The sequence below is a fragment of the Loxodonta africana genome, chromosome 22 (genome assembly GCF_030014295.1).
Source record: "Loxodonta africana isolate mLoxAfr1 chromosome 22, mLoxAfr1.hap2, whole genome shotgun sequence".
Classification (NCBI taxonomy): Eukaryota; Metazoa; Chordata; class Mammalia; order Proboscidea; family Elephantidae; genus Loxodonta; species Loxodonta africana.
This window is the reverse complement of record NC_087363.1, coordinates 3,975,098-4,117,574: the sequence shown is the minus strand read 5'-3', so window position 1 is coordinate 4,117,574 and position 142,477 is coordinate 3,975,098. Positions and strand designations below refer to the sequence as shown.

Sequence of the window (142,477 nt, the reverse complement as noted above, 5' to 3'; positions counted from 1 at the left end):
ATTTTAGTCGGGTGGTTTCTTTCCAATGACATGTTTTCCTAGATTTTCTTCTCAGCCCTATCTAGTTCTTTCTTCTTTTCCTCCCACCTCCATTTTGTTGGCTCCTATGACATCTATCAGTTCTTTTGCCCCCACCCTCCCATGACTCTGCCACTGTAGACCCCACCCTGGAAGACCCCCATGGAAGGTGCTAGAGAGTGGTTCATGGGCCCCCAGCTGCTCAGCAATTTGGGGAGGGAGTATCTAGGGATCTACACTTCTAAGAAGCTCTTCAGGCAATTCTGGTCCTGATACAATGGGAGGCTTTATTTTAGAGGTCAGCTGTGAGCAGGCCCCTACTGAGAATGGCTGTGGCAGGTTTCCCACACACCCCTCTGCTTTGCTCAGTCTAGGGGAGACAGAAGAAGATAGCAGAGCTAAGCTGCAAGGATTTCCTGCAGCAAAGCCTGCCCTGGTGTGGGCTAGGGAATTTGTTTCCCCCATTCTCATCACTAGCTGTGAGCAGACCGTTCTCTGCTCAGACTAAAGAAGAGTTAACAAAATGAGCTTGAAACAATAAATGCCTGCTTGGAGCCCTAGTTGCTAAAAAAAAAAGGGGGGGGGGGTGAAACAAGAATCCAAAGGACGTGAAATGAGCCTCCTCTTTTGACACTCTGCCTCGTCCCTAACTTTCTCATCTTCCACCTCCCAAGACTGTACAAACTGAGTTCAGATCCTGGAATAAAGATCCCCAGGAATATTGCTGCTTTCGTCGCCCCGTGAGGGTTTCCCGAGTGCTGGCTGGAATAAGGTCTGAGAATCCTCCAGGGACTGCCCAGGCCTGTGTACTAGACATTCAACACACTGAGGTTCAGAACCACTTCAGTTTTCCAACACTCGGGCTTGACCCCAGGGACCTGACCCTGAGGAAGCTGAGATTTTCTGAAGTCAATACTCCCACCCACTCCTCAGGTTCTCCCCATCTGAGCCTCAGGATCAGTCAGGCCTCATGTCCTCTCAGCAGTGTTTCTGCTAAAGGACAGCAAAGGGTACTGTAAGGAGCCCTGGTGGCACAGTGGTTAAAGTGCTCAGCGGCTAGCCAAAAGTTTGGTGGTTCAAACCTGCCAGCCACTCCACATGAGAAGAGGTGGCAGTCTGCTTCTGTGAAGATTTACAGCCTTGGAAACCCTGTGGGGCAGTTCTACTGTGTCGTATAGGGTCTCTATGAGTTGGAATCGACTTGATGGCAGTAGGTTTGGGTTTTGAAGGGCACTGTGGGTTTGTGCTCTATACCCTGAGCACCTGCCCCCTCTGAAAGGTGAAAGGACACGATCATAACTGGCAGAAGCCACAGCCCATGGTGCTGAGGGAAAGCTGGGAGGGAGAGTGAGGTGGATGAGTTAGAAAGGCCCGGTTCTGTAGGCAGCCAGGGGCCAGGGTGACCTGAAGCCAGAAAGCTGACTGAAGACAAAAAGCTTCAAACCTGCCCCTCCTGAGTCCGTTTCTTCTTTCAAAGTCTTTTCAAAGTCTTTCGCTGCTCTTATTGGCTAGGCCTGAAAGGCCTTTGCTTTAACATGAAGGAGCCTCCAAAGCCTCTTGGGGCAAAGAATAGCCCAGGAGGCCCTGCCAACCACACTCCGTCCTTCCCGCAAGTCCGAGGGCCAGTAGTTTCAGCCTTCCAGCTCCTCCACCGATCTAATGACTTGAAACAGGATTTCACTGAAGCTCAAACATGACATAGACTGGACATACTCCTGGGTTCTCTTCTCACAGCAGCTGATCGCCTGGTTCCTAGTTTTGTTAGAAAACTTAGATACGGGACGAGAAGAGGAGATTGTGGAATGTCTGACATCTTAGCGCCAGTTTTTTTTTTTTCTTGAGGAGAAAAGAAGGCGGCATTTACTGTGTCCTTTTCCGTGAGTCTCACGAAATTCTCACAAAGACCCTCTCAGTTAAGGACTGGTGGGAAGTGCCTTGCTTTTCTTTTAAACTTTGTCCTGAGGCGCTTTGATCATGGAGCACATATGAAGAATTTTCCCCTCAGGGAAGCATTCTAATTCTTACCTAGACTGTAAGCAGAATGACGACATTTTAAGCACTAAGCTTGGTACGTAAGTGAGTGGGAACCCCTCAAAGCAGGCCTGTGGAGAGGTTCCTTCACGATTCCCTGGGAGGCACACCCGTTGCTCCAGACATCTTTGAAATGCTTCCCTGGGGAAGGCCTTCAGGGCTGGTTCCTGGCCACGTGGGAATTCAGTCCTGTTTTTCTGTTAACACTGCTCATTTGGGGTCCAAAATGATATTGCCCAATGTCTCATTTCCAAGGCCTCTGCTGTGAGTGTGACTAAGAGACAATATGTGAATTCTTAGAAAATCCTGCAAGAAAGGCGCTTTTTAAATTCAGTATTTTTCAAACCAATGAAGTTTTCATTCTTACTGAAAAAGGGGAAAAAATGCCACAAACTCGGGGCGGGGATATTTGCAATGAACATAACTACCTAAGGATAGGCTTTCAGAATATGTTAAGATCTCTCTCAGTGAACAGAGAAAAAGCAAAAACCCAATGGAGAAGAGTCACTAGAAGGCAGATCATAGAAGAGGCACCTAAAACGGCCTATAAACCCGAGCTCCTCAGAAGTAATCAGGGATCATCACAGAGACCACACAGAATAGTCCTTCCCACACAGGGAGCCGTCCAGGGCCAGGCCCCTGAATGAACGTGTTAGGAAGCTCTCACTGAGAAAAGAGGATCAGTCCGTCTATACCACCACTGGGGCCCACTCGGCATCCTGCATGCCTTTGACCAGAATACCTAGGTTCTGCTTCTGGTTAAATAAAAAAAACAGGTGACCTTATAGAGGGGTTTGGAGAGCATTTCCCTTAGCCCAGCTTCTCAAAACGGGAGTCTGCTGCCCAAGAGGAGAAAATCAGAGGGAAAACCCATGCAGTGCGCAGATGGGCAGATGACCTATTTCCCTGGGGCCAGCCCTGAAATCCTATAGCCTATTTCAAGGTGGCACAGCATAGCCATATTGAGAGGGAAATCTCCATGGTTCCCTGAGATGAGCTCACGGCTCTGCCCATGTCCTGGCCCATTCCAGCACCACCTCTGGCCCCCAGAATCTAGGATTTAGATGTGACTAATTAGCTCACTATTTAAAATTCATTGCTCAAAATCCATTTCCTCATTAAGGGTTACCCTGACCACCCATTTAAAATTGCAACCAGGGAAACTCTTCCCTCCCATTCACACTCACATGCTCCCTAGCCCTGCCCTATTTTATTACTAGCACTTATCACCTTTAACTCTCTTAGTCATCTAGTGCTGCTGTAACAGAAATACCACAAGCTGATGGCTTTAACAAAGAGAAATTTATTTTCTCATACCCTAAAAGTCCAAATTCAGAGCACCAGCTCCAGTGGAAGTCTTTCTCTCTCTGTCATCTCTGGAGGAAGGTCCTTGTTACCAATCTACCCCTGGACTAGGAGCTTCTCTGTGCAGGAACCCCAGCACTGCTTTCTTGGTGTTATGAGATCTCCAACTCTCTGCTTACTTCTCTTTCATTTTATCTCTTGAAAATAAAAGGTGGTGTAGGCCATACCCCGGAGAAACTCCCTTTACATTGGATCAGGGATGTGACCTTAGTAAGGCGGTTACAATCCCACCCTAATCCTCTTTAACATAAAATTACAATCACAAAATGAAGGGCAAGCACACAATACTAGGAATTATGGCCTAACCAAGTTGACTCATATTTTGGGAAGACACAGTTTGATCCATGACATTCCACCCTTTGCCCCCCAACCAAATTCATGTCCTTGCCACATGTAAGATGTATTTACCCCATCATATCACAGCAAAAGTCTTAAATCAACTCCTAGTCTAAAATCCAAAAATTCCTCTTCATCTGTGAAATCTAGAATATAAGTTTTCTGTTTTCAAATGCAGTGGCAGGACAAGTGCAAGCTGTACATTTCCATTACAAATGGAGAAACTAGAAGAATAGAAGGGATAACAAGCACCAAGCAAGTTAACAGAACACATTACATTATCCCTAAAGGCTTTGCAAATAATCCTCTGTTCTCTGAGACCATTTACACACTGGCCCAGCCCTCTAGACTCTAGGTATTGGCCACACTCTCCAGATTCTCAGCGGAGGCCCCAGAGCCCTGGGGTTCAGCTCTGCCTTCCTGACCCACTGGGATGGCAACTCTGCTCCCTCGACTTTAGTCATACCATTCTCCTGGTCCATCTGAGTGGCGACTCCACCCTTAGAAACACCAGAAGCCATGGCTCCACTTTGAAATCCCAGAGGTCAAGGCTATACCTTTTGAGACTAAGGCAGCTCAACTTACAGTGTTCCTTGTCTCTTTAACCTCTGCTTTTTGGTTTCTTGGCCCTCTGGCCTTATGCCCACATCTGTCCTATTGGGGCAAGTGTTCCAAAGCTCAGTAGCTCCCCCGATAAGTGCCTGGAGGCACCCCACTCTGTCAGGAGTCCTCCAGCACACAGGCACTCAGCTCTCTCGCTCCTTGGGTTGACTTCAGCACTGCCTGGCCCTGGTTTCCTGGGTGTGCTGCTCCTGGCTCCCTGCTGCTGCTAGTCCTCTGCTGCTGTTTCTCACCATCGGTACCTTCTCCGGTGTTACCAGTTCTCCTCACTTCCTTCTGAGTCTGTCCATTTACAGTTTCAAAACCACTTCCACATTTTAAGTATCTGTTAGAGGAGCACCCCATTCTCTCAGTACCAAATTCTGTCTTAGTCATCTAGTGCTGCTACAACAGAAATACCACAAGAGGATGGCTTTAACAAAGACAAATTTATTTTCTCACAGTCTAATAGGCTGGTGATCCAAATTCACGGTGTCAGCTCCAGAGGAAGGCTTTCTCTATCAGTTTTGGAGGAAGTCTTTGTCACCTTCACTAATTGTGCCCTATTTTATTACTAGCACTTATCACCTTTAACATAATAAATATTTCCTAGTTTATTACATTTATTATCTATTGTCTCTCCACTGGACTATAAGCTTAGTGAGGACAGGAATTTTTGTGTGCTTTATGCACTGATATATCCCCCGATCATAGATAGAACACTTGCTAGTGTAGTATGTTTTAGGTAGTTCAATATTTGTGGAATGGATGCATGAATCCAAAGAAAGACGGCTCGAACAGGGAAACTCTCTCCTATCTCTTCTCCCAATAATGGAGGCACAACTGTCACATCTCTGGTGTCTCCAGGGCTTTCCATGCCTCTCATTTGCAGCCAAAGCTGTAGACTGGGATTTCCTAACTACTCTTTATGCTGGAGACATGCACGTGAAATGCTCCATGTCCCCCTCCCACCACTGAGATTCAAGTTGACACCCCTCACCCAGGCCCAACCAACATCCCCTCTTTTTTGCTCTTTTGGGCACTCGCTGCATCTGATCTTCCGATGTCAGCAAGGGTCAGAGAGCCCCATGGAAAGAAAGAAAGGCCCCCCGTGTCAAATCTGCGCCCCAAAACAGACACCAAGCCCATCAGAAAATCCCAAGGCCACAGATCTTCTCATCAAATTTGTCTCAGAGGTGTCTCCTATGGAAGAATTCTGAGCTGACCATAAGTCATGGAGCCTCACCAGGTCTAGAAGGAGGGAGTCACAAGTTGGGCCTGCATGTATTGAGGTCAACACTCACACCGATGCTTATGACAGAAGTAGACTCGGCCACTTCTGACTTCACCAATCCGTATTACTATCCTTTGTACCTTGGTGGGCTGAGCACAGTAAGGAGCTTCTGGGAACCCAGCCATGGCTCTGGCTACTGCTCTGATATCCCGGTTGGGTTTGGGAATGAAGGATGGTTGCTCTAGGCACTTTTGATCCCCACCCCTCTCAGAGGTATGGCCAGTTGAGTTGATGTAGATGTTTCTTCTTTATTCCCTGAATCTTCTTGAATCTGAATTCTTCATTTGGATATTCTAGGACCTCTCTCCTCAGGCTGGGATCCAGGGACCAGCAGCACTGGTAGCACCTGGAACCTTGATGGAAATGTAGACTCTTGGGCCTCAACCCAGACCTCCTGACTCAGACTCATCATTTTAACACGATCCTTAGGTGATCTGGGTGCACAATGAAGTTTGGGAAGCACCATGACTGACCTGGATCTCAGAGAAATCAAATATAATGCATGTGAGTTCTTGGGCCCATTACAAAAGGGATTGTCATCCCTGAGATCTGGTTTGGCCCCATCTTTCTGTCAGTAAGTGAGATCTCTTTGGTTCCGTCTGAGGAGATAAGCCTTCCCAGCTTCTAGTTGAGGTCTTAGAGAGAAGTACTTAGTACCAAAGGACATGAAAAATAAACTTGAAAGAAAAATGTGTTCATTTCGAGGAGAAAACCCAGTGCAAAGTGTTGCATTTATACTTTGTATATTTTCAATCTCAGAGGAATTCACAGTTTAAATAATTCTGTTAAAACATTTTTTGTTAATTGACTGCTGAATTAATGTCTACCACTGGGACATGGAAACAACACTGATTTGCTCAACCTTGATAATGTGAATTTATCATATTATTTCAGGAAGAAAATGCACGTTTCTTCATGAATGTGTAATTTAAATAGGGAATCTGCAGAGTTTTATAACTGTTTAACGGTTTAAGCAAGGATTATGAGATAAACTTAACAGATTCTTAGTGTGAATTCCCTTGGATTCACTTGTCGGAAAAGACAGGCAGAGGAGAGTTAAAACATATAGAAACAGTATGCTTCAAAAGCATTGATGATATGGCTTTTCATTTCTGTAGAGCTGTATGTGACTGTTTATAGTGTGTACTGCCCTGGTGGCACAGTGGCTAAAAGCTCGCTTGCTAACCAAAAGATTGGTGGTTCAAATCCACCAGCTGCTCCTTAGAAATCCCATGGGCAGCTCTACTCTGTTCTATAGGGTTGCTATGAGTCGGAATCAACTTGCTGGCAGTGAGTTCGGGTTTTTCGTTTTTTTGGTATGTTCCCTTTTATATATGAGTTAAAAATTAGAAGAACCAAAAAGATAGCGTTACTGCCATGGCTACTGACTTATGGGAACCAAGATAAATTGTCAAGTGAAGAATGGTGCAGAGAAACATGTGGGTAGAGTGTGACCTAATCTCCAGAAAAGCAAACAAACCATAAAGCTACGTGTGTACCTGTGACTATGCATATGTGTTCCAGCAAACAGGAATGTGTGAAGAGGTACACATGTGTCTTTGAACATGGACACCTTGGAGAAGCAGGTAAAATTTACACATGTGGGGATGGCTCTTATTATAATTCTTATAAAGATCTGTGTTGTTAAATGTGTTATAATAAGAATACAAGAGTTTTCAAAGTAAAAAAAATCATAGAAATATATATGTATATATTTAAAACAGTTTTATTGGCTGTTATTTTATATAGGCAAAACACTGTCATCAATACTGGATTCAGAGACTTTCACCACTGGATGAAGAGCAAACTCAGAGGTGGAACAAAAGTCTCAGCAAATTTCTTGCTTGTTCTTGGAGCTAATGACCTCTTCTGATCTCTATACCTGGAAATGGCCAAAAAGAGTTCTGTCAGGATTAATGCAGTCAATGTTCATACATCTACTGCATGTACATGTCTACGGGGTAAGGAAGAATGCTGGACACCATGTGCAATTCATTAAGTAACAAGTGGACCATTAGACAGTTCTTTCTCTGATGTCCTACTACCACGTTCCTCCCCTTGTTGCTCTACGGGAAAACCCAGAGTATACATTGTAGGCCTTTTTTCAGGACTCAACATAGAGGAAGTTAACTGGAAAGATACATCTTTTAAAGATAAAGAAGATTTTGTCCACAAGGTCTTTAGACAGGTGGACCTCCCAGGCAGCCTCTGCATAGGATGGGAATGCAAGACCCTTCTCACTCAGTATCTCTGAGCATTTCAGTCTTTCTGTTTCTTTATCAGGAGACTGCAGAATTTACCCACTTCAGAACCCTTGTTGCCATCAACCCCAACCAGTCCCTTATAGGACCCCTCACTTCCACTCTGAGAAATAAAAGTAGGACAGCCTGCAGGTGGAGGTGCCTGACCTAGAGGCCGTGTCTATCCTTCCTTACCCCTGAGGGCTTCCCTGTGCCAACTGGGGTTTCATTTCCTAGGGTGGACATACCTCTGGCACTTCCAGGGCTTCCCAGGCCCTGGAGCTTGATATTGAGGATGGGACTTGGGCTTTTCTGGGCCTGCAGAGCCTGGGCCTCAAGCTGCCCCTTCCTACCCTCAACCTTTGGTTATCTGTACTCTGGCTGTCTTTACCAGGTTTAGGAGGCCTTGCCTTCTCTTTTGCTCCTTTCATCTCAGTCAGGCTTTTCTCTTCCAGTACTCTGATCTCAGGGCAGTTCAGGCTAGACCACAGAAAAGAGAAAGCTGAAACAAGTGTCATTGATTATGTGTGGAGGCTGCTGGGAAAGGAATTGACTGTCATTGGTTTAGGGCTTTATGCCCACTGCTCACCTGCAGGCAGGTTTCCCCATAGCCTACTGTCTCATTGGCTCCTTCTGTCACAAAGAACGTGGTGATGCCCCCTTCACCATCACACTTCCCTTAGAGCTGTCATTACAGAGGCTCCCTCTCAGTCTCCCAAGTCCCACTGAAATCCCATTTCACTTTCCCTACTAATGCTGTGCTCATCCTCAAGGCCTCAAGAGCTCGCCATCCAGATGAGGCCTGTCCTTTCCTCTCCAAGAGAGCCTCTGAGCAGACCTGGTGTCTATGGTCAGCTGTCCTAAGGCTTCTTCCATCCAGTTCCCCCTCTGGCTGGAGCTCTCCATGCAGTTAAGGGGATGAAGTGGGGTGGGGAGGAAGGCACATGTGAGGATTTTACAGGTGTAGTGGGTGAAAGGAGCCTGAAAGGACGTCTTTCCAGAAGGGCCCACATTTTAAGGCCATGCCTGTACCCTCTGTAGCCAGGTCTCCCACATCTGCAGCAGCACCAGTAGGTGCTGTAGTCTCTCCAGCCCCTGTCTCTGCTCCTCTAGATGCTCCTGAAGGCACCCAGCTCTTCTTGCCAGGACTCCAGGATGCTGACCGAGGCTTAGGTATTATGTAGACTGGAAGCAGAGCCGATGGGCTGTCTTTGAGAACTTGGCCTCAAGACTGGGGAAATCTTGCCCACGGAGGCAGGGGATGTTTTGGTCTGCCGGACCACGGCTACCCCCTTAACTGTACACACTTGGGTGAAATACACATACTTGACTCATTGCTTCTCTGGAGTAGCTTGATGAGTGAGATATCTGTTCAGAGGAAGCTGAGAAAGAAGACCTCTCTGATTCTTAAGGAGTCTTCCTGGACCTGAAGCTTACGTTTTTTGCTTCCTATATTCTAGCTTGAGTGGCACTTTCCTCTTGGGTTGAGACTTCTGATAATAAAGAGTTAACTTACATGAACCCTCTGGGCACTGGGTTCTCAACTGTGACTCAAGACCCTGGTTTCAGGTGTCCCTGGGAGCCTCTCCATCATCACTGTCCTCCACCTCTGCAGGACCTGTGGGTTCTTCCTTTTTCCCTGGGGACCTTCCATCTTTGGGGAACATCACTGTGGGAGACCAAGTCTCCTCCGGGAAATCTTTTGTGATATTAGCACTTCATAACAGAAGTCTATAGTCTTTCAAAGGACTATAATACACTGATAATTTCTATTGCAAAGAGAGGGTCTCCACATTAATTTTTTTGGCATTTGTTGAATGCCAAATGAAATTGTTCCTTTGGAACATGAAAATGACCTCATTTGCCTGAACTTTCATAATCACACATGACTTCTCTGAGAGACATTTTCTATGAAAGTGATTTTCATAACAGATTTAGAGTGTAAACAGTGAAACAGGAGAAATTGTCATCACTTTTTAAACTCTTTTCAGCCTTCTTTTAAGGGAAGAGTATTTATAGGAGGAAGCATACTTAGAATAATTTGTATTTTATATATATATAAAGCTTCTCCTTGTATCCTTAACCAACCCAGGGTAGAAGGTTAAAATTGCCCTTTTCTGAACAGAAGACCCTTACCATGTTGCTATGAGAAGCACTCCTTCAGGGTGATGCAGAAACAGATGTCCATTTCTGAGAGTTTTGATGCCACAAACTTCAGATGGGCAACATACAAGAACCTCACCTGAGTGTGTCTGGGTGTGTTGTAATGTCAGCCTAACAGTCTGTGCACATTTCTGAATATGAAGGAAGGATTGGTGAGTTAACGAAGAAATGAATGGAAGCAGTTTGGGAGGGGAGTGAAAGCTCCAGGGACAGACAGAAGATAGGATGGGGGACTTGTCAAGAGGGTGTCAGAAAACCAGGGAGGAGCAGGAAGCACGGCCAGGGGAGGGCAGCATAGGCTAGGGGGCATCAGAGGTAATGGTAGTGGGGAGAGCAACAAAACTGGCCTGTGATACAGTGGGAAATTAGTAATCCTAGATGAAGCTCAGGTTAAGTCAAGTAGGAATGTAAAAAATTCTATCCTGTAGCTATCTTTGCTGTGAGGGATTTAGGTCCTTGGGGAGAGGTGGGGAGGAGACATAGGAGGAAACGGCGAGTTCCTGGGTCTAGGGAAGGAGTCTGAAAGACCTTCTTCTGCCCTAACAGGCTGGGGCTGCATGGTTCACAATGATGTGGGCCCTGTGCTTCTTCACACCACCCACTCCTAGAACCTCCTGAAAATTTTCTTAGTTCTTCACATAGTATGTTCATTCCATCTCATTAGAAAATATAATAATGCAATACACTTTTCCCTCACCACCCTTTCCTCAGTCCTACATTCTCTGTCCCAGTTGTACACTGGCTTCCTTCCTTTCCATCAGGTTTGAAGGCCAGAACAATTGAGTATTATTTCTGCACTTATTCCAGAAATTTCTCAGAATCCTAAGTTTGATCATTGATTTATTCCTGCATTTCCTATTGACATTACAAACTTTGGTTAATTATCTACTAAATGACAGGAAACGCTTTCTTAGGTCAATCCTCCTTATGACCCTATCTGTTCACCTCAAATCCTTCATCTTGTCCTGTCATAGCTCTGATTTCTGTGGAAATCAGATCCCCTAGTTCCCTAGCTCTCATCCATCTGGGAGATTTTTCCTCCCACCCTTATTTAGAGTCTTAGAGAAAGGCCTCTTCTTCGTTTATCACTAATTCATCCTGTCTGGGTGAAGACATCCAAAAATAATGGTATTCTGAAGGATCTCTATCCCTCCTCCCAGTTACTGATGATATCTGAATCTTTCATGACTTGGAGACTCGGATGTAGTCCTGAATTTCCTGGATTTGCTATCTAAAGACACTCTCCTGCAGGAGACCTCAGATCGGCACCCTCTCCAAAGAGCAGTTGACATCTGAGTGAGCACCAAGACTTCCATAGCCCTTGTGTGACATCATTGTTGACACTGCTCGGTTCTATGGGCCCAGTTTGAAGCGAAGCTGGGCAGCAAGAAAAATATGGCAACTGTTGAAGTAGGGGCTTGGGGGCTGGGAGGAGGGAGATTATATATTAAAAATAAATTAAAACTTCTCTCTGCACTCAAAGAGGTTACCATCCCTTGGGAGGGAGAGAGAGCATACAGGGAATGAAAATAGTGTGATAGGCAGTTGCTTCCACCAAATCCTCTCATTTAACTCAGTTTGAATCGTCTCTCCAGCCCTGGTCATACAACATCCACTCTGCACCCTTTTCAGGTCTCCTTAGCCTCCGAGGCTTCAAACAGGCTCTTCACTCTGACTAGAAGATGTTGTCCCCCTTCCCATCTCCTGGCCTACTCTCCCTGGTGAAGTATGTGGTGAAGAGAACTGACCCTGTTGGAACAGGTTAGGCTTATGGCCTCACCAAAAAGCCCTAAGACTCAGGACTTTTATGCAGCCAGAATAGGAGGTTTAGGAGTTGACTTGGGAAAGCCCATGACCTCTGCTTCTTCCAGACTCTATTTTTGTTTTGGATGCCATTTAGAAAAAGATCCTGGAAATGGGGAGATCTATTATGGAAGAAATTAGGAAAGTTGGGGAGGTGATGAGAGAGGTGCTGACTTCTTGGTAGAAAATAGAAATTTCAACACGAAGATGCTAGGGGCTCGTTTTGTGTGACTCCCAACTGTATAGGAGGGAGGACTGGTTGGAAAACAGAACAAAAGACGATCTGTGCCTGTTGACAAATGCACCAGTGGCTTCACTCTGTCTCCTCAGACTGTTCTCATCAAGCCATCCCTCACCTTGTACTGAAGCCTCTAGAGAATTCTTGGGGTTTCCTGGATTCTGGGCCTTTGTCATCCCTTAACTATCCAACCATATTCCCAACTTGGCTCAGGCATCACTTCCTAGTTGAGATCTTCCCTGACCCTTTTCCTGGTAAATTTGTCCACTTCTTGCTCTGTACTCCTTTGTATTCAAGATACCCTTTACCACCACATAAAACACAATTACCTTTACTTGCCACAGATGATTTTAGAAAGGTCTACACATTCTCCCTCTCTCTGTGTCCATGCCTTCTGTGAGACTCTGGAGCGCCTTTCCTCAGCAGCAGGAGTCTTTCTGCACCCTCAGTTGAGGCTGACCTTACGGTTGCTTTGGCCATTAAGATAGTAGTGAACCAGATACAAGGTGAGAGTTGAAAGGACTTTGCATTCAGACTTGCCCTTTTGTTGCTCTTAAACCGTGAGAACCCATGGGAACGGACCCAGGCCAGCCTGCTGGATGATGGGAGACCATTGGAGAGAGGATCCAGCAGTTTCACTGAGTTGATTTTAGATGAAATGGCTCCTAGCTGACCTGGAAGCGAATTGTAGACACATGAGGAAGGCCTGCTGCGAGTCACTGTGCTTGGCCCAGATAGGAAGATCCCCAAATTGACAACCAGAATAACTCCAAGCTTAGTAAGTGGTTGTTCTTTTAAGTGCTACATTTTGGGGTCATTTGTTACACAGCAATACACAACTGATACAACGGTTAACTTGGCTCTTTCTCTGATCAGGCAATGAGGGACCTTCTCTGAGTTATCATCAAGAGTACATGGCATAGGGTCTGACACGTAGTCAGTATACAGTAAATCTTTGTTGACTTAATGGATAAATGAATAATATGAATCATAAGTGTGAATCTGCATAAAATCCTGTGTGAAAAAAAGCATGATATTTCCTTAAATAAACTGAATTCCAGCTCAGAGCAGCCTGCTTACCAAATTGGGGGGCGGGGGCGGGGGGGACGGGGTGGTGGATTTTCACCTTACTTATTTTTAGGTTTCCTCCTCATCCAGATATGCAATAATTCCTGGGGTCTAATGAAGGACCAAGGTTTGGAGACAGGCTTCAAAACACCCATTGCCCCAGCCTACGTGGGTGATTTCTCTAGAAGTATTGGCTCTGCTCCTTCCATTCCTAGCTGGAGCAGGAGAACCTTGGCAGGGCTGCGAACACCATGATGGGGTTTGTGTACCTATGTGCCTGCATTATCCTTTGAGATGCTGCCATCTACCCCAGGGCACTGTCAAGAAGCAGGGCCAACCCCTTTCCTATTTCTAGGACTCTGCTATCCGACTCTCACTCCTCGCCTGGGTTTCAGTTCACGCAGTGTGATTACTCCAGTGAGCTGAGGCTTTTACAACAGGCTCTTCAGGGTCTCAAAGTTTCAGAGGTTCAACCCTGTGAGTCCAACTACCTCCTTGAAATAAGATAGGGAAGGAAGAAAAATATAGGAAAATTTTATTTTGAATTTAATGTTTCAATATTATTATTTTTTTGATATGTTGTTGAATTCTATTGGCTAGAATTTTGTTGAGGATTTTTGCATCTATGTTCATGAGGGATATAGGTCTGTAATTTTCTTTTTTGTGTTGTCTTTAGCTGGTTTTGGTATCAGGGTTATGCTGGCTTCATAGAAGGAGTTAGGTAGTATTCCGTCCTTTTCCATGCTTTGAAATACCTTCGGTAGTAGTGGTAAGTCTTCCCGGAAAGTTTGGTAGAACTTTGCAGTGAAGCCATCAGGTCCAGAGCTTTTTTTTGTTGGGAGTGTTTTGATTACCTTTTCAATCTCTTTTTTTGTTATTGGTCTATTTAGTTGTTCTACTTCAGTGTGTGTTAGTTTAGGTAGGCAGTGTGTTTCTAGGAATTCATCCATTTTTTCTAGGTTTTCAAATTTGCTAGAGTACAATTTTTTGTAGTAATTTGATATGATTGTTTTAATTTCAGTTGCATCTGTTGTGATATGGCCCATCCCATTTCTTATTCGGGTTATTGGTTTCTTTTCCTGTATTTCTTTAGTCAGTCTGGCCAGTGTTTTATCAATTTTGTTAATTTTTTCAAAGAAGCAGTTTTTGGCCTTGTTAACTCTTTCAATTGTTTTTCTGTTCTCTAATTCATTTAATTTTGCTGTAGTTTTTATTTTTTGCTTTCTTCTGGTGCCTGACAGTTTCTTTTGTTGCTCTCTTTCTGTTTGTTCAAGTTGTAGGGACGGTTCTTTCATTTTGGCTCTTCTTTAATATGTGTGCCTTTATTGATATAAATTGACCTCTGAGCACTGCTTTCACCATGTCCCAAAGGTTTTCATAGGAAGCGTTTTCAGTCTCGTTGAATTGTGTGAATTTCTTTATTCCCTCCTTTAGGTCTTCCATAACCCAGTCTTTTTTGAGCAGGGTATTGTGCAGTTTCCAAGCATTTGATTTCTTTTCCCTGGTTTTTCTGTTATTGATTTTGACTTTTACGGTCTTTTGTTCAGAGAAGATGTTTTGTAATATTTCAGTGTTTTGCATTCTGCAAAGGCTTGTTTTATGACCTAATATGTGATCTATTCTAGAGAATGTTTCATGTGCACTAGAAAAAAAATTATACTTTGCAGCTGTTGGGTGGAGTGTTCTGTGTAAGTCTACGAAGTGAAGTTGTTTAATTGTAACAATTAGATCTTCTGTGTCTCTATTGAGCTTCTGATTGCATTTCCTACCCTTCACCGAGAGTGTTGTGTTGAAGTCTCCTCCCATAATTGTGGAGGTGTCTATCTCGTTTTTTAATTCTGTTAACGTTTGTTTTATGAATGTTGCGGCTCTATCATTGGGTGCATAAATATTTAATATGGTTGTATCTTCCTGGTAAATTGTCCCTTTAATCATCATGTAGTGTCCTTCTTTATCCTTTGTGGTGGATTTAACTTTAAAGTCTGTTTTGTTGGAAATTAATATTGCCTCTCCTGCTCTTTTTTGATTGTTGTTTGCTTGATATATTTTTATCCGTCCTTTCAGTTTTAGTTTATTTGTGTCTCTAAGTCTAAGGTGTGTCTCTTTTAGGCAGCATACAGACTGATCGTGTTTTTTTATCCAGTCTGCAACTTTCTGTCTCTTTATTGGTGAATTTAGTCCATTTACATTAAGTGTAATTATAGATAAGTGTGAGTTTAGTGCTGTCATTTTGATGCCTGTTTTTGACAATTTCATTTTTCCATTTACTTTTTTGTGCTGAGTTTTCTTTGTAGAATGTGTGTTCCTCCCTTTTATAGTAGTTGAATTTATTTTGCTGAGTCGTTATGTTTATCTTGGTTTTTATTTTGAAGTATGGAATTGTTAGACCTCATTGTGGTTACCTTAATATTTACCCCAGTTTGACTAAGTAAAAACCTAACTTGTTTCACCCTATATCACCTTGGTTTCCGCTGCATATGTAAGATCTATGCCTCCTGTATTTAGTCCCTTTTTTTTGACTGTTGTAATCTTTTACATAATGACATCAATGATTCCCTGTTTTGAGTAATTTTTTTTTATTTAATCTTATTTTGTTTTTGTGATTTCCCTATCTGAGTTGATATTAGGATGTTTTGTTCTGTGACCTTGTGTTGGTATCTGATATTATTGATTTTCTGACCAAAGAATTTCCTTTAGTAATTCTTGCAGTTTTGGTTCGTTTTTTGCAAATTCTCTAAGCTTGTGTTTATCTGTAAATATCTTAATTTCACCTTCATGTTTTAGAGTTTTGCTGGATGTATGATTCTTGGCTGACAGTTTTTCCTCTTTGAGTGCTCTATATATGTCATCCCATTGCCTTCTTGGCTGCATGGTTTCTGCCGAGTAGTGCAAACTTATTGATTCTCCTTTGTAGGTAACTTTTCGTTTATCCTTGGGTGCTTTTAAAATTTTCTCTTTATCTTTGGTTTTGGCAGGTTTGATGATATGTCTTGGTGATTTTCTTTTGGGATCTATCTTGTATGAGGTTCGATGAGCATCTTGGGTAGACACCTTTTCATCTTTCACGATGCCTGGGAATTTTTCTGCCATCAGATCTTCCACTATTGTCTCTGTATTTTCTGTTATCCCTTCGTCTTCCGGAACTCCAATCACACGCAAATTATTCTTGATAGAGTCCCCCATGATTCTTAGGGTTTCTTCATAGTTTTAAATTCTATTTGATTTTTCTTCAACTATATTTGTGTCAGTTGCCTTATCCTCCAGCTCCCCCACTCTGCATTCCAGTTCCTCGAGTCTGCTCCTCTGACTTCCTATTGAGTTGTCTGATTCTGTGACTTTATTGTTAATCTTTTGGATTTCTGAATGCTATCTGTCTATGGATTCTTACAGCTTATTAATTTTTTCACTATGTTCTTGAATAATCTTTTGGATTTCTTCAACTGCTTTATCCGTGTATTCCTTGGCTTTTTCTGTAGATTGCCTTATTTCATTTGTGAGGTCATTCCTGATGTCTTGAAGCATTCTGTATACAATTTTTTTATATTTTACATTTGGCAATTCTAGGAATGTATCTACATCCGGGAATGATTTTGATTCTTTGATTTGGGGGTTTGTAGAAGCAATCATGGTCTGCTTCTTCATGTGATTTGATGTTGACTGCTGTCTCTGAGCCATCTATAAGCTATTGTAATATTTTCTTTTATATTTGCTCACTGAGTCTTATCTTCTTGGTTTGTTTTGTTACAATACACCCAGATGGGCTACTAGATTGTGGTATCGTGATTGCTGTGGCTTTTGAATCACTTACGTCCTATTACCAGCTTGCCTGAGCTGTTACCAGGTATATAAGTGTATGAGCCCATTCACTATTCTTGAATAGAATCAGCTCAGGTGTCCTGATAGCTGGTCACCTAGTGTGTGGTGTAGGCTCTCACCTATTATCTTAGAGGAGTAGTGGTGATGGTTGTATGTGCCAGTTTCTATTAGTGTCAGGGGGTCACATTTCAAGGAGGGCAGGATGCTGACAGCCTTCCTTCAAGTGTCAGTGAGGTAGGTGTAGCTCTATTCTCTAGAGTGCTCTGGTGGGTGAGCTCTGCAGCTGTATCTTAGGCACCCAATGCTTGGGTAGACGTCACTATTCTCAGACCCCTCTAGCAGGTGGCTAGGTGGTGTGGGTGGAGTCTCAGCCCTCTTTTCGCTGGTGTGGACCAGTGAGGGCTCTGTTTAATAGGTAGAGAGGTATCTGACCTCCAAAACTTACCTTTCCACTGCTGAGCTAAAACGATTATGGTCAGATCTCTATCAGAGTTGCCTTTGCATTATAATAGCCACCTAGTTACCTGTAAGGTGAAAGCCAAAGACTATGGGTCTGTTAATGCCTGGATGGAGCTGATTCTGTATTGTTAATTGCAGTTTAGGGAAGTCAGGGAAGGATTTTTTCTTTGATTGTTAAATGGTGCTTTTCTCAGGCCAGGAGAATGGGTTAGAAAAGAAAGAAGAAAAAAAAAATCGAGCAGTGCACTTCACTCTCTGGCACAGGGAATTCCAGTGTTAATGAAGCTGGCTGGGGCAATGAGGGGTGGAATCAGATATATAGAAGAGAGTAGCCTGGCAAAATATAGAAAGTTACTTATGTTGTTTGGTGAGGACTGTTTTTTCTGAGATTCCAGAGCGTTGTGTAGCTTGCGTATGCTGGCTGTATCCCTGCTGAGACTGTCCCAGATGGTTAGGGTTGCGTCCATGCTCACACCGTCTCAGGAAGACACAATCAGCTCCCCCACACTTAGTCCAATGCCCAGCACCAAGGTTTCCTTTCTGGGGCGCTGCACTCCAGGCTCCAAAACCAGTCGCTGCTTCCCCGTGGTTTTTCATTTCCCTGCCAGCCTCGTCTGTGTGGAGCCTGCGTGTGCTGCCTGGGTCCCCTCCGAGGTTGGTCCTGAGGGTTAGGCCTACATCCGTGCTTCCCTGTCTCAGTAAGCCACAATCAGCCCCACCACTCTGGCACCAGGAAACCGCGAGGGCTCAAGGCTGTGGCGTGGGACACTGGCTCCGGAAGCGGTCGCTGCTGCAGTGTGGCTTTTCACTCCCCTGTCACTCAGGTCAACTCCTTAGTTCTGTGTTTGATGGTCAGGGTTTGTAGATTGTCCTTTATGTAATTGATTCACTTGTTTTTTCGAGTCTTTGTTTCAAGAGGGATAAGCGGAAGCTTCTATCTAGTCAGCCATCTTGGTTCTGCCCCCGTGTCTGCCTCTTTATGTGATTTGATATTGACTGTTGTCTCTGAGCCATCTATAAGTTATTGTATTAGTTTATTTTATGCTTGCTTTTTGTATTCTAGCTTCTTGCTTTGTTTAGTTTTGGTATACCCAAATAAGCTGCTTGAGTGCGTTAGGTTGATTATTTTCACCTTTGAAGCTCTAATGTACTATCACCAGATGGCTAGCACTGTTACCAGGTATATGAGCCTAGAAGTTCATTTACTTTTCTTGTATGGATTCAACTCAGGTGCCCAGGTAGTTGGTCATAAAGTGTGTGGTACAGGCTCTGTCCTACAGTCTTAGAGGGGCAGGGGTTATTGGTGTAGGCAGAAGTATCTGGCTGCAGTAGGGGGTCAGGCTCTGATCAAGGCAGGGGTCTGACAGCTGTCCTCTGAGTGTCTGTGAGGAAAGTGCATCCCTGTTCTGTAGAGCACACGGGTGGGTTCTGCAGAAGGGCGATGGGTACCCAAAGCTTTTGGTTGTAAGTTCTGGGAGGTACTACTTATCCTTGGAGCCCTGTCACAGGTGGCTAGGTATTGTGGGTGGAGCTACCAGTCCTTAGGCCCCTGATGTGGGTAGGTGAAGACCCTGTTTAATAGGCAAAGCGGTGTCAAACATCAAACACCCATCTTTCCACTGTCCAGCTGAAACCATTGCAGTCTGGCAACAAGGGCCTATTCTCCTGAAATGGGCCCACACAGGTCCATGCTGGGGTGAAAGGTATTCAAAGCCCATGGACCGTTTGTGCCTGAACAAGAGCTACTTCTGTCCTGAGCTCCCCAGCTTAATTGAGCTGGCAGATTATCTTTCCCCCAGTTGTGAACTTATACCTTCTTCAAGGACGGAAGAATGGCTCAGAGCGCTACCGGGGCCTATCTCAGGCCCAGGGAAGTTGACAGCCACTGAAGCCAGCTTGGGGGTTGGGGGCGTGGTAAAATAAACACATGTAATTAGCTTTTGCCGAGAGTGCCATTCTTCTCTTGTTCTGGAGGTGTGAGTAGTCTGTGCAACTTGCTGTCTTTCCCTGAGTGAAGCGCCTCTGGAACGCTACTGCCAGCCCCACTGCAGTCGCTCCAGGGAATGGTGCCTGAGGGTTCCTGGCTATTCAGGTCCAGTAACTCCTCTCCACTTCCAAATAGTCTCTCCCTCCCCCTGCAGTTGAGTCCGTTTTCTAACTTTGCCTTTGATGTTCAGGGTTCCTAGCTTGTCATAAATATAATCGCTTCACTTTTTTGGGGGGTCTTTTTTGTAAGAGGGATCACTGGCAGCGTCTCACTACTCTGCCATCTTGGCCTCGCCTCTCTAATATAATCAACAATTTTTTAAAAAAAGAAAGAAAAGAGTGAAACCTGTAGAAACAACAAATAACAGAATGAGATCCACAGAAAAACTAGATATTGGAGCTATCAGACAAAGACACTGAAATAACTCTATTATGTTCAAAGAAATAAAGGCAAGACTTAGAAATTTGGCAAAAAACTAGAAACTACGAAAAAGATCAACTTAGAAAGTCAACTGAAAACTATAGCTGAAGTTAAAATCTTAATGTATGTATCTAACAGCAGATTACAAATGCTGAAGAGAGATTTAGTGAACTGGAAGACATTTTGGAAGAAAATAGAGGCATAGACAAAAGGAAAAATATATATAATATAAAAAGGAATAAGATACAGAGAATACAATGAGAATATCTAGCATAAGATACTTTAAGAAGGAAGAAAAAGAATGAGGCAGAAAAACTGAGATTATGGCTGAGAATTTTCCTCAAATGATTAAAGATATCAAGTCACAGATTCTAGAAGACTTACAAAACCCAAACCAAAAAAAAAAAAAAAAAAAGAACAAAGCCACCGCCATCAAGTCGATTCTGACTCAAAGCGACCCTATAGGACAGAGAACTGCCCCGTAGAGTTTCCAAGGAGTGCCTGGTGGATTCAAACTGCTGACCTTTTGCTTAGCAGCCATAACGCTTAACCACTACGCCACCAGGGTTTCCTTATAAGACCCATGTAGGGTAAACACAAAGAAATTCATAGTAGGACTGCTGAAGCTAAAGACAAAAAACCCCACAAAAAGCAAATAATTGAACACTACTAAAGAATGGAAGAGATTATCTTTAAAGGACAAACAAAAAAACTGACCGATGACTTCTCTACAGAAATAGTGAAAACCCTAAGACAATAAGATGGTATATTTAAATTATAGAGAGAAAATCCATGGCAACCCAGAACTCTATGCTGAGGAAAAACATCCTTCATGAATGAGCAAAGACCTTTTGTTTTCAGACAAACAAAACCTAGGTAAGTTAACATCAGCATGCCCACATTAAAGAAAATTCCAAAGGTATTCTTCAAGCAGAAAGAAAATAAGGTGAAAGGCTTAAGATGCAAGAAGGAATGAAAGTTAATGAAATGGGTAAAAATAGAGGATTACTGACTGCATAACATAATAAGAATAGACTTTATTGGGTTTAAAATATGTAAGAAATTAAAATGTATGATAACGACAGCATTTTGACTTTTATGGCTTTATGGTCAGGAAACATGCTGTGTAATATTTTGATGTCTTGGATTCTGTTAATGCTTGCTTTGTGGCCTAATACGTGGTCTATTCTCAAGAATGCTCCATGAGCGTTAGAAAAGAAAGCTTACTTGACTACCGTTGGGTGGAGTGTTGTGTTTAAGTCTATGAGATCAAGTTGGCTGATTGTGGTATTTGGATCTTCCGTGTCTTTATTGAGCTTGTTTATGGATATCCTGTCTGTCATCAGAAGTGGTATGTTGAAGTCTTCGACTATTATTGTGGAGCTATTTCTCTTTTCAATGCTGTTTGAGTTTGTTTTATGTATTTTGGAGCCCTGTCATTGGGTATGTAAGTATTTATTATGATTTTGTCTTCCTGGTATATTGACCCTTTAATCATTATATAGTGTATTTCCTTTTCCTTTATGGCGGATTTTACTTTAAAGCCTGTTTTATCAGAGATTAATATTGCCACTCTTATTTTTTATTGTTGTCTGCTTGATATATATATATATATATTTCCATCCTTTGAGATTTAGTTTATGTCTTTGAGTCTATGGTGTGTCTCTTGCAGTCTGCATACAGACGGATCATGTTTTTTAATCCATTCTGCTACTCTCTGTCTCCTTATTGGTGCAGTTAAACCATTTACATTTATCGTAATTATTCATAGTTATGAGTTTAGTGCTGTCATTTTCGTCTTTTTTGTGTATGTCTTGTTGACATTTTCCTTATTCCACTTAATTTTCTCTGTTGAGTCGTTGTTCTTTGTGCATTTTCTTTCCATCCTCTTCATTTTTGTTGCCTTTGTATTTACTGCTAATTAATTTTTTCTGTGCTGAATCATTTTTCTTTTTAGTCTTTCATCTTTTTCCTTGTTGTTGCTTTTGTATTTGCCGAAAATTTATGTTTTCCTTGTTTTTTTTTTTTTAATTTAATGTGTAGGATTGTTAGTTTCCTTTGGGTTACCTTAACATTTACCTCTGTTTTTCTAAATTTAAACCAATCTTTTATTTCTTTATATCGTCTTGACTTCCTCTCCATATGAAAGATCTATGACTACATTATTTAGTCCCTCTTTTTTGTCTTAATGTTGTCATCTTTTACAGATCGATGTCTCTGTTTCTACATTTTCAGTGTTTTAGCTTTGATTTATTTGTGACATCCCTACGTGGGTTGATATCTGGTTGTTCTGTCCCGTGTTCTAGTCTTGGGTTGTTAGCTGATGTTATTGATTTTCTAACTGGAGAACTCCCTTTATTATTTCTTGTCATATTGGTTAGGTTTTTAAAAATTCCCTAAACTTCTGCTTATCTGGAAATGTCCTAATTTCACCGTCGTATTTGAGAGACAGTTTTGCTGGATATATAGTTCTTGGCAGGCAATTTTTCCCCCCCCTCAGGGCTTTGTATATGTCCTTCTTGCCTGCATGGTTTCTGCTGAGTAGTCCGAGCTTAGTCTTACTGACCCTTCTTTATAGGTGACTTTTTGTTTATCCCTAGCTATTCTTAAAATTCTCTCTTTATATTTGGTTTTGGCAAGCAAGATTATAATATGTCCTGGTGACTTTATCTTGGCATCTACCTTGCGTGGGGTTCAGTAAGCATCTTGGGTAGATATCTTCTTATCTTTCACAAGATCAGTGAAGATTTTAGCCAGGAAGTCTTCAACAATTCTCACTGTGTTTTCTGTTATCCTCCACCCCCCGCCCCGATTCTGGTGTTCCAATCACTCTTGATAGAGTCCCGCATAATTCTTAGAGTTTCTTCAATTTAAAAAAATTACTTTATCTGATTTTTCCTCCAATAAGTTGGCGTCAAGAGCTTTATCTTCAGTCTCACTAATTCTGACTTCCAGTGCCTCAATTCTCCTCCTCTCATTTTCTATTGGGTTGTCTAATTCTGAAATTTTATTGTTACTCTTTTGGATTTGCTTGCTGTCTTTCTATGGATTCTTGCAGCCTGTTACATTTGTCATTATACTCTTGTGTAACTTTCTTAAGTTCCTCTATTGTTTTATTTGTGTGTTCCTTGGCTTGTTCTTCATTTTGCCTGATCTCCTCCTGGATCTCTTGAAGGGCTTGGTCTATTAATCTTTTAAATTCTACCTCCAGTAATTCCTGGAATTTTTCTTCATTTGGAAGATTTCTTGATTTGTTGTTTTGGGAGCTTCCTGAATCCATCATGGTCTGCCTCTTTATGTTATTTGATATTTACACTTGTCTCTGAGCCATCAAGAAGTTATTATATTCATTTATTTTATGTTTGCTTACTGAGTCGGAACCTACTTGATGGCACTGGGTTTGGTTTTTTTTATTGTTGTTGTTGTTGTATTGTGTCCTAGCTTCTTGTTTTATTTTAATATGCCCAAATAGGCTGCTTGGTTGAGCTAGTTTGATTATTGGCACCTTTGAAGCTCTTACATCCTGTCACCAGGTGATCAGAGCTGTTAATAGGTAAGTGAGCCTAGGAGCCCTTTTACTTTTCTTGTATGGATTCAGCTCAGTTGTCCACGTAGTCAGTCACCAAGTGTGTGGTGTAGGCTCTCACCTACAGTCCTGCATAGACAGGGTTGATTGGTGTAGGTACAGATGTCTGGCTACTGTGGGGGGAATGACTGCCCCTGAGTGTCTGGGAGGAAAGCATGTCCCTGTTCCCTAGAGCACATAGGTGGGTGGGTTTTGAAGCCAGACCATGGGCACCCAATGTTGTTGGTTGTAAGGACTGGGATTCACCACTTATTCTTGGACTCCTGAATTGGGTGGCTAGGTGACATGGGTGGAGCCACCAACCCTCACATCACTGATGTGGGTAGGTGAGGACCCTGCTTAATTGGCAGAACATTGTCAAATATCACGAACCTGCCACTCCACTTTATAGCTGATACAGTTGAAAATAGACTTCAGGTATATACCCTGTTGTAGTGTCCTAATGAGGGCCTACGCTGTTGACATGGGCCCACACAGGTCTATGCAAGGGTGAAATGCACTCAGAGTCCTTGGACCCCTTATGTCTGTGCCTTCCCTGAGTTCCTGGCTTCAGGAAGCTGGCAGATTATTTTTTGTTGTTTGTTCCTGCTCCAGGGCATGTGATAGTTCCTACCTCTGGCCCAGGGGACCCAGAAATAGCCGAAGCTGGTCTAAGACTAAAAACAGAGAGGGAGGAAGCAGGTAAATGGGAGAGATGTTCTTCCCAAAGGGGATGATTTTTGATTTGTGTGGCATTTTAAATACATGTACTTATCTTTTGCCAACTTAGCACTGCTTTTCACTGGTTCTGGAGGCTTGTGTAGACTTTCTACCACTCGGTCTCTTCTGATGTGAAAAACATGTCCCGAGCGTCACTGCTTGTGTCACTGCACATGCCATCCGATCCAGCCTGCAGGGTGCTGGTTTCTGCCGGGTCAGATCTGTCAACCTCTCACTGCTTCTGAACCATATCCCCCTCCCCCTGCCACTAAGTCCAATTCTGTAACTTCACCTTTGATGTTCAGGGCTCTTAGATTGTCATATATAATCGATTTACTCCTCTGGGTCTTTGTTATAAGAGGGGCTACACAAAGCATCTGACTATTCTGCCATCTTGGCCCCACCCCTACAAGAGACATTTTTCATCACATTCCTGAGTCTGACACTGTCAGAGAAACTTATCTCTGAGAAAATGAAATAGGGATGAGGCAGTAGGCAGAACAAACCTGTTGGGTTGGAGTGGATTCTGATGCATAATGACCCCATAGGTCAGAGTAGAACTGCCTCATAGGGTTTTCAAGGAGCGGCTGTTGCATTGGAACTACTGGGCCAGAGTATATTTGGAGCATTGGTGGTGCAGTGGTTAAGAACTCAGCTGCTAACCAAAAGCTTGGCAGTTCGAATACATTAGCTGCTCCATGAAAACCCTATGGGGGAAATTCTACTCTGTCCTATAGAGTTGCTATGTGCTGAAATCAATTCACCAGCAATGGGTATGGTTTTTTGGTTTACACGCCTACATGAGTAAAATTTGTCTTGAATCTCTAAACTTAATTCTAATGTAAGAATGAAATTGTAGCACTTCTCCGTAAAGGTTTATCTTAAGTCATCGGGATAAAAACCAAACCCACTGCCGTCGAGTCGATTCTGACTCATCCCGCCCCTATAGGACAGAGTGGAACTGCCCGATAGAGTTTCCAAGGAGCGCCTGGTGGATTTGAACTGCCGTCCTCTTGGTTAGCAGTCGTAGCACTTACCCACTGTGCCACCAGGGTTTCCTCGTCAGGATAAGCCTGTGCTGGTTTATTGGGTAACTTCAGGAATTCTTCATCAGTTATATTCACATTAAGAAGGAAAAAAATATCAGAAGGAACTTCATACATCTTCACCCTTCATTTCATGCAAGATTCAGGTGTGTCAGTGAGGATGGTTGTGTGAAATTGATCCCTGGCACTCAATACTTCTGGAGCATTTCTGTCATTTACTTGTTTCTTTTAATGCTTCTGCAACAATAAACTGCTTGATAATCAGTATTTGGCAGTATTTGTTTTATTGTGTTTTCAAAATATTCTCTTATGTAAATATCTTGTTAATAGCTGGTAGAGATCCATGCATGTCTATAAATTTACTTCTGAATCTTGGAGAATTGACTCATCAAATGAGAATGATGCAATATATTATTATACATAACAAACATAAATATATGGGCTGTGTTTCCATTTTGTTGGCGACGTTTTAAGCTTCTGTTCTGGTGCCTCCTTTTTGTGACTGGTCTTCAGCAATATTCTCTGTGGCACCTAGAATCTGAGCATGTGATTCCAGGATTGCATTCGTTGCTATAGCATGTGCTTCCCAGTGGGTATTAGAAAGACATTTTAATGCTGATCATTGCCTATGAACAGCTCATCGGTGAATAGAGATGGCAAAAAATTTGTAAAATATCTGAATAGAAGAAAAAAATCATTTTTTTGACAAAAATCCATTGTGATACATCCTACAAAATTAAGTGAATGTGCAGCACCTTGGTATGAAAATGGCGTATTCATTACATTCCAGAATTTTCTGTTGTATGCCTTTATAATGCAGTGACATTTCACAGCATTGTCATAGGATTGGTCTCTGCACTTAGAAAAATCAATTTTGCAAGCTTCACCTAATTAGTGAAACACTTGGTTTGCAATGTCTTTGAGGGCTAATGCGATGTGTTCTCCTGACTCGCTTGGTGCATGTTACGCCTTCTTTCCCTCAAGTTTCTTCAATTTGTAATGGAAATGTCTAGCTTGTGCCTTTTATGCCATTGTACCTTTGGAAGCAGATAACTTGTGTCCTAGATTTCACAGATGAAGAGGGATTTTTGAATTTTGGACTTGGACTTGATTTAAGACTTTTTCTATGCTATGATGGGATGAGGAAACCCTGGTGGCGTAGTGGTTAAGTGCTACGGCTGCTAACTGAAAGGTTGGCAGTTCGAATCTGCCAGGCGCTCCTTGGAAACTCTATGGGGAAGTTCTACTCTGTCCTATAGGGTCGCTAATGAGTCAGAATCGACTGGACGGCAGTGGGTTCGGTTTTGGTTTGTGATGGGATGAATATGTTTTCCATTTGCAAGAATGTGATTTTGGGGGGGGGCAAAGGGTATAATGTCATGGATTGAATAATGTCCCCCCAAAATGTGTGTATCAACTTGGATAGGCCATGTGAGGTTGTCCTCCATTTTGTGATGGTAATTTTATGTTGAGAGGATTAGGGTGGAATTTTAACACCTCCCTGATCCGAGATACAGGAGTTTCCCTAGGGTGTGGCCTGTACCACCTTTTATCTCTCAGGAGATGAAAGGAAAGAGAGTTGGGGACCTCATACTACCAAGAGCAGAGCATGGCCTTTGGACCCGGGGTCCCTGCGCCTGAGAAGCTCCTTGACCATGGGAAGATGGAGGACAAGGACCTTCTTCCAGAATCAACAGAGAGAGAAAGCCTTTCCCTGGAGCTGACGTCAGGAATTTGGACTTGTAACCTACTAGACTGTGAGAAAATAAATTTCTCTTTGTTAAAGCCATCCACTTATGGTATCTTTTGTGGCAGCACTAGATGACTAAGGCAGCGATGATTTTAGCTTCTGTTTTGGTGTTTCCTTTTTGTATCTGGTCTTCAGCAATATTCTGTGTGTCGCCTAGAATTGTATTTGTTGCTATAGCATGTGCTTCCCAATGTGTATTAGACATTTTAATGCTCAATCATTGCCTGAATGTGTTTTAAGAACAGCTCATCAGTGAGTAGAGGTGGCAAAAAATTTGTAAAGTAACTGAATATTAGAAAAAACATCAATTGCTTTTGGACAAAAAAAAATCTATTGTGATACATCCTACAAAATTAAGTGAATGTGCAGCACCTTGGTATGAAAAGGGCATATTAATTTCATTCCAGAATTTTCTGTTGTACGCCTTTATAATGCAGTGACGTAATGGCAGCATTGTCATAGGATTGGTCTCTGCACTTAGAAAAATCAATTTTGCAAACTTCACATAATTAGTGAAACACTTGCTTTGCAATGTCTTTACCAGTATGATTTTTTAAGCTAGCAAATGTGATAAATCACCACACAGGTTTTCTATTTTTGGAGATATGGATATGTATGAGAAGGCTCAGAAGTGGAATCCACAGACAAAATAAAATATCGAGCTATACTTATTTCACTGACAGTAGTTGATTGAACTTCATCACTTATCAAGATTATAAATTTTTTACACATTATTTTAGAGTTATGGGATGGATTGCCCTTTCCTGTGTTACCGTATTTTGAGATGTGACCTGCTAAAAATAGATCAAATGAGCAACAAGTTGAAGCCAACTTTAAAATTTTCCGTTTCGTGGGGACCCAAAGACTTCATTTCTTTTTCACGAAGATAGTCCACATTCAGTGATTGTTATGACAACAACGACACATTACAAAATGTCTTTTCAATACTGATGTTCATTAATTTGTGATTCCAGTTCATAAAGTAAGCCAGAACAATGTGTTTGGTTTAAATGTTATAACATAATCTTTGTGAATTGAACTATTTTCATGTTTACTGATCCTATTCAATTTGCACCAATTGCTAAATTCATCTGTAACAATTCGAGAATTAAATGAGGATGACGGGTTTGTTTGTTTGGTTAGTAGGTTTGCAAACAAAACAATACACAGAGCTGACTGATGGAGAATGCAGTAGCCACTCCCTCTTATAATTTTCATCATTAACTTTGCACTCTAGAAAAAATTCTGGCTACAGAACTTTGTTTACCGTCCAGGAATTTTCAACACAAATTTACAAGTGGACAACTGTGATGTTGACAATCACTTGGGCCTCTTTTGATCCAGTAATTTACTTCATTGGAAGAAAATTATTCCACAAGGCAGGATCTGCATTTTTGTTATTTATGGGGTCTGCAGATGTGACAATTTAATATTCTTAGTTTCACTTTCTAGATGATTACTAATTTTTTTTTTTTACTACAGCAAGAAATAGTTGCAGAATTTGGAACAAATTCTGTTATATTTGTATTGCCATCGTTAATTTCAGCACTAGTGGTACTAGTAGGATGATTCCCACCCATTAAGCACGTACCTTTAATGCAAGAAGTCTCTGCTGATTTATTACATTCTAAAAACGAATTTTGGAATAGTCTTTAGGGATTCACAAATCATTTTCTTTTTATCTTCTGCAGGCTTCGATTTTTGCACTCCACTTAGTTATTGCTGTTTCATTTTGCCTGGATTGAAAATTATGTCACTTTTTAAATTTGATTCTACCATAACAATAAATTTGAATAATAGAAAATAAATTTATAAAACAGGAAGTTTATAAAATAAAATTTACTTTAGAATTTAGACATTAACACAAAAAATTTATATTTGAAAATTAAATAACTCATTGCTGTGGATTAAATTTTAACTAACAGTGACCCTATTGGGCAGAATAGAACTGCACAGTAGGGTTTCTAAGGAGAGGCTGGTTGAAACCTTTTAGTTTCAGCCAGGCTCTTAACCACTGTTCCACCAGGGCTACATTTGAAAATTAGTAAGTAAAAATGTTAATTTGGACCATGAGATTTTGTTCTTGAGGTCTTAGATAGTCCAAAGAAATAGTACATGATATCCTTCTCCATGGACTAATTCCTTCTGAAAACAGGTCCAAAGTATGTAGGATGTAGTCTAGCCAGCCATCTTTGCTTCTAGGCTAGGGTACATTCTGGTTATACTTCTTTCAGGATAGATTTTTTCGTTCTTTTGGCAGTTCATGGTATATTCAGAATTCTTCACCAACACGACAATTAAAAGGCATCAATTCTTCTACGGTCTTCCTTATTCATCTGCCAGCTTTCCCACACATACGAGGCCACTGAAAACACTGTGGCTTGGATCAGTTGCATCTTAGTTTTCAAGGTGATGTCTTTGCTTTTCAACACTTTGGAGGTCTTTTGCGCCGATTTGCCTGATGGCAGTGCATCTTTTGATTTCTTAACTGCTGTTTCCATGGGTGTCGATTGTGGATCCAAATAAAATGAAATCCTTGACAACTTCAATCTTTTCTCCGTTGGTCATGATGTTGCTCATTGGTCCAGTGTGAGGATTTTTGTTTTCTTTATGTTGAGGTGCAATCTATACTGAAGGCCGCGGTCTTTGATCTTCACCAGTAAGTGCTTCAAGTCCTCTTATCTTTTAGCAAGCAGGGTTGTGTCATCTGCAAAATGCAGGTTGTTAATGAGTCTTCCTCCAATCCTGATGTCGTGTTCTTGGTAAAGTCCAGCTTCTCAGATTATTTGCAGATTAAATAAGTATTGTAAAAGGATACAACCCTGACACACACCTTTCCTGACTTTAAACCACACAGTATCACCAAGTCTACCTCTTGATCAGGTTCCTCATCAGCACAACTAAGTGTTCTGGAATTCCCACTCTTCGCAATGTTATCCATAATTTGTTATGATCCAAGCAGTCAAATGCCTTTGCATAGTCAATAAAACACAGGTTTAAACATCTTTCTGGTATTCTCTGCTTTCGGCCAGAATCAATATGACATCAGCTGTGATATCCCTCCTTCCATGTCCTCTTCTGAATCCTGCTTAAATTTCTGGCAGTTCCCTGTCAATGTACTGCTGCAGCTGCTTTTGCATGATTTTTAGCAGAATATTACTTGCATGTCATATTAATGATATTGTTTGATAATTTCCACATTTGGTTGGATCACCTTTCTTAGGAATAGGGGTAAATATGGATCCTTTCCAGTTCGTAGGCCAGGTAGCTGTATTCCAAATTTCTTGGGATTAGACAAGTGAGCGATTCCAGTGCTGCATCCATTTGGTGAAACATCTCAGTTGGTATTCCATCAATTCTTGGAGGCTTTTTTTTCTCACCAATTCCTTCAGTGCAGCATGGACTTCTTCCTTCAGTACCATCGGTTGCTGATCATATGCTACTTCCTGAAATGGTTGAAGGTCGACCAATTCCTTTTGGTATAGTGACTGTGGGTATTACTTTCATCTTCTTTTGATGCTTCCTGCGTCATTTAATATTACACCCATAGAATCCTTCAGTATTGCAACTCAAGGGTTGAATTTTTTCTTCAGTTCTTTCAGCTTGAGAAATGCTGAGTGTGTTCTTCCATTTTGGTTATCCATCTCCAGATCTTTACACATGTCATTATAATAGTTTTTCTTCTCAAGCCACCCTTTGAAATCTTCTGTTCAGCTCTATTACTTCGTCATTTCTTCCTTTCACTTTAGCTACTCGACATTCAAGAGCAAGGTTCAGAGTCTCTTCCGACATCCATTATGGTCTTTTCTTTCTTTCCTGTCTTTTAAAGGACCTCTTGCTTTCTTCATGTGTGATGTCCTTGACGTCATTCCACAAGTCACCTGATCTTCAGTCATTAGTGTTTAACACATAAAATGTATTCTTGAGGTGGTCTCTAAATACAGGTGAGATATACTCAAGGTCATACTTTGGCCCTTTTTGACTTATTCTACTTTTCTTCGGTTTCAACTTGAACTCCCATATGAGCAATTGACAGTCTGTTTCACAATCGATCCCTGGCCTTGTTCTGACTGATGATATGAGTTTTCCCATCTTCTCTTTCCACAGATGTAGTCAGTTTGATTCCTGTGTATTCCATCTGGTAAAGTCCACGTGTATAGCTGCCGTTTATGTTGGCGAAAAAAAATATTTGCAGTGGATGAGTCACTGGTCTTGCAAAATTCTTTCATGAGATTTCTGGCATCATTTCTATCAGCAATGCTGTATTTTCCAACTACTTTTCCTTCTTTGTTTCCAACTTTAACATTCTAATGACCAGTAATTATCAATGCATCTTGATTGCATGTTTGATCAATCTCAGGCTGCAGAAGTTGTTCAAAATCTTCAATTTCTTTGTCTTTGGCATTGGTGGTTGGTGCATAAATTTGAATAGTCATATAAACTGGTCTTCCTTGTAAGTGTATGGGTATTAGCCTATCAGTGACAACATTGTACTTCAGGCTAGATCTTGAAATGTTCTCTTTGATGATTAATGTAACGTCATTCTTTTGACTCTGGTGGAATATCCATGTTTGTAAGACTGCTCACAGACTGTTTCACCAGAGAGTTTTCTGGTACTGCAATATCTACCACTAATCTCTGTGATCCCTGTGAATTGGCAAAATAAGAATAGTGCTATAGATTTCTTCCAAATACAGAAAACATAATTATGAAAATGTTCTTGCTATTGATTATGTTCTTTACCAATCTGTTCCGATGAGATTTTTGATACTTCACTCGAAAAATGAGTCCAAGGTACTGTGATGTGATTGTTTACTTTGTGTGGCCTTTCTAGCCATGGTCTTATAACATCTACCCTGGTACTTGGGCAGGACTGTGTGATAGGGTAATTGTGGCTCACCAAGGGGATTGTTTAGTTTTCCCTTCAAAGAGAACCAGTTCCAGAGCAAAGAGGAGGATTCAACTCCCATCAAGGAAGAACAGCCAGGAGCTGAGCATATATTATGGACCTGAGATCCCTGCACTGAGAAGCTCCTAGAAGCAGGAGACTGAGATAGAGAGAGGAAGCTGTAACCCTGAAGACGGTAAGATGCCATGGCAGGAGAGACCAAGCAACAGGGACCCGGCTATAGGAGATGATGTCCCAGGGAGAAGGAAAGCTGAGTGCCTTTGGAGAGAGTCCCAAGGCCAGGCAGAGGCACACCTATGAGCACAGGAGGGAAGAGGCTGTCCTGATAGAAGAACTGTATTCTGAGTGTCTTTGAGCCTGAGTTATAACTGTTACTTCCCTAATAAACCCCATAATCATGAATATGGACTGTGAGCTCTGTGTGGCCGTTGCAATGAATTATTGAACCCAGCAGAGAAGTAGGGAGTGCTGTGTGAGGGACAGTTGGTGTCAGAGTTAGTGAAGATGGTGGAGAGAGGATAGTTTTTTCACCAATGCCTTAAATGCAGCTTCAATTTCTTCCTTATATACCATCAGTTCTTGATCTTATGCTACCTCTTGAAATGGTTGAAAATTATCCAGTTCTACTGCAGTACTATATTAATATCAGACAAATTATACTTCAGAAAAAGGAGTATTATTGGGAATAAGTAGGGACATAACATAATAAAGGTTCACTTCTCCAAAAAGATACAACCATCCTAAATGTGTACATATTTAACAACAGGGCTCCAAAATACAAGAACTAATAAATCTGAAAGGGGAAATGGACAAATACGCATTTGTAATTGGTATCAGTACTTTTCTATCAATAATTAATAGAGCCCTGCTAGTCGAAGTCCAAAGCATCTGTATGAACCACTCATGGATGTCTATGTGTGTGTGTATGTATATAGTATAAAGACAAGTAATACAGAAATAAACATAGAGTCCTTGGGAGGTGCAAATGGTTAATGCATTCAGCTGCTAACCAAAATGTTGGAGGTTTGAGTCCACCCAGAGGCACTTCGGAAGAAAGGCTTGGCGATCTACTTTTGAAAAATTAGCCGTTGAACTGACACACTTGTGTGTCAGTACTACTCTGACACACATGGGCGGAGGGGTCACCCTGAGTCAGATCAGCTTGATAGCAATTGAATGATTTTTTTATTCATTCTGCCAGTGTTTGTCTTTTAATTGGTATCTTAGGCTGGGTTCTCTAGAGAAGCAAAACCAGTGAGAGATATATATATGTATGTATTTATATATAAATAGATTTATATCAAGGAAATGGCTCACGAGGCTGTAGAGGCTGGTAAGTCTCAAGTCCATGAGTCAGGCTGGTGGCTTTTCCTGACTCACATAGGTGCAGGAACTGCAGAACTCAAGATCTGCAGGTCATACAACAGGTCTGTGGCTCACAGGCTGCAAAGGCTGACAGATCTCAAGATCGGCAGGTAAGCTGGCAGGCCGCGGCTCACAGACTGCGGAGGCTGATGAATCCCAAAATTGGAAGGTAAGCTGAGAGTTCAAGTCCCAAAAACTGGAGATCAGATGAAGAGGAGCCAGCTGCAGAGTTCAGAGTGAGCAAAAGCTCAAGAGCCTTGCCAGAAAGTCCACCTATATTGGATGCAGTCCACACCCCCGAGGAAACTCCCTTACATCTGATTGGCTACTCACAGCAGATCCCATCATGGAGGTAATCACATTACATCACATCTCATCATGGAAGTGATTGCATCGTTATACGACTGCTAAACTACATCATAACTGCCAAAGCACTGAGAATCATGGTCCAACAAAGTTGACACACAACTTTAATGATCCCAATTGTGAATTTAATCTATTTATATTTAAAGCGATTAATGATAAGTAAGGACTTATATCTTCTACTTTGTAGTAGGTCATATACGTATTTTGTTTCTCATTTTCTTCACTACTGTCCACTTTTGTGTTTGACTGATTTTTTTCAAGTGTACAATTTTGATCCTCTCCTTGTTTCCTTTCCTTATATTTTTTAACTTTCTTAGTGGTGACCATGAGGATTACAATTAATATCTTATATTTATAACAATCTTCTTTTAATTAATACAAATTTAGCTTCAACAGTATACAAAATTCTGCTTTTATTCAGCTCAGTTACCTCCCCTACTTATGTTGCTGGTACAAAAATTGCATCTTTATACATTGTGTGTCCATTAAGAGAGATGTGTAAGTATTTTTATGCATTCGTGCTTTAAATCATATATGAAAAAAAGAGAGGCGTGATATAAAAATATTACTGACTTTGTTTTATCTAAGTAGTTACCTTTACGGAGTCTTTGTTTCTTTTTATGGCTTCCAGTTACTGTCTAGTGTCCTTCCATGCCAGCCAGAATGATTCCCTGTAGCATTTCTCATAAGGCAGTTCTGCTACTAACACACTCCCTCAGGTTTTGTGTATCTGGGCATGTCTTAATTTTGCCTTCATTTTTAAAAGATAGTTTTGCTAGATATTGAAATCTTGGTTCATAGTTTTGTTTCTGTATTTTTTTTCCAGTATCTTAAATACATCATCCCACTATTTTCTCATCTCAATGGTGTCTGATGAAAAATCAACAGTTAAACTTGTTGACACTCTCTTGTACATTAGGGGTCACTTATCTCTTGCTGCTTTCAAGTTTCTGTCTTCGTCTTTTGACATTTTGATTATGTCTCTCTGTGGATATCTATGTATTTATTGTCCTTTGAGTTTATTGAGCTTCTTGGATATCTAGATGACATTTGGGAAACTTCCAGTCATTACGTTTTCAAATATTCTTTCTGTCCTTTCATCTTTCTTTCCTTTCTGGGACTCCCTTAATGAGTATATTGGTATGCTTGATGTTGTCCCGCAGGTCCCTTAGGCTGTGTTCATTTTCTTCATTCTTTTTCCTTTATGCTCCTCAGAACAATTTCAGTTGTGCTTTTTCAAGTTTACATTTTCCTGCTTTCTCGCTCAAATCTGCTGTTGAGCTCCTCTAATGAAAATTTTATTTCAGCTATTCTACTTTTCAGCTCTATAATTTCTATTTGGTTCTTTTGTATAATATTTCTTTATTAATATTTTCTACTTGTTCTTACATTCTTCTCTTGGTTTCCTTTTTTTGTGTGTGTGTCTATGGTTTCTTTAGCTCTTTGAGGAAATTTAAGACAATTGGTTTAAAATCTTTGTCTAGTAATCCCAATATCTTTGTTTCCTTAGGGATGCTTTCTGTTCATTTCTCTTCTTTCTTTCTTCTTAACAAATGAACCATCCTTTTCTTTTTCTTTTTATGACTTAAAATAGTGTGTTGAAAACTGGATATCTTAAATATTATAATGTAACTCTGGAAATCAGATTCCCTCCAGTCATTAGGGTTTGCTTTTTTTTTTTTAATTGTTGAGGGCCAGTCATCCATTTTCTTAGTGATGTTTCCAAACTATTTCTGCAAAGATTGTATGTCTTCTCATGTGTGGACACTGAAGTTCTGTTCTGTTATCTCAGCAGTCAGTTCATGACCTGACAGTGCTTTCTCTAAATGCTTGTAGCCAAAAAGAAAAAGTAACATTATCCCAGTCTTTGCAGATTGGCTCTGAACTGGGGTGTTCTTTCAATGTTAAGCAAGAGCGCCTAAAACTCTGCCTTAGCCTTCACTTCCTGCCCCCGTGGAGCCCAAAGATCAGCCAGAGGTGCAAGCCTAAAGCTTTGTCAGGATCTTTATGAGCATGTCTTCGTCCTTAGGCAAGAATATTGCACTTCAGATTCCTCAGTATATGTGGTAGCCCTTCAAAGCCCTTAAACCACCAACCATTGTCCTCTCAGCCTCCTTTTTTCCAAGCTTTTGGATGTCTCTGCTGTTTTCTCTGTCCTTCATCCTTAGACCCTGGAGGTAGGACCAATTCTTATACCTTCGTACTGCTCAGTTTCCATCACATCATACATTTTTTCTTATGTGCTGTTGAGTCAATTCTGACTCATAGTGACTATAGGATGGAGTAGAACTTCTCCAAAGGGTTTCTAAGGCTGTAATCTTTATGGAAGGAAACGGTCATATCTTTCTCCTGTGGAGTAGTTGGTGGATCAAATCAAAAGGTTTAACAGCTGAGTGCTTAACCACTGCACTACTGGGGCTCCTTTTGACATCATGCATCATAATAGATTTTTAACACACCCCTCAGAAACATAGAGGTCCATAAATTGTCAAGGATACAGAAGATTTAACATGTATAAAAATACCAAATTGATATATGTGTATGTGTGTGCATTATCTAACCACTAAAGAATATACATTCATCTCATGCACATACATAGTGTTTATAACAATTGACTGTATACTGTGTTATAAAGCAAGTCTCAACAAATTTCAAGAGTCTGCAATAATATAGAGGATACTGTGTAAGTACACCATAATTAAAAAAAAAAAAAAACCATCTTAGAAAAAGAAAATACAAAATCTCCATGTGCTTGGATATTTTAAAATACTATGCGTTAAAAAAGACATCATAATGAAAATTAGAATATATTTTGAAGTGAACAATTATGAACATAGTGCATATAAAAATTGGTGCAGTACAGACAATATAATATAGAAAACTTATAGCCTTAAAAATATAATTGGAAAGAACAAATTTTGAAAAATAAGTGAGTTAAACATCCATTCAAAATGTTGGGAAAAAACCAGAAACAAACATTCATAGGAATTTTTGTTTCTATTAATGATTGGATACATGCAACAGACGATCAATGAAGACTAAAGTTGATTCTTAGAAAATGCTGGTAAAATTTTCAAACTTTAGGCAAGATAGATCAAGTGAAAAAGAATGAAGGTATAAATAACGAATATCAGGAATTAGAAAGAAAATGACTACAGATCTTGCAGAACTTAAAGATAATGTGAGAATGTTATGAACCATATTAGCTAATAAATTTGCAAATTTCAGTAAAGTAGGCAAACGTCTCATACCATGTAAGTTAATAACAACGATTCAAGAAGAAACAGGAAGTAAAAGTAATTCCACAATTGTTAATAGAATTGAATTGGAGCTCAAACTATTCTCAAAAAGAAAACTTCATGTCAGATGGTTTTCCTGCAAATTTTGCCAAATATTCAAGAAATACTTCACAAATTCTTCAATATAAAATGAAATATATACCCAAACTCATTTTATAAAGCTTGTAGAATGAATATTGATACCAAAACCTGACAAGAGCAGCACAAGATGGGAAAATTACAGGCCAATGTCACTGATGAACATAGATGCAAAATATAAAAATAAATAGGCAAAACAAATCCAGCAATACTCTAAAGAAGAATATATTATGACCAAGTTGGGTCTATCCCAAGAATTCAAGGTTAGTTTAACATTCAAAAATGAATCAGTATAATTTGCCATATGTACAGGAAAAATAAATGTGGTTATATTAATAGGTGTAATAAAATAAGTATTTGATAACCTCCAGCATCCACTCATGTTTTTTAAAAGAACATCTAGCATGCCATGAGACCAGAAGAACCAGAAGGTTCCCAGCTACTGTCGCTGAACATTTGATCAAAGAGTCCATAGCAAAGCCCTGATCAAAAGGGGGAAAATGCAGAACAGAATTTCAAATTCTCATGAACCCTAGAATTTTTGGAGCCATTGAGGGTGAATGAACTCCTGAAACTATTGCCATGAGATAATCTTTAAACATTACACCAAAAGCATTCCCTTGAATCATCTTAAAACTGAAGTATAAAAAAGAAAACACCATACTGTTGCTGTTGAGTTGATTCCGACTCAGAGACCCTGTAGGACAGAATAGCACTGCCCCATAGAGTTTCCAAGGTGCAGGTGGTGGATTCAAACTGCTCTACTTTTGCTTGGCTACCATATCACTTAACCACTGTGCCACGAGGGCTCCAGAACATTAGCTACTTAACTAATAAAAATGGTCTACCTTGAGCATATGCTCTTTTAAGAACTGTCTATATGGCATCAGATTGACAACGGCTACTGAAAAGATTAGATAGGAACCTTAAGGAGCAGTGGGTTTATGCTAATGACAGAGGAACTACTCAGAAAAGGAGGGTAAGAATGGTTGCACAACTTGAATGTAACCGATGTCATTAAATTGTACAGGTAGAAACTGTTTAGTTGGTGTATGTTTTGCTGCATATATTCTCAACCACAAAAAATACATTTACAGGTAATAATTAACAAAAAATGTCAAGGAGAGCTAAGTATTTTGAAAATAAGACAGAGTTGCATGTGAGGGAATGAGTGGGGTGAGCTGTTTTAGATTAGTAGTTAGTAAAGGCTTATGGGATCAGGGTATTTGAGGAGATAACTGACCTATATCAAAGGAGAGAATAGCTGTATGAAGTTCTGGAGGGAGGATATTGCCAATAAAGGAAAGAGTTGTTTCTGAGGCCCTTAAATAACTAAGTGTTCTGGCATGTTTTGAGGAAGCTCAGGAAATAAGTCATGGCTAGTGTGGAGTGAACCGAGGAAGACTGTTAGGAAATGAGGTTAGTATGGTGCGCAAGCCCCGCATCATGAAAGACCATGGGAAGGATTTGGGAATTTTTCCTAATTGCCAGGAGAAGCCACTGAGGTGATGCTGTTATGTAGACTGTAAGAGGGAAGATCGGTGGCACGGAGTCCAGTTTTAACCAAGAGATGATGGTGGCTGTAAGGTGGAGGTAGTGAGAAGTGGATAGAGTCAGGATTTATTTTAAGGTAGCGCCAAGAGTCCAGAATATGTGTCAATGGATTGGATGCAAGATTTGAATAAAGGAGAGAAATCAAGGATGATTTCTAGGTTTTTGTCCTGAACAACCCAGAGGATAGTGAGAACATTTGCTGAGATAAGGAAGACTGGGAGGTAGATAAGACACTTGGACAAAGAATTTTATTTGAACCACATTAAATTTGAGATGCCTAGTAGACATTCAAGGGAAGATGTGAAGACAGCCATTGGTGACGGAACAACAGGGCAGAGTATGTAAATGAGGGTATCCTAGGGCTCAGGTGGAATTGACTGCCATGAATTGGCTCAGATAACCTAGACAGTGAGAAGTGATGAGTGATGTTTCTTAAACAGGGCATGGAAATCAATGAAAAAGGTGTGGGAGTGGCAGGGAGGCTAAGGTAGAGAAGTTTCTCTCTTCCTAAACCTGATTGGCTGGATTTGAAGACATCATAAGTTCGTGTATGGGAAATATCCAGCAAATTACCAGTTGATTTAATAAATTGATAACAAAGTCTACCTTTCAGCCAAAGATTGAAAAACAAACAAACCAATTGCCATCCAGTGAATTCTGACTCTTAGCAACCCTATAGGACGGAGTAGAACTACCCCATACGGTTTCTAAGGAGCAGCTGTTGGATTCAAACAGCAGACCTTTTGGTTAGCAGCTGAGCTCTTAACCACTGCACCACCAGGCTCAAACCAAGAATAACACACATGAGGAACTTACTCCTTAGTTCAATCAAGTATGTAGAAATTCAAATTTGTGATTTTGGAGATTCCCCCTCTTTTTTTTCAAAGTGGGGGGCATTGAGATGGAGGATTTTCCTATGCCCACCATCCTAAGGGATTTAATTAACCCATAGTTGAGACATTGTAAACATCTCAAGAAATTATTACCTTTGAGAAACTTGAGGGTGAATAGGCATATCACCTGGCTCCTCTTAAACTCCTTTTAAAAATCTGACTTGAAGACTCACCTGTCTTTTTGAGTAAGTGCCAGCTTGAATAGGCAGGGTTCAGGGAATTGCCAACCAAAGGTATGGTTTTTCCAGAGGCCTCCAAGGGGTGTAAAAGAAGAGCGGAGCCAGACCCCGTGCTTGGGACACACCCTTGGTAGGAAATATTTGAGTGTGTGTGTGGTGAGGGGAGCACTCGGTGTGGGAGAGTGGGATGGGTGGGTAATAGGGAAATGCTTGTTTTTTTTTTTTTTCTGGTTTTAAGAAACAGTTTTTTACTTTGTTTTTTTAATTACAACGAACAGTTCAGTGGAGACATGTTCCTTATCTGCAGGGGCTAGTGGAATTGCTGATAGCTGAGAATGTAGCCTGCTCCCCAAGTGCGAGTTGGCATTTTGGAGAGAAAACTTGATGTTTGGAGCACTGACTGGCACTGCCTTTTCTAAATAATTAAGGGTGGTGGGGTGGTGGTAAGAGAAAGAGGATGGTCTATGAACACTGACCCTGGAAAATTAACTCCCAAGTGTGTGGGTTGTGGATAACAGGAAAAGAACATCACCCACAAATGACAGCAGTGCCTTTATTTATTTATTTATGCTTCTTTTTAGTTCTGAGTTGTTTTTAAGCTACAAATTAATGGGGCCACCATGAGTTTTCAGAGAATGAGTTTTACAAAAATCTAAGTGTTTTAAATATTGCAAGGATTTACTTATATATGCTGTATATGAGAAAAGTCCTTACAGTTACAGGGAGGAGAAAGAAAGTATATTCAGGAATTAAATTTTCACAGTTCTCTGAATTCTTATATCTCTCTTGTTGTCCATTTTTCTTTTTTTGTCCTTCATCCACCCCTTCCACCTTTACCCACTGTCTTCATCATCTAGTGCTGCCGTAACAGAAATACCATGAGTGGATGGCTTTAACCAAGAGAAATTTAATACCTCACATTAAAGTAGGCTAATAGTCCAAGGCATCAGCTCTAAGGGAAAGCTTTCTCTCTCTTTCGGCTCTGGAAGAAGGTCCTTGTCCTTAGCCTTCCCATGGTCAAGGAGCTTCTCAGGTGCAGGGACCCTGGGTCCAGAGGACATGCTCTGCTCCTGGTGCTGCTTTCTTGATAGTCTGAGGCCCCCAACTCTCCGCTTGCTTCCCTTTCCTTTTACCTCTTGTGAGATAAAAGGTGGTGCAGGCCACACCTCAGGGAAAGGTGACCTGAGTGAGGGTGGTGTTACAATCCCACCCTAATCCTCTTACAGTAAAATTACAATCACAAAATGAAGGACAACTACGCAATAGTGGGAATCATGGCCTAACCAAGTTGAAACACACGTTTTTTAGGGTCATAATTCAATCCAAACCAAACCAAACTTGTCACCATCAAGTTGATTCCAACCTGTAGAGACCCTAGTTTATATTAACTCATAGAGACCCTATAGCATAGAGTAGAACTACCTCATAGAGTTTCCAAGGACTAGTTGGTGGATTCGAACTGCTGACCTTTTGGTTAGCAGCTGAGCTCTTAACCACTATGCCACCAGGCCTCCTTTTGATACACAGTCCACCCTAATTCACCACTGTGTTAGAAAAAGGTTTTGCTATTCTGAAATAAGAACTTTTTACTATACTTTTGTGTTCGTGGTTGCTTTTGGTATGTCTTTAAGCACCGAACAGTTAACTCATACCCATTAAAAACCCATTGCCACTGAGTCTATTCCAACTCATAGCGGCCCAATAGGGCAGAGCAGAACTGTGCCATAGACTTTCCAAGGAGCGCCTGGTGGATTTGAACTGATGACCTTTTGGTTAGCAGCTGTAGCTCTTAAACAGTACACCACCAGTGTGGGAGGGGTTTAATTGATAACATGATGTCTGGGCTCCAAGGGAGATGGAATGGATGTGCAGGAGAAAGGCATGCAGAGTCAGCCTGTATAGTCCCCAGAACTCTGTTCAAGATCAGAACATACCTCAGTAATCACTTGAATCTAAACATACAACTTTAACAGTTGATGTAAATGACTTTACACATGAATTTTGGAACTCAAATCTTTCTCAATGGAAGTTTCTTCAACTAATCTGTTTGTATTCCCTTAATAATTATGAAAGCTAACGTTTATTGTGTTCATTCTGTGTGTAAGGCCTTTTTCTAAGTGCCTTGTGTGTTTTATTTAACCTGCGTAACAACCTTTTGAATAAGACCCATTTTAGAAATGGGAAACTGAGGCAGTGAGAGGTAAAGTAATGTGCCCAGATCAACCAGCTGATAAATTGAGTTAGGATTTAAACCCAGGCAGTTTGTTTCAGAATTTGCTTATGTAATCACTGTACATGACAGCAGTGAGCCCTAGTGGCTCTGTGGTTAAAGAACTTGGCTGCTAACTGAAAGGTCAGTGGTTCGAACCCACCAGCCTCTCTGCAGGAGACAGATGTGGCAGTCTGCTTCAGTGAAGACTTACAGCCTTGGAAACCCTATGGGGCAGTTTTACTCTGTCCTTTGGGGTCACTATGAGTTAGAATCGACTTGATGACAGTGGGTTTTGGCACATAATACTAATGTGCAGTGTATTCTGTATGCTGTGTATGTGTTCAGAAACTAATTTTCCGAACATTTATGCCATATATAGATTACCAATCCAGTTGCCATTGAGATTTTCACTCATGACGACCCCGTGAGTTTTCAGAGTAGGACTGCCCTCCATGCAGTTTTCAATAGCTGTGACCATTTGGAGGTTTATTGCCAGGCCTTTCTTCCAAGGCAACTGAGTGGATTTAAACTGCCAACCTTTCAGTTAGTAGCTGAGCACTTAACTCTTCGTGCCACCTAATACATATATATACTAGGAGGTTTTCCTCCTTATTTGTACTTTAATGTTTTGTAGACTCTTATGAATACTTGTTCCTGGCGGTGAACTAGATGCTAAAGAACAGAATAGGCACATGTAACCCTCTCTCACCTTCTCCCTCCCCTTTCACAGAGATGAAATGAAAAGGAATTAATGAGGACAGATTATTGGATTAGGGCCCATACTCAGGGCTATAACAGCATGGGGAGTTTCTCCTGTCACTTCAGTTCTTGTTCAGGAATTGGCACCTGCTTTTTGTGAATCACAAAGACCAGTGCTTTATATCAAGCCATTTAGATTTGGGCTATGGAGCAGTGACTTAAAAAAATTAAGTTTTATTTTCAGAGATTTTTTCTATTAATTGTTTACATTTATTTTAATTGTATATTCTGAAACCGCTACAAAAAGGCATGAAATAATTGTTTAAATTTTAATTCGTATGGGTCAAAATGTATGTTAAACTACCTATTGTCGCCTTCACAGTCGTTGTTATGTTTGAGCCGATTGTTGTGGCCACTTGTTACCAAGTATGACTTTCTTCTCCAGGGACTGATCTCTCCTGACAACATGTCCAAAATATGTGAGATGAAGCCTCGCCATTCTTGCTTCTAAGGAATATTCTGGCTGTACTTCTTTCAAGACAGATTTGTTCATTCTTTTGGCAGTCCGTGGTATATTCAATATTCTTTGCAAACACCGTAATTCAGTGCCTTCAATTTTTCTTTGGTCTTCCTTATTCATTGCCCACCTTTCGTGTGCGTATGAGGTGACTGAAAACACCATGGCTTGAGTCAGGCACACATTAGTTTTCAAGGTGACATCTGTGCGTTTGAACACTTTAAAGAGGTCTCTGGCAGCAGATTTGTCCAATGCAATGTGTCGTTTGATTTCTTGACTGCTGCTTCCGTGGGTGTTTATTGTGGATCCAAGTAAAATGAAGCCCTTAATGATGTCAACATTTTCTCCGTTGTCATGATGTTGCTTATTGGTCCAGTTGTTAGGCTGTTAGTCTGCAGTCTTTGATCTTCAGCAGTAAATGCTTTAAGGCCTCTTCACTTTCAGCAAGCAAGATTGTATCATCTGCATATCTCAGGTTATTAATGAGTCTTCCTGCAATCCTGACGCCCTATTCTTCTTCGGACAGTCTAGCTTCTCGGATTATTTGCTCAGCATACAGGTTGAATAGGTATGGTGAAAGGATACAACGGTGATGCACACCTTTCTTGACTTTAAACCATGCAGTATTCCTTGTTCTGTTTAGATGACTGCCTCTTTTTCTATGTACAGGTTTCTCATGAGAACAATTAAGTGTCCTGGAAATCTCATTCTTCCCCATGTTATCCATAATTTGTTATGAGCTGGAGTAGGTCTCAGAAATAATGTGCCATTTCTTCCAGTTGGTTGTGCACAGCCGCCTACTTCCTTAGGTGGTAGCAGCTAAGGCCTGTCTCAGAAACAGTCCCCTCCTCACTAAGCATGATTCTTCACACTGCTCCATCTTCTTTCCCATGTGTGTCTCCTGCCCTCCTCAGTGGCTGGGGAAAATGATAGTAGTCCACTGATGAGATTTATTCTTTTATTATACTTTATTTTATCATTTGTTTTTATAACATAGTTCCGTTAAAATCAAGGGTAATAAAAATGTTTGTGTGATGGAGGTGGATAATCCCACCCATTGTGTCCATCTAAAGTTTCATGAGAAAACTGTGCCCACAACAGAGGGCTCCCACTCCTCTGGCTCACTGTATTTTCTCCTTGTTTATTTGCTCTTCCCTGTTTCCTGATGCATGCATGGGACCACTGAGCTTCAAGACTCCACAATTCTGCTTTTCATACCAGTGTTATTGTAATCTTGGGTTCATGGGCTGCCTTGCCACAGATTTACTCATTCTGTTTCTGTTAATTATTTCATTACTTAAAAATCTCTCATGAATTTTTCCAGAAGTACATTCTATTCCTCAAAAACTTGGAAGCAATGGGAAAGTATGCAATAAATAACAAGAAAACATACGTAATGCATAGAATAAATTATTAACGTTCCGATATGTCTGTTATCTTACTTACATTGGCATGTATGTGTATTAGAGTCTCTGGTTGATGCAAATGGTTAATATCTTGAGCTGCTGACAGAAAGTTGGAGTTCAGGTCCACCCAGAATTGCTATGAAAGAGAGGTCTGGCAGTCTACTTCTGAAAACTCAGCCATTGGAACCCCTATGGAGTACAGTTCTACTCTGGCACACTGGTGTCATCATGAATCAGAACTGACTCAATGGCAACTGGTTTTATGTGTGTATTAGCACACACATTTATGTATATTAACACGGATATTATATCCTGATATTTTCATTCATCATTAGTCTTTTCTCATGATAAATTTTTTTTGTTTTTTTTTAATGAGGGCATTAAATTACTTTATAATATTCTGTGTGCATGTAGTATATGTTTTTTAACGATTTGACTATATAGTTGCTGTAATAAATGTGCATGTTTCTAGTAATCTTCAACCTATACTTACATCTTTTTAACATACATCTCTGCCATTAAATCTCTTTGTTTAATTATTGTTTAACACTCTTTACGCCTAAGAGATGGTCTCAGAAGCAGCCCTGATCAGTTTTTCTCCCTCTTACTCATGAAGCCCCTTAATGTATTCCAAGGTATCAACTACGAAGGATTTTACGTACTTATCGTTTGTTTATTTTTCATTCAGTCAGTATATTCCATGGGCCAGAAATAGTCTATGTTATGCAGATACAGTGGTGAAAGGTACACACTGTCCCTGTCCTCATGAAGGGGACAACCCAGTGCAGGTGGAAGGAGCACTGGGGAAATGCAGCTGAGAGAAAGGACAGACAACCCTCCAGGAACCACACTGGACTTCAGAGAGGCTTGTTGGCTGCTGTTCACCTGGCAGGCTTCTAGATACCTGAGTACCCTTGGGCTTGGTGCCTGCTCCTCTCTCTATTGACATCCTCCCTCTAGGATGCCTCAGTGAGTTCACTGCTGACTATTTGTAGCTAAGGACGTGAGGTTTATACCTCCATCCATTCAAACTCCTCCTGGGTCCAGACTCATATATTCAAATGTGAGCTTAACTCTCTGTATTGACCTCTTTATGCATTATAATGATACATTCCTCATATGGCCATCATGAAAAGCAAACATGAAAGAAAAAGCACAGGAGTGCCTGGCACCAGTGTAGGTACTCAATGAACATTAGCTGTTGGTATTATCCTTGACATCCCCATGTGGGGTGAAGTTTTATTACCTGACATCTCCATGTGAATATCTAACACCTACACCATGTTATCTAGGCTATGAAACAATTCTTGGTTCCAACCACCATTCTGTTCTTGTCGATGAATTTCTCAAGGCTTCGGTGATGGGAGTGTGTGTTTTTCCACACAATGAACGTGATTAGGAATGGTTGGCCAGGTCCTACACAATAAATTGCTCCAGCATTCCTATGGGTGACCATTGAGACAAGTTTCAGCCAACGAATGTAGCAAAGAATTGGAACCACTCTCAGCTGTTCATGCGAGTACTCTCAATCCAGAATATCTGGTAAGTTGACTGTTAGGGATTGAATTGTGTTCCTCCAAAATGTATGTGGAAATCCTAACCCCTGTACCTGTAAATCTGACCTTGTTAGGAAAGAGGGGGCCTGTTTTTATTATGTGAATGAGGTCATACCAATGTAGGGTGGGTCCTAAGCCTAACTCTTCTTAGTTACAAAAGGAGCAGAATACACACAGACACAAACAGGTGAAAAGGAAGACAGACAAAGAAGACAGATGCTTCTAGAAGGCCAGGAACACAAATGATTGCTGGCATCTACTAGAAGCTGAGGTAGACAAGGAAGGACCTCCCACTACAGCCATGCCCTGAATTCGAACGACTACCTGCTAAACTCTGAGAAAATAAATTTCTGTTCTTTAAAGCCATCCAGTTGTGTTATTTTTTGTTATGGAGGGACTAGGTAACTAACACACATACCCATTCTTATAAGTTCAGCCCAGTGCAGAATAATTTTCTTCCCTCCTTGGTCTAGACCACCCGAACCTGCTCTTTCCCTATCAGTGTCCTTTGCTTTCACCTAAGAGCTATGACAGAGTCAACTCGATGGTGATGCATTGAAATTTCAATTTATTTTTTATTTGTGATTACTATTAATTCCAGTATTTTCTACAGTTTTCAATGGAGACAGTCCTATAATCTATGAATAGCAGTTATACTTTTTCTCTTTTTGTACTAGCTTACACTTCCAGTGTTCAATGTTTAATAAAAGTAATGATAGAAGCACCCTTATTTTATTGTTTATTAATTTTAAAGAGAATGTCCCACACGTCACCATGAACTATCATGCTAGTTGTAGTTTTCCACGTTTGGGAACTCCTTTTCTGTTCCATATTTGCTCCTAGTCCTTATCTCTCCGTGTGATTGGATTTTATCAACCTGCTTTGCCCCCATCTCTTGAGGTGAGCATATGTCTTCTCTTCTTTCACCTATGCATGTGGTGAATGAAATTACTAAATCTTTAACGTTCACTCAAATTTGTATGCCTACAATAAACCGCCTTGATCATGGCATGTTACGTGGTTTATACTTTGCTGGATTTCCTTTGCTGGCATCTTACGTAGGGTTTTGCATCTCAGTTACTGAGTGTGCTTGTCCTCTAACTCTTCTTCTACCATCCTTCTCTAATTTGTTATCATTTTTAAACTAGCCTTAAGGATCAAGTTAGGGGAGTATCTCATGGTTTTCTAATCTCTGTTGACTATGTAAAAAAAAAAAACTAGTGCCCTGTTGACTATGTACAAGATTAAAATTACTGTTTCTTGCGTGTTTGCTGGAACCTGACTAGAAACGATCTAGGTCTGCCATTTTCTTTGTAGGGACATCTTGAACTACTGACCCATTTTATTTAGTGGTTAAAGGCATCTTCTGGTGCTAATTTACTTAGAGAAAATTCTGATGCATGTTCTAGGTTGCTCGAATCTCATCTTCAAATATTGATTATCAGGGCTTGTAGCCTCATGCAAGGCAATTCATCAATCCCAGATTTCCCCAAAGTCAGGCTCTGCAACTCTTCCCGGTACCAAATTCCCTCATTTAAGACTTATTTGCAAAGAGACAACAGTATGCTATCTACGCAGTTGTTTATCCGCAGTCTTCTTGAGTCCATAATGTGAGGATACAGTCTTCTAATACTTTTTTTGTAATTGTTCTTTTTCTTATTTTTTTTTTCCTTTTTTCACTGCCAATACCCGCCCCCCCCCCCAGTCTAGTAGTTTTAAAGTTGTGCGTTTCAGGTTCAAGTCTGTAATCCAGCTGAGCTTCTGTGTGTGCTGCATGTGTGCATCAAAAGAACACACTTCTAGAAGCAGAAAGCAGGCAGTGCGACTGTTGGGTGGTTGGTGGGGTAGGGGGAGGGGAGCTGCCGCTCAGAGAGGGCGCCCGAGGGAGGCACGAGATGCCGGGCTGCCCACTGCAAGCCCGCAGGCTCCAAGGAGGAGGAACCTGCGTGCGCCATGAGCCTTTTGAGACAGGCCCAAGCCCGCCCAGCCGGGTGTTAACCTCGCATCCGCCAGGCTTGCAGGTTCCACCAGGACTAGGGGAAGCCTAAGGCCAAGGAGGGCAAGGTCTAGGGTCTGGACCTGAAAACTGGTTCTGCCACTTGTGATCGCAGCGCTTATGCTGGAAAGGAGGGCAGGAAGCATATCGCAATGTGTGTCCGGACGATGACCCAGAAGGGCGGGAGTTGTGCTCACCCACGGACTCTGGGTCTGCATATGGAGGCCCCCAGGGTGCAATTCCAGGAGCAGAAGGCAAAGCCACAGAGGCCAAAGTGCACCTCACCGATGCTTCCCAGGGGCATTTCTCCAAATATGGGGAGCAGTCCCTCCTCTGGGCTAGGGACTTTGTTTCCTCCATTGTCATCACTGACTGTGAGCAGACTCTAGTCTATGCAGACTAATGAGGAGTTACCAAAATGAGCTCCAAACTCCGGATTTGAGTTAAGGATCATAAATTAACACAGAGAAATACGACTTTAGCAATAAGTGACTGTTTGAAGCCCAAGTTGGGGTTAAAACACGGAATTTCAGTCTTTCAGCTCCTCTGCTAATCTAGTGACTAAGAACAGGATGTCACTGGAGCTCAAAGATGTGGGGCACTGGGAATACTCTGGGTCTGTCTGCTCATGGCTGATTGCCTGATTCCCAGTTTTATTATACAGCTTAAATACAGACCAGAGGAGGAGTTTGGGGCTTGACACCTGACATCTTAACACCAGTCCCTGTTTCTTGAGGAAGGAAGAGGTAAAATAAATCAGCGTTTACTGTGTCCTTCTCCATCCCCTGAAGTCTTCATGAAGACCCTCTCAGGTAAGGATTGACAGGGAGTGGCTTGGTTTACTATTCGACTTTGTCCTTCAGTCACTTTGTTTATGTCCTGCATGTAAACTATTATGCATTGACAGAAGCATTCTAATTCTTATGCAGAATGACTAGACCTGCTGCAGAATGACTATATTGTGCCTCCCTTGGGCACCCCTGTCTGCGCAGCACCCCCCACCCCCAACTGCCCAACCGCCTCTCTCCTGGCATTCTGCTTCTAGAAGCATGTTCTTTTGATGCAGAGATGCAGCACACACAGAATCCCAGCTGGATTACAGACTTGAACCTGAAGACCTTATGCAGAATGACTATTTATGAACCACTAACTTAGTTCTAAAGCAGGTACTTACCCCTCAGAGAAGGCCCTGGGGGAGGTTGATACATGCATTCCCCAGTGCTCCTGCTGCTCTAGAAGTGCCTGAAATGCCTCTCTGGGAAAGGCCTTCAGATTAGACTCATGGCGCACGTGGGAATTCAGGCCTATTTTTCTGTTAGAACATCTCATTTCGCTCTGAAAATGTTATTATCCAGTTTATTCACCAGACATGAGTACAGACATCTCATATTTTCAAAATTAATCCCATTCTCTAATACTAATTTGCCACCAAGAGTATATTCCAAAGTGTTTCCAATAGGCTAGAAAGTCTTTCCAAAGAGGGGAGTCCTGCGCCATGTTGTGCAGTGACAGCAGGGTTGGCATAATATGTTTACCCAGATACCTACCACTTTTTAAAATTTTTTTATTGTGCTTTATTTGAAACTTTACAGAGCAAATTACTTTCTTGTTCAGCCACTTATACACAATTGTTTTGTGACATTGGTGGCAATATTCATGATGTGTCAATATTCTCTTCTATGCTCCAGTTCCCCGTTTCCATCTGCCATGATTCCTGTTCCATCCTGCCCTCTTTTCTGTGCTTTTGGTCGGGTTTTGCACTTTTGGTCTCATACACACGATTGAACTAAGAAACACTTTCTTCACGTGTGTTATTGTTTGTTTTATAGACCTGTCTAATCTTTGGCTGAACGGCGAACTTCAGAAGGTACTTTCGACTTTGTTGCTTTCCATAATTCCTGAAATTCCAAGTCTACCACCTGAAGAACTTCCTTTAGTGTTTCATTTAGAACAAGTCTGGTGGCGATGAATTCTCTTAAGCGTCCTTCACCTGAGAATGTCAATATTTTTCCTTTACTCATGAAGGAAATAACAGCCTATAGAACACTGGGTTAATGTTTCTTTTCTTTCAGTGTTCAGAAAATGTTGTTTTCACAACCTTTTGGCCTCCATGGCTTCTGATGATGAATACAGAGTCATTCCAATTGTTTTTCCTGTGTGAAATGAATTGTTTTCTCTCTAGCTTCTTTGAAGATATTTTCCTGGTCCTTGTTATTCCACAATTGACAGTGAGGCATTTGGGCGTAAAATTTTGTGAGTTTAACTTGTTGGAGTTGCATAGCTTCTTGAATCTGTAAGTTTATGTCTTTCAACAAATTGGGAAAGTGTTGAGCCAGTATTTCTTCAGATACTTTTTTCTATACCACCTATTTTCTCTACACCTTATGAAATTCCAATAAATAAATGTTAGATATTTTTGGATTTTTTTGAGGCTCTGTTCATTTTTTTTTCAATATTTGTTCTCTGTTTTCAGATTGGATATTTTCAATTGAACTATTTTCATCTCATTGATCCTTTTGTCTGTCAACAGCATTCCGCTGATCAAGTGAATTTTTTATCTCTATTTTTCCTGTCTAAAATTTTCATTTGTGAATGGTTTCTATGCATTTTTCTATTTTTCTAAGGTGTGCCTGTTACTTCTTTGAGCGTGGTTAAAGTAGCTTTTTAAAGTTTTTGTCTATGATTCCAAGACTGTGTCTTACTTCAATCTTACAGAAAATGTTGATGTTGTTTGTTTTAGGAATCACTTGACCCAGTTATGTTCAGGCTGCAGGTTCTTTCCCAACTTCTGGATGCTGTGGCTCAGATGTCAGTTCAGATTTTGAAGACTTTGCGGTGATATTTGGATGTAATCTATGGGAGTGTCACTCAGTCTGGGACCTTGTTGGTGTTCTAACCCATAATGCAGTTCTCCAAGGATTGATCTACTTCTTAGGGTCAGAGCAAAGCACATGCAACTATGGGAGTGGGGGCGGGTATGAAAAACTTTATGGTATCCCTCTCTTGAGCCGCCTGGTCTCTGTCTCTCTGAGGCTCTCTGATGTCTGAGCAGCTACCCTCCTGGTCCACTGGCAAGAATGTTGGGGCTTTAATCTCTTCATTCTGCCGTGCAATTAAGTGACTGGGTCTGCCTATGAGGCCAAATAACGGTAAGATGGAGAAAATGTAACAGAGATTCCTCTATATTATTTGGTCCTTTTTTTTTTTTTATATATACTTAGGTCAGAGAGAAGGCACACTGCTTCTGGTGATACTTCCAAACAGGTATGGAGAAAAAGGCAATAACAGGTCGATAGCTGCATACTAGGTGTTATGGATTAAACTCTGTCTTCCCAAAATGTATATATCAGCTTGACTAGGCCATGCTTCCCAGTATTGTGCGATTATCCACCATTTTGTCAGCTGGTGTGATTTTCCAATGTATTGTAAATCCTACCTCTATGATGTTAATGAGCGAAGATTTGAAGCAGTTATGTTAAGGAGGCAGGGTTGAATCTACAAGATTAAGTTGTGTTTTAAGTCAATCTCTTTTGAGATATAAAAGAGAAAAGAGCAGAGAGACGGGGGACCTCAGTACCACCAAGAAAGAAGTGTCAGGAGCAGTGCATCCTTTGGACCTAGGATCCCTGTGCTGAGAACCTTCTTGTCCAGGGGAAGATTGGTGACAAAGACCTTCCCCTAGGAGTGACAGAGAGAAAAAGTCTTCCCCTGGAATTGGCACCTTGAATTTGGACTTACAGAGCCTCCTGGACTGTGAGGGAATACTTTTCTTTGTTAAAGTTATCTGTTTGTGGTATTTCTGTTACAGGAGCACTAGATATCTAAGACACTAGGTACCAGGAGATGTACATTTCCCAGCTCTTTCACTCCCAGGAACACTATGACTAAGTAGCCAATGCCATAAATCCATCTGAGCAGACTATTCTGATTACTGCTTTGACTCTACTGTCTGTTATGGTAACCACACCCACCTTGTCTTTGTTGATTGAGTGCCACCACTTGGCTGCTGCCACCATGGGGTCCAGTCAACTGCATTGTAGTCAGGTGTCTTAATTCAGTTAGGGCAGTTCTCACTGTGGACTCTTACTTACATAAAATAGCAACCACAGAAGTCTTCAACAATGCTGGGGTTTGCTGCACAAATTTGTACCTCACCGCTATGGTAAAAAGAGAGCCCTCTGGGCACTCCGTGTGTGGGTCTGTGGGTCCAGCCTAATAAATCCATTCTAACATGCCAATTTCCCTCATCCTTTGGATACCTTCTCCTACATTATACAATGGCAGATCTGCCATTTCCACTTGATTTATTGTAGGCCACCACTTAATCCATGCTTCAGTAAACCAACCAAATAAACTATGAGATCCTTTTCTAACCTCTCAAGCTGAAACACTGAGTGAAGAATCTATGCTTCCTGGGTCTATATCAATAAACTCAGACTAATCCAGCTTTATGTTGCTTGCACCATTATCCCACACCCATAATAGCCATTCCCACACATATTCACCAGGTTTCTGTATGTATGTATTAGAAAAATCAAGCAGTTCTTTTGGAGTTTAGCATACCTTCTCCTGGGTCACACTTTATAGTTCACCTTTTGGGGCTTGTTGGGACTGAAGTCTAGGTATAGGTCTAGAAGCAACAATGGGCAGTGGCAGTGGGATGTTCAGCCGTGTCTTATAAGGCATCTGCCTAAGGTGATGCCCCAGGCAATGCCCAGACACCACCCCAGGAGACAACTCAAACAAGACACATCAGGCACAGCTGAGGGTAATCTCATCAGATGGAGGTGGAAGGGATAATTGTTTTACTGGGAAGGGTGGCTTAGCTGGCAAAGTTAGAGAATCTCTTCAGATGGGAGTAAGAGGTCTGGTTCTGTTAGGAAGGTGATTCAACAGAAATTGGAGGTTCATTGTCCCCCGCTTCCTGCCTGTCTGCCCATATGTCCTCATCCCAAGTTTCAGGATCCCATTTCTTCCCAATCAGTGCCCTCACTCTAACTTCAGACACCATTTGAGGTTGGATATTCAACTGGTGCTTTAATTCAGTCACTCTTATGATAAGAATCTGAGTTTACTTTTGGCAGCATTAGCCTTGTTACTATAAGAAATATGGTTTTCTTTCTGGGCACAAGTGGCATCTTTCAGATCTTGTATGTGGTGCTTGAGCTTTGAGTCCATTTCTTTCATTCACCAGTGTGGCTAGCAAAAGCAGGACCAACCAAGCAGCTTCCTTATTATTCTTATTCTGACAAAATTATAGAAAAGTATCAAATATGTAATCAGGCAGAGCCTTGTCTCTCACAAATATTTGATCCAGTGGTAGTGGTATTTTGCGAGTTTCTATTGTCACCTCCCACCATGGATTAGCAATAGCCTGTTTACTAATGGAGACAGTCATCAGTGCCTTTAAGACTAGCCAGACTTGAGAATCAATTCAGAAAACTCATCCTTAAGATTTGGTTCCTCTAGAACCACAATAGGTACCAAATGTCTTAGCCTGGGATCTCTAGAGATGCAAAACTAGTGAAGAGAATATATATATATATATATGGAAACCCTAGTCGCATAATGGTTAATAGCTATAGCTGCTAACCAAAAGGTTAGCAGTTCGAATCCACCAGGCGCTCCTTGGGAACTCTGTGGGGCAGTTCTACTTTGTCCTGTAGGGTCACTATGAGTTGGAACCGACTCGATGGCAATGGGTATATATATATATATATATACACACACACACATACACACACACATACATATATATATGCATACATATGTTAGTTGTTGGTGTTAGATGCCATCGATCCTGTGTAAAACAGAATGAAACACCGCCTGATCCTGAACCATCCTCACAATCATTGCTATGTTTGAGCCCATTCTTGCAGCCATTGTGTCAGTTCATGTTGTTGAGCGCCTTCCTCTTTTTTTCTGACCCTCAGCTTTTCCAAGCATGATGAGCCTCTCCTGGGACAGGTCTTCCTGAAAATATGTCCAAGGCACGTGAGACGAAGTCTCGCCATCCTTGCTTCTAAGGTGCATTCTTGGTGTACTTCTTCCAAGATGGTTTTGTTTATTCTTCTGGCAGTCCATGGTATATTCAGTATTCTTTGCCAACACCATATTTTAAATGAATCAGTTCTTCGGTTTTCCGTATTCATTGTCTAACTTGCTCAAGCATGTGAGGTGATAGAAAATATCATGGCTTTGCTCAGGCACACCTTAGTCCTCAAAGTGACATCTTTCTTTCTCAACACTTTAAGGAGGTCTTTTGCAACAGATTTGCCCAATGCAATACATTGTTTGAATTCTTGACTGCTGCTTCTGTGGGCATTGACTATGGATTCAAGTTAAATGAAATGCTTGATGACTTCAGTATTTTCTCTGTTTATCATGGTGTTGCTTACTGGTCCAGTTGTGAGAATTTTTGTTTTCTTTATGTTGAGGTGTAATCCATACTGAAGGCTGTAGTGGTTGCTCTTCATCAGTAACTGCTTCAAGTCCTCTTTACTTTCAGCAAGCAAGGTCGTATCAGCTGCATATCATAGGTTGTTAGTGAATCTTTCTCCAAAACTAATGCCATGTTCTTCTTCTTCGAGACCAGCTTCTCAGAATGTTTGCTCAGCATACAGATTGAGTAAGTTTGGTGAAAGGATACCGCCATGACACATAACTTTCTGATTTTAAACCACACAGTATCCCCTTGCCTACTCAAATGACTGCCTCTTGGTCTACGTAGATATTCCGCATGAATACAGTTAAGTGTTCTGGAATTCCCATTCTTTGCTAAGCTATCCATAATTTGTCATGAGCCACACAGTTAAGTGTGCTTGTATAGGAAACAAAAATAGGTAAACATCTTACTGATACTCTCTACTTTCAGCCAAGATCCATCAGACATCAGAAATGATATCCCATGTTTCACGTCTTCCTCTGAATCCAGCTTGAATTTTTGGTAGTTCCCTGTCTGTGTACTGCTGCAACTGTTTTTAAATTATATTCAGCAAAATTTTTCTTGCGTGTGATGTTAATGACATTGCTCGATAATTTCCGCATTGCGTTGGACCACCTCTCTTTGGAATGGGTACACATATAGATCTCTTTCAGTCATTTGGTCAGGTAGCTGTCTTCCAAATATATTGGAATAGTCAAGTGAGCGCCTCCAGCACTGCGTCCATGTGTTGAAACATCTCATTTGGTACTCCATCAGTTCCTGGAGCCGTGTTTTTTTCCAATGCCTTCAGTGCAGCTTGGAGTTCTTCCTTCAGTACCATCAGCTCTTGATCCAATGCTACCTCCTGATATGGTTGAACGTCGACCAATTCTTTTTGGTGTATTGAGTCTGTGTATTCCTTCCGTCTTCTTTTGATGTTTCCTGTGTTGTTCGATATTTTGCCCATAGAATCCTTCAGTATTGCACCTAGAGGCTTGAATATTTCCTTAAGTTCTTTCAGCTTGAGAAATGCCAGGTGTTTTCTTCCCTTTTGGTTTTCTAACTCCAGATCTGTTCACATTATTATTATCATACTTTGTCTTCTCCAGCTTCCCTTTCAGGTATTCTATTGAGCTCTTTTACTTTATTTTTCCTTCCATTCTCTTTAGCTACTGTACATTCAAGAGCAAGATTCAGAGTCTCTTGTGACATCCTCTTTGGTCTTTGCTTTCTTTCCTGTCTTTCTAATGACTTTTTGTTTTTTTCATATATGATGTCCTTGCTATCATCCCACAACTAATCTGGTCTTCGATCATTAGTGTGCAGTGCATCAAATCTATTCTTGAGATGGTCTCTAAATTCAGGTTTGATATACTCAAGGGCATACTTTGACTCATGGACTTGTTTTAATTTTCTTCATCTTCTACTTGAACGTGAATATGAGCAACTGATCATCTGTTCTGCAGTCAGCCTCTGGCCTGATTCTGACTCATGATATTGACCTTCTCCATCATCACCTTCCACAAATTTGATTCCTATCTATTCTGCCTGGAATAGTTCACGAGTATAGTCACCAATTATGTTCCTGACGAAAGGTATGTGCAATGAATAAGTCATTGGTCTTGCCAAATTCTATCATGTAAGCTTCATTGTCATTTCTATTATCAATACCTTATTTTCCAACTGCTGATTTGTCTGCTTTGTTTTCAACTTCGCATTCTAATTACATAATTATCAGTACATCTTGATTGATGAATGCATCACGTTTGATCAGTTTCAAACTGCGGAACTTGGTAAAAACCTTCAACTTCTTCATCTTTCACATTCATGATTTGTGTGTAAATTTGAATAATAGTCTTATTAACTGGTCTTCCTAGTAGGCCTGTGGATATTATCCTATTGCTCGTAGCGTTGTACTTCAGAAAAGATCTTGAAATGTTCTTTTTATCGATGAATATGATGCCGTTCTCTTCAGTATCTGAATCCTGGCATAGTAGAACATATCATTGTCTAGTTTAAAATGTCCAAAACCAAGCTATTTCAGCTCACTAATGCCTTGGATTACTGACCTTTATGCATTCCATTTCATTTTTGAAGACTTCCAATTTCCCTAGATTCATACTTCCTTCATTCCACATTCTGATTATTAAAGGATATTTGCATCAGTTTCTTCTCATTATGAGTTGTGCCCCATCAGGAAACGTCATTAAAGTGGGATCTACTTTGAGGAGGTAGCTCTTCCCCACTCGTATTTTGAGTGCCTTCCAACCTAAGGGGTTACCCTCTGTCACTGAATCAGACAGTGTGCCAGTACTATTTGTAAGATTTCACTGGCCAGTTGTTTTTAGAAATAGATCACTAGGTCCTTTTTCCTAGTCTGTCTAAATCCAGAGCTCCACTCAAACCTGTCTACCATGGGTGAACCTGGTGGTATTTGAAATACCGGTGGCATAGCTTCTAACATCACAGCAACATGCAAGCCACCACAGTACAACAAACTGACAGAAGAGTGGTGGGAGTTAAAAATAAGAAGAACCAAAAAGAGTGCTTCTCCCATGTCTGCTGATTTAGAGGAACCATGAAAAATTGTCAAGTGAAGAGTGATTCAGAGAAAAACATGGGTAGAATGTGACCTAATTTCCATAAAAACAAACAAATGAATGTACTTACATGTGTCCCGGCAAAAAGAAGTGTGTAAAAGGGTACATATGTATCTTTGGACACTGGACACTTTGGGGGAGCAGGTACAATATACTTATGTGGGGATGTCTCTTATTATAACTTCTGTATACAAATCTCTGTTGTTAAATGTGTTATAAGAATGTAAAACCTTTTAAAGTTTAATAACATCATACGTGTATGTGTGTGTATTTGAAACATTTTTTTTTTTTTTGACCATTTTATATATGTGTTTTTTAGTTATCTAGTGTGGCTATAGCAGAGATTCCACAAGTGGATGGCTTTAACAAACAGAAACTTATTCTCTCACAATTTAAGAAGCAAGAAGTTTGAAGTCAGGGCACCAGCTCTAGGAGAAAGCTTTCTCTCTTTGTGGCTCTGGGGGAAAGTCCTTGTCATCCATCTTCCCCTGGCCTAGGAAATTCTCAGCGCGTGGACGCTGGGTCAAAAGGACATGCTCCACTCCAGGCACTTCTTCCTTGGTGGTATGAGGTGCCTCTCATTTCTGCTCACTTTTCTCTTTGAATCTCAAAAGAGACTGACTCAAGACTCACCCTTATCCTGTAGATTGTGTCCTCCCTCGTTAACATAACTGCCTCTAATCCCGCCTCATTAACGTCACAGAGGTTAGAATTTACAACACATAAGTAATCACCTCAGATCACAAAATGCAAGACAACCACACAATACTGGGAATCATGGTCTGGCCAGGTTGGCACACATTTTGGGGGACACTATTCAATCCATAACAATAGAGAAAACACTGTCTTTAATGCCAGATTCAGGGACTTTTATCCATCTATGAAGGGCAAACACAGAAATTGAACAAAATTCAGACCAGCGAATTATTGCTTGCTCTTGTAACTAATGACTTCTTCTGGTCTCTATGCCTGGAAATGGCCAAAAAGAATTCTGTGAGGATTAATTCAGTTATTGCTAAAACATCTACTGCATTTACATGTCTACAGGTAAGGAAGAATGCTGGACACCGTGTGTGATTCATTAAGTAGCACAGGGACCCTTAGACTATTGTTCTCCTTCTCTGATATGCCACTATCACCTTCTCCCCTTGTTGCTCTCCTGAAAAACCCACGCTTGTATATTCTAGGCTTTTTTCCAGGATTGAATTTGCAGGAAGTTAAAGATATATCTTTGAAAGATAAAGAAGACTTTGGCCACATTGTCTTTAGACAGTTGAATTTCCCAGCCAATCTCTGTGCAGGATGGGAATTCACAATCCCTCCTACTCAGTACCTCTGAGCAGGACGGGATTTCTGTTCCATTATCAGGAGACTGTGGAATTCACCCCTCTTCAGAAAACTTACTTTCCTTTGCCTCAAACTGTCCCTCTCAGGATCTGTCATGGTCACTCTGAGAAATTCACATGGGCAGCCTGTATGGAAGTGCCCATCCTAGAGGCCCTGCCCTCCCTTCCTTGCTCCGTAGGGCTTCCTCTGACACTTGGGGTCGCATCTCCCAGGGAGTACACACCTCTGGCACTTCCAGGGATTCCCAGGCCCTGGGATACTGTGGATGGGACTTGAAACTCAATCTCTTTCTTCCCATCCTTACCTTTGGTTATCTGTGTTCTGTCTTCATCAGATTTAGGAGGCCTTGTCTTCTCTTTGCTCGTTTCATTTCAGTCAGGCTTTTCTATTCCAACTCTCTGATCTCAGAACAGATCAGGTTAGACCACAGAAAAGAGAAAGACCAAGCAAACATGACTGATCTGTGCAGAAACTGCTGGGAAGGGATTCGATTCTCATTGGTTTAGGGTTTTATGCCGACTGCTCACCGGCAGGCAGGTTCCCCCCAGAGTCTGGCTTCTGTCTGGTACCTTGTACTACAAAGAACTCAGTGACCAGCCCACCTTCACAATCACACCTCCCTTAGAGCTATCTTTGCAGAGGCTCTTTCTCAGACTTCCATGTCCCACTGAAATCCTATTTCTCTTTCCTTACAAACATTATGCTCATTCTCAGGGCCCTGAGACCTCATCTGCAGATGAGTATTGTCCTCTTCTCTCCTTGGCGGGGGAAGCTTTTGAGTGGACCTCATGTCTTCGGACAGCTATCCTGGGGCTTCTTCCACCCTGGTGCTGTAGGGCTGCATCTCTCCTTGTACTAGAGGGGGCGTGGAAGGGGCACAAGGCTAAAAGAGGATGGGTTTTCCAGGTGAGGTGGGTTTAAGAAGCCTGAATGAACTTCTTCCCTGAAGGGTGCATATTTTGCAGTCCAGACATCCTGCTTCTCTCAGTCTAAGAGTCCTAGCACGTCTTCAGGTGCTTTCTCCTTTGACCTTGAGGCCATGCCTGCAATCTCTGCAGCCAGGTCTCCCGCATGTGTAGCAGCACCAGGAGGTGTGGTAGCTTCTTCAGCCCCTGTCTCCTCCTCCAGATGCTCCTGGAGGTGCCTGGCTCTTCTTGCCAGGACTCCAGGATGCTGACCAGGGACTCAGTGTTGGTTAAAGGATGTCGGCCAGTGACCACGTGTCCTCATTTCCTTTGAAGGCTTAGGCTAGTTGCCTGGGCAGAAGACAGCCAAGGTCAGTCTGAGCCTAGACACCTAGTGACCTGTGACACTGCAGCCAGTGATAGATGTTAATTTCCATGCTCAGGTATCCGCAGGTGGCGGATTCAGAGTGGTCGGAGGAGAAGTGTAAATAGAGATCACACACTCATGAGGACACGGGCCAAAGGTCAGGGAAAATAGCTGAGATCGTGGAGCTCTAGCGGAGCCAGTCTGGGGCACAGGCCTCCCTCCTGTAAGTGGCAAAGAGGCGATCCATATGCCACCATCCGCAGACTCTGGACTGCTGGGGCCCTGGATGCCTGGATTTTGGTCTTGTCCTTGGAGAAGTGACACGCATGCAGTGTGCCACCGGGGGCTGTGGCCCACCAGAAGCAAAATCTTGAAAATGGGGGCTTGATTTGACTTTGCCTGGGCTCTCCTTTGGCTGCGTGCCATCCTGTGTTTCCTAGCAGGAGAAGGCATTCGTGGAGAGAGGCGGGTTCCATGTGTGCAGGCAAAGTATGTGCTGAGATGATGAGTTGCTGGAGACCAGGGTGGACTCTTCAGACCCAGGATAGGCCTCTGGCAGGTATGTGTCAATGTTTTCTGCCCATGGCACTCACCCGGGTATTTGCATAAAATGTTATCAGGGGAATTAGTAGTCTCCGGAGAGGCTGCTGCATGTCAACAAGCTTCACCCAGTCAGGGTCTGCCCGTGATGTAGCTCCCCAATCAATTACTACTCTCTAGACCTTACAGATAGACTAGCAGATTTTCTCTGCCCATGGGCAACCAGTAGAGCCAGAGGCCTTCTCCCTTTGCTCTTTCGTCTCTAGGCACTCTATCAGGCATTCCAAGCTGTGAAGTGCCTGGGGGGGAGAAGGAAGAGACTTCAGAGAATGAACACATACAGAGAGAGACACAGAGAGAGAGGCAAGAGATGGTGAGTGGGGAAGTCTTGCGTACTGATAACCTGAGGAAAGTGGGAAAATTGGACCCTGTCCTGCTACGACAATGCCCTGAACCAGTCCGCACCAGGGGTTCCCTTGTGCCTGCGTAGCCTTTCACAGGGTGTGCTCAAATCCTGTGGCCACTAGGTGTCCTGGGTCACAATGGAGGGCCCTGTGTCATCTGCCTGGCGGGCCGGATCTCTGCCATTGGCTGAGTCTTGTCACCAGGCCCATCATAGGCTCCGCCCACTCTTCCTGTGGGGGGACTGTCTCCATGGTGATGGCAAAGAAGCCTTAGTTCCGCCCACCTGGCCTTCACTTCACCTACCTGGCCTGCTGACCCTCACTGAGACCTCGGTGTTGATCAAAATAAATGTCCGCCAGTGGCCAGGTGTCAGCATCTGGGATAAAGGATTCGGGACCTTGCCTGAGGCAGAGGGCAGCCTAGGTCTGCGGGTACCTGGAAGTCTACTGCCTTGTGACGCTGCTGCCAGTGACAAATGGTGACTCCCACACTCACATATCCCCTGCTGGCAGAATGATAGTGATGGGTGGAGAAACATGGCTCCGGAGCATACGTTCAATGGGGCACCGGCCAAAGGCCAGGGCCAGGAGTGGACGTCGTGGAGCTGAATGGCGAGCCCGTGAAGGGTCCAAGGATTTCTCCTATATGTGGCAAACAGGTCATCCGTGTCCCCAAGTCCATAAACCATTGGATTGCAGGGCCAGGCTGCCAGGATTTCGGCCTTGCCTTCAGAGCCCGGCCACATACGCAGCCTTGCACCGGAGGCGGAGACATGTAGACAGCAAAAATTTGGAAAATGGCATCATCTCTTCAATTTCCCTGGCATCGGCCTTTTTGAGCCGCATGCTTTGTTTCCTAGTAGGATAAGGCACTGACAGAGAAAGACAGGAGTATGTGTGCAGGAAAGGTGTGTGCTGAGAGGGTGACGACGTTGAGACCAGGTTGGGATCTTTAGTCCCAGGAAAGGCCCCTGGCAGGTGTGGGTCAATGTTCTCTGCTCATCCGAGTTGGCGGGGGAGGTTTTCACCAAACAAAGCAGCAGTGGAATTATTCGTCGCCGGAGAGGTTGCATCTGCCCACAAGCTCCACCTGGCCGGGGTCCGCCCCTACTGTATCGCCCATGTCAATCAACAGAAGCTAAGACCTTCCAGAGAGACTACCTGCTATTGTCTACCCACAGGGAAGCAGTCCAGCCAGAAGCCTCCCCCGTTTCATCGCTAGGCTCTCTCTCAGGCCCCTCCTACTTGTGATGTGTCTCAGGGGTAGAAGGAAGAGATTTCTCTGAATGAACACATCCAGAGAGGGGCCATAGATGCTGAGGAAGGGCGCCTTGTCTACTGATATCCTAGCGTAAGTGGCAAAGAGGTACCTGCCTGCTGTCCCAGTGTGTCGAATGTGTCCACATCAGGGGTTGGCTACTGTGAAATTATTCCCTGGTGCCATCGATTTTGTGGCCAAAGACACGAGGGGCCGTTGTGTGTCCATGGGTACAATGGAGGGCTCTGCGGAACTGGCCGCTTAGGCTGGACTTCCTGTTTGTGTTTGTGACCCGTCCCCGTCAGAAGTTCCGGCCAGCCTTCCGGTGGCTGTCTCCATGGGGATTGGGAAAGAAGCCTTAGGCCCCGCACTCAGCCTTCACCTGGCCTACCTGGCCTCTTTCCCCTCATCTAGACCGCTGTGTGGATGAAAGAAAGGATGTCGGCCACTGACCACATGTCCTCATTTCCTTTGAAGGATTAGGCTCCTTGCCTGGGCAGAAGACAGCCAAGGTCAGTCTGAGCCTAGACACCTAGTGACCTGTGACACTGCAGCCAGTGATTGATGTTGATTTCCACGCTCAGGTATCCGCAGGTGGCGGATTCAGTTGGTCGGAGAAGAAGTGTAACTAGAGATCACACACTCAAGAGGGCACGGGCCAAAGGTCATGAAAAATAGGTGATGTGGAGCTCTAGCAGAGCCAGTCTAGGGCACAGGCCTCCATCCTGTACCTGGCGAATAGGTGCCACCATCCGTAGAGCATGCCACCATCCGCAGACTCTGGACTGCTGGGGCCCTGGGTGTCCAGATTTCAGCCTTGTGTTTGGAGAAGTGACGTGCTTGCAGTGTGCCACCGGGGGCTGTGGCCAAGCAGAAGCAAAATCTTGAAAATTGGGGCTTGATTTGACTTTGCCTGTGCTCCTCTTTGGCTGAGTGTCATCTCGTGTTTCCTAGCAGAAGGCATTCGTGAAGAGAGGCGGATTCCAAGTGTGCAGGCAAAGTGTGTGCTGAGATGAAGAGTCGCTGGAGACCAGGGTGGACTCTTTAGACCCAGGATAGGCCTCTGGCAGGTATGTGTCAATGTTTTCTGCCCATGGCACTCACCCGGGTATTTGCATACAATGTTATCAGCGGAATTAGTAGTCCCCGGAGAGGCTGCCACATGTCAACAAGCTTCACCCGGCCAGGGTCCGCCCGTGATGTAGCTCCCCAATCAATGGCTACTCTCTAGACCTTCCAGATAGACTAGCAGATCTTCTCTGCCCATGGGCAACCAGTAGAGCCAGAGGCCTTCTCCCTTTGCTCTTTCATCTCTAGGCAGTCTGTCAGGCACTCTAAGCTGTGAAGTGCCTGGGGGGGAGAATGCAGAGATTTCAGAGAACGAACACATCCAGAGAGAGACAGAGAGAGGCAAGAGATGCTGAGTGGGGATGCCTTGCGTACTGATATCCTCAGGAAAGTGGGAAAGAGGTACCTGGCCTGCTCTGCCAATGCACTGAAGCAGTCCGCACCAGGGGCTCCCTTGTGCCTGCGTAGCCTTTCACAGGGTGTGCTCAAATCCTGTGGCCACTAGGTGTCCTGGGTCACAATGGAGGGCTCTGTGTCATCTGCCTGGCAGGCTGGATCTCTGCCATTGGCTGAGTCTTGTCACCAGGCCCATCATAAGCTCCGCCCATTCTTCTGGTGGGGGGACTGTCTCCATGGTGATGGCAAAGAAGCCTGAGTTCCGCCCACCTGGCCTTCACTTCACCTACCTGGCCTGCTGACCCTCACTCAGACCTCGGTGTTGATTAAAATAAATGTCCGCCAGTGGCCAGGTGTCAGCATCTGGGATAAAGGATTCAGGACCTTGCCTGAGGCAGAAGAAAGCCTAGGTCTGCGGGTACCTGGAAGTCTAGTGACTTGTGACGCTGCTGCCAGTGACAGGTGGTGACTCCCACACTCACATATCCCCTGGTGGCAGAAGGATTGTGACGGGTGGAGAAACATGGCTCCGGAACACACGTTCAATGGGGCACCAGCCAAAGGCCAGGGCCAGGAGTGGACGTCGTGGAGCTAAATGGCGAGCCAGTGAAGGGCCCAAGGATTTCTCCAATGAGGCACAACGCAGATCAAGCCAAGGAACACAAAGATAAAGCAGCTGAAGAAATTAAAAAGGTTACTCAAGAACATAATTAAAAATGTAATAAGCTGTAAGAAACCATAGAGAGACTGCAATCAGAAATTCAGAAGATTAACAATAAAATTACAGAGTTAGAAAACTCAATAGAAAGTAAGAAGAGCACAACTGAAGAACTGGAAGGCAGAATTACTGAGATTGAAGATCAAACTCTTGGGACTAATATATTTGAAGAGAAAGCAGATAAAAGAATTTTAAATGAAGAAATCCAAAGAACCATGTGGGACTTTATCAAGAGAAATAACTATGAGTGATTTCAGTACCAGAACAGGGAGGGCTAACAGAAAATACAAAGGGAACTGTTGAAGATTTGTTGGCAGAAAACTTCCATGATATCATGAAAGATGCTCATCGAATTCCACATAAGGTAGATCTCAAAAGAAAGTGACCGAGACACATAATAATCAAACTTGCCAAAATCAAATATAAAGAGAATTTTAAGAGAGGCTAGGGATAAAGGAAGTCACCAACAAAGGACAGTAAATAATAATAAACTTGGACTACTCAGCAGAAATCATGCAGGCAAGAAGGCAAAGGGATGACTTATACAAAATATTGAAGGAAAAAAATTGCCAGCCAGGAATCAAACCATAACCCTGGCCCTCTGGCCTTCTGGCCCTCTGGCCTTAGCCCTCTAACTCTAGCCCCTAAGCCCTGAGCCCCAAAGCCCCTAAGACCCTAAGCCCTTAGGTCCTAACCCCCAAGGCCCTAAACTCTAACCCTAACCCAAACCCTAACCTCTATACCCTAAACCCTACAACCTAAACACCTACACCCCAAAACACTACACATCAAAACCCTACACACTAAACCCTATACTCTAAGCCTCAAACCCTAAACCCAAACCTCAAATCCCAAACCCCAAACCCTAAACCTAACCGTAAACCCTAACACCTAACCCTAACCCCTAACCACCCTAACCCTAATGACCCTAACCCTCGAACCCTAACCCTCTAACACTAACATGAAACCCTAATCCGAAACCCTAACCCTCTAACTCTAACCTCTAACCCTAACCCTCTAACCCTAGCCCTAATCCTAACCCCAACCTCCAAACCCAACCCCAAACCCTAAACCTCAAATCCCTAGCCCTAAACCTAAGAATGAGCCTAAGCCTAACCCTATCACTTAACTCTAAACCCTAAACCATAACACTTAAAACCGTAACACGCAAAACCGTAACACCCTTAGCCCTAACACATTTAACCCTAACACCCTAAACGCCAAAACCCTAAACACTAACACCCTTAACCCCAACCCCTAACCCCTAAACCCTAAACTTAAACTCTAAACCATCTAACCCTCTAACCCTAATACCCTAAACCCTAACCCCAGCCCCCAGCCTTAACGCTCACTTCAAGCCTTAAACCTTAAACCCTAAACCCTAGGCGCTAAGCCCTAAGCCCTAAACTCTAAGTCCTAAAACCCTAAACTCTAAGCCCTAAGCCTAACCCTCTAATCCTAAACTCTAAAACCTTACCCCAAACCCATCCCAAACCCCTAAACCTGAACCCCTAAGCCCTAGCCCTAACCCCTAACCCTAAACCTCTAAACCATACCCCTAATCCTCTAACCCTAAGCCTCTAACCCTAACTCTCTAACCCTAACCACAACACCAACCCCAACCTCTGAACCCTGAAACCCTAACCCTCTAACCCCAAGCCTCTGAACCCTAAGCCTAAACCCTCTAACCCTAAACTCTAACCTTCACCCCCTCACACCCTCACCTTCTCACTCCCTCACTCTATAATCTTCTCAACTTCTAACCCCCTCACCCTCTAACCCCTCAATCTCTAACCCCCAACCCTCTAGACCCCAACCCTCTAACACCCACCCTCTAACCCCAAACCACATAACCCAAACAAACCCAAAACCAACCCCAACCCTAAACCTAAACCCTAACCCCTAAAACCTAACCCAAACCCTAACGACTAAACTCCAAAACCCTAAACCCCAAACTGCAACCCCAACACCTAACCTGTAACTCCAAACTCTAACCTCAAACCCTAAACCTAACCCTAACACCTAACCCCAACCAAAAAACCCTAACCCTAAACTCTAACCCCAAACACTAACAACCCTAACTCTAACAACCCTAACCCTAACATCCCTAAGCCCAAACCCTAACCCTTTTTGTTAGCAGCCATAGCACTTAACCACTAGCCACCAGGGTTTCCATGAGCAGTCACAGGAATAGACATATGCACACCCGTGTTCACTGCAACATTATTCACAGTAGCAAAAAGATGGAAACAACCTAAGTGCTCGTCCACAGAGGAATGGATAAACAAACTACAGTACATACACACAGTGGAACACTACACGACAATAAAGACCAATGATGAATCTCCGAAACATCTCACACCATGGATGAATCTGGGGCGCATCACACTGACTAAGTCAATCACAAAACGACATATACAGTAAGAGACCACTATCATAAAAACTCATGAAAACATTTACGCACAGAAACAATCCTTGATGTTCACCAGGGAGACGAAGAGTGGCTAGAGAAAAGCCAACTAAACAATAACCAAAAAAACCAAACCCACTGCCGTCGAGTCAATTCCAGCTCATAGCGACCCTACAGGACAGATTAGAACTGCCCCATAGAGTTTCCAAGGAGTGCCTGGTGGATTCGAACTGCAGACCTTTGGTTAGCACCGGTGGCTCTTAACCACTACGCCACCAGGGTTTCCAACCAAACAACAGATCGGTGGTAACTCTGGCGAAGGAAGAGACGGTACACGAGACTGGGGAATCAACCTCAGCCTCACTCTAACCCTAACCCTAAACCACTTGTGCCCGAGCCTAGTAACCCCAGCCCTAACCCCAACCCCCAACCACCTAAAACCTATACCCCTAGACCTAACTCCCAAACCTCTAACCCCCAAACCTGGACCCCTAACACCAAAACCTAACCCCTAACCCTAATCCTCTAACCCTTCTGCATCTCTGGGCCTCTCGACTCTCTATTTTCTCCCTCCAAATCCTACTAACACTCAGTGGAATTTTGAAGTTTGAGCTGTGCTTTGCTTCTTGTTGTCTGCACCGGTCCCATCAAGGCACTGCATCATTTGCTCTGCTTCACTATTGAGTTCCAAAACCATGGCTTAGAATCGCCTGACACTGAACTTCAGCGATTCGGCGCAAGGCCGCGAGAGGGCGCGCGCACCGCCGGTTCTGTTCTGCCCACCAGGCCCTCCGAGCATGGGAACCTCCTGGACCTAAGCCGGGACCGACCTGGGTACCGCTCCAGTGGCGACAGCAGAAGCTTTTCTTCCCGAGGGACCCAGCGCCCCAGGGCGCTCTCTCAATACTCCCATTAATGCCGTTATTATCCTAACCCACTCCTTCTGCGAGACCTAGTGGGTCCTCTACCAGGCCCAGCCTTAACGACTCGCACCCCCCTGCCGTGGTCACGTACAGGAACCTGCAGGGCCGCGCCCTCCCCGCCCAAGCTCTGCCCCTCCATACCCTGATGCCCTGCAGGCCTCTACTAGGTCCCCGCCCAGAGGAGAGTTGTCGCCCTGCACGGGGTGGGGGGACACGAGTGAACATCCGGAAACCACCCCCCAGGCACGAAGCCGACTGCCCGTATTGAGACCATGTGAGCAGGGCTGCCACGCCGACTGGAGCCTGCAGGGCATCACTCACGTTTGTCAGCTTCTCACCGCCCTCTGGGCTCGGGGTCCCAGAGCAGCCAATCCCCTCCCCGGGGCGGGGGGGGCGGTCCGTCCACAGGGGCTGGAAGATCGGGTTGGTGCCCATGGCCGGAGCGCTTAAAACCCTTAGAAACCCTCATAAACCGTCAGCTCCAGACCTTCAAATGTCAGCCCGAGAGACACCTAATCTCCAACCTAAAAAAAAAAACAAAACACACCCGTTGCCATCGAGTCAATTCTGACTCATAGCGACGCTATAGGACAGAGTAGAACTGCCCCACAGTTTCCAAGGAGCACCTGGTGGATTCAAACTGCCAACCTTTTGGCTAGCAGCCTCAGCACTTAACCACTACGCCACCAGGGTAACCGACTAAACCTACTGCCACCAGGGTAGAGGCTCCAAATCCCGCCAGTGTGAGGAACCCACAAATCCCCTCAGCACCAGAGACCGCGTCCACAGCGACCGGTACACAGCGCCGCACAAACGTTTAAGTTAACAAACAACATGGTTGCTCAGGACCCCTTCCTGCTACCCCCACCCCCGCCACCCAGAGGGGGAGCGGGACCCGGCATGCACACTGTTAACAGACACTGAATCCCTGCTTCCACAAGGAGTAGGATCCCCGCGCTGCTCCACAGATTCCCAGGACCCCTTCCTTTCCCGGTGGGGCCGCGCCGACGCCCCAGCCCCGAGAGTAGACCAGCCGGGCGTGGGCGCGGGCGCGGGGTGCCTCAGCCTCCCGGGCACAGCGCCCAAAACAGTAAGGGGCAGCAGGGCCTTGGGCGGGGGATCCCTCTCTCCCCTGTCCCTGGCACCCTACGGAGTCTGGTAGGGGTGGGACGACGAATGGGAGCGAGTGCCCCGCCCTCAGTCTGTAATCTCACCCCCCCGGGCGAACTCTGGGCCTTGGTTTCCCTGGCACAGGGAGCAGGTGGGGGGCGGGGTGGGCAGGCACCCATCCCCCAGCTTGGCCCGCAAACCCGCCCCGGGCAGAGTAGGGACCTGGGCGCAGCCCTGGACACGGCCTTTCTCCCCAAGCCCTTCAAGCCCCCAGGCCCGAGGGCACTCCGCAGCTGGATCCCGCGGCTGGACCCCCCCCCCGCCGTCGCAAATCCATGGGGATGCAAATTTCGCAGACCAGCTGTGTCTCCCAGGCCAGAGGCTCCCTCTCGCAGCCCCTAGAGTGGCTGCGTCCGCCCACCCCCGCGCTGCGTCCGCCCCTGGGGATCATTCGGGACGGGGTACGCTGGAGGGGGCGACGCAAGCTGCTAACCCAACGTCCAGACTCTCCAACCTCTGGAGCCCACGGGATGCTGGGACTGGGACCCGCCCTCCTGGCGCCTTCCCTCCACACCTTCGAGGGGCCGGGCTTGCTCAGTCTGGGAGCAGGTCCCTCCACCCACCTGCCGGAGTTTCATACCTTTCAGAAAACACGGCAGGGAAAGCAGCACGAACACCATCCTCTCTAAGGCGAGCCATCCGGCCCGGGCCCCTCACCACCCGTCCCAGCACTTCCGGGAGTAACTGGGGGGACGACGAGGAACATGGCTGCCGGCCCCGCCCAGCGGCCCGGGTGTGGGGCGGGCGTGGGGGGGTTGGGCCTCCAGAGGGGAGGGTGGGGTCTAGAAGCAAGGAAAACGCCAAGGTGTGCGGGGTGAGGAGACAGAAGACATCAGGAGAGGGCCCTCTCGCGTGCAGAGTTAAGTATTGGAGGTGCAACGGTTAAGTGCTTGGCTAACCGAAAGGTGGGCCGTTGGAACCCACCAGCTCAAGGGTTGAAAAGATCTGGAGATGGGCTCCCATAAAGATTCTAACCAAACAAAATCCAAACCAGTTGCTGTTGAATCAATTCAGACTCATAGTGACCCTATAGGGCAGAGCAGAACTGCCCCATAGGGTTTCTAAGACTAAGTCTTTACAGAAGCAGACTGCCATGTCTTTCTGCAAAGAACCAACTGTTGGATTCAAACTGTCCACCCTTTGGTTAGCAGCCGAGCTCTTAACCACGGTGCCACCAGGGCTGCGCCATAAAGACTGCAACTTAGGAACCCTTGTGAGGCAGTTCTAAGTTGTCATACAGGGTTGATATGAGTCAGAATCTCTTGATGGCACACAACCATGATTGTACTAAGAAAAATTCCTCCAAGCAGCTGTCTACATGACCCCTGAAGCACGCATGCATGCACGCTATCAAAGCAGTGCAGCCAAAGACAGGAAATTGGAATAGAGACATTATAGAGTGGACAGTGAAAAGTGATTTCTGAGGGACATGCAGCTCAAGTGGAGGAGGTAGCATACAACTAAATGCCCTTCTCCTTCTATTGTTCAATGGTCTTGAGAAAGAATGTGTCCCAGGAATTAACTGTAGCCCAGGAGAACTTGAAGACAGCAAATACAGAGGACTGGTCAGGATGCTTCTGCAGTGGTCAGGGTGAGGAGTGATGGTGGTAGTGCAGGTGGGAGCAGGCTTGAGGTGTACTTTGGAGCTTGAGCTGCCAAGAATTGCTGGTGGATCAGATGTATGGGATGAGGGGAACAGAGAATCAAAGGTGACTTCTAGAATTCAGGCTACCACGAGAGCATGGTCACCAGAGCCATTCTCTACCATGTGGAAAACCATGGAGGAACAAACTTGAGAAAATGACCAAAAGATTTTTTCTGGACATGTTAGATTGGATGTCTGAGGTCATCCAAGTGTGGAGAACAGTTCCCAGCTGTGGATACCACTCAGAGGTAGAGTAGTTTTCTGGGTTCTAAGAATTTGGAGATCATCAGCCTATAGCTGATTTGAAAGCCACTGGTGGTGCGATGATTATGCATTTGGGTGCTACCAAAAGGTCTGCAGTTTGAATCTACCAGTCGCTCCTTGGAAACCCTGTGGGGAAGCTCTACTCTGTCCTATAGGGTCCCTATGAGTCAGAATCCACTCGATAGCAACTTTTTTTGTTTTGTTTTAATACTAAGCTCAGAAAAGTTGTGTGTCAGGGTTGTATTTTTTCACAATACTTATTCAAGCAGTTCGAATCTACCAGCCACTCCTTGGAAGCCCTATGGGTCAATTCTACTCTGTCCTTTAGGGCCGCTATGAGATAGAATCGACTCAACAGCAATGAACTTAGTCGTAGAGGAGCCCTTTGTCTGTCAAAGCTGAGAGTTTTACTTCATACTTTTTAAAACTGCCATGTCTCATGTTATGTGGCTACCCTTACAGGAGCATTTTTGGTGCTAACTTGACTTGTTCTTGGTGAAGGGCTCTGTATTCATTTTCTAGGGCTGCCATAGTAAATTACCAAAAACTCAGTGTCTTTAAAAAAACGTATAATCCAAACAGTCCAAGAAGCTGTATTATATGAAGAAGAAGGGGCATCAGGATTAGAGGAAGACTCATTAACAGCCTAGACATGCAGATGACACAACCTTGCTTACTGAAAGCGAAGACGACTTGAAGCATTTGCTGATGATGATCAAAGACTTCAGCCTTCAGTATGGATTACACTTCAACATAAAGAAAACAAAAATCCTCACAACTGGAACAATAAAAAAATCACAGTAAACAGACAAAATACTGAAGTCGTCAAGGATTTCATTTTACTTGGATCCACAATCAACACCCATGGAAGCAGCCGTCAAGAAATCAAACGACATATTTTATTGGGCAAATCTGTTACAAAAGACCTCTTTAAAGTGTTAAAAATCGAAGATGTCACTTTGAGGACTAAGGTGTGCCTGAACCAAGCCATGATATTTTCAGTCACCTCATGTGCAGCTAAAGCTGGATAATGAATAAGGAAGGCAAAAGAACTGAAACTTGAATTATGTTGTTGGTGAAGAATAATGAATATACCATGGACTGCTAGAAGAATGAACACACCTGTCTTGGAAGAAGTACAGCCAGAATGCTCCTTAGAAAGGTGGGTGGCAAGACTTGGTCTCACATACTCTGGACATATTATCAGGAGGAATCAGTTCCTGGAAAAAGACATCGTGCTTGGTAAAGTAGAGGGTCAGTGAAAAAGACAAAGATCCTCAATGAGACAGATTGAGACGGTGGCTGCAACAGTGGGCTCAAACATAGCAATGAGAAAGGCCCAGGGCTGGGCACTCTTCCGTTCTGTTGTACACAGGGTCGCTATGAGTTGGAACTGACCCAACAGCACCTAACAACAACATCATAAACTCACTGGATCTCCTGGGGATAGAATGTCATATTCACTGTGGAATAGATAGAGTTTCTTTGTCTGTTTGTTTACCATATTTACTAATACTATAATTTACATTTGATAACTTCCACAATCTGTTGGATTGCTTTTCTTTGGAATGGACACAAACGTGCATCTCTTGCAGTCTGTTGGCCAGGTAGCTAGCTTCCAAATTTCTTTGCATGGTGGAGTGGGCATGAACAGTGCTGCATCTGTTTGTTGAAACAACTCAGTGGGTATTCTGTCAGGTCCTGGAGCCTTGTTTTTCACCAGTGCCTTCAGTGTAGCTTGGGACTTCTTGCTTCACTACTACCAGTTCTTCATCATGTGCCACCTCATGAAACGACTGAAAGTCGACCATTTCTTTTGGTACTGTGACTCTGTGTATTCTTTCCATCTTTTGTGTGTGTGCTTTAAGTGAAACTTTACAAATCAAGTCAGTCTGTCATACAAAAATTAGTATACAGCTTGCTATGTACTCCTAGTTCCTCTCCCACTAATGAGACAGCACACTCCTTCTCTCAGCCCTGTATTCCCCGTGTCCATTCAGCAGCCACTTTCTGTCCCCCTCTGCCTTCTCATCTCCCCTCCAAATGGGAGCTGCCCACATAGTCTCATGTGTCCACTTAAGACAAGAAGGTCACTCTTCACCACTATCATTTTCTATCCTATGATCCAGTCCAACCCCTGTCTGAAGAGTTGGCCTTGGGAATGGTTCCAGTCTTGGGGCAACAGAAGGTCTGGGGACTGTGACCTCCAGGGTTCCTCTAGTCTCAGTCAGATCATTAAGTCTGATTTTTTTATGGGACTTTGAGGTCTGCATCTCACTGCTCTCGTGCTCCGTCAGGGATGCTCTGTTTCGTTCCCTGTCGGGGCAGTCTTCAGTTGTAGACGGACACCATCTAGTTCTTCTGGTCTCAGGCTGATGTAGTCTTGGATTTACGTGGCCATTTCTGTCTTTTCGACTCATAATTACCTTGTATCTTTGGTGTTCTTCATTCTCCTTTGCTCCAGGTGGGTTGAGACCAATTGATGCATCTTAGATGGCTGCTTGATAGTGTTTTTAAGACTGCAGACGCCACTCACCAAAGTGGGATGCAGAATGTTTTCTTAATAGATTTTATTATGTCAGTTGACCTAGATGTCCCCTGAAAACATGGTCCCCCAACAGCTGCCCCTGCTACTCTGGCCTTTGGAGCATTTGGTTTATTCAGGAAACTGCTTTTGATTTAGTCCAGTTATGCTGACGTCTCCTTTGTTGTATGTTGTCTTTCCCTTCACCTAAAATAGTTCTTGTCTACTATCTAATTTGCGAATATCCTTCTCCCTCCCTTCCTCTCCACCCTCATAACCATCAAAGAATATTTTCTTCTCTGTTTAAACTATTTCTTGAGTTCTTATAATAGTCGTCTCATACAATGTTCCTCCTTTTCCAACTGACTAATTTCACTCAGCATAATGCCCTCCAGATTTCTCCAAGCTATGAAATATTTCACGGATTCATCATTGTTCTTGATCTATGTGAAGTATTCCATCGTCTGAATGTACCAAAATTTATTTATCCATTCATCTGTTGATGGGCACCTTGGTTACTTCCATCTTTCTGCTATTGTAAACAGTGCTGCAATGAACATGGTTGTGCATATATCTGTTCATATAAAGGCTCTTATTTCTCTAAGATATATTCCAAGGAGTGGGATTGCCATATGCTATGGTAGTTCTATTGGTAGCTTTTTAAGGAAGTGCCAGATTGATTTCCAAAGTGGCTGCACCATTTTAAATTCCCACCAGCAGTGAATAAGTGTTCCAGTCTCTCTACAACCTCTCAAACATTTATTATGTTGTGATTTGGAATTAATGGCAGCCTTGTTGGAGTGAGATAGTATCTCATTGTAGTTTTGATTTACATTTCTCTAACAGCTAATGATTATGAGCATTTCCTCATGTATCTGTTACCTGCCTGAATGTCTTCTTCGTTGAAGCACCTGTTCCTATCCTTTGCCCATTTTTAAAATGGATTATTTGTCTTTTTGTTATTGAGTTTTTGCAATATCATGTAGATTTTAGAGATTAGATGCTGATCAGAAATGTTATAGCTAAAAACTGTTTCCCAGTCTGTAGGCAATCAGTTTACTCTTCTGGTGAAGACTTTGGATGAGCGTAAATGTTTGATTTTTAGGAGTTATCTAATTTCTCTTTGGGTACTTGTACATTGTTAGTAATGTTTTTTGTTACAATCCCACCCTAATCCTCTTTAACATAAAATTACAATCACAAAATGGAGGACAACTACAGAACACTGGGAATCATGGCCTAACCAACTTGGTACACACATTTTGAGGGGGACATAATACAATCCATGACATCCACCTTGTAGTATATTTTGGGGACTGGCTCTTTTAGTCAGAAATAGGTTGAATAAAAGTGCTTCCTTACCAGTAGTTTCCCAACAGTGTTGATGGTGGATCCCCAGTTGGATACACATCATCACACTGACTGCATTTGCGGTGCCTCAGAAAGTCCCACTTGCCTTCGTAATACTGATCCCTAGAACAAAACACAGCTCTGTAAGCAAGTCAGTTAAAAATAAAGGCATTGGATATTGAACATCACTGAAGACATAAGTGCATATTGGTTCTGTGTTGGTTGCCAGAATCTAATTCTCTTAATTAATTCATATTTTTTGTAGATATTTTTCTTGCTCCATATACCCAGAGTTCTGTGTACATATAATGAACATTCTACACGTAGTTTTCTCACAAGTATTACCCAATGTCATTCATTTTTTTGACCATTTACTCAATGTTCAAGAATAAATTGAAGTATAGGAAATATTCTTATGGTTATTTAACTCTAAGAATGAAGAAATTGTATAGTGGGTCTTGGCTCCCTTTAGAAATTCTCTACCTGATGCAGTTCCACACAGCAACATGGACCTTCATCTCAGCACTGGAAGAAAGACAGCTTTGTCTCAATATTTGCCACTGCTCTTCACCTTCTACTAAGGTAAAAATTCTTCAGCCTGCCAAGAGCATTGTTCAAGAATTGGCTCCAAATCTCTCCTTGAAAAGTACAGTGAAAAATCTTATAAAAATGTTAAATTTTATTATTAGGCAAACCACTATTTTGTCAAATCATTGTCTCTATATAAATTTTTCACTACTATAAGGCAGCAATCAGGTGTGTAATAATGTGTATATCATTACATTTCAAATTACAAAGTGATGTTCCAATGGTTTAAAGAGTTGGAGGGACTATTGTGGCTAGAGAATATTGAATCAAAAAATATTTTGACATGAAAGTTTCAACAACAAATATGTTCCATAACTGTAGGTGTACTCGTAGGTAAATATTTAATGTAATAATTCGGATGGTTAAAAAAGGCAAAAACAAATAAAAACACATTAAACAGCAGAATAAGTCAATAGATGTCTATTATCATGACAGATACAAACAGAAAACAAAGAATAAAAAATAAGTGCAGCAGAGGTTACCAGCATTATGTAAAAGAGAGGAGCATCTTGACGCTGAAATAAAATAGCTAGATGCTTCAAAATGTGCATCCAGCAGCTTTTCCCTTTAGCAGGCATTGCAATTTCTGATTTATTGGAATTAAACTAGTTGTCCATGTCATTCAAGTATTATTTTAATGCAATAAATCATTTTACAAGTCTCATGCTGTAGAAAAAATGCTTAAATCATTACATAAACATAGCTTTGCTCACAACTCTTCCCATTCTGAATGCATTACTTTTCTGTTTACCACTTCCTAAATAGCTTTGAAAATCTTCACAGTGCTGTAAACCCAAGTTCTAGTCCCACCACCATTTTATGTGATACTGATCACTGTGTGTCCCTGTGAAGTCTTTTTTTTTTTACATCGTCACTATTGTCGACTCAACATGTTTACTGCCTTATTGCCCTCTTTACCTGTTGTTGAAGCCTTGTTATTTACTTTTAAATGTCTTTCTTATTTCTCTACCTTAACAGTTAAAACAGTGTTTCGTTTTATTTGCTGTTGTTGTTTTCTTTTATTAGATTTCTTCTTGTCCACTCAGAGTTCAGGCATGATTAAACATATGGGTAATTACATTTTTGTGGAGACAGAATGGGATTTAGAATCAAGTTTCAATTACCCGGGTTTTACTTCCTTCATTGACTAGCTGTATATCGGCAATACTTACTGACTATAAAACTTAATTTCAACATTTGTAAAACAGGTTACAATCTATGCTTTTTTTTAGATATATACATTTTTTAAAATTTCAAAATATAAATTCACCAAAAATGATGTTAACATTTAGATTTTTCTTGTGATAAAAAAACTAAACCAAACCTGTTGTCATCAAGTTGATTCCAACTCATACCGACTCTATAGGACAGAGGAGAGCTGCCCCATAAGGGTTTCCAAGGAGTGGCTAGTGGATTTGAACTGTCGGCCTTTTGGTTAGCAGCCAGGTTGTAATCCGCTACATCACCAGGACTCCTTTCTTGTAATAAGTCAGATAAACTGATAAGCTTATATTCCAGCTATGTATTTAGTGCATGAAATATGTCAAAGAGAATTATGTAATGTTTAAAATTTTAAAATGTAAATTGATCAAAAATTATAATAAATTCCAAATAAGTAAGATAAAATGATTACCTCCAAATCTCAGTAGGGGTTTAAATGCCTTTGAGACCAGTTGGTGCTCCTGTTTTCACCCATTCTCAATGGCACAAACTCAGCATCAGTCTCTGAATAGTGATTATGATGCTAACCCTGTAGACGGTCAGGAGTGGTTAGGCTACTATTTTCACATGTTTTGCTGGCTAATAGATTTAAATTATCTTTACTGTCTAATATTTCTTATCTTTTACTTTTGGAGAACGGAGTCAATTGTTCATGTCGTATTATGTATGGTACAGCCCAGAGTGTTTGTAGTGTTCAATACTTTAAATTTCTCACCACTTTCATCATTACTTTTTTGTATAGGAAACTCAGGAATCAAATATTTTATACTGTCCAGCAATGCTTACATTGTAAGTATAAAGTGGGAGCCATTATAACGTTAAGGAAAATATCGCTGATACAATGTTGGCTTTTTAATTAGGCAGATTTGTATTTGTAATCCCACTCTGCCCTTTATTGGCTGATGACTTTAAGTATGCTTCTTTACTTTCCGTAGCCTTGATTTGCTCACCCACAAAATGGGACGATGACCTTCATCTGAAAAGAATATACATATATATACATATATACAGACGTATGAAGCTTACTTCTGACAATACTAATATTGCTATTTCTTTTTTTTTTTTTTTGCCTTCTTTACTCCAAGCTTCTAGACGGTTTACTCAGTTACATTTCCTTCCTTCCTTTCTTCTTTCTTTCTATGCTACCTCTTTTTGTTTCCCTTTCAGTTTCATTGTGAATTCATAAACGCTAGGTTGAATTTCAGTGTTTATATGCTATTGGGGGTATGCACATAAGTAAGCAAATTTAGCTTCCTGAAATTGAAATGTAGATAATTCCTGCACTGTCTGCCTCACATGACATGCGAAAGTTATTTAAAATAGTAAGAAAATATAAATATGTTACTTATTATCTATTGAATCCATACATCAGGCTAGATAAATTAACTGTCATGTTGAAGTGATAAATTTATAAATAAGTTAATATTTTGTTATTAATGTAAGAAGAGTAAGTTAGAAACCTAATATGAAGAGCAGGTGAGGATTTCAAAAGGATTGGTTCTCAGAAGAGTAGGACTAGAACAGTAATAAACAAAAGGTAAAATATGTTCATAGCAGGAACATACAGAAGGTTGCGTCTACAATGGTGTTTAAAATAGAATAATGTATATTTGATTAGACAATCATTTATGGGAATAAAAAGATTAAGAAAATTTATCCTTACCTGCAAAATCTTAGAACCGAAAAACCAAACCAAACCCAGTGCCGTCGAGTCGACTCCACTCCTACTCATGGCGACCCTATAGGACAGAGTAGAACGGCCCCATAGAGTTTCCAAGGAGCGCCTGGAGGATTCAAACTGCTGACCCTTTGGTTAGCAGCTGTAGCACTTAACCACTATGCCACCAGGGTTTCCACAAAATCTTAGAAGCAGCAACATATTCATCATACTTCATCCAGAACATTCCTGATGCCCTGCAGTCATGCATTTAAAGTCATTTTTGCAGAAACATTCATTTTTATAGCTACTTACCTTCCTGGTGATTACATCACTGGCTCATAAAGACGAGAAAAAGAACCAAATGCAATTTGGCTGTCTTGACTGGGTCACAAAGAAGACTATTAAGTTAAACAAATGAATAGAAACATCTTAAATAAGCAATATCTTCTATGTGCAACTGCTTGTGTGTGGCACCAGGAAAATAAACACTAATCAAGGTAATTTTAATTCCCAGTGAAATGAAACCTCATACGGAAGCATGGGGATTTTACTCTCCCTTGATAATTACATCATCTAGAATCATCTCATGTGAGATTTTTATCATAAAGGAAGGGTTCATGGAAAGGAAATGCCTGACTGGAGCCAGCTGTGGATTATTCTTAATTGCCTCTCCACTCTCACATTCCCAAAAGGAAGGAGGATATCAGGGCTTAATATGACTCAAGTAAAGCGTGAGAAAATGGAATATGTTTACAAATATAGACACAACTATTTGCAAAATAATTAGATATTTATTAAATCATTTTGTGAGAAATGAAGTGGCTCTGATCAGACTTAAATAAATGGGTTGACTAATTTTTTTTGTTGTTAATATTTGAATGTACCATGCAACTAGGTTGATGGAAGTTGTATATAAAAGTTATCCAAATCACTCAGTAGGATCATTTCAAAGAATCTGAAAAAAGTTAGGAAAATAAATTTGAAATACTGTGGCACTATGAGTCAACCAGAACATTCAGTAAATTGGAGTAAAAAAGAACTGAAGGTATCATTTTCAAATTGATTGTTGTTGTTAGGTGCCATCAAGTCTGTTCTGACTCATAGCCAACCTATGTATCACAGAACAAAACACTGCCTGGTCCTGTGCCATTCTTACAATCGTTACTATGCTTGAGCCCATTGTCGCACCCACTGTGTCAATCTATCTCTTTGAGGGTCTTCCTTTTTTCCCGCTGATCCTGTACTTTACCAAGCATGATGCCTTCTCCAGGAACTGATCTTTCCTGACAACATGTCCAAAGTATGTAAGACACAGTCTTGCCATCCTTGCTTCTAAGGAGCATTCTGGTTGTACTTCTTCCAAGACAGATTTGTTCCTTCTCTTGGCAGTGCATTCAATATTCTTTGCCAACGCCACAATTCAAAGGCGTCAATTCTTCTTTGGTCTTCCTTATTCATTGTCCAGCTTTCACATGCATATAAGGCGATTGAAAACACAATGGCTTGGGTCAGGTACACCTTAGTCTTCAAGGTGACATATTTGCTTTTCAACACTTTAAAGAAGTCCTTTGCAGCAGATTTACCCAATGCAATGTGTCTTTTGATTTGTTTAATTTTTTAAATTTTGTTGTGCTTTAAGTGAAAGTTTACAAATCAAGTCAGTCTCTCACACAAAAACTTATATTCACCTTGTTACATACTCCCAATTGCTCTTCCCCTAATGAGACAGCCTACTCCCTCCCTCCACTCTCTCTTTTCATGTCCATTCCTCCAGCTTCTAACCCTCTCTACCCTCTCCTCTTCCCTCCAGACAGGAGATGCCAACATAGTCTCAAGTGTCCACCTGATCCAAGAAGCTCACTCCTCACCAGCATCCCTCTCCAACCTATTGTCCAGTCCAATCCCTGTCTGAAGAGTTGGTTCCTGTCCTAGGCCAACAGAAGGTCTGGGGGCCATGACCACCAGGGTCCTTCTAGTCTCAGTCAGACCATTAAGTTTGGTCTTTTTACGAGAATTTGGAGTCTGTATCCCTCTGCTCTCCTGCTCCCTCAGGGGTTCTCTGTGTTCCCTGTCAGGGTAGTCATCAGTTGTAGCTGGGCACCATCTAGTTCTTCTGGTCTCAGGCTGATGTAGTCTCTGGATTATGTGGCCCTTTCTGTCTCTTGGGCTCGTAATGACCTTGTGTCCTTGGTGTTCTACATTCTCCTTTGATCCAGGTGGACTGAGACCAATTGATGCATCTTAGATGGCCGCTTGCTAGGGCCGAAGACCCCAGATGCCAATCTCCAAAGTGGGATGCAGAAGGTTTTCTTAATAGATTTTATTGTGCCAATTGACTTAGATGTCCCCTGAAACCATGGTCCCCAGACCCCTGCCCCTGCTACTCTGGCTTTCGAAGCGTTCAGTTTATTCAGGAAACTTCTCTGCTTTTGGTTTAGTCCAGTTGTGCTGACCTCCAGTTGTGTATTGTGTGTTGTCTTTCCCATCACCTAAAGTAGTTCTTATCTACTATCTAATTAGTGAATATCCCTCTCCTTCCCTCCCTCCCTCCCATCTCTCTTAACCATCAAAGAATATTTTCTTCTGTTTAAACTATTTCTCAGTTCTTGTAGTAGTGGTCTTATACAATACTTATTCTTTTGTAACTAATTTCACTCAGCATAATGCCTTCCAGGTTCCTCCATGTTATGAAATGTTTCACAGATTTATCACTGTTCTTTATCAATGTGTAGTATTCTGTCGTGTGAATATACCAAAGTTTATTTATTCATTCATCCGTTGATGGGCACCTTGGTTGCTTCCATCTTTTTGCTATTTTAAACAGTGCTGCAATGAACATAAGGGTGCATATATCTGTTCCTGTAAAAGTTCTTATTTCTCTAGGATATATTCCAAGGAGTGGGATTGCTGGATCTTATGGTAGTTCTATTTGTAGCTTTTTAAGGAAGCACCAAATTGATTTCCAAAGTGGTTGTACCATTTTACATTCCCACCAACCGTGTATAAGTGTTCCAATCTCTCCACGACCTCCCCAACATTTCTTGTTTTGTGTTTTTTGGATTAATGCCAGCCTTGTTGGAGTGAGATGAAATCTCATTGTAGTTTTGATCTGCATTTCTCTAATGGCTAATGACCATGAACATTTCCTCATGTATCTGTTAGCTACCTGAATGTCTTCTTTAGTGAAGTGTCTCTTCATATCTTTTACCAATTTTTTAATTGGGTTATTTGTCTTTTTGTAGTTGAATTTTTGCAGTATCATGTAGATTTTAGGGATCAGGCACTGATTGGAAATGTTATACCTAAAAACTTTTCCTCAGTCTAAGTAATCTTTTAACTCTTTTGGTGAAGTCTTTGGATAAGCATAGGTGTTTGATTTTTAGGAGCTCCCAGTTATCTAATTTTTCTTCTGCATTGTTAATAATGTTTTATACACTGTTTATGCCGTGTATTAGGGCTCCGAACAGAGTCCCTATTTTTTCTTCCATGATCTTTATCATTTTAGATTTTATATTTAGGTCTTTGATCCATTTTGAGTTTGTTCTTGTGCATGGAGTGAGGTATGGGTCTTGTTTCATTTTTTTGCAGATGGATATCCAGTTATGCCAGCATCATTTGTTAAAAAAAACTGTCTTTTCCCCGTTTAACTGTTTTGGGGCCTTAGTCAAATATCAACTGCTCATATGTGGATGGATTTATGTCTGGATTCTCAAATCTGTTCCATTGGTCTATGTATCTGTTGTTGTAGCAGTACCAGGCTGTTTTGACTACTGTGGCAGTGTAATATGTTCTAAAATAAGGTAGAGTGAGGCCTCCCACTTTATTCTTCTTTTCCAGGAATGCTTTACTTATCTGGGGCCTCTTTCCCTTCCATATGAAGATGGTGATTTTTTCTCCATCTCATTAAAAAATGTCATTGGACTCGTTAGACATGGATTGGACTGGACAGTGGATTGGAGAGAGAGATGATGAGGAGTGAGCTACTTGTATCAGGTGGACACTTGAGGCTATGTTGGCATCTCGTGTTTGGAGGGAAGATGGGAGGGTTAGAAGCTTACAAAATGGTCACGAAAAGAGAGACTGGAAGGAGGGAGCGGGCTGTCTCATTGTGTAGTAAGGTGTATATAAGTCTACATGTGAGAGACTGACTTGATTTGTAAAATTTCACTTAAAGCACAATACAAATTATTTTTAAAAAGTTGGAATTTGGTTTGGAATTGCATTAAATCTATTGATCGCTTTTGGTAGAATAGACATTTTTATAATGTTAAGTCTTCCTATCCATGAGCAACGTATGTTTTTCCACATAGGTAGGTCTCTTTTGGTTTCTTGCAGTAGCGTCTTCTAGTTTTCTATGTTTAGGTATTTTACATTTCTGGTAAGATGTATTCCTAAGTATTTTATCTTCTTCGGGGCTATTGTAAGTGGTATTGATTTGGGGATTTCCTTTTTGATGTTCTTTTCATTGGTGTAGAGGAATCCAACTGATTTTTGTATGTTTATCTTGTATCCCGATACTCTGCTGAACTCTTCTATTAGTTTCAGTAGTTTTCTGGAGGATTCCTTAGGGTTTTCTGTGTATAAGATCATGTCATCTGCAAATAGAGATACTTTTATTTTTCCTTGCCAATCTGGATGTCTTTATGTCTTTATCTAGCCTAATTGCTATGGGAAGGACCTCCAGCACAGTGTTCAATAAAAGTGTTGATAAAGGGCATCCTTGTCTGGTTCCCTATCTCAAGGGGAATACTTTCAGGCTCTCTGCATTTAGGATGATGTTGGCTATCGGTTTTGTATCAAAGGCCTTTATTATGTTGAGGAATTTTCCTTCTATTCCTATTTTGCTGAGAGTTTTTATCATGAATGGTGTCGAACTTTGTCAAATGCCTTTTCTGCATCAACTGATGAAATCATGTGATTCTTGTCTTTTGTTTTATTTATATGATAGATTACATTAATGGTTTTTCCAATGTTGAACCATTCCTGCATACGTGATATGAATCCCATTTGGTCATGGTGAATTATTTTTTTGATATGTTGTTGAGCTCTATTGGCTAGAGTTTTGTTGAGGATTTTGGCATCTAAGTTCATGAGGGATATAGGTCTGTAATTTTTTTGTGTGTGTGTGATGTCTTTATGTGGTTTTGGTATCAGGGATATGGTGGCTTCACAGAATGAGTTTGGGAGTATTCTGTCCTTTTCTGTTCTCTGAAATACCTTTAGCAGTAGTGGTGTTAACCCTTCTCTGAAAGTTTGGTAGAACTCTTCGGTGAAACTGTCCGGGCCAGAGCTTTTTTTTGGGGGGGGGGGAGAGTTTTTTGATTACCTTTTTCACCTCGTCTTTTGTTATGGGTCTATTTAGTTGTTCTACCTCTGTTTGTGTTAGTTTAAGTAGGTAATGTGTTTCTAGGAATTCACCCATTTCTTCTAGGTTTTCAAATTGTTAGAGTACCATTTTTCAGAGTAATCTGATATAAGTCTCTTAATTTCAGTTGGGTGTGTTGTGATATGGCCCATCTCATTTCTTATTCGGGTTATTTGGTTCCTCTCCTGTTTTTCTTTTGTCAGTTTGGGCAGTGGTTTATCAATTTTGTTCATTTTTTTCAAAAAAACTAGCTTTTGATCTTGTTAATTCTTTCAGTGGTTTTTATGTTTTCTTTTTCATTTAGTTCTGCTCTAATTTTTATTATTTGTTTTCTTCTAGTGCCTGTGAGTTTCTTTTGTTGCTCTCTTTCTATTTCTTCAAGTTGTAGAGATAATTCTTTCATTTTGGCCATTTTTTCTTTTTGTATGTGTGCATTTATTGATATAAATTGGCCTCTGAGCACCGCTTTTGCTGTGTCCCAAAGGTTCTGTTAGGAAGTGTTTTCATTCTTATTGGATTCTATCAATTTCTTTATTCCATCCTTATTTTTTTTTTTTAATGTCTTCTATAATCCAGTCTTTTTGGAGCAGGGTATTGTTCAGTTTCCAAGTGTTTAATTTCTTTTTCCTGCTTTTCCTGTTATTGATTTCCACTTTTATGGCCTCTGGTCAGACAAAATGCTTTGTAATATTTCAATGTTTTGGATTCTGCTAAGGCTTGTTTTATGGCCTAATATGTGGTCTATTCTAGAGAATGTTCCATGTGCACTAGAAAAGAAAGTATAGTTGGTTGCTGTTGGGTGGAGTGTTCTGTATATGTCTATGAGGTCATGTTAGTTGATTGTGGCATTTAGATCTTCCGTGTCTTTATTGAGCTTCTTTCTGGATATCCTGTCCTTCAGCGAAAGTGGTGTGTTGAAATCTCCTAGTATTGTTGTGGAGCTATCTATCCCACTTTTCAATGCTGATAGAGTTTGTTTTATGTATCTTGCAGCCCTGTCATTGGGTGTGTAAATATTTAATATGGTTATATCTTCTTGGTGTATTGTCCCTTTAATCATTATATAGTGTCCTTCCTTATCCTTTCTGATGTATTTAACTTTAAAGTCTATTTTGTCAGAAATTAATATTGCTACTCCTGCTTTTTTTGATTGTTGTTTGCTTGATTTTTTTTTTCCATCCTTTGAGTTTTAGTTTGTGTTTCTAATTCTAATGTATGTTTCTTGTAGGCAGCATATAGACGGATCTTGTTTTTTAATCCATTCTGCCACTCTCTGTCTCTTTATTGGTGCATTTAGTCCATTTACATTAAGAGTAATTATGGATAGGTGTGCATTTAGTGCTATCATTTTGATGTCTTTTTTTGTGTGTTGACAGTTTCTTTTTCCCACTTGATTTTATGTGCTGAGTAGATTTTCTTTATATATTGTCTTTTCCTCATATTTGTTGTTGTTGATTTTGTTTCTGCTGAGTCTGTATTTTTCCCTTGTATTTTATTTTGATGAGTAGGGTAGTTTGTCTCCTTTGTGGTTACCTTATTGTTTACCCCTATTTTTCCAAATTTAAATGTAACTTCTATTTCTTTGTATTGCCATATTTTCCTCTCCATATAGAAGGTGTATGATAACATTTCTTACTCCCTCTTTATTATTCTAATGTTGTCTTCTTTTATATGATAACATTGCTGTTACCCTGTTTTGAGCTTTTTTTTTTTTTTTTTAATAATTTTGCTTTGTTTTTTTGGATTTCCCCATCTGGGTTGACTTCTGGTTGCTCTGCCCAGTGTTCTAGTTTTTGGTTGATACTGATATTATCAATTTTCTAGCCAAAGAACTCCCTTTAGTATTTCTTGCAGTTTTGCTTTGGTTTTTATGAATTCTCTAAACTTCTGTTTATCTGGAAATGTCTTAATTTCACCTTTATATTTGAGAGACATTTTTGCTGGATATATGATTCTTGGTTGGCAATTTTTTCCTTCAACTTTTTATATGTCATCCCATTGCCTTCTTGCCTGTGTGGTTTCTGCCTAGTAGTCCAAGCTTACTCTTATTGGCTCTCCTTTCTAGGTGACTTTTCCTTTATCCCTAGCTACCCTTAAAATTCTTTCTTTACCTTTGGTTTTGGCAAGTTCAAGTATAATCTGTCTTGGAGACTTTCTTTGGACATCTGCCTCATGTTCAGTTAGATGAGTATCTTGGATAGATATCTTCTCATCTTTCACGACATCAGGAAAGTTTTCTGCTAAAAAATCTTCAACAATTTTCTCTGTATTTTGTGTTATCCCTCCCTGTTCTGATACTCCAATTACTCATAGGTTATTTCCCTTGATACAGTCTACCATGATTCTTAAGCTTTCTTCATTTTTTAAAAATTCTTTTATCTGATTTTTCTTCAAACATATGAGTGCCAAGTGCTTATCTTCAAGTTCAGAAATTATGCCTTCCATATGCTCAAATCTGCTTCTCTGGCTTTCTATTGGAGTTGTTTATTTCTTTAATTTTATTGTTAATTTTCTGAATTTCTGATTGCTGTCTGTCTATGGATTTTTCCAGGTTATGAAATTTTTCATTATGTTCCTGAATAATCTTTTTAATTTCTTCAGTTGCTTTATCTGTATGTTCCTTGGCTTGTTCTGCGCATTGCCTTATTTCCTTCTTGATGTCTTGAAAGGTTCTGCATATTAATGTTTTGTTTTCTGCCTCTGGTAATTCCAGAAATGCACTTTCATCTAGAAGATCCCTTGATTCTTTGTTTTGAGAGTTTGTTGAGGTGATTATGGTCTGTTTCTTTATGTGACTTGAAATTGACTGTTTTCTTTGAGCCATCTATAAGTTATTGTATTAGTTTATTTTATGTTTGCTTACTGTGTCATAGCTTCTTGCTTTGTTTTGTTTTGATATGCCCAGATGGGTTGCTTGAGTGAGCTAACTTGATTATTTTCACTTTTGGAGCTCTGATGTCCTCTCACCAGATGGTTAGAGCTGTTATCAGGTAGATCAGTCTAGGAGTGCATTCAGTTTTCTTGTATGAATTCAGCTCAGGTGTCTAGGTAGCTGATCATCAAGTGTGTGGTGCAGGCTGTGTCCCACACCCTTAGAGGGGCAGGGGTGATTGGTGCAGGTACCTGCATCTGGTTGTAGCAGGTGGTCATACTCTGAACAAGGCAAGGGGCTGAGAATCATCCCCCAAGTGTCTCTGAGGAAAGTGTGCCCCTATTCCCTAGAGTGTACAGTTGGGTGGGTTCTTTAGACGGACCATGAGCACCCAATATTTTTGGTTGTAAGGACTGAGAAGTACCAGTTATCCTCGGACCCCTTTTGCGGGTGGCTGGGTGACCTGAGTGGAGCCATCTGTCCTTAGGCCCCTGATATGGGTAGGTAAGGACCCTGTTTAATAGGCAAAGCAATGTCAAACATCAAACACCCACCTTTCCACCGCACAGCTGAAATAGTTGGTGTCTGCCAACAGGGGCCTATTCTCCTGAAATAGGCCCAGACAGGTCCATGCAGAGGGGAAAGGTTGTCAAAGTCCATGGACCGCTTATGTCTGATCAGGAGCTGCTTCTGTCCTGAGCTTCCCTGGTTAATGGAGCTGGTAAATTAAGTTTTTCCCCAGTTGCAAATTTACTCCTTCTCAAAGCCCGTGAGGATGGGTCTAGGCTCTCAGCAGGACCTATCTCAGGCCCAGGGAAGTCAGCCACTGAAGCCATCTTGGGAGTAGGGGGGTGGGGGGGCAGAGTGGGGGGTGCAGTGAAATATATGAAGGTAATTAGCTTTTGCTGAGAGCGCCATTCTTCTCTGGTTCCGGAGGTCTGAGTAGGCTGTATGGCTGGCTGCTTCTCCCTGAGGAAACTGTGGCCGAACGCTAGTACCAACCCACCACTGCAGCTCCTGGGAATGGTGCCTGAGGGCTCCCCATAATTCAGGTCTGGTAACTCCTCTCCACTTCTGAACCATCTCTTCCTCCCCCTGCCCCTCAGTTCTTTTTCTAAGCTTGCCTTTGATACTCAGGGCTCCTAGCTTGTCATAAATATACTTGTTTCACTTGTTTTTTTCAGGTGTTTGTTGTAAAGAGAGCTCGCTGGAAGCACCTGTCTATTCTGCCACTTTGGCTCTGCCTCTGGAAATAGCATCTTTTGATTTCTTGATTGCTGCTGCTATGGGTATTGATTGTGGATCCAAGTAAAATGAAATCCTTGACAACTTCAATCTTTTTTCTGTTTATCATGGTTTGGCTTATTGGTCCAGTAGTGAGGATTTTTGGTTTTTTATGTTGAAGTGTAATCCATAATGAAGGCTGTAGTCTTTGATTTTCCTCAGTAAATGCTTCAAATCCTCTTCACTTTCAGCAAGCAAAGTTGTGTCATCTGCATAATGCAGGCTGTAATGAGTCTTCCTCCAATTCTGGTACCTCATTCTTCTTCATATAGTCCAGTTCCTCAGATTATTTGCTCAGCATAGAGATTGAATAGGTATGGTGAAAGGACACAACCCTGACACTCACCTTTCTTGTCTGTAAACCACTCAGTCTCCCCATATTCTGTCTGAACAATTGCCTCTTGATCCATGTACAGGTTCCTGATAACACAATTATGTGTTCTGGAATTCCCATTCTTCACAATGTTATCTGTAATTTGTTATGATCCACACAGTCAAATGCCTTTGCATAGCCAGTAAAACACAAGTAAACATCCTTCTGGTATTCTCTGCTTTCAGCCAGGATCCATCTGACATCAGCAATGATGTCCCTGGTTCCACTCCCTCTTCTGAATCTGGCTTGAATTTCATGCAGTTCCCTGTTGTTATACTGATATTCAAATCTATTAATGTCCCGTTTATCTTACCATTAATAAGGACCAGTTATAAAAATATATAAATGGTCACCTAATGGTATTAAAAATATGATATTCAAGTCAGCTATTATAGAGACATCTTTGGTTTAGGGTCTGTCAAAACCAATATGCCTATTGTTCATAGGAGACATCCATGATATCTCACTGGTTTCTAGTCATGCTTGTAGAGCAAGTCAAAATTTCACCCAAGCTCCTGTCAGTATTAATTATATAAAATACATATGGGTTGGGACGGGTGTATATCATTGCCATTATTATCAGCAACAGCACTTTTTTTGCATTATCACTAAATCAGTTACAATTTGTGTTAACTGGGTTAAAAAAAAAAAAAACCTGAGTTCAAACTTGTATAATAATTACAGGTGCATGAACCCCTTCTAGAATAAATAAACAACTGACCTAATTAGACAACATCTGGTTTAATTCATGCTCCAGACATAATCACGATAAATGGGATTACAGTTATTGGTGAAATGGTTAGATTATATCCTTGGAACTGGGCTTGAACTCTATCCTAGTTGATTGACAATCCACAAGCTTCATTGACTTAAAATGTGGGGATATTTCTCATTTATAATACCTCTTGGATGTGAGTCAAGTGCAAATCTGCTCTGTATTATCATCTTTCCTATTTCATTTGTGGTTAGCAGCTCTTATGTTAGCCACTATCATGGCAAATGCATAGGAATATGGATGGAACCAGATAAATGGCACTTAATTCTTCTGCTTGAATGTGGAATCCTTCACTTCACTCATATTCCATTTGCCCAGCAAGTCATATGGCAAATCCTGACGTGAAAGAGATGAGAAATACCCCACTACTCAGGATGCACCAAGGATAACCCTCTCCCTTGTTTCTAGGTATAGTGAATTAATCATATATTTCATATACCATTAGGCCTGTATTTGGCTTCCATATCATGTTCTTATATTAGTCGTGGAATCGACTCGAAGGCACTGGGTTGGGATATTAGTCAGAATTTACTACAATAATGCATGAAAGACAACCACAGAATCTTAGTGACATGTAATAAAAAGTATTTCATGTAACTCTACAGTTCAGCTAGGTTTTGAGTTCAGGTTGTTTCCATGCATCTATTAATTTTCTTGGACAAGTTGAAGGGGTAGCAGACACTTGAGGCATGTTCATCTCATGGTAGAACTTCAAGCTTTCGGAGGAGAAGTCTCTTACACCACACTCACACTCATATCCACATTCCATTAACCAAGTACCATGGCCAAGACTAGTGTCAATGGGTCAGGAAATATACTCCTCCCATGGAGACAGTGTAGATCTATGTGTGTGGGGGCAAGCAGGGGAATAATGTCAATATCTGGTGACTAATAATCTAATCTACACAAGTTGCATTCACTCATCCAAGAAAAACTTTCTGGACACAAATTTTTTTTCGGATACCAAGCAGGATATCAAAGTATATGCATTCTAGTTGTTGTTAGCTGCCATCAAGTTGGTTCTGAGTTATGGTGACTTTATGCATAATAAAATGAAAGATTGCCATGTCCTGTAACATCTTCATGATCTTTGGTATTTTGAGTCCATTGTTGCAGCTATTGGGTTAATCCGTCTCACTGAGGGTTTCCCCCATTTTGGTTGGCTCTCTACTTTACCAAACATGGTACCTTTTTCTAGCAATTGGTTTTTCCTGATGACATGTCCAAAGCAAGCAATTTGAAGTCTCACCATCTGTCATGGATTGAATTGTGTCCCCCCCCCCCCAAATATCTGTCAACTTGCCTAGGTCATGATTCCCTTGTACGATTCTATGATTGCCTATCATTTTACGATCTGATGTGGTTTCCCTAAGTGTTGTACACCCTATCACTATGATGTAATAAGATGGATTAGCAGAAGTTATGTTGATGAAATGTATAAGATCAGGTAGTGTCTTAAGTGAATCTCTTTTGAGATACAAAAGAGAGAAGTGAGAAGAGAGACATGGGGGCCTCATACCACCAAGAAAGGAGTGCTGGAGCAGAGCATGTCCTTTGGGTCTGAGATTCCTGCACTGAGATGCTCCCAGACCAAGGGAAGATTGATGACAAGGAGATTCCTCCAGAGCAGACAGAGAGAGAAAGCCTTCCCCTGGAGCTCACGACCTGAATTTGGCCTTGTAGCCTACTAGACAGTGAGAGAATAAATTTTTCTTTGTTAAAGCCATCCTCCTGTGGTATTTCTGATATCGCAGCATTAGATGACTAAGACACCATCCTAATTTCTAAGGTACATTTTGGTTGTATTTCTTCTAAGACTGAATGAGTAAACGTTCATTCTATTGGGAGTCTATGGTATATTCAACATTCTTCATCAATACTGGAGTTTGCATGCATCAATTCTTTTTCTAGTAGTAGATAGACAGAAATAGATACACATAATTACATATATATAGTTAGATGGTGCCTTGCTATCTGAAGAAAAATTTAAAAAGTAGGGTAAAAGGACAAGATAGTAACTGGTTCAGGGATGAAGTCTCTCTATCATTTCTAGAAGCAGACTGCTCAAAGCAAATGAACTGGCTAAAGCCCTAAAATGAGAGATGAGTTATTATCCAAAGAAGAAACCTCAGCAAAATATAGCTGTAATACAATGAAAGAGCCCAGTGATGTAATAGGAATTGAGGAGCATACAATAATGGAGGCCAGGTGGAGTTGGGCCTTGAGTTTAATTTTAAAAGCTTTCCGTTCAACTCAGGTTTTTGTAAAATTGAATAGAACCTTAATAAAATCTAACATACTTTAAATGGATTATTCCATGTGCTTTATGGTACAAAGATGGGCACAGTAAGACCATTTAGGTAGATATTACAAAAGTACAGGTGAGTAAGTATGATGACTTGAACCATTAAGTATGGAAAATAGCAAAAGTAGCAAAGTCCTGAAGACAATGAGGAAATGCTGAATAATGCATTCTTTGAGAGAACAGTGGAGTCAGGGATGCTACTAAAGCTTTGGTTGAATAAAGGCATCATTTAACGATAGGGTGAAGATTGAGCAGGAAAATATCCTGGAGAGCGTAATCAACCTTTAAACTTCAAATATGTCAATTTTGAATACTTAATATATATCCTCATGGAGATATTAACTTGGAAGTTGATATTCAACCATGGATTTCAGGGAAGAGATTCTATTTGGAAATATAAATTTGGTTGTAGAAATTAAACAATGACATAAACTAAAAAAAAAAAAAAAAACTAGATTTAGTCAAATGAGAAGTCTGTTTATTTAAGTAAGGACACAGCTCTGTTCATTTATTACAAAATGTCAGGTATCTGGTAGGGGCTGTTACTTATTTTTTAGTACTACTCTGGCTACTATTGGGCCTTTACGTACCTACATAAGTTTTAGAATTAGTTTGTCATTTTCTTTACAAATTTTGTTGTGATTTTTATTAGATTTGCATAGAATATATAAACAGTATTGGTGGAATTTAGTCTTCCTAACCATTAACTTTCTATATCTCAAGAATTATTGAGATCTACCTTCATGTCAATATTATAATTTTATCCGTGAAATCCTTGAGTGGATATGTGTGTTCATGAGTGTAGGAGTGTGTGCATGCATGTGTGCATTCATATACACGCGTGTAAGTCTGTTCACAGATATACATTAACAAAATATAATCAATAAAATAAAAAAAAAACACTGAATAGAAAATACCTAAACTAGAAAGCTACTGAACCATTAAAATCGAAAGCAAATTGCTGTCATATAATTTTTATGTTACTTTTATCAAAATATCAAGAAACTTGCAATTCTTATACTTTGTAGTATATTTCAGACACAGGGCATAGTGAGGGTAAGGAGTTTCCAGGGGCAATCTCTAAGTTCAGCCTTTCCCTATCCCAAATTTCAAGATGAATAGATGTTGATGAGTCAGCAGAAATGTCTTCCCCCCTCTTGTCTGGCTTTCATATATGTGGCGCCTAAAAGCATTCTGTACCTTGTCTGCTGCACCCTTGGACTTGGACCCTGGTGCATGTGCCCTCCTCTGCCCCTCTTTTGCTATGCTTCTGTTTAGACAATGGAGAATATAAAATAGAACAAAACCATGTGATTAATAATAATCATACAAATTCTAGTTGCATGACCAAGAACAAGTTACTTAACCTCTCTGAGCCTCAACTTTGTCATCTGTACAATGGCAGTAATAACAGTAACAGATTCAATAGAAGTAATAGGTTTTGACGTTGTGAGGATTAACTAGTTGCCGTCCAACTGATTTCACCTCATGGCAAACCCATACTCTGTAGGGCTTTCAATTGCTGTGACCTTTTGGAGGTAGGTCACTAGGTCTTTCTTCTGAGGTGCCTCTGGGCAGATTGAAACCACAAATATTTCGGTTAACAGCAAAGAGCTTAATAATTCGTGCAACTAGGGACTCCCCGTGAAAGTTAAGTGACTTATTATAAACAAAATGTGTAGAACACTGCTTGGTATATTGTAGTTGCTACTTAATTGTTATCAGAAATTGTTATCAATATATCATGAATATTTATGGCATTATTACTGAAACATTTGATAACAAAGAGAACAAAAATATAAAGTTGGACAAGTCTCACATATCCATATTATTTAATACCATAAATAAAATCCCAGAAAATGAATGCTATCAGTAGATGAAAAAAAAATACTGTATTTTAAACATATATTTGTAATTACAAAACTCCTAAGATGGCCCTAAAATAGGACCAGTACAATAATCCATTCATTAAAAAATGTTTAGTAGAGGCGGGGCCAAGATGGCGGACTAGGTGGAAGCTACCGCGGATCCCTCTTGCAACAAAGACTCAGAAAAACAAGTGAATCGATCACATACATAACAATCTACGAACCCTGAACAACAAACACAGATTTAGAGATGGAGAACGAAAAATACGGAGAGGCAGCGATTGTTTTCAGAGCCTGGAGCCAGCTTACCAGTCAGCGGATTTTCTGGGAAAACTAGTTTCCCAGTGATGGCTCAGAGACAGCAGTCCATATCAAACCACATAAAGAAACAGACCATGACAGCTTCTCCAACCCCCCAAACAAAAGAATCAAAATCTTTCCCAAATGAAGATACAATCCTGGAATTATCAGATACAGAATATAAAAAACTAATTTACAGAATGCTTCAAGACATCAGAAACGAAATAAGGCAAACTGCAGAAAAAGCCAAGGAACACACCGATAAAACTGTTGAAGAACTCAAAAAGATTATTCAAGAACATAGTGGAAAAATTAATAAGTTGCAAGAATCCATAGAGAGACAGCATGTAGAAATCCAAAAGATTAACAATAAAATTACAGAATTAGACAATGCAATAGGAAGTCAGAGGAGCAGACTCGAGCAATTAGAAGGCAGACTGGGACATCTGGAGGACCACAGAATCAACACCAACATAGCTGAAAAAAAATCAGATAAAAGAATTAAAAAAAATGAAGAAACCCTAAGAATCATGTGGGACTCTATCAAGAAGGATAACTTGCGGGTGATTGGAGTCCTAGAACAGGGAGGGGGGACAGAAAACACAGAGAAAATAGTTGAAGAACTCCTGACACAAAACTTCCCTGACATCATGAAAGACGAAAGGATATCTATCCAAGATGCTCATCGAACCCCATTTAAGATTGATCCAAAAAGAAAAACACCAAGACATATTATCATCAAACTCGCCAAAACCAAAGATAAAGAGAAAATTTTAAAAGCAGCCAGGGAGAAAAGAAAGGTTTCCTTCAAGGGAGAATCAATAAGAATAAGTTCAGACTACTCAGCAGAAACCATGCAGGCAAGAAGGGAATGGGACGACATATACAGAGCACTGAAGGAGAAAAACTGCCAGCCAAGGATCATATATCCAGCAAAACTCTCTCTGAAATATGAAGGCGAAATTAAGATATTTACAGATAAACACAAGTTTAGAGAATTTGCAAAAACCAAACCAAAGCTACAAGAAATACTAAAGGATATTGTTTGGTCAGAAAACCAATAATATCAGATACCAGCACAATACAAGGTCACAAAACAGAATGTCCTGATATCAACTCAAATAGGGAAATCACAAAACCAAACAAATTAAGATTAATTAAAAAAAATAACAATACACATAACAGGGAATCATGGAAGTCAAAAGGTAAAAGATCACAATAATCAAAAAGAGGGACTAAATACAGGAGGCATTGAACTGCCAGATGGAGAGTGATACAAGGCGATATAGAATGATACAAGCTAGGTATTTACGTAGAAAAATAGGGGTAAATAATAAGGTAACCACAAAAAGGTATAACAAATCCATAACTCAAGATAAAAGCCAAGAAAAACGTAACGACTCAACCAACATAAAGTCAAACACTATGAAAATGAGGATCTCACAATTTACTAAGAAAAATGTCTCAGCACAAAAAAGTATGTGGAAAAATGAAATTGCCAACAACACACATGAAAAGACATCAAAATGACAACACTAAAAACTTATTTATCTATAATTATGCAGAATGTAAATGGACTAAATGCACCAATAAAGAGACAGAGAGTCAAGGACTGGATAAAGAAACACGATCCATCTATATGCTGCCTACAAGAGACACACCTTAGACTTAGAGACACAAACAAACTAAAACTCAAAGGATGGAAAAAAATATATCAAGCAAACAATAAGCAAAAAAGAAGAGGAGTAGCAATATTAATTTCTCACAAAATAGACTTTAGACTTAAATCCACCACAAAGGATAAAGAAGGACACTATATAATGATAAAAGGGGCAATTGATCAGAAAGACATAACCATATTAAATATTTACGCACCCAATGACAGGGCTGCAAGATACATAAATCAAATTTTAACAGAATTGAAAAGTGAGATAGACACCTCCACAATTATAGTAGGAGACTTCAACACACCACTTTTGGAGAAGGACAGGACATCCAGTAAGAAGCTCAATAGAGACACGGAAGACCTATTTACAACAATCAACCAACTTGACCTCATTGACTTATACAGAACTCTCCACCCAACTGCTGCAAAGTATACTTTTTTTTCTAGCGCACATGGAACATTCTCTAGAATAGACCACGTATTAGGTCATAAAACAAAACTTTGCAGAGTCCAAAACATCGATATATTACAAAGCATCTTCTCAGACCACAAGGCAATAAAACTAGAAATCAATAAAAGAAAAACTAGGGAAAAGAACTCAAATACTTGGAAAATGAACAATACCCTCCTGAAAAAAGACTGGGTTATAGAAGACATTAAGGAGGGAATAAGGAAATTCATAGAATGCAAGGAGAATGAAAATACTTCCTATCAAAACCTCTGGGACCCAGCAAAAGCAGGGCTCAGAGGCCAATTTATATCGATAAATGCACACATACAAAAAGAAGAAAGAGCCAAAATCAGAGAACTGTCCCGACAACTTGAACAAATAGAAAGTGAGCAACAAAAGAACCCATCAGGCACCAGAAGAAAACAAATAATAAAAATTAGAGCTGAACTAAATGAATTAGAGAACAGAAAAACAATTGAAAGAATTAACAAAGCCAAAAGCTGGTTCTCCGAAAAAATTAACAAAATTGATAAACCATTGGCTAGACTGACTAAAGAAATACAGGAAAGGAAATAAATAACCCGAATAAGAAACGAGAAGGACCACATCACAACAGAACCAAATGAAATTAAAAGAATCATTTCAGATTACTACGAAAAATTGTACTCTAACAAATTTGAAAACCGAGAAGAAATGGATGAATTCTTGGAAAAACACTACCTACCTAAACTAACACATTCAGAAGTAGAACAACTGAACAGACCCATAACAAAAAAAGAGATTGAAACGGTAATCAAAAAACTTCCAACAAAAAAAAAAAGCCCTGGCCCGGACGGCTTCACTGCAGAGTTCTACCAAACTTTCAGAGAAGAGTTAACACCACTACTACTGAAGGTATTTCAAAGCATAGAAAAGGACGGAATACTACCCAACTCATTCTATGAAGCCACCATCTCCCTGATACCAAAACCAGGTAAAGACATTACAAAAAAAGAAAATTATAGACCTATATCCCTCATGAACATAGATGCCAAAATCCTCAACAAAATTCTAGCCAATAGAATCCAACACCACATCAAAAAAATAATTCACCATGATCAAGTGGGATTTATACCAGGTATGCAAGGCTGGTTTAATATCAGAAAAACCATTAATGTAATACATCACATAAATAAAACAAAAGATAAAAACCACATGATCTTATCAATTGATGCAGAAAAGGCATTTGACAAAGTCCAACACCCATTTATGATAAAAACTCTTACCAAAATAGGAATTGAAGGAAAATTCCTCAACATAATAAAGGGCATCTATGCAAAGCCAACAGCCAATATCACTCTAAATGGAGAGAACCTGAAAGCATTTCCCTTGAGAACGGGAACCAGACAAGGATGCCCTTTATCACCGCTCTTATTCAACATCGTACTTGAAGTCCTAGCCAAGGCAATTAGGCTAGACAAAGAAATAAAGCGTATCCGGATTGGCAAGGAGGAAGTAAAGTTATCACTATTTGCAGATGACATGATCTTATACACAGAAAACCCTAAGGAATCCTCCAGAAAACTACTGAAACTAATAGAAGAGTTTGGCAGAGTCTCAGGTTATAAAATAAACATACAAAAATCACTTGGATTCCTCTACATCAACAAAAAGAACACCGAAGAGGAAATAACCAAATCAATACCATTCACAGTAGCCCCCAAGAAGATAAAATACTTAGGAATAAATCTTACCAAGGATGTAAAAGACCTATACAAAGAAAACTACAAAGCTCTACTACAAGAAATTCAAAAGGACATACTTAAGTGGAAAAACATACCTTGCTCATGGATAGGAAGACTTAACATAGTAAAAATGTCTATTCCACCAAAAGCCATCTATACATATAACGCACTTCCAATCCAAATTCCAATGTCATATTTTAAGGGGATAGAGAAACAAATCACCAAATTCATATGGAAGGGAAAGAAGCCCCGGATAAGCAAAGTATTACTGAAAAACAAGAAGAAAGTGGGAGGCCTCACTCTACCTGATTTCAGAACCTATTATACAGCCACAGTAGTCAAAACAGCCTGGTACTGGTACAACAACAGGCACATAGACCAATGGAACAGAATTGAGAACCCAGATATAAGTCCATCCACGTATGAGCAGCTGATATTTGACAAAGGACCAGTGTCAGTAAATTGGGGAAAAGATAGTCTTTTTAACAAATGGTGCTGGCATAACTGGATATCCATTTGCAAAAGAATGAAACAGGACCCATGCCTCACACCATGCACAAAAACTAACTCCAAGTGGATCAAAGACCTAAACATAAAGACTAAACGATAAAGATCATGGAAGAAAAAATAGGGACAACCCTAGGAGCCCTAATACAAGGCATAAACAGAATACAAAACATTACCAAAAATGATGAAGAGAAACCAGATAACTGGGAGCTCCTAAAAATCAAACATCTATGCTCATCTAAAGACTTCACCAAAAGAGTAAAAAGACCACCTACAGACTGGGAAAGAATGTTCAGCTATGACATCTCAGACCAGCGCCTGATCTCTAAAATCTACATGATTCTGTCAAAACTCAACCACAAAAAGACAAACAACCCAATCAAGAAGTGGGCAAAGGATATGAACACACATTTCACTAAAGAAGATATTCAGGCAGCCAACAGATACATGAGAAAATGCTCCCGATCATTAGCCATTAGAGAAATGCAAATTAAAACTACGAGGAGATTCCATCTCACACCAACAAGGCTGGCATTAATCCAAAAAACACAAAATAATAAATGTTGGAGAGGCTGCGGAGAGATTGGAACTCTTATACACTGCTAGTGGGAATGTAAAATGGTACAACGACTTTGGAAATCTATCTGGCGTTATCTTAAACAGTTAGAAATAGAACTACCATAGAACCCAGAAATCCCATTCCTTGGAATATACGCTAGAGATACAAGAGCCTTCACACAAACAGATATATGCACACCCATGTTTATTGCAGCTCTGTTTACAATAGCAAAAAGCTGGAAGCAACCAAGGTGTCCGTCAACGGATGAATGGGTAAATAAATTGTGGTATATTCACACAATGGAATACTACGCATCGATAAAGAACTGTGACGAATCTCTGAAACATTTCATAACATGGAGGAACCTGGAAGGCATTATGCTGAGCGAAATGAGTCAGAGGCAAAAGGACAAATATTGTGTAAGACCACTATTATAAGATCTTGAGAAATAGTAAAAACTGAGAAGAACACATACTTTTGTGGTTACGAGGGGAGGAGGGAGGGAGGGAGGGAGAGGGTTTTTTATTGATTAATCAGTAGATAAGAACTGCTTTAGGTGAAGGGAAAGACAACACTCAATACACGGAAGGTCAGCTCAATTGGACTGGACCAAAAGCAAAGAAGTTTCCGGGATAAAATGAATGCTTCAAAGGTCAGCGGAGCAGGGGCGGGGGTCTGGGGAAAATGGTTTGAGGGGACTTCTATGTCAATTGGCAAAATAATTCTATTTTGAAAACATTCTGCATCCCACTTGAAATGTGGCGTCTGGGGTCTTAAATGCTAACAAGCGGCCGTCTAAGATGCATCAATTGGTCTCAACCCACCTGGAGCAAAGGAAAATGAAGAACACCAAGGTCACACGACAACTAGGAGCCCAAGAGACAGAAAGGGCCACATGAACCAGAGACCTACATCATCCTGAGACCAGAAGAACTAGTTGGTGCCTGGCCACAATCGATGACTGCCCTGACAGGGAGCACAACAGAGAACTCCTGAGGGAACAGGAGATCAGTGGGATGCAGACACCAAATTCTCATAAAAGGACCATACTTAATGGTCTGACTGCGACTAGAGGAATCCCGGCGGCCATCGTCCCCAGACCTTCTGTCGGCACAGGACAGGAACCATCCCCGAAGACAACTCATCAGACATGAAAGGGACTGGTCAGCGGGTGGGAGAGAGATGGTTATGAAGAGTGAGCTAATTATATCAGGTGGACACTTGAGAGTGTGTTGGCAGCTCTTGTCTGGATGGGGAATGGGAGGATAGAGAGAGAGGGAAGCTGGCAAAATTATCACGAAAGGAGAGACTGAAAGGGCTGACTCAATACGGGAAGAGCAGGTGGGAGTACGGTGTAAGATGTATGTAAACTTATATGTGACAGACTGATTGGATTTGTAAACGTTCACTTGAAGCTTAATAAAAGTTAATAAAAAAATACAAAAAAAATGTTAAGTAAGTGCATATTTTTTGTCAACTGCTGTTTCAGGTCCCATAGAAACATAAGTAAACCATCAAACAAATTCTCTGCCCATCAGAAACTTACAGTCCAATGTAGAAATACACAAAAAATGCATATACAAATAGAGATACAGTAAAAATCAAAGTGATGCTAATGCTTACAAAATGAGCAAGGCATTGAAGTAGAATGTTAATTTATAGGTTAAATTAGTTGGTGAGCAAAGTCCTTTCTTAACAGTGATATCTCAGCAGAGATCTGAATGAAAGGGGAGAGCCAAACAACAGGAAAATATGCAAAAAAAAAAAAAAAATACTAGGAGAGAGAACCAACCCCAGTCCAAAGGCTTGAGAAAATGAAACAAAACAAGCAGGATGCACAGCAGAAATCAAGGGAGAGAGGGGTGCTCTGTACTGAGGTGAGAGATATGTCCAAAAGATTATCATGGCAGCCTATAGGACTTGGATTTATTTAAAATCTTTGAAAAGATTTGATCAGAGAGACATGTCACCTGAGTAATGTTTTAAGAACTTCTCCCTGGTTGTTGTCTGAATAGATTCTAGAGGTAAAAATTGAAAGTTGGGAGAGCAGTTAGGAGGCCCTTACAGTGTCTGAGCAAGCTGTAGTGGCAGCCAGGCCCAGGGTGTTGGCAAGGGAGTAATTTAGAAGTGGGCAGATATGGAATCTATTCTGAAGATACAACGAAGAGAAAGTGCTGTGTATAAGATGTTAGAGAAAGAGAGAAGTCATTGATGAGTCCAAATTAGAGAAAAACCCTGACATCACATCAGTGGGGGATAAACATTTTTGGTAAAAAATAATACAAATTCCCATAGAACACTAAATACAAACATACTAATTTTTTTTTTGATAGTCTAGAAGAGGCAGAAAAAAATCTGTAATATGATAAAATGCGTACATAGTTTAAATGGAAAATAAAACACTGTTAATGTTTTCCATCAATGTTAAAATCAAACATTAAGGATCAAATACTCAACATTTTTCTTGGAAATTGTAGACCTGGATATCATGGCAAACACTGGAACCAAAAATATCTTACCTTTGAAAAGCTAGCAAAAACGAATGGTATTTACGTATGATATAATCAACCTGAAACACTATTAGACTCAACTGAAAAATCATATGAACTAAAAAGAATGCTCAGAAAGTATAATTGGCACCCCGTTAATATAGATAAAGTATAACCCTGAAGAGTATAAATTTTATTTTGTCATAAATAAAAAATGCAACAAAATTTATACATTTCCTAAATCTAAATTATCAATTTAGATTTAGGAAATGTGTTTTGTGATATTTATATAAAACATTTTTTCCTTGAACGCCACTTAAACCAAATGAAACCCATTGTTATTGAGTTGATTCCAACTTACAGCAACCCTATAAGAGAGATGTAACTGCTCAGTAGGATATTCTTGCTGTACTTCTTCCAAGACAGATTTTTTTCTCCTTTTGGCAGTCCACGGTACATTAAATATTCTTCACTAAGACCATTATTCAAAGGCACCAACTCTTCTCTGGTCTTCCTTACTCCTTGTCTAGCTTTCACACACATATAAGGCAGTTGAAAACACCATGGCTTGGATCAGGCACTCCGTGGTCCTTAAAGTGACATCTTTGCTTTTTAACACTTTAAGGAAGTCTTTTGCAGCAGATTTGCCTAAAGTAACACGTCATTTGATTTCTTGAATGCTGCTTTGATTGTCACTCCAAGTAAAATGAAATCCTTGACAAGTTCAATATTTTCTCCTTTTATCATGACGTTTCTTAGTGGTCTGGTTGCGAGGATTTCTGTTTTCTTTATGTTGAGGTGTAATCTATAATGAAGGCTGTGGTTTTTGATCTTTATCTCTAAGTACTTCAAGTCCTCTTCACTTTCAGTAAGCATGGTCTTGTCATCTGCATATCACAGGTTGTTAATGAGTCTTCCTCTAATCCTGATGCCAAATTCTTCTATACAGTCTGGCTTCTCAGGTTATTTGGTCAGCGTACAGATTGAGCAAGTATGGTGAAAAGATACAAACCTGATGCACATCTTTCTTAACTTTAAACCATGGAGTATCCCCTTGTTCTGTTGGAACGATTGCCTCTTGATCTATGTCCAAGTTTCTTATGAGCAAAATTAAGTGCTCTAAATTCCCATTCTTTGCTATGTTATCCATAATTCGTTATGATCCACACAGTTGAATGTCTTTGCATAGTCAATAAAACACAGGTAAACATTTTTCTGTTATTCTCTGCTTTCAGCCAGGATCCATCTGACATCAGCAATGATATCCCTCATTCCATATCCTCTCCTGAATTCATCTTGAACTTCTGGCTGTTCCCTGTCAATACACTGCTACAGCCACTTTTGAATGATCTTCAGCAAAATTTTGCTTGTATGTGATATTAATGATATTGTTCAAGAATTTCTGCATTTGATTGGACCTCCTTTCTTGGGAATAGGCATATATATTGGCTCTCTTCCAGTTGGTTGGCCAGGCAGCTGTCTTCCAAATTTCTTGGCATAGACAAGTGAGCACTTCCAGTGCTGCATTTGTTTGTTGAAACATCTCAATTGGTACTCTGTCAGTTCCTGGACCGTTGTTTTTTGCCATTCCTTTCAGCATAGCATGGACCTCCTGCAGTACCGTTGGATCTTGATCATATGCTACATCCTGAAATGTTGAACATTGACCAATCAGTTTTGGTATAATGACTCTGTGTATTCCTTCCATCTTTCTCTTGATATTTCCTGAGTTGTTCAATATTTTGCCCATAGAATCCTTCAATATTGCGACTTGCAGCTTGAATTTTTCTTCAGTTCTTTTGACTTGAGAAATACTGAGAGTTTTCTTCCCTTTTGATTTTCTAGCTCCAGATCTTTGCAGAGTTCATTATAATATTTTATTTTGTCTTTCAAGCTGCCCTTTGAATCTTCTGTTCAGCTCTTCTACTTCTTAATTTCTTCTACCGGATATTTTAGAGCAAGTTTCGAAGTCTCTTTTGACATCCGTTTTGGCCTCTTCTTTCTTTCCTGTCTTTATGATACATATAAACCAAAACCTACTGTCATTGAGTCAATTTTGACAGAGTAGAACTGTCCCATAGGGTTTCCAAAGAGCACCTGGTGAATTCAAACTGCCGACCTTCTGACTGGCAGTCATAGATCTTAACCACTATGCCACCAGGGTTTCCTATAGCACTCCTCAAATCAACATAAAAGTATAAAAACGAGCAAAATATATGTCAGGAGAGTCCAGTAGAAGATAAGAAGGCACTACTATATTCATGGAAATTTATCTAATTTCACTAAAAAATAAATTTAAATTAAAATGGCAGTTGGAATTCATCATTTTTCCAAATGGTTTAGCAGATATTGGAAGATTTAAAAATAGTAATAGTAATGGTCCAAGGGAAAGCAGGTGCCCTCAACCATTGTTGCAAATATGGATTGTGAAACTTTGTGATGATATATTTGCAGTTGTTTTCAATATTTATATTTATGCTAGAAATAATCCACGTTAGAAATTCATAAAATGCAAATAGACAACTTTACATACTTTTCTTCATTACATTTTATAAGAGGATTTTTTGAATCAAAAAAAAAAAAAAAGGAAAGAATTCCCATGACTGTGAATTTCCATCAGTCAGGCATGAGAACATAATGTCTACTTTGAAAGCATGAGGAAAACTTATATTCTAACCTAGAAAAGTATCTATCAAATATAGCTAGACAAGAATGCATCAGATGCAGGCAGGGCCAAGACAGTGGAGTAGTCAGATGCTTCTGATAGTCCCTCTTACAACAAAGACCTGAAAAAACAAGTAAATTGATTATATATACGACAAGCTAGGAGCCCTGAACATCAAAGGCAAAGTTAAGAAATTGGACTTAGCAACAGAGGGAGGGAGATATGGTTCAGAAGCAGCAAGAAGTTGCCGGACCTAACTCAGTGGGAACCAGCACCCCTCATCCCTGATCTGCTGGTGTGACTGCAGAGAGGCTGGCAGTAGCTTTCTGTACACGGTTTCCCCAGCCACAGAGAGCCAGTGGTACAGAGTCTACTCACGCCTCCAGAATCAGAGAAGAACAGCGCTCTCTGCATAAGTGCTAGCATTTAATTCACTGCACAGATCAAATACCTCCCCTTTCAAAAAAACTCTCCCCCATTTAACTGATCCATCACCCCTCTGTCCCAGGCCCCCGAGCTGGCTTCAGTGACATTCGATTTCCCTGGGCCTGAGATAGGTCCTGGCATGCAACCAGAGCCACTGGAGAAGGAGCAAATTAACAAACAGAGAAAAAATAATCTGATGGCTCCTCTAAGCTGGAAACTCAGGGCAGAAGCAGCTCCTGTCCAGGCACAAGTGGTCCATAGACTTTGAATGGCTTTCACCCCTGCATAGAACTGTGTGGCCCATTTCAGGAGCTGGGTTCTTCTTACAGTGCGTGGGCGTGTGGCCTAAGGTCTGACTTTAACGGTTTCAGCTGTGCAGTGGCGAGGTGGGTTCTTGATGCTTGACACTGCTCTATTAAGCAGGGTCCTCAACTACCCACATCAGGGGCCTGAGGACTGGTGGCTCCACCTATGCCACCTAGCCACCCATATCAGGGATACAAGGATAAGTGGTGTCTCCCAGTCCTTACAGTTAAAAGTATCGGGTGTCAATGGTATGGCTGCAGAGCCCACCCGCTTGTGCACTCTAGAGAACAGGGACGTGTCTTCCTCACAAACACTCAGGGAAAGGTTGTCAGCCCCCTACCTTGCTCAGAGTGTGACCACCTGATGCAACAAGAGACCTGTGCATACACCAATCACCACTGCTCCTCAAAGATAGCAGGTGAGAGCCTACACCACACACTTGGTGACCAACTACCTGGAAATCTGAGCTGAATCCTTACAAGAAAACTGAATGGATTTCTAGGCTCATATATCTGATAACTGCTCTAGCCATCTGGTGACAGGACATTAGAGCTTCAAAGGCTCCATTAATCAAGCCAACTAATTTGAGCAGCCTATTAAGTTTTTCAAAACAAAACAAAGCAAGAAGCTAGGACACAGTATGCAAACATACAGAGACAACAGTCAACATCAAATCACATAAAGAAGCAGACAATGATCATGTCAGCAAGCTTCCAAAGCAAAGAATTGAGGAATCTTCCAGATGAAGATATATTCCTAGAATTACCAGAGATAGAATACAAAATATTAATATACAGAACTCTTCAAGATATCAGGAAAGAAAAAAAATAAAAAAGAGATCACGCAAAATGCAGAACAAGCCAAGGAACACGCAGATAAAGCAGTTGAGGGAATTAAGAAGGTTATTCAAGAGAATAACAAAAAATTTAATAGGCTTCAAGAATCCTTAGAGAGACAGCAGTCAGAAACTCAGAAGATCAACAATAAAATTTCAGAATTAGACAACTCAGTAGAAAGTCAAAGGAGCAGAATTCAAGAAAGTGAAATCAGAATTAGTGAAACTGAAAACAAAATACTTGGCACCAATATATTCAAAGAAAAATCAAATAAAAGAATTTTAAGAAATGAAGAAACCCTAAGAATCATGTGGGACTCTATCAAGAGAAATAGCCTACGAGTAATCAGAGTACCAGAACAGGGAAGAAAAACAGAAAATACAGAGAAAATTGTTGGAAATTTGTTGGCAGAAAACCTCCCTGATATCATGAAAGATGAGATATCCATCCAAGATGCTCATCTAACCCCACAGAAGGTAGATCTCAAAAGAAAGATATCAAGACATATTATAGTCAATCTTGCCAAAACCAAAGATAAAGAGAATTTTAAGAGCAGCTAGGGATAAACAAAAAGTCACCTGCGAAGGACAGTCAGTAAGACTAATCTCGGACTACTCAGCAGAAACCATGCAGGCAAGAAGACAATGGGAGGACATATATAAAGACTTAAAGGGAAAATAATTGCCAGCCAAGAATTATATATCCAGCAAAACTGTCTCAAATATGAAGGTGAATTATGGCATTTCCAGATAAACAGAAGTTGAGGGACAGTGCCAAAACCAAACCAAAATTACAAGAAATTCTAAAGGAAATCCTCCAGTTAGAAACTCAATAACATCAGATAACAATCCAAGACAAGAACAGAGAACAGGGAAACCAGATATCATCCAAGACAGAGAAATCACAAAACTAAATCAAAGCTAAAATGCTCAGAAAAGGGAAACAGACATCATGAAGTAAAAGATGACAACATTAACTCAAAAAAGAAGGACTAAAAGATGTAGTCATAGATCTTTCATATGGAGTATGAAAATAGGGGTAAATATCAAGGTAATCACAAAGGAAAATAACAATCCTGCACATCAAAATAATAATAAAAAAAGAAAAACATGAAGACAGCAAAAACAAAAGCAACAGCAATGGAAAAGAGGAAAAGACAATACATAAAGAAAAATTACTCAGCACAGAAAATTCAGTGGAAAAAAGAAACTGTCAACAACCCCAAAAAAGGCATCAAAATGACAGCACTAAACTCACACCTAGACATAATTACGCTGAATGTAAATGTACTAAGTGCACCAATAAAGAGACAGAGAGTGGCAGAATGGATTAAAAAAAATGATCTGCCTATATGTTGCCTACAAGAGACACACCTTAGACATAAAGATACAAACAAACTAAAACTCAAAGGATGGAAAAGAGATACCAAACAAACAACAACCAAAAAAGAAGAGTGGCAATATTAATTTCTAACAAAATAGACTTTAAAGTAAAATCTACCACAAAGTTTAAGGAAGGACCCTTTTGTGCACCCAATGACAGGGCTCCAAAATACATAAAATGAACTCTAAAAGCACTGAAAACAGAGATGGGCAGCTCTACAATAATAGTAGGAGGCTCCAACACACCACTTTTGGTGAAGGACAGAATATCCAGAAAGAAGCTAAGTAAAGACAGTGAAAATCTAAATGCCACAATCAACCAACCTGATCTCATAGGCACATACAGAACACCCCACCCAACGGCAGACAAGCATATTTTCTTTTCCAATGCACATGGAACGTTCTCCAGAATAGACCACATATTAGGTCATAAGCAAGTCTTAACAGAATCCAAAACATCAAAATATCTCGAAGCACATTTTCTGACCTTAAAGCCATAAAAGTAGAAACCAATAACATAAAGCAAGTGAAAAAAAAATCAAACACACAGAAACTGAACAACACCTTGCTGAAATACTACTGGGTTATAGAAGAAATTAAGGATGGAATAAAGAAATTCGTAGAATCAAATGAGAATGAAAACACTTCCTACCAAGACCTGTGGGACACAGCAAAAGCAGTGCTCAGAGGTCAATTTATAGCAATAAATGCACACATCCAAAAGAAGAAAAGGCCAAAATCAAAGAATTATCCCTACAACTCAAAGAAATAGAAAGAAAGCAGCAAAAGAAGTCCTAGGGTACCAGTAGAAACAAAATAATAAAAATTAGAGCAGAATTAAATGAAATAGAAAAAAGAAAAACAATTGAAAGAGTTAACAAGACCAACAGCTGGTTCTATGAAAAGATCAACAAAATCGATAAACCATTGGCCAAATGAACAAAAGAAAAATAGGAGAGAAAGCAAATAACCCAAATAAGAAATGAGATCGGCAATATTACAACAGACCCAACTGAAATTAAAAGAATCATAACAGAATATTATGAAAAATCGTACTTCAACAAATTTGAAAACCTAGAAGAATTGGATAAATTTCTAGAAACACACTACCTACCTAATCTAACACAAACAGATGTAGAACAACTAAATAAACCTATAACAAAAGAAGAAATTGAAAAGATAATCAAAAATTCCCAATAAATAAAAGCCCTGGCCCTGATGACTTCACTGGAGAATTCTACCAAACTTTCAGAGAAGTGTTAACACCACTACTATTAAAGGTATTTCAGAACATACCAAAGGATGGAATACTCCCAATCTCATTCTAAAAAAAAAAGACACCACAAAAAAAGAAAATTACAGACCAATATTCTTCATAAACTTAGACACAAAAACCCTCTGCAAAATTCTAGCCAACAACATATTGAAAAAGTAATTCACCATGACCAAGTAGGATTCATACTAGGTATGCTGAGATGGTTTAACATTTAAAAAACAATCAGTGTAATCCATCATATAAATAAAAGACAAGAACCACATGATCTTATGGATTAATGCAGAAAAGGCATTTGACAAAGTCCAACACCCATTCATGATAAAGACTCTCAGCAAAATAGGAATAGAAGGAAAATTCCTCCACATAATAAAGGGCATTTATGTAAAGCCAACAGCCAACAGCACCCTAAATAGAGCAAGTCTGAAATCATTCCCCTTGAGAACGGGAACCAGACAAGGATGCCCTTTATCATCACTTTTATTCAACACTGTTCTGGAGGTCCTGGCCAGAGCTATTAGTCTAGGAAAAAAAAAAAAAAGCATCCAAATTGGTAAGGAAGAAATAAACTATCTCTATTTGCAGATGATATGATTTTATACACAGAAAACCCTAAAGAATCCACAAGAAAACTACTGGAACTAATAGAAGATTTCAGCAAAGTATCGGGACACAAGATAAACATACAAAAACCAGTTGGATTCCTCTATATGAGCAAAGAGAAAGTCGAAGAGGAAATCATGAAATGAATACCATTTACAATAGCCCCAAGAAGATTAAATACTTAGGAACAAATCTAACCAGAGACATAAAAGACCTATACAAAGAAAACTATGAGACACTGCTGCAAGAAACCGAAAGAGACCTACATAAGTGAAAAAACATACCTTGTTCTTCAATGGGAAGACTCAAGATTGTGAAAATGTTTATTCTACTCCAAGCAATCTATAGATAAATGCAAGCCTGATCCAAACTCCAATGGCATTTTTTAATGAGATGGAGAAACAAATCACCAAGTTCATATGGAAAGGGAATAGGCCCTAGATAAGTAAAACAGTACTGAAAAATTAGAACAAAGTGGGAGGCCTCACACTACCTGATTTTAGTACATATCATAACACCAGGGTAGTCAAAACAGCCTGGTACTGGCACAACAGCAGGTACATAGACCAATGGAACAGAATTGAGAATTCAGACATAAATTCATCCATGTATGAGCAGCTTGTATTTAACAAAGGCCCAAAGTCCATTAAATGGAGAAAAGACAGTCTCTTTAACAAATGGTGCTGGAATAACTGGATATCCATCTGCAAAAAAATGAAACAAGACCCATACCTCTCACACCATGCAGAAAAACTAACTCAAAATGGATCAAAGACCTAAATATAAAATCTAAAATGATAAAGATCATGGAAGAAAAATAAGAAGAACTCTAGTAGCCCTCAAACATAGCATAAACAGTATACAAAACATTGCCAACAATGCACAAACACTGGAAGGTAAAGTCGATAACTGGGAGCTTCTAAAAATGAAACACTTATCCTCATCCAAAGGCCTCACCAAAAGAGTAAAAAGACCACCTATAGACTGGGAAAAAAAATTTGGCTACAACAAATCCGATCAGTGTCTAAATCTTTAAAATCTACAAGATACTGCCAAACTTCAACAACAAAAAGACAAATAAACCAATTAAAAAATGGGCAAAGGGTATGAACAGAAACTTCACCAAATAAGATGTTCAGGCCGCTAACAGCTATGTTAGGAAATGCTCATGATCAATAGCCTTTAGAGAAATGCAAATCAAAACTACAATCAGATACCATCTTACCACAACGAAGCTGGCTCTAATCTAAAAAACACAAAATAACAAATGTTGGAGAGGTTGTGGAGAGACTGGAACACTTATACACTGCTGGTGGGAAAGTAAAATGGTACAACCACTTAGGAAATCGATTTGGCGTTTCCTTAAAAAGATAGGAGTAGCATATGATCCAGCAATCCCACTCCTTGGAATATAGTGTAGAGAAATAAGAGCCCTACAAGAATAGATATATGCACACCCATGTTCACTGCAGCACTGTTACAACAGCAAAGGGATGGAAACAATCAAGGTGCCCACCAATGGATAAATGGATAAACAAATTATGGTATATTCACACAATGGAATACGATGCAACAATAGAGAAAAACAATGAATCCATGAAACATCTCATAACATGTAGGAATCTGGAAGGCATTATGCTGATTGAAATTAGTCAGTCGCAGGACAAATATTGCATGAGACCACTATTATACGAACTCAGGAAGAGGTTTAAACACAGAAGAAAACATTCTATGATGATTATGAGAATGGGGAAGGAGGAAGAGGGATATTCACTAATTACGGAGTAGACAAGAATCATTTTAGGTGAAGGGAAGGACAACACCATACAGGGGAAGTCAGCACAACTGGATTAATCCAAAAGCTAAGCAGTTTCCTGAATACAACGAAACACTTTGAGGGACAGAGTAGCAAGGGTGGGGGTCTGGGGACCGTGGTTCAGGGGACATGTAGGTCAACTGGCATAACAAATTGTGTTAAGAAAGTATTCCACATCCCACTTTGATGAGTGGTGTCCGGGGTCTTGAAAGTTAGCAAGCGGCCATATAAGATGCATCAATTGATCTCAATCCGCCTGGAGCAAAGGAGAATGAAGAACACCAAAGACTCAAGGAAAGAACTAGATGGTGCCCGGTTACCACCAATGACTGCACTGAAAGGGAACACGACAGAGAATCTCTGATGGAGCAGGAGAAAAGTGGAATGCAGACCTCAAATTCTAGTAAAAAGACCGGGCTAAACGGTCTGACTGAACACTGGAAGGACTCCAGAGGTCATGGCCCTTGGACTCTCTGTTAGCCCAAAACTAAAACCATTCCGAAGCCACTTCTGCAGACAAAGATTAGACTGGACTATAAGACATAAAATGAAACTGGTGAGGATTGTGCTTCTTAGCTCAAGTAGACACATTGTGACTGTGTGGGTAGAGCCTGTCTGGAGGTGAGATGAGAAGGCAGAGGGGGACAGGAACTGGATGAATGGACACAGGAAGTACACAGGGGAGAAGGAAGGAGAGTGCTGTCACATTGTAGGGAGAGCAACTAGGATCACATTAACCAGGTCTGTGTAAGTTTTTTGTATGAGAAACTTACTCAAATTGTAAACTTTCACTTAAAGCACAATAAAAAGAATACTTAATATTAAAAAAAAGAATTGTTATCAATACACATTTGCTAAATATTTACTTCTGAAAAACTTCCGTATACCATAACTTCCCCATTACCCTCACTCTGTTTATGATTTTTAAACTAAGCTTAAAAATTTCAAATTAGAACAATTTTATATCTTGCTATTATTATTTCACTTAAAGTAAATTTATTGCCAATCATAGCTTTTATAACAAAATATTAATTCTTTTTCCCTTGCAAATAATTCATTTGATTGGACTATATATATATACATTTTTTCTCAATGAGTCCATTTTTCAATTTCTTGTTTATAATTTCTTTTCTTATCCACTCCAAGCCTGTAAATACAATTTACAGAATGTAGTAGCAAGTTTTGATACAAGACCCTGGATTCACTTTGGAAACCCTGGTAACATAGCGGTTAAGAGCTACAGCTACAAACCAAAAGGTTAGCAGTTCAAATCCACCAGGTACTCCTTGGAAACCCTATGGAGCAGTTCTACTCTGTCGTGTAGGGTTGGTGGGAGTCAGAACCCACTCGATGGCAACGGGTTTTAGGGAACTTACTTTATGCTACATAAAAAAAGAAAATATAGCCACCAATTTACATATTATTTAGGTCAACAGTTAGGTTATCAAACACATTAGTCACTGTGCAGGTCATGGTGCCACAAATAGTGATGTTTATGGTCTCCAGATACCAAAAGAAAAATGAGTAGTGATGGTGAACATTTAGAAATTTATTTCATCTAATAAAAAGTAAATACTTTTTTTCTGATTTTTGATGCTCTACCCACTATCATCTGATGCCTATAGCCACGTTTTCTTAGCATTAGAAATATTTGTTTTTCTGTGAAAGTAATTTACAAGTGAGAGCACCTTTCGTGAGGAAAGGGATCATGTGCATCCTCTGAGGGAGGCTGAGGAATATACTCAGCATTGCATAATCCAGTATATTGGCTGATGCCTTATTGTTTTCCTTGGCAATTTTATTGCATACTGACAGAAATAAAACAAATTAAGAGAACAGTTCATTGTGATACACTCAGTAACTATTTTTGAAAGCTGGAAGGATATATTTATTTTTACCTTTCAAATATTTTTGATATGAAAATAAAATGGCAGAAATCTTAATGAAAAGTATAATTTCTGGGATTATTTCCTTGTCTTTGGGACTCCTAACTAATTCTATAAAACATGAGAAGAACAAAAGAATTTATTTTGTATTCTCCTATGTAATTTCCATCTATCCTATATCAGTATTTTTGAAGATTGGGTTACTTCAGAGTTTTTGTCTTATTTTGTTAGAAAAAATTTTAAAAATTACCAAATTGTTTTAACATTGGTCTTTACCACTTACACAAATCTAATTCCCCTTCAACATTGAAATTTTACCCTCTGTGTACTTAGCTACATTCCCAAATTTCTCACTGGAATGACAAGATTTTGTTAATTTTAGATGAGTGGAATCACAAACATGAATTTTTGTCTAGAATGTGGGCAATTAGTTATAATATTCTAGTTTATGCTGTAGTATAACACCAGTGATTAAAAAAAATCTCTGTCATAAAACCACAATAGTGGATTTCTGGATCACGCTGCATGTTATCTTGGGATTTGTCCTCCCTCAGGGACACAGGCTGATGGTGCTTCCCTCATTGTGAAGCAACAGCAATTTATGGAAGATGTAAAACCCAAAACCCAGTGCCGTTGAGTCGATTCCGACTCATAGCGACCCTATAGGACAGGGTAGAACTGCCCCATAGAGTTTCCGAGACGTAAAGAACATGGAATTTCACTCACTGGCTCTTAATTCTTGCCATGGGTTACACACGTCACTTGCACTGATGTTTCACAGTCCACACCTAACTTCAAAGAAAAGGGAAGTGCAATCTAAACTTGAGCCAGGAAGGATGAAGATCAGATGACTAACCTACATTCCTAATCAAGTAGTTCACCCTTCTGGGTCCCAACTCCTCTCCAAAGGAGACAACCAAATGTCCCGTTTAGTCATGGAATAAGCTCAAAGCCCAGGATCTCTTGGTGATAAGCAGTCACCAATAAGGTCCATCTTTTATCTGATGACCTGTGAATTATCTAAATTTCCCAGTTATCCAAATATCCAGCATGTCTTGGTTGGACAGGGACAGGATAACAGAAATAAACACTGGTATTAGGAAAGAATGAGATATCCACAGGAATCACGGGCCCCCAGAAGTTCTGAAATTCCATTAGGCAGACATTTAAAGGCCTACTATATTTCAGATGAGGAATAGTCACTGATAAGGCCACTTTTCTGCCTCCTTGGAGTAGTTTTCTCATTTATTTTTTATAGCATTGCCCCGGGTCTTCTCTCTGAGATATGCTTTTTAAAAGATTCATATTACCTTACCTGCCATGACGAAAAACCCAACAAAAAACCCACTGCCATTGAGTCGATTCTGACTCATAGTCACCCTATAGGACAGAGTAGAACTGCCCCATAAAGTTTCCAAGGAGCGCCTGGTAGACTCGAACTGCCAAGCTTTTGGTTAGCAGCCGTAGCACTTAACCACCACACCACCAGGGTTTCCTATCTACCATGATAATTGTGGAATATGCTCTTATGGTTGCTAATGAGTGTTTTCAACTAACTTTCTGCCCATGGTGATTGGAGTCTGTGATAAAGAGATTACCATTTGACAAATATTTACTGCCTTCTGCTGATCACATGAGGAGCACACTTCTTCACTCCATCACACATTAACCTAGTTATGTGATAAAGTTTGCTCAATAGCATGTGGCTGAAAGTGTCTGTATACCACTTCCAAGCCTAGAGTTTCAGTGATATTATATTTTCACTTTTCTCTATTCATCATCATGAGAAGAAAATGTCTCCAGTAGGTTGTCTCTTTCAAAAACTTATTTAAGTTTTCTAAGCCTAATTTCCTCATCTAAAAATCAGTTATCAGGAGAGAGATCACTAGCTATTTCAAAAGAGAGAACGGAATTCAGATAAGTACTTCAGTAGGAGATGAAGGAATCAAGGAACCAAACAAGGGAAGCTGAATCAACCTAGAGACTTCCATCAGTATGTTGCTCCCAACACCCAGGAAACCGTCAAACATCAGGACAAGATGGCTTCCAGGACCCCATGGGTGGGGCCCTCACACAGAACCCAGAACCAAGGTGAGGACCAGCAGACAATATTTGAAACCATGAAGAGAGTGGCTATCTTATTGAAAGTGAAATCATGGCAAGCCACGGTTACTTCCAGGAACTATAGCTGAAGTGGGGAAAGAAAGAAGGAGAAATTTGCTGACTTCTGTCCTATAGCCTTTCTAATCTTCTGACAGTCTTACATTGTGATTTCCTACAAGAAATATGCTGGCAAAGGATCTTGGGAAATGTAGTTCTCCTTGGTATAGAGTCAAATAAAGTCAGTGAAAGTATCTGAAAACCAAGGAGCATTACAAAACATGCTGGCTAGTATGAAAAAATAAAAACCAATCATGTTGAGTCAATTACAACTCATAGCAACCCTATAGGGCAAAGTAGAACTGCCTTGTAGGGTTTTCAAGGAGCAGCTGGTGGATTTGAACTGCCAACCTTTTGGTAAGTGTCAGCTTTTAACCACTGCACCACCAGGACTCCAAGCTAATAATCCAAAAAATAGAGCCTGTCTTATATGGTGTGTGTGAGCATCTTCATATCTAGAGATTTTTTTTCTTTAAAATCTGCTTTGTTTAATATTTTATAGCTAAACCATCTTTCCTTTTTAATTAATATTTGTCTTACATATCTTTTTTACCTTTTAAATTTCATATATTCTTTGTCTTTATATTTAAATATGCCTCCTTAAAATTTCACTCAAGTAAAATTTTGCTGCAGATAATTAAAAAATGGCTGCAGCAGTACATCAACAGGAAACTGCCAGAAATTCAAACTGATTCAGAAAAGGATGTGGAAACTAATGGACTGCACAGCTACCACAGCCTCCACCAGACTGAGTCCAGCACAACTAGATGGTGCCCAGCTACCAACACCGACTGCTCTGACAAGGATCACAATAGAGGGTCCAGGACAGAACTGGAGAAAAATGCAGAACAAAACTGTAACTTACAAAAAAAGACCATACTTACTGGTCTGACAGAGACTGGAGAAACCTCAAGAGTATGGTCCCTAAGTGTCCTTTTAAATCAGTACTGAAGTCACTCCTGAGGTTCACCCTTCAGCCAAAGGTTAGACAGACCCATAAAACAAATCAAGACTAAATGGGCACACCAACCCAGGGGCAAGGATGAGAAGGCTGGAGGGAACAGGAAAGCTGATAATGGGGAACCCAAGGTTGACAAGGGTAGAATGTTGACATGCTGTAGGGTTGGCAACCAATGTCACAAAACAATATGTGTATTTATTGCTTAATGAGATATTAATTTGCTCTGTAAATCTTCATCTAAAGCATAATTTAAAAAAAAGAGAGAAAAATCAAAATATCCACCTGATAGCATTTGGGAATTACTATTATTTCCATCATTGCTATCACATAATAACAAAGACCTGTGCATTGTTAATTATAATTACAACGTTTACTGTGCACTGTCAGGAACAGTATCAAGTACTTTTCATACATTGTTCATTCCATGCCCGTATTAACCCCATGAAGTAGGTGCTATTATCACATCCAGAGTCCTGTGGATAGTAATGGGTAGGAATGTAAACCTAGGTTGAAATTCTTAACCACTGTTACATTAACTTCAGTTCTACTTCTGGCCACGGTGGTTCTGTTTTTGTATATTAATTGATTAAATGTATTGAGGAAGACTGAAACTATAAACCCAGAGAGATAAATATGAATATGTAAGTATATAGCCATGGAAGGATTTCAAAGGATAATGGAATCAGGGTATTATAATGAAGAAAGATCTGGATCATTAGGATGGCAGACCAAAGAGTAAGAAACACCAACTCTTCAGATGAACTATGTTAGCACTACCCAACTGGCACAATGGTAAGTTCCATCACTTGTCTTGTCAAAGAAGATATGACATACTGAAGCCATATACAGCTGTATTTCTGTATGACTTGATTCTGATCCATTGGGCAGACAACCATGTATAATGACTCTGATCTACAAGAAATATGTGCTCTGTGTACTAGGCTTTGGGTACACAGATATATGTTCCCTTTCTTTTCTTTTTTAAATAAGTTGTGGTTAAATAAATATTAAAATAAAAAAATCCTGATTTAAAAGAAAAAAAATAAAGAAAATGACATGGAAGGAGGGATATAATTGCTGATGTCCAGTGGATCTTGGCAAAAAGCTGAGAGTACCAGAAAGATGTTTATTGTTGTTGTTATTAGGTGCAGTGAAGTCGCTTCCAACTCATAGCGATCCTATGTACCACAGAAAGAAGCACTGTCCGGTCCCGTGCCATAATGACACTCGTTGTTATGCTTGAGCCCATTGTTGCAGACACTGTGTCAATCCATCTCATTGAGGGTCTTCCTCTTTTAAGCTGACCCTGTACTTTACCAGGCATGATGTCCTTCTCCAGGGACTGATCTCTTCTGACAACACGGCCAAAGTATGTAAGATGCAGTATCACCATCCTGGCTTCAAAGGAACATTCTGGCTGTACTACTTCCAAGACAGATTTGTTCTTTTGGTATATTAAATATTCTTTGCCAACACCACAATTCAAAGGCATCAGTTCTTCTTCAGTCTTCCTTATTCATTGTCCATCTTTCACATGCATATGAGGCAATTGAAAATACCACTAATGCTTGGAACCTGAAATATACGAAGTATGAATCTAGGAAAAATGGAAATCTTCAAAAACGAAATGGAACACATAAGCATCGATATCCTAGGCATTAGTGAGCTGAAATGGACTGATATTGGCCATTTTGAATTGGATAACACATAGCCTACTATGCCAGAAATGACAACTTGAAGAGGAATGGTGTTACATTTATCGTCAAAAAGAACAATTCAAGGTCTATCCTGAAGTACAGTGCTGTCAGTGATAGGATAATATCCATAGGCCTATAAGGAAGACCAGTTAATACGACTATCATTCAAATTTAGGCAGTAACCACTAAGAACAAAGTTGAAGAAATTGAAGATTTTTTTCAGCTTCTGTAGTCTGAAATTGAGTGAACGTACAATCAGAATGCATTGGTAATTACTGGTGATTGGAATGTGAAAGTTGGAAACAAAGAAGAACAATTGGTAGTTGGAAAATATGGCCTTGGTGATAGAAACAATGCCGGAGATTGAATGATAGAGTTTTGTGAGACCAATGACTTCTTCATTAAAAATATCTTTTTTCACCAACATAAACAGCGACTATGCACATGGACCTCGCCAGATGGAATACACAGTAACCAAAACGACTACATCTACGGAAAGAGACAAAGGAAAAGCTCAATATCATCAGTCAGAACAAGGCCAGGGGCTGACTGTGGAACAGAAAGATTTTTATGTGTTAATTATTGACTATTCAAAGGCATTTGACTGAGTAGATCATAAGAAATTTTGGATAACATTGCAAAGAGTGGGAATTCCAGGACAGTTAATTTTGCTCATGCAGATTCTCTACATAGACCAAGAGGCAGCAATTGGAACACAACAATGGGACACTGCTTAGTTTGAAATCAGAAAAGATGTGCATCAGGACTGTATCCTTTCACCACACTTATTCAATCTGTATGCTGAGCAAATGATCTGAGATGGACTATATGAAGAAGGCAGCATCAGCATTAGAGAAAAACTCATTAACAACCTGCAATATGCAGAACACACAGCCTTGCCTGTTGAAAGTGAAGAGGACTTGAAGCACTTGCTGATGAAGATCAAAGACTACAGCCTTCAGTACGAATTACACCTCAAGATAAAGAAAACAAAAATCCTCACAACTGGACCAGTAACCAACATCGTGATAAACGGAGAAAATACTGACGTTGTCAAGGATTTAATTTTACTTTGATCTACAATTAACTCCAATGGAAGCAGCAGTCAAAAAATCAAAGGGTGTATTGCATTTGGCAAATTGGCTGCAAAAGCCCTCTTTAAAGTGTTAAAAAGCAAAAATGTCGCTTTGAGGACTAAGGTGCACCTGACCCAAGCTACTGTATTTTCAGTTGCCTCTTATGCATGTGAAAGATGGACAATGAGTAAGGAAGACCAAAGAAGAATCGATGCCTTAGAATCACGGTGCTGGTGGAAAATATTGAATATAAAATGGACTGTCAAAAGAATGATCAAATTTGTCTTGGAAGAAGTACAGCAAGAATGCTCCTTAGAAGCGAGGATGGCGAGATTTTGTCCCATGTAATTTGGACATATTATAAGGAGGAACCAGTTCCTGGAGAAGGACATCATGCTTAGTGAAGTAGAGGGTCAGCAAAAAATGATGAATTAACACAGTGGCCGCAATAATGGGCTCAAACATAGAAATGATAGTTAGGTTGGGCGAAATGGGGCAGTGTTTCATTACGATGCAGATAGGGTCGCTCTGAGTAGGAACTGACATGAAGAAACCTAAGAACAACAATTTAAAATACTAAAAGGTTTTCTCCAGTCTAGATTCTTTGCTTGGAACATTTCTATTTACATTTGCTGAAAAACTTATGTTTTTCAGCTTATTAGTGTTTTTATTTTAAATTAAAAAAATCTTTATATTATTCAATGTAGTGATTTTTAGTTACCTATCTTTTCCGTGTCCCCCCTTCATCTCATTCTTGTCTTCTTTGGATTGATTATTTTTTGCATTTCACAATTTCTTTGTATCATTTAAGGCAATATGCACTTTACTTTTTTATGTTTAGTGATAATCTAGGATAATGTACCATACACTTAATTAATCAAAAACTAATTTTATTACAACTTCATCTACTCAAACAATAAAAGGTATTATATATTTTAACTCATATCTTCACAGCTATTGCTGTCTAAGAAACCACCACGAAACTTGGCAGTTTAAAACAATAAGTTATTATCCCCCCAGGATTCTGGGTTGAGTGGTTTGGTTCTTTGCTGGAATGTCCATTTTGAAGTTGCAATCAGATACTGGCTGGAGTCATCTGGAAACCTATTGGGCTGGATGTCCAAGAATACTTCTTCACTCCCATGTCTAGTGCTGCAATGCTGCTCCATGGGACCTCTCTCTCCAGCAGACAATTATGGGCTTTTTATGTGACCTACAAGTTCTTGACTGAGTTCTCAGCCACTCTACTTGGTGCCATTCACTGAGAAAGAATTTTCTGTAGATTTCCTGGACCTACTTGAGGAGCTGGGAGGTTAATTTCTAGCTAACTCAGACAGAATTGTGTTGTCCCTTACATTCCCTAGTTTATTCAGAGTTCTTCTGAATCCTCACCTTTAGGGGCCTTGTAGTTTATCTCCTGTTGTCCATGAAACACAGAGCCATGAAAGTTGATACAGCATTGTTTTTTTATTTCCTTTGACTAATATTCTGGTAAAGAAGCTACTTCCTTCTGCCTTATTTTTCTAATTACTGTTTTTATTTGTGTATGTGTGTGTCTGTGGTATATATATGCAGTTCTTTAATGCATGAAAGAAAAACTTAGATCCACATACCTGTAATCTGTTTCCAAGTCTGTCTATCTATCTGTTCAACTAGCTCTGTGTGTTGGTTATGATACCTCATCTGCCATGTTTCCAGGCACTGACGTCTCTGTCATGTTATTTTCACATTACTAACTTAAATTTAATCTTGATTATATATATATTTTTAATTTTAGGAATGCTGTTTTTACAGACAGAATAGCTGTATATCAGAGAAGCTAACTTACCCAAGGTACCTGTTCTTAGTTGACTGATCCCAGACAGCAACCCCGGCCTTCTCACAGAAAAATCTAAGTGGTTTTTCCTCAACCACATTGTTTTTGATTTTTCACTTCTAGAACATCTTAAAACTTTAATTAAAGCCAAAGTGGTAAGACTTCTCTGTAATATAAAATAATTCTAAACAGATAATAATATTATTTTCAGAACAATGGTTCCAGATTATATGAAGTAGGGAAAGAGAATTATAACCCCTTTTATTCAAATGTAGTTGATATCTTTATTATGGGTTTTAGGTAACACATATATTCACCTAAGCACTATTCCAGTGTGTGTATATGTGTGTATGTGTGTGTGTGTATGTGTATCCACAAAGCACAACAGTTTGAAATAACAATTATTTATTTTGCAAATGAATTTGCAATTTCAGCAGGTTTCATCAGGGACAGCTCATCTCTACTCCATGCATCATCAGTGGAAGTGGCTCACCTGGGAGCTGAAAGATACACTTGCATGATGTGCCACCAAGGACTGAAAAAAATGGCTTTGAATTTGGCTGGGCGCTCAGCTGGGGGTGTGCACTAGAAGTCTTGTTGCACTAACACAATTACTCTTCAGACACTTCTTAGAACAGGGACTGGGGCAGCATACAGTCACTTGCAATTCTGCAATTCTGGTAGAAATTGTTGCCAGCTCCTTAATTAAGATTCAGTGTGATTCTCTGGGAATTATTCTACATGATTTTTGCCTCTGCTTTCTGAGTCACCCTTGCTCTACCATGAGAAAACTGAGTAGTCACCTCAATCAGCTTACTCCTTAGACCAAACTAGTGATATTTCTGTCAGAAAAACATGCTTACAAACATTGTGAGTTTTCCATGAATCTTACTGGCGTTTACTCCATTAGACAAAACCCACAACTATCAACCTTGGGCTTCCTGTGACTCTGCTGCACTACAGTGCCCTAAAACATTTCAGTAGTCCTATTTATTTTTAACTAAAGAGAATCTACAAGACTCTCAAGATTTATAGAAGGTCTTTTGTCTCTTTGGATGTTTATTTAAGGCACTGTGTCTTAAATCGTCCTGAAGCCTTAATAAATGATTTTAGAGTCACAACTTGTGTTGGATCTTTGGCCTGAGGCCCTTTCTTAATTTGAGACTTCTTCGCTGAAAGTTTTATTTTTGAATCCACTGTGTACTGACTCCTTTGTACACAATATATTTTTTTCTTCAGCTCATCTCTCTGCTCTTACGTTTTAACACAGGTCATGAAAAGCCCATTAGCATTTTTATATTCTGTCTGGAAGTTTCTTTAACAAATCTTCCCACAGCAACATTTTGCAAATATTTCTTGATATCTTCTTACGTATTTTATGTTTGATGGTCACATCGGGTCCTTATTTCATGTGAATTTATTTTATCTTTATTATGTGATTTAGGATCTACGTTTTGTTTTCAAAAGGTATTATCCCCATCAAAATTAATGATTTCCATTATTTATCAAAAAATACAAATTATACATGTATCATATGCTATTTATAAACTCAATCACTCATACTTATTGTCAGAGCCCTAATTTCAGAGTAAAAACACCACTGCAAGTTATGACAGGAGGACAAATATAATTTTTAATTAATTTACCATGTATAAAAAATAATCATATAGGAACAATGCAGCCAGATTGGCAAAGTAAGAGCAAAATAACTTGATACAACACAAAAGAAGAATTTAAATGGGATGAACAAAATAACAAAACAATATTTTAGAAACGTAACCTGTAACCAGTTTGGTTGCTGCCATTTTGGCAAATTATGCTCAGTATTGATATCACATAAAATGTTTTTCCAGCCACCTCCTCAAGGCCCCCTTGACTTCTTTGTTTCTCACACTGTATATAAGGGGGTTCAAGACAGGTGTGAAGATGGTATAAAAAGCTGAGACCACCTTATCATGGTCCTCTGAACCGTTAGATTTGGGCCTCATGTAGATGAACATGATGGTGCCATAGAAGAGTCCCACAACCACCAGGTGAGAGGAGCAGGTCTTAAAGGCTTTTTTCTGCGCTCCAGCTGACTGCCTGCAGAGCACTGCAGCCAGGATAAGGCTGTATGAGGCCAAAACGAGAGACAAAGAGATCAAGAGCATCAGAATGCAGCAGACATACACGAAAAACTCAAAAATTGTGGTGTCAGCACAGGCAAGGCGTACCAGTGATGGTGCTTCACAAAAAAAGTGATTGATTTCCCATGAGTGACAGTAAGGGAAGCTCAAAGTGGCACCAGCCTGCATCAGCCCATCGATCCCTCCCAGGAGCCAGGAACCTGATGTCATGAGTAAACAGAGCTTCTGACTCATGAGAATGGGGTAGCGCAGTGGGTGACATATGGCCACATAGCGGTCATAGGACATGGCCGTTAAGAGGAAGCATTCACTCCCTCCCAGAGTGAGAAGGAGGAAGATCTGGACTCCACAGCCAGTGGGAGAGATAGACCTAGTGTCCATCAGGTAGTTGGCTGCCATTTTGGGAACGATGGTGGAGACCAGCGGCATGTCCATGAAAGAAAGCTGGCTAAGCAGGAAGTACATGGGCATGTGGAGTTGAGGGTCCACATGAATGAGAATGATCATAAGGGTGTTTCCCATCAGTGAGGTGATGAAGATCATAAGCACCATGGCAAACAGGAATAGGTGGATCTGTGTGTGGTTAAAGAGCCCTAGAAGAATGAAGTTTATTCCTGTGGTGCCATTGGCATTGACCATGGCTCTACTGGTGCCTGAAAGATGTAAGAATGATGCATAAATGAGATTTGTTTAAAAGGAAGCTTGTACATATCTTTATGAAAACTTGATCAAATGACTTGGGAAATCTCAGACTTGGAGGACTAATTACTACTTTAATCTTTCACTTACAAACAAGATTTTTGCCATAGCATACTACTATCCATCTCTGCTGTTACTATACATTATTTTTTATTCACACAAAATTAGATAACATACATATACAGTGGTACAAATTATACCTCTATTGTTTTTTAATAATTTGTCAGTATGCCACACATAATTTACTCATGGCGTTACGAAATATTACTTATGCAATCCGAGTTCTTTACACTTTTGGTATTTCTATATTGAAGGAAATTCAGGTTTATGCACTTTAGTAGGTATTGAGGTGATATGCCTATAGTTATTACTTTTGCATGTGTTTTAGATATTTGCTTAATGTGTTCTCACATGATTTTCTTCAATATCAAGACAAATTAAAATTTCAAAAGTTTCAAAAAAATTACAACCAATAAAACTAAGTTTGATGGGGAAAAAACAAAAGCAAAAATTCTCTATTCCACACTTACATGCAGCCTGTGCTCTAAATACACTAGGCTTTCAGCCACCACAGATACTACTGTACCCATCACCATATCATTTATATTATCATGACTTGCATTCCGGATCATGGTGCCTACATCTCGTTAAGTTTAGAACCCCCTCAACATTTAAACTTTTACGTATTATGTTCTTAAACAATGCTGCTGGTTTTAATTTATATATCCATTCTAAGGGAGCCCTGGTGGCACAGTGCTTAAGCTTTCGGCAGCTAACCAAAAGGTTGGCAGTTCAAACTCACCACCCACTCCTTGGAAACTCAATGGGGCAGGTCTACTCTGTCCTATAGGGTCAGAATTGACTTGACAGCACAGGTGTTTTGGTTTTATCCATTCAAAAAAAGTTAATAATTTCATAAATGAACATAATTCATATTGCATGCAATTTTCATGTAAATTTGGACATCAATAATCTTATGCTTTTAAAAGTAGAAAACAAAAACTAATCCATTAATTATGAGTTATCCAAATGATATTCTCATATAATGAACCTGAGGTCCAACATCTCCCACAGGTAAAATATACAGGTACTCATTCACTTTCAGAATAGCTTCTCTTTTCACTAGAATCTATAACTTCCATTTCTTTTACATCTAAGTATTTTTGGTGGTAGGAATGGATGCACATGTAAATGGATTCACCTATTATACTTAGGTAAGTGGTGTCTTTTGCTCACAAATTCAAATTGTCAAAGAGAGCTGTGAATTCAGGATTACCAACAGTATTATGTTTGGACTTCATTCATAATCTGTGATGTAGTAAATCCTTTTTTAGTTTTTCTGTAACTTATTTGGAAAACTTTGCAAATTTCGTGAATGGTCTATGATCTTCAGACCTTTAATACATATTAAAATTTTTTGATTCTTAGTATATACCAACAATGACTTTCATATCATTAAAATATGTAGACGTTCCATTTTTCAAAATTGATATAAATATGCTATAATAGTGAACATATCATTCTTTTATGCTTTGTTCCCTCAAATATATATATTTTGAGTGAAATATATATATATTCAGTTTAATATATTGTTAACTACTGCCAAATTTTATTGCATCATATATATGCAATTTATATATATAAATATACATGTATATATATGCAATGTTTATTTAAGAATACTTAGCTTCTTTCCAATCTTTTGTTAGTATAACCCATATCCTTGTGCATGTGGCGATATTTTCTCAAGTAAATATTTTACTAGAATATTTTGGGTTTAAGATAATTGCATCTCCACCTTTTATACTCCAGTCAACTGTCAATTTGTGTGATAATTCCTCCACATATTTTACTGTTAGATGCGATAATTAACAGCAATCAAATAAGTGTGAAAATAAATTTAAATTGCATGTCATTTAAGTTACATGGCAGAAACTCTTTTAATCTATTCATCGACCTCTTGGATTTCTTCTGCAAATTCTCTGTGAATATCTCTTATTCATGGTTTCTAGATTGTTTGGGTTTTTCTTAATAATTTAAAGAATTTCCCATGTATTTTGTAATTTATGTATTTAATTATATATATAATTTATATATCTTTATAACTTGTTATTTATATGCATTGTGAATATCTTCTCCAGTTGATTTTATATATTTGACATTTTTGTTATTTTGGACTGAAGTTTTGTATTTTACATTACATATATTTGGGATACTTATATGATATTAATAATTTAATATTAATGTTCTGCATTTCATTAATAGGCTACCATTTTAAACAATTTCAGTGTTATTTGGATCAAACAACTTGTTATTGGTATATAAGTTGTTTGAATCTTTTGTTGATTTAATATTACACTGTACTGTCTTTGCATGCATGAATATTAAACATATTAAACTCACAAAATGTATTGCTATAGTTCATCTTTTAATGTGTAGTCTCTGATTTTTTTTTTAAACAAAATAGGGATAATCAGTGTCCTTAAAGGCCACTAAAACATAGGTGTAAAGTAGTCTGTGTCTGTAGATTTTTTTTTTTTTTAAATAATGTATTCACTTTCCTATTAGTTTCAGGTAAGCTGTGTTTTCCTATTACTTTTTAAATTCATATGACTTTCTATTTTTAAGGAAACATTTTCCTTTCCTAATCTATTTTCTTTGTTAGCGTTTCTTACTGCATTGGGTGGATGGACAGGTCTGTGTCTCTGGCTGCCGCTGAACTGGAGGTCATGACATGCAAAGTTCACTCACTTAAGCCGGCCCTGGGTCAGTGCACACTGGGTATAGACATATGAGTTACGAGTTGCTTAAATAACACGAAGACTAGGAGTCAGAACTCTAAAGACCTGTCCATATTTTGTTCACAAATACGTGTGATATTTGGGGAAGGTCACTTACTTTGCTATGAGCCGCTCTCCTTGTTTCTAGACTGGGAAAATTTGCAGACTTTGGTAGACAGCTGTACTGGAGCACTGGTTTCATTTGTTTCCAGCAGGGCTCATTCTCTGCTTTGGCGATTTGATAACCACCTGCTAAGGCCCTGAGCTTAAGGGCAGCTTTCCAATGTTTCTCAGATGCCAAGATTCAATGAATATGATTTTGAAAGTCTTCCGTAGATTTAAATTTAAGATGAAATTATTTTAAACTAAGAGTATTTGAAATATTATCATATCAGGCATTTTATTTGCTGGACAGTTCATATAATGTGAAATAAATGTATATTTCACATTTAGTCGGCATGAATTACGAAGTTCAGAAAAGTTACATGACTGATCTAATAGTAAACATTTAAACTGGTAGCTGCATTCATCTGAAGATTGTCTGAACATAAAAGTACATATTTAATGGCCAGGTTTCTTGAGTTTGAATACCTATGCCACTGTTTAGTAGTTGGATAAATTTGAGCAATATGCTTAAACCTCAGTTTCATTATGTGCAAAATGAGATGACATAATAGTATCTACTATAGGATTATTTGATAATTACAGAATAAAATGCATATAAGTACACTGGAGAATGCATGCACAAGAAGAAAGCTCTATAAAGTTATTGATTATTATCATTATTATATTATTATTGGTCATCTATAGATGTTTCCTACCAAAATATTTTGAAAGTAAAATTAGTATTTTCCCATAACTCACATGTAATGTAATGTTACTTATTTCATATCAAAGAACAAAAATATCATTACGTATCAGTCTTCATTTTTCAGCATAAGTGACATGTTTTCTGTGTTCCTTTAGATTTTTCTGTCTGTCCTCTGTCTACCATCTATGAATTTATTTGAACATAGAGGAAACACTCATGACCATGGTAAATTTAATTATTCCAAGGCTATTAGGTTATTTGATTATTAATTTTGCAATGTGTTCTCATGCCTTTAATATTCAATGTGTTATAAGAATTGTAACAGATATCATGAAACTTGTCACAAATTCAATAATTCCTCAAAATTCAATCAAAAAAATTTAAAATAGCAGGTAAAAAGAGAAAATATTATCTGTATTTCACATCAAAAAGGCAGTTGTTCCCAAGAGAATTCAATTCTTTGTAATTCCACACTACCAAAGTAGTAGAGGGATATGCAGGTCAGATAAACTTCTAGTTGTCTATAATATCTCTGTACAATTTAAAATAGGATAAAAAATTGTTCCCATTTATTTTCTAGTTGTATAAAGTGGGTAATTGCAGAGAGCTCAGAGTACTTTTAGATCCATTGTCACATTTTTCTGTCTACCTCAATGTGGTGTTCCCAGAATTAGCAAAGCTTCCCCTTTCTCAAAGGTACACTCTGTGTTACATACCCACCTGTCCAATATTCTGGCCTGGCACTAGTATGTTCATTTCTTCAATTCAATCCAAAACAATTCCAAGCCAAAATGACTCTTACTTCACATCTGCATGATATAGATGGAGTAACTCAGACATAACAAGGATTTTTATAACTGTAGCAAACAATGTCCTAAGTACTATGTTAACCCTGGATGTGCATTGCCTCATGCAATGTCACAACAATTAAATGAGGTAAACTGTTACTGTTTCAGATTTGCAGATGAAGGAATGGAGGGTTAGATTAATTTATTTTTCCCTGGTCTCAAAAGTAGGAAGCATGGGTCCAAAATCCTAGTCATGAAGGTAAACTCCCCACAGTTATTTTGGGCTTGCCAGCCAGTTTTTTGTTCCAATTATTATCTTAATAGTGACAAAACTTTTTGAATAAAGCAAACAACATAAATAATGAGCTCTCAAACACATCGTTGTTGTTAGATGTCATTAAGTCACCTAACACACGGCTACACCAGGCAAAATGCTGCCCAGTCCTGCGCCATTCCCATAATCGGTTGTTGATTGGACTATTGCCATCCATCGGGTTCACTTTGGCTGACTTTTCAGAAGTAGATCGCTCGCCTTTTCTTCCTAGTGCATCTCAGTCTGGGAAATCTGCTGGAGCTCACTGGAGCAACTGTGAGTTCTGTGAAGTTAGGCAGCTCTCTTATAAACTGTGCGTCTCAGGTTAGTGTATTTAAAATGGGTAACTGTCTTACTTTGTAAAAATGAAAAAAGATAGTGCATGTAGAATGTTTAATTAAATTATTTATATTTAGTATGTTATCAATAAAAGATAGCCAACATAAATTTTATCTCTACACAAACTTTTCCCCAAAGAGAAATTCATGAATAGAGAATTTAATAGAATCAGATATATGCATCCATTTACCTTAGAGTCAGAGTGTTAACTAAGACTCAACTTTCCTAAAAAGCTTAGTACAGATCGTCCCCGACTTAAGACATATTTGAGTTACAACGAACTGCCCTATGACTATCCTTTTTTTATCTTTGTACATCTTATTGTTAGTAATATGTACTACATATAACGTTGTAGCACGTAATTTGTTGATGTTATCATTCTCATGCCAATCCCAAAGACAAATAAAGATTGGATTTATAAAGATATTGATAATAGAAGGCAAAAATAATGAATATTTTTTAAAAAATAGATATTCTACTTATATCAGAACTGACATGACAGAGTCTTCAGAATGGAACCCTGTCTTACACTGGGAAATACCTGTAATATTATTTTCATAATTATAATTTGATAAAGATACGTTAGTGCAATATAAGTATGAAAGGATGTTCTTTCTCACTGGAAATTAATACATAGTTTAAACTAAATTTTTATAATTTTTATGCATTCAAACATTATACACTCAATGTTTCTTTATGATATGCATTACTGGTAGGGATGCAATGAAAATTAATCTCAGGGTAAAAGTGAAAAATCCTTTATTAGTCAATTTGGCAATTCGGAGTGAGAGCCAGAGAGCTAGTCTTGTCCCTTGAAGCATTGCCATACGTTGTGGATATCATTCTAAAATATGACTAAAAAAGAAGGGATGGGAGGAGACCCTGTAAACACAAAGGGCTTATTTTGCAAGGTTTTCCACAATGTGCATCCTGAACTATTACAGAACTAATAAATTTCCCATGGAACACAATATAACAGCTGGAACACTCTTAGATATCATGCTAATTGTATAAACAAATTGTAAAAAATGTATATGGAAGAATATAAAAGGAATAGTTATGATGTTATCAAGTGCAATCCAGGTGCTTTAATTTCCGTGGTTTCCAAATAGTATGATTGTGATATAGTTTTTTAAATTACAGAAATTAAGTGGGCAACAATGAAAGCATTAGCACACACCATCCCCGGTTGTAAGCACTCAGTCTAGGAGTCGTAGCACTAACCTGCATCAGAGGAGCCACCATGCAGGAGGTGTGGAATACTCTAAGCCTCTGGTTCCCAGATCACCGTTCGGATCCCCACCAATGCCTCTGTTGCCGGTATAAAATACAAGGCACCTGGCTAAAGCCTTAGGGATTCCTGAGCTTCAGGCTGCAGAAATGCTCGTGGGAAAGCATTCGGAAGAATACAGATGACCACATGCTCTCCTCATTTATCACCTCCATACAGGATTATTTTAAAATCTCAGGATATTTGATCTCTGAAGAAAATGGCCTGTTTTTATCAACCTGCTAAAGTCAGGATGGGATTATTTTGGATTTGATGCTTGCATTATAATATTATTAGTATTAAATGAGTTGCGATGCATAAAGCACTTAACTCATGCCTGGAAAATACACTTAGTCCATAATCCTGTTAACCTAAACTTTCACAATAACTAATGTGTCAAGAAAGAGCTGGTAATGATGTGGGAATAGAGTGGACTTTTAGACATGTCTTACCCAACAAAAGGCCATGACTGAACTGAACTTTTCCAGTCTTGAAACTTTCTAGCTATATATTTTGGGCCTGTTATATAACCTCTCTGAGCCTGAGTTTAATCATCTGTAAAAGGGGCATCATAATGCCTCTTCCATAGGATTATTTTTAGGGGCTACTGTATAGAATAAGGAGCCTTGGTAGTGCAGTCGTTAAGAGCTCAGCTGCTGACCAAAACGCCAACAGCTCAAATTCACCAGAAGCTCCTTGAAAACTCCATGGGGCAGTTCTACTCTGTCCTATTGGGTCGCTATGAGTTGGAATAGACTTGATGACAATGGGTTTAGTTTTGGTTTCGGGTATGGAATAAATATAAAGCACCAGATCTATCAAACAAGTATAATTTCAGTATCTCCTTTCTTCTCTGCTTTAGCAGGATATGTTGACTTATGAACTGACGTACGGTAATGAGAGTTTTTTTTTAATGTCTTTATCTTGCAACAGAAAACAGTAAAAATCAGTTACCATTGAGTTACCTCTGACTCATGGCAACCCTGTGTGTGTCAGAGTGGAGCTGTGCTCTGTAGAGTTTTTAATGGGTGATTTTTCAGAAGTAGATCACCAGGTCTTTCTTCCAAGGTGCCTTTGTGTGGACTTGAACCTCCATCTTCTCAGTTAGCATCTGAACATGTTAACTGTACCACCCAGGGGCTCCGCTCCAGGAGATTATACAGTCTAAGTGTTTGCACCACTCAGGAGCTCCAATATGGGAGGTTATACGATGCTGTGCTACATAATCAAAATATAATAAGCATTAACTGATTGATTTGTTACAGCTCTGCTTATGAACTGGTTAAGGGTTAAGAAAATGGGCTGAATTATTGCAGTGCAATGAATCACTTCTATATGGCTTTTCTAGCCCTGGTCTTGTAACTTCACAAAATGATTGTCTGGGCCAAAATTTTGCAAGGTATTAGTAGATTTACTACAAAACTAGTGGATTGAAAATTCTCTTAATGGGATTGTGCCCTTTGTGGTCCAACAAGGAGATTGGTCGCTGTTCCTATTCTGTTAGGCTTATATAAGGGCCAAATCCACAGAGGTTCTGGGGCCCCTCACTACCATCAAAAAGAGCGTAGAGTGGAGTGCATCCTTTGGACCCAGGGTCCCTGCACTTAGAACTCCCTATATCAAGAAGAGAGAGTTGTAATAGTGAAGACAGGGATGGTGGCCTTGCTGGTCCATAGAGAGAGAACTGAGTGTGTTTGTGCAGGGGTGTGCCTCCTACTAAAGTACTGCAACACTTGTACCTGCGGGACAGAGACCTGAGTGTGGCTGGTGTAATTTGCTTCCTTCCCCCTTCGGGCATCGTGGTGGGAACAATACATTCCCTCATGCAGGGTAGGCCTTGGTATCATGGCAGGAAGACAGAGAACCACTCTGGCCTGGGTAGCATGGTAGGAGGCAGCAGCATAGGTCAAGAAGGGCCCAGTGGCAGAGGCTCAGGAGATCCTGTGCAGGGGTCTTTCCATTAGTGAAGCAAGGCCCAGTGAGGCCCAGGGGTAGAACAGAAGCCTCGGAAGCCATGCAGGTGTCCCAGGTAGCATGGTGGTAGCCAGAGGCAGTGGTGACATGAAGACAACATTTGACCAGAAACACAATGTGCCAGTACAGTGATATTAGAAAGAATATGAGTAGTTTGGAAAAGAATAAGCAGATCTGCTTTGAGAATTTGTTTTACTGTTTACTGTTTGCTTTCTAGAAATAATAATAGTGGCTTTCACTTTGCCAATATTGTGTAAATGTCTTGATCACAGATGGCCGTAGCACTCATGGAATGGTTGATGCCAGTGGTTGTACATGCCTCATTCCTAGTTGTCTGCTAGTTTGAGGCACATCCTGTTTGCATGTGCAATGTGGTTAGATAGACAAACCACACAATTATATTATATAATTATACTAGGATTGTCAAACCAATCTATGAAGGGATATTTGAATTTTATTTTCAAACAGGCATATACCTATGGATATAGTCAATAATATGAGAAAAAAGAAAATGGAAGTAGAAATATAAGTCAAATTCTGGTAACCCCGAATAAATTAATTAAAAGAGAAAATAATAATATTAAAATCAATAACAAAAATCAGAACAGTTAATATTTATTGAGTTATTAATTTCTGACAAAACAATAATAGTAGGGGACTTCAACACACCACTTTTGGTGAAGGACAGGACATCCAGAAAGAAGCTCAATAAAGACACGGAAGATCTAAATGCCACAATCAACCAACTTGACCTCATAGACATATACAGAACACTCCGCCCGACAGCAGCTAAGTATACTTTCTTTTCTAGTGCACATGGAACATTCTCTAGAATAGACCACATATTAGGGCATAAAGCAAGCCTTAGCAGAATCCAAAACATTCAAATATTACAAAGCATCTTCTCTGACCATAGGGGCATAAAGGTGGAAATCAATAACAGGAAAAGCAGGGAAAAGAAATCAGACACTTGGAAACTGAACAAAACAAAAGACTGGATTCTAGAAGGCATTAAGGATGGAATAAAGAAATTCCAATGAGAATGAAAACACTTCCTGTAAAAACGCTGGGATACAGTGAAAGCAATGCTCAGAGGTCAATTTATATCAATAAATGCACACATACAAAAAGAAGAAAGGGCCAAAATCAAAGAATTATCCCCACAACTTGAACAAATAGAAAGAGAGCAACAAAAGAAACTCACAGGCGCTAGAAAAAAGAATACTAAAAATTAGAGCTGAACTAAAAGAAATAGAAAAAAAAATGAAAAGAATTAACAAGACCAAAAGCTGGTTTTTTTGAAAAAATTAACAAAATTGATAAACCACTAGCCAAACTGAAAAAGAAAAACAGGAGAGGAACCAAATAACCTGAATAAGAAATGAGATGGGCGATATTACAACAAACCCAACTGAAATGAAAAGAATCATATCAGATTTCTGTGAAAAATTGTACTCTGACAAATTTGAAAACCTAGAAGAAATGGGTGAATTCCTAGAAACACACTGCCTACCTAAACTAACACAAAAAGAGGTAGAACAGCTAAATAGACCCATAACAAAAGAAGAGATGGAAAAGGCAATCAAACCCCCCCACCCCAAAAAAGCCCTGGTCCGGACAGCTTCACTGCAGAGTTCTACCAAACATTCAGAGAAGAGTTAACACCACTACTACTAAAGGTATTTTAGAGCATAGAAAAGGACAGAATACTACCAAACTCATTCTATGAAGCCACTATATCCCTGATACCAAAACCACGTAAAGACACCACGAGAAAAGAAAATTACAGACCTATATCCCTCATGAACTTAGATGCAAAAATCCTCAACAAAATTCTCGCCAACAGAATTCAACAACATATCAAAAAATAATTCACCATGACCAAGTGGGATTCATACCAGGTATGCAGGAATAGTTCAACATTAGAAAAACAATTAATGTAATCCATGACATAAATAAAACAAAAGACAAGAATCCTATGATTTTATCAATTGATGCAGAAAAGGCATTTGACAAAGTCCAACACCTATTCATGATAAAAACTTGAGCAAAACAGGAATAGAAGGAAAATTTCTCAACATAATAAAGGGCATTTATATAAAGCCAACAGCAAACATCACCCTAAATGGAGAGAGCCTGAAAGCATTCCCACTGAGACTGGGAACCAGACAAGGATGCCCGTTATCATCGCTCTTACTCAACATTGTGTTGGAGGTCCTAGCCAGAGAAATTAGGCTAGATAAGGAAATAAAGCGCATCCAGATTGGCAAGGAAGAAGTAAAAGTATCTCTATTTGCAGGTGACATGATCTTATACACAGAAAACCCTAAGGAATCCTTCAGAAAACTACTGAAACTAATAGAAGAGTTCAGCAAAGTATCAGGATACGAGATAAGCATACAAAAATCAGTTGGATTCCTCTACACCAACAAAAAGAACTTTGAAGAGGAAATCACCAAATCAATGCCATTTACCGTAGCCCCCAAGATGATAAAATAATTAGGAATAAATCTTACCAGAGATGTAAAAGATTTATACAAAGAAAACTGCAAAACACTTCTGCAAGAAACCAAAAGAGACTTACATAAGTGGAAAAACATACCTTGCTCATCGATAGGAAGACTTAACATTATAAAAATGTCTATTCTGCCAAAAGGGATCTATACATTTAATGCAATTCCAATCCAAATCCCAACGGCATTCTTTGATGAGATGGAGAAACAAATCACCAACTTCATATGGAAGGGAAAGAAGCCCTGGATAAATAAGGTATTACTGAAAAAGAAGAACAAAGTGGGAGGCCTTACTTTCCCTGATTTTACAACCTATTATACCACCACGGTAGTCAAAACAGCCTGGCACTGGTACAACAACAGATACATGGACCAATAGAACAGAATTGAGAATCCAGATATAAATCCATCCACATATGAGCAGTTGATTTTTGACAAAGGCCTCAAAACAGTTAAATGGGGGAGAAGACAGTCTTTTTAACAAATGGTGCTGGCATAACTGGATATCCATCTGCAAAAAATGAAACAAGACCCATACCTCACTCCATGCAAAAAAAGTGAGCTCAAAATGTATCAAACCCCTAAATATAAAATCTAAAAAGGTAAAGATCATGGAAGAAAAAATAGGGACACTGTTCGGAGCCCTAATACATGGCATAAATAGTATAGAAAACATTATTAAAAATGCAAAACAAAAACTAAATAACTGGGAGCTCCTAAAAATCAAAAACCTATGCTCATCCAAAGACTTCACCAAAAGAGTAAAAAGGCTTACAGACTGGGAAGAAGTTTTCAACTATGACATTTCCGATCAGCGCCTGATCTCTAAAGTCTACATGATACTGCAAAAACTCAACTGCAAAAAGATAAATAACCCAATTAAAAAATGGGCAAAAGATATGAATAGACACTTCACTAAAGAAGACATTCAGGTAGCTAACAGATACATGAAGAAATGTTCACGATTATCAGCCATTAAAGAAATGCAGATCAAAACTACAATGAGATTTCATCTCATTCCACCAAGGCTGGCGTTAATCCAAAAAACACAAAATAGTAAATGTTGGAGAGGCTGTGGAGAGATTGCAACACTTATACACTGATGGTGGGAATGTAAAATGGTACAACCACTTTGGAAATCAATTTGGGTCTTCCTTAAAAATCTAGAAATAGAACTACTATAGGATCCAGCAATCCTACTCCTTGGAATATATCCTAGAGAAATAAGAGCCTTTACACAAACAGATATATGCACACCCATGTTTATGCAGCACTGTTTACAATAGCAAAAAGCTGGAAGCAACCGAGATGCCCATCAACAGATGAATGGATAAATAAATTATGGTATATTCACACAATGGAATACTATGCATCGTTAAAGAACAGCGAGGAATCTGTGAAACATTTCATAACATGGAGGAACCTGGAAGTCATTATGCTGAGTGAAATTAGTCAGTTGCAAAAGGACAAATATTGTATAAGACCACTATTATAAGAACTTGAGAAATAGTTAACTGAGAAGAAAACATTCTTTTGTCATTACGGGAGGGAGGGAGGGAGGGCGGGAGAGAGGTTTAGATAGTAGATAAGAACTATTTTAGGTGAAGGGAAAGACAGCACACAATACAGGGGAGGTCAGCGCAGTTGGACTAAACCAAAAGCAAAGAAGCTTCCTGAATAAACTGAATGCTTCGAAGGCCAGCGTAGCAGGGGCAGGGGTCTGGGGACCATGGTTTCAGGGGACATCTAAGTCAGTTGGCACAATAAAATCTATTAAGAAAACATTCTGCATCCCACTTCGAAGAGTGGCATCTGGGGTCTTAAACGCTAGCAAGCAGCCATGTAAGATGCATCAATTGGTCTTGACCCACTTGGATCAAAGGAGAATGAAGAAGACCAAGGACATAAGGTGATTACGAGCCCAAGAGACAGAGAGGGCTACATGAACCACTGACTACATCATCCTGAGACCAGAAGAACTAGATGGTGCTCGGCTACAACCCATGACTGCCCTGACAGGGAACACAACAGAGAACCCCTGAGGGAGCAGGAGAGCAGTGGGATGCAGACCCCAAATTCTCATAGAAAGACCAGACTTAATGGTCTGACTGAAATTAGAAGGACCCTGGTGGTCATGGCCCCCAGACCTTCTGTTGGCCCAGGACAGGAACCTTTCCTGAAACCAACTCTTCAGACATGGATTGGACTGGAAAATAGGTTGGAGAGGGACGCTGGTGAGGAGCGTGATTCTTGGATCTGGTGGACACTTGAGACTATGTTGGCATCTCCTGCCTGGAGGGGAGATGAAAGGGTGGAGGGGGTTAGAAGCTGGTGAAATGGACATGAAAAGAGAGAGTGGAGGGAGAGAGCGGACTGTCTCATTAGGAGGATAGCAATTGGGAGTATGCAGCAAGGTGTATATAAGTTTTTTTGTGAGAGACCTATTTGATTTGTAAACTTTCACTTAGAGCACAATAAAAATTATTTAAAAAATATTTATTGAGAAATTACTGAGTGAGCTACATCGTTCCTAACAGTCTATTTGCATGATCTCATCGAAGCAGATTCATGAAGATGTTATTTTTAGCTCCCACTGACTTTTGATGAAACTGGATCTTAGTAAAGTTAAGTTACTGCCCAAGGTTAAAACCTTAATAAGATTAGACTAGGAAAATGGTCTGGTGGTCTACTTCCAATAATTAGCCAATGTAAAACTTATGGATCACAACAGAACATTGTCTGACTCACTTCCTTTGGACAAACCATTAGGAGGGATCAATCTAATGCAGGACCTCATGCTTGAGGAAATACCGGGCCAGAGAGGGTAAGGGAGACCTTTGTTGAGGCAGACTGGTGCAATAGCCACTATAGTCATTGCAAAATTGTACTTGTTTAATTAATTATTTTAATACATTTTTTACTGCAGTAGAGATATTTTTAATTTTATTGAAGTTTGTAAATAGATACAGTTAAACAAAAAGTCATAGTACAGTGAGATGAATTAACTCAAAGGGAAGAGACCTGAGTACAAATATCCTAGAAGAAGAAATAGAATATTTTTTGACATCTGGGAGCTGACCTGGCACTATCAATTAGGTTTTTGTATTGCCAGGAGCTGGCCTTGATGTCTGCCTGTTGAACAGACATGGTTTTACAAAATATCAATACGGAAGACCGGAAAAAGATTCTCCAAAGGTGTCCTTGTCTCAATCCCTGGAATCTGTGAATATGTTAAGTTACATGGCAAAGGAGAATTAAGATTGTACATGGAATTAAAATTGTTAATCAGCTGACCTTAAGAAAGAGTATCCTAAATTATCCAGGTGGGTTCATTGTAATCCCAAGGGCCTTAAAAGTGGGAGAGGGAAGAGGAAGAGAGACTCAGAGATAGCAGTGTGAGAAGGACTCAGCTCAAAATTGTTGGCTTTGAAAAAAGAGGAAGTGGACTGTCATGGATTGAATTGTGTTCCCCAAAAATGTCTGTCAGCTTAGCTGGGCCATGAGTCCCAGTATTGTGTGATTGTCCATCATTTTATGTGATTTCCCTGTGTTGTAAATCCTCACTATGATGAAATGAGATGGATTAGTGGCAGATATACTGATGAGATATACAAGTTTGGATAGTGTCTTAAGCCAATCTCTTTGAGATATAAAAGAGAGAAATGAGCAGAGAGATAGGGGGGCCTTATACCACCAAGAAAGCAGTGCTGGGAGCAGAGGGTGTCCTTTGCACCTGAGGTTCCTGTGCTGAGATGCTCCCAGACCAAGGGAAGACTGATGTATCACAAGGACCTTCCTTCAGAACTAACAGAGAGCAAAAACCTTCCCCTGGAGCTGGCACCCTTAATTTGGACTTCTAGCCTACTGGACTGTGAGAGAATAAGCTTCTCTTTGTTGAAGCCATCCACTTGTGGTATTTCTGTTATAGCAGACTGGAAGACCAAGACATGGATCATGAGTGAAGGAATGTGGTTAGCCTCTAAAAGGTGGAAAGGCATGGAAACAGCTCTCTTACAGAGCCTCCAGAGGAAAGAGAACGTTATGAACACCTAGATTTTAGCCCAGTGAGAACAATCTCAGAATTCTTACTTTCAGAACTCTAAGATAATAAATTTTGTTAAATGAGTGGTAATTTGACACAGCAGAAATAGGAAACTAAGAGATGTGGCCAAGATGGTGGGATAGTCAGACTCTTCCTGTTGTCCCTCTTACAACAAAGACCTGAAAAAACAAGTGAATTGATTATATATAACAATCTAGAAGCCCTGATCATAAAAGACAAAGCTGAAGAGTTGGATTGAGTGGCAGGGAGAAGGAGGGATAATTCAAAAACAGCAAAGAAGTGCCAGTTGTTAGGTTGCCAGTGCCCTGCTGACTAGGTCATCCTGTGCCTGCAGGCTGAGGTGAGCAGTAGTGTTTGGGATGCACCTCACCATGTTGGGTGAAGCTGGGCAGCAGTGAGTCTGCACACACCTCTGGAGCTAGGTGGAAGCAGCGCTGGACCCGCAAACGTTAAGTGCAAACATCTAACCTAGCACTGGGAGGCAAAATAAATTCTACTCCCAGAGTTTCACAGTGGAGAACTGGTTACTTCCCCTCACCCACACCCCACCCTGCTCTGCTCTGAAACCAGTCTGGCAGTATTCAACAACTGTCACTCTCCCTAAGCCAGGAACTCGGGGTGAGTCAGGAGGCCCTGCCCCTTCACTGAGCCACTGGCATAAGGGGTCCGCACACTTGCAGAATCCTTTACTCCTGCCTAGACCTGTGTGCACTGGGTCAGTGGGTTTACACCTGTGTGGGCTGATTCAACACCACATGCCATCATTATCATAACAGCAGGGCATACACCTGAAGCCCATTTTCAACTTCAGCAGCCAAGGGGGAGCTGCAGACTTATGACATTTGACATGGCCCTGCCTCTTAAGCACAGAACCTCAGCCACCTACCCCAGAGGCCTGAGGGCTGGTGGTAACATTCACTTCATCTAAACCAAAAAAAAAAAAAAAAACCCAGTGCCGTCGAGTTGATTCCGACTCATAGTGACCCTATAGGACAGAGTAGAACTGCCCCATAAAGTTTCCAAGGAGCGCCTAGTGGATTCAAAATGCTGACCCTTTGGTTAGCAGCTGTAGCACTTAACCATTACACCACCAGGGTTTCCTCACTCCGTCTAGCCACTCGTGTAATAGGGGTCTGAGAATAAACGGTGTCTCCCATTCCCTACAGTCAAAAGGACTGTGTGCCCAAGGACCAGCTGCAATACCCCTCACTACATGCTCTAGGGAAAAAGGAACACACCCTCACCAAGGCATCCAGGGGTAGCCATCAGCCCCCTGCCTTGTTCCACACATACCCCCTACAGCAGCCGGATACCTGTTCCTGCTTCAAACACCAATATGCAGCCCTGACAGTCTGGGACTGTAGGTGAGAGTCTGCACCACACATTTGGTGACTGAAAACCTGGACACCTGTGCCACACCAGAACATATGGAGAGGAAGTTAAAGGCAATATTAAGAAATAAAATGTTTGTTTAAATTTAGAAAAATAAAAGTAAATTTTAAGGTAACCACAAAGGAAGCTAACAAACCTACCCATCAAAATAAGAAGAAAAACATGAGGACTTAGCAAAAACAAAACAAACAATAATGAAAAAATATGAAAAGAGAATACATAAGAAAAACAACTCAACAGCACAGAAAATTAAGTGGAACAAAGAAACTTCCAGCACCACCAAAAAAAAAAAAAAAAAAGCAACAGCAACAACAAAGTGACAGCACTAAACTCGTACCAATCAATAATTACACTGAATTAAATGGACTAAATGCACTAATAAAGAGATGAGTAGTGGCAAAATTGATTAAAAAAACACAATCTGTCTATATGCTGCCTATAACAGACACGACTGAGACTCAAAGACACAAACTAAAACTAAAATGATGGAAAAAAAAATCAAGTAAACAACCACAAAAAAAAGAGCAAGAGAGACAACATTAAACTCTGACAAAACAGATTTAAAGCAAAATTCACCACAAAGGATAAGAAAGGACACAGTTTAACGTTTAAAGGGTCAATACACCAGGAGGACATAACTATAATAAATACATAAGCACCTAATGAGAGGGCTCCAAGCCACACAAAACAAATCCTAATAGTATTGGAAAGAGAAATAGATAATCCACCATAATAGTAGACTTCAACATACCACTTTCAATGAAGAACAGAACATGTAGAAAGAAAATAAAGATACAGAAGATCATAGACATATACAGAAATCTATCCAGCAGCAGCCAAGTATACATTCTTTTCCAACTCACATGGAACATTCTTCAGAATAAACTGCATATTGGGCTGCAAAGCAAACCTTAACAGAATTCAAAACACTGAAATTTTACACAGCATCTTTTCTGATTATAATGACATAAAATTAGAAATCAATAACAGAAACAGCAAGGAAAAAAATCAAATACATGGAAACCGAACAACACCTTGCTTAAAAACTACTGGATTATAGAAGAAATCAAGGATGGAAAAAATAAATTCATAGAATTAAATGAGAATGAAAACATGTCTTACCAAAACCTTCGGAAAACAGCAAAAGCAATGCTTAGAGGTCAATTTATAACAATAAATGCACACATTCAAAAAGAAGAAAGTGCCAAAATCAAAACATTAACCCTACAACTTGAACAAATAGAGAGAAACGAAAGTAGCCCTTAGGCACCAGAAGAAAGGAAATAATAAAGGTTAAAGCAGAAATGAATGATATAGAGAATAGGAAAACAATTGAAAGAGTAGACAATACTAAAAGACGGTTCTTTGAAAAGATCAACAGAATCAATAAACCATCGATCAAATTGACAAAAGAAAAAACAGGAGAGGAAGCAAATAACCTAAATAAGAAATGGAATGGGTGATATCACAACAGATCCAATGGAAATAAAAAGGATCATAACAGAGTACTATGAAAAATTGTACTCTAACAAATTTGAAAATCTAGAAGAAATGGACAAGTTTCTAGGAACACACTACTTACCTAAACTAACACAAATTGAGGTAGAAAAATTAAATAAACCCACAACAAAAGAAGAGATTGAAGAGATAATTAAAAAAATAAAAACCACCACCAACAAAAAAGCCCTGGCCCAGACGGCTTCATTGGAGAATTCTACCAAACTTTCAGGGAAGAGTTAACACCATTACTACCAAAGGCATTTCAGGCATAGAAAAGGATGGAATATTCGCAAACTCATTCTATGAAGCCAGCATAACCATGATAGAAAAGTCAGGTAAAGATCCACAAAAAAAAGAAAATTACAGACCAATATCCCTCATGAATAAAAAAAAAAAAAAATTTTTTATAGACCCAAAAATCCTCAACAAAATTCTAGCCAATAGAATTCAACAACATATCAAAAAATAATTCACCATGACCATGTGGGATTCATACCAGGTATGCAGGGATGGTTCAACATTAGAAAAACAATCAATGTAATCCATCACATAAATAAAACAAAAGACAAGAACCACGTGATCTTATCAACTGATGCAGAAAAGGTATTTAAAAAAGTCCAAAACCCATTCTTGATAAAAACTCTCAGCGAAATAGGAATAGAAGGAAAATTCCTGGACATGATAAAGGCCATTTATACGAAGCCAACAACTAACATCATCCTAAATGGAGAGTCTTAAAGCATTCCCCTTGAGAAGGGGAACCAGACATGGATGCCCTTTATCACCACTCATATTCAACATTGTACTGGAGGCCCTAGCCAGATCAATAAGGCAAGAAAAAGAAATAAAGTGCATCCAAATTGGTAAGGAAGAAGTAAAAGTATCCCTATTTGCAGATGATATGGTCTTATACATGGAAAACCCCCAAAAATCCACAAGAAAACTACTACAACTAATAGAAGATTTTGCAAAATATCAGGATATAAGATAAACATACATAAGTCAGTCAGATTCCTCTGCACCAAAAGAGAGAACTTCCAAGAGGAAATCACCAAATCAATACCATTATAATAGCCCCCAAGAAGATAATAAATTTAAACAGAGATGTAAAAAACCTACACAAAGAAAACTACAAGACACTATTACGAGAAATCAAAAGAGACCTAAATAAGTGGAAAAACATACCATGCTGATAGACAGGAAGACTCAACATTATCAAAATGTCAGTTCTTCCCAAAGTGATCTACAGATACAATGCAATCTCAACGCAAATTCCAGTGACAACTTTTAGCATGTGGGAGAAACAAATCACAAACTTCATACGGAAAAGGAAGAAGCCCCAAATAAGTAAAGAATTAATGAAGAAGAAGAACAAAGTGTGAGGCCTCACACTACCTGATGTTAGAACCTATTATACCACCATGATAGTCAAAAAGGCCTGGTACTGACTGGTACAACAGACACATAGACCAATATAACAAAATTGAGAACCCAGACGTAAATCCATCCACCTATGAGCAGCTGATAGTTGACAAAGGCCCGAAGTCCATTAAATGGGGGAAAAAACAGTCTTTTTAACAAGTGGTGCTGGCATAACTGGATATCTGTCTGCAAAAAAATGAAACAGGACCCATACCTCACATCATGCACAGAAACTATCTCAAAATGATCAAAGACCTAAATATAAAACCTAAAATGATAAAGATCACGGAAGAAAAATAGGGACAATGCTAGGAGGCCTGATACACGACATAAACAGAATACGAACCATAACTAACAATGCAGAAACATCAGAAGAGAAACTAGATAACTGGGGTCTGCTAAAAATCAGTTATGCTCATCAAAAGAGTAAAAAAAAACAGAACCTACAGATTGGGAAGAAATTTTTAACTATGACATATCTGGTAAGGGTCTAATCACTAAAATCTACAAAATACAGCAACACCTCAACTACAAAAAGACAAATAAAAAAGAATTAAAAATGGGCAAAGTACATGAACAGACACTGCACCAAAAAAGATATTCAGGTGGCTAATGTACACATGAGGAAATGCTCATGATCATTAGCCACCAGAGAAATGCAAATTAAAACTACAAAGAGATGCCTTATCACCCCAATAACACTGGCACTAATCCAAAAAAAGGAAACCCTGGTGGTGTAGTGGTTAAATGCTGTTAACCAAAAGGTCGGCAGTTGGAATCCACCAGGCGCTCCTTGGAAACTCCACAAGGCAGTTCTACTCTGTCCTATAGGGTCTCTATGAGTCAGAAATGACTCGATGGCGATGGGTTTGGTTAATCCAAAAACCACAAAATAAAAATGTTGGAGAGGTTGTGGAGAGCTTGGACTCTCATGCACTGCTGGTGAGAATGTAAAATGATACAATCACTTTGGAAAACAATCTGGTGCTTCCTTAAAAAGCTAGAAGTAGAAATACCATAAGATCCAGCAATCCCACTCATAGGAATATACCTAAGAGGAGTAAGAGCAGTCACAGGAATAGACATATGCATACCATGTCCATTGGAGCACCATTCACAACAGCAAAAAGATGTAAACAACCTAAACGCTCATCAACAGACGAATGGGAAACAAATTATGGTACAGACACACAGTGCAGCCTACTGACGGAGCCCAGTTCTACTCCGACACCCAACGGGTCACTGTGACTTGCGTTTGATTCTACTGCAACTGGTGGTGTTTTTTGTTTTATATGAAGATAAGCTGTAGCTATGTT

General features: G+C 40.2%; 2 long non-coding RNA genes across 4 annotated transcripts; both read left to right on the top strand.

Annotated features, from left to right (window-relative positions):
- Positions 1-44,856: 44,856 nt before the first annotated feature.
- On the top strand, positions 44,857-52,533 carry LOC135228460 (uncharacterized). 3 transcript variants are annotated; one of them, XR_010318953.1, is made up of 6 exons: positions 44,857-45,938; positions 48,613-48,760; positions 49,015-49,114; positions 49,778-49,815; positions 50,131-50,201; positions 50,689-52,533. It is a non-coding gene; the product is annotated as an uncharacterized LOC135228460 (long non-coding RNA). The 3 variants fall into 3 exon arrangements; XR_010318954.1 differs by lacking the exon at positions 49,778-49,815; XR_010318952.1 differs by lacking the exon at positions 50,131-50,201.
- A 6,593-nt stretch (positions 52,534-59,126) lies between these two features.
- On the top strand, positions 59,127-63,621 carry LOC135228441 (uncharacterized). The gene is made up of 3 exons (XR_010318948.1): positions 59,127-60,150; positions 60,398-60,504; positions 62,751-63,621. It is a non-coding gene; the product is annotated as an uncharacterized LOC135228441 (long non-coding RNA).
- Positions 63,622-142,477: the final 78,856 nt, after the last annotated feature.